The sequence below is a fragment of the Oncorhynchus tshawytscha genome, linkage group LG03, assembly GCF_018296145.1.
Source record: "Oncorhynchus tshawytscha isolate Ot180627B linkage group LG03, Otsh_v2.0, whole genome shotgun sequence".
Classification (NCBI taxonomy): domain Eukaryota; kingdom Metazoa; phylum Chordata; class Actinopteri; order Salmoniformes; family Salmonidae; genus Oncorhynchus; species Oncorhynchus tshawytscha.
In genome coordinates, this window is record NC_056431.1 from 25,264,083 (window position 1) to 25,408,261 (window position 144,179).

Consider the following 144,179-nt stretch of genomic DNA (forward strand, 5'->3'; position numbering starts at 1 on the left):
TATTTAAATACTATCTTCCCATTATAAAAAAAGATTGCAGTATAACCTGTAAGTTGCAACTCTGCCTGAATGTTAGTGAGTCCTGAAGTCCTCTAGATTTTACATATCGCAATGTAAATTGGCCTGAGCTGAGCCACCAATAAAATGGATTGGTCACATGAGTTAAGACTGTAAGGTTCTCAGTTGGTGCTATTTGATGTTGAGTATTGTTTCACAGGCCTTTTGAAATGATTAAATTTCAAATGTGGTACACATGGTCCTGCATCAAAGCACCCATAAAATGACTGTCAAAATGTAGCTTCTTGATGTTCAAAGAACTGTGTTAGTTTTCACACCAGCAGAATACATTCTTATGATGCCCCCTTTACTGATTAATGAAACATTTATGTGGTATTTGAGAACTTGCAAAAGCCATGCTATTTGCATTAACTTTGTACAGATGGACAGACACGTGTACCCAGACCTTTTGTCCCACTTTCGGATGATGTCGGATTTTTTTATTCACATAATACACTGTAAATAAAAACTGAATTTTGTCACAAACATTTATTTTTTGTGCGGTTTACAGAATAGTGTCGTTTTTACATGGTAGTAGGCCTATATCTTCAAACACCATGATTCAATTGGGATTTTGTCAGTTAATATTTAATTCCAAGGATAGTAGCCATCTTAGTATTAAATACCAGTATCTACCAGCACGTTGCATGAATGAATTCCAAGTGTTAAACCTATTCCATAGACATAGACCAGGCAGACTAATTTGTGAGGACTTTGAACACAGTCATCAGTGTTGGCCAGAGCATGCCAGTCTGTCGGTTATGTGTTGAAGGCCAGCCGAAACCGCACCTAGCATTTCTCAATCCATCAACTGGCAGATGCCCATAGTGTGACCCTTCACCCAGTGGCATGGATGCTAACTGTTGGGTGGTGGTTAAGACTTCTTTACATACTCATGTGACACTGTAGCAGGGTTGGGGTCAATTCAGAAAGTAAACCAAATTCCTAATTGAAGAGAATTGGAATTTCAGTGTACATCCTGAATTGACCCCAACCCCAAAACACATTATTGCAGACAGAAATAGACTGGATAGAGCTGGCACGATTCCCTATTCAGACCATTTCTGTTCTACACAACACATTTCTATCTGAACGTTCTGCAACGTTACATCCTCCTGCACGGGCCCCTGATGTGGCACCATGCATTTCCGACCATCTGTTTTTCAGTTTTGTTCCCCAAATCACCACGACAAGGAAGGAACGCATTCATTTCACCACATGGTAGGATTTACCATACAAAATGATAAGTATTGTAAAAGGGATAGTTTACTCAATTACAAAATGACATTGGTTTCATTACCCTGTAAGCAGTCGATGGAGTCTAAGGTATGACAGCAATTTCTGCTTCGGTTGAGTTTCTCTGGCACCATTTTAGCATTTGTGGCACAAATCCCATTCATGGAACTGATATTCAAATTTTTCGTGCTGAAGCTCACTTCTCGATTATTTGAACGTCTGAAAAATGCTGATGTCAGTCCCATGACTTGAATGGGACCGCGTGTGGAAACTGTGCCAGGGAAACTAAACTAGAGCATGGTTTGTTGTCACACCTGCTTACAGGGTAAGGAAACAAATATTACGCTATGTAGATTCAAGTGACAGCGAGGGAAGAAGTGTTTTAAGTTACTTGAGGTAGCGTGCTGGAAACACCATACAAACATGCGAGGTAAGCCATATAGGCAACAACCAAAAGAAACCATGTTATAAGAACCTCTTATTGTACTTAAAGGGACAGGGGTACACTCTGTCCCTTTAAGAGAATGCAAATGAATGGATTGTGCCACACGTTTATTTGAAATACTGAGAATAACATTAATCTCAATCCTTTGCCTATTCCTTTTCAAAGGGACATTGACTTACCATAGGCTATATGTCAAAAGAAAAAAAACGAACAACATTTAGGCAGTTAGTTACTGGCAAAATATATTAGTAACATAAATTAGTGTTTTTCATCTTTGTAGAAGACATTCTATAAAGTTCTCTTTACATGGATATTTAAATATAAATTCTGAATACAGCTTTGAGAAGTTAATATTTGAAAAATATTCCTTAAATCTAACATTTGTTTTATTTCCCATTTCCTGGCAAATTGGCGTGTTCAAAAAAAATCATATGAACATTCCATAAAGCAGTAGCCTATGCCGGATAAAACAAGTTCAACTATACATTCCTTATGGTTCAAGATTGACAGGTTTGATTTTCAGATGGATCCCATTGAGTGAGCGGAGCACCAGTCTTGGAATCATTTTTGGTTTCTTCATTGGGTCCTCGGTCAGCTGATATCGCTTGAGTGTCTGTGCCACCACCACTTTCATCTCATTCATGGCAAAGTTCTGCCCAATGCAGTTTCTATAGCGGGAGAAGAGAACACGGACGAACATGGACAACATATTGAGTCAGTGAAGTGTTATTTGTACAGTTCACCAATGCCAGTCCTGCACAGTGGGCTATACATTTGAAAGCATTTAGTTGTAGAACTACTACACATTCACCCTGTGTAATAAATAAGTTATGCAGTAAGACTATCAAAGGTTTATAGCTCTTTTACATAATAAAACATGACCATATCATCAGATAGAACCTACAGCTCTTTGAAGTGAGTTCAGCCTGTGCCTACTCCACAGACCTATAATAACTACTGTTGTATCAGAGGGGGATGGGATCTAGCCTGATCCCAGATCCATTTATGCTATTTTGCTAACTCCTACTTTCATTGTCATGCCAAACAAGACAGTACAAACAGACCTGGGACCATGCTAGACAACATATTTGTCCCCCTCTGACACAACAATTGGGGTTAACATAGTTCGGTTGGATCTAGGTCACAGGCATCAAGGGACCGAAGGGCTCCAAAATCCAGTCAGGTAAATGAGTAGCTCTATGCTTCCATCATAGTCCCAGACTACTAATGTGAGAACCAAACCCTGCTGCCAATGCTGTTCTCTTAAATAGTGGCACTGGTGTGGTAACGAACCTCGGGCCGGCAGAGAAGGGGACAAAGGCATGGGGTGATCTTTTTGCAGAGTTCTCGGGCAGAAATCGGAGTGGGTCGAATGCCTACGAGAATAGAAAATAAAATAGAATAGTAAATTGAAACAGTGGGAAAGACTGTGCATAGACAGCTGGTCCCAAATATGTTGTCTTGTTCATAGTCACTGCAAACATGACCTTATGAGTCGACAAGACAGCACAAACAAACCAGACTTGGTGAGACAAACTGCCACCAGGCTTGTATAAAGGGGCCTTGAAACAGGTTTCAGTTCCCTATTGTGTATACCCTGAATCTTATAGCGATAGATTAGTAAAAATCAGACCCATGGGCTTACTGCTAGATCACAAGGATTTCATTACAAACTAACTCAGTAACAGCCTCATGTTGTTTCCTGTCAATACTGCAGACCTTGTCCTCTGTGACCAGAAACACAGGATTTTATGACGCATGTTCAGCTGCTCAAGCTAGCATTTCCTCTACTGCTAATCATTAATTATATTAACCCAGTTAAATGTTCATGAGAAAATGGTGTTTATAAAGATGGTGTGCATACGTTAGGATCCTCCCAAACGGTCGCGTTCCTATGAATGCCAAAAATGCTGGTTCCAACAAGACAACCTAGAGGGAGTAAAAAGAGAGAAATTATATTTCCACAGTGTTAGGGCTTGACATCTGTTTTGTTTCCTATGGAAAGTGTGATAATATTGTCCATGCTGCAAAAGGATCCATCCACTGAGGCAGAAAGAGACACTATCTGGCAGAGGTGTGGACTCGAGTCATATGACTTGGACTCGAGTCAGACTCGAGTCACAAATATGATGACTTGCAATTCGACTTTGACTTTAACACCAATGACTTGTGACTTGACTTGGACGTGAGCCCTATGACTCGACCTGACTTGATACCCTCCCCAAGCCCAAATGTTAAAAATGATCCTATTAAAAAAAGTGTGCAGCGCATTAACTCTTCATTTAATGGATTACAGTTTGAATCGGACAGCAGCCAATCAAATTGTGCCAGCTGAGAAAAAGTTGTGCCTGGCAGTGCAGAGGAACGTCGGCGCGTGAATTCAGATGGAGCCCTTGGAAAGATGATACCCCAAATTATTATTTTGGGATATAAAGACGACGCTGTATCAACAAAAAACGGATTGCAACTTGCAAAACATGCGGGAAGAAAATTACAGACGGAGGAACAACAACTTCCAACTTTGTTTGACATTTGAAGCTGCACAAAGAACGGTAAGTCGTGGCTAATATAGCCGACAGCTATATATTTTATTACTTTACTAGTGTGTCATGTTGGCTAACGTAATGTTAAATCAGTGAGCCTCCACACAGTCAGTGCGGGAACGTGATCATTGCACCCAAGATTGAGCTACAACTGGATAGGCAGTTGGTAACCTAAATTCTGCCTGATATTACTGCTGTTCCTAAAACCCTTGACATACGTTAGCCTACTGTAACCACACAGAGAGAGTGTATGTGTGTGTGTGTTAAGGTTGGGCGATTCTGTACAAGCCTACATTGTCCGATTGCGCCCCATAGCGATCCTCGATAGTCGATCACTATTGGGGGGGGTCTTTCTCATGGCTATCCATGTATTTCCATGGAAATATGACCTGTATTTGGAAAGTAATACATACATAGATATTTTTAAAAGCATTCATGATTTGCGTAAATGTAATATACTAACTATTACTCTTGTTAAAAATATGAAATGGTATTACATTTGGTGAAGAGCATATTATGACTCAAAGTTTAGGACTTGCGACTTGACTTGATGGTCTTGACTTGAGACTTATGACTTGTGAAACCATTAAAACATTTTTTTAAATCTTTATTTAACTAGGCAGGTCAGTTAAGAACAAATTCTTATTTTCAATGACAGCCTAGGAACAATGGGTTAACTGCCTTGTTCAGGGATGGAATGACAGATTTTTTCCTTGTCAGCTCGGGGATTCGATCTTTCAGTTACTAGTCCAACACTCAAACCACTAGGCTACCCTGCCGCCCCAAAAGAGCAATGACAATGACTTGGTCGCACCTCTGCTATCTGGACAGACTTTTTGTTTTTGTCAGTAATAAACACGATGAGAAGAACATGGTGAGAATGCTCCAACAGCACCAATAAAAAATATTAAGGGCCTGTTTCCAGGACAGAGATTAAGCCTAGTCCTGGACTAAAAAACACTTTAAATGGAGGACCTGCAACAAACATTTTACTTAGTCCAGGACTAGGCTTAATGTGTGTCAAAGAAACTGCCACTAGAAATACATAATTGTTTATGAAAAAGATGAATTAAACAAGTTGCAGTTAGTCTCTACACACTAACTAGTTGGTGACATAATCACAATTCTATACGGAGAACTGGCTCTGGAGACAAACAAACGTGAGTTAATATTTAATTTGTTATAGCCGGTGACTGAGGCAAAGGTTACGGAGGACTCCATTGCAACCACTTACAGCCTCATTTTAAGGCACAGAGCCATTGTGCATTTAAAACTATAATTAAAAAAGCCCCGTATGGCCTGGGGCGGTGGGTGTAGTGTCGGCGTGGGTTTGGTTCCGACCCCACTGCCTGTGTGACCCACTCTCCTACCACTATCTCGCCTCAGTCCAATAAAACGTACAAAAAAAGTCCCCTTCGGAACATTACAATGTAACATTTTTTAAATGTACACATTTACCTTCAGGCACAGTCCTCCCATCGAAGAACGTAATGGGTTTGGTTATCTTCCTGGACATCCCAGGTACAGGAGGGTAGAGGCGGAGAGATTCCTTTATGCACATGGTTGTGTATGGTATTTTACTGAGATCTTCCCTGAAGAATACAGAACATTTTCTTCATATCAATTATCTTTTAGTAAACATGTGTGGCTCCAATCTAAGAGGAAATACAGACCTGATTTTCCTTCCTTTACTCCATCTATATCTTAAATAAAGGAATGGCTTTGGTCACTAGTTCCAAACATGGAGCCTATTGGTTGTTGTGTAGCCCTTAGCTGCAATCAATGACCAAAAGCACCCTATTTGGCCTCATGGTGGAATGTTATTAATATTTTTCATAATTTCATAATGAATAAATATCACATTTTTTTAGGAAGAAAATCTGGTGTTTCTATGTCTAACCAGTTTGTTATATTTCAGTCTTCTGTGACGTATATAAAGTGTTATATTGGGATGCAAACTTAAAATGTAATACATTTCAACTCTATATCTGACATAGTACAGGTGTCTTAATTTCTTTAAGCCCATAACCATGTGTGTGAGGTGTATACTTTTGTTTCAAAGTAGATTTGTTTAAGACCACCAAGAAACACTCTGTGTGACCCTGATTTAGACGAGTGCAGTAAATGATCCCCAAAGTAACAAAAGAGTCATTTATATATACTGTAGCTGCGGACTGTAAAATAACCAAATAAAACCTTGAAACTTAAATGCATATCTAACATACACCGCACAGCATGATCTCTGAACAATAAATCTGGACAAAACAGCCTTCCACTCCATGTCACTCTCCTGCAGCCAAATGAATGCATATCTAACATACAACACAACTAGGACAGTAAATCAGGCCCCGTATTCATAAAGCATTTCAGAGTAGGAGTGCTGGACTGTAGAACCTACCATTCCATGGTGTCCCTCCCCTCCAGGGCGCTGATGACCTCGTCCCTGCAGATTTGCTGGTGCTCTGGGTTGCAGGCCAGGCTGTACAGGGTCCAGGAGATCCCACTGGCTGTGGTGTCGTGGCCTTCGAACATGAATGTGTCCACCTCCGCTCGGATAGCCTCATCCGACAGGCCCTGCTGGTCCTCGTCCTGGATTGAAAACCATAAGGAACAATCAGATCCTTGCATTAGAGGTCGACTGATTATGATTTTTCAACGCCGGTACCGATTATTGGAGGAACAAAAAAGCAGATACCGATTAATCAGATTATTTTTCAATTTAATTTATTTGTAATAATGACAATTACAACAATACTGAATGAACACTTATTTTAACTTAATATAATACATCAATAAAATCAATTTAGCCTCAAATAAATAATGAAACGTGTTCAATTTGGTTTAAATAATGCAAAAACAAAGTGTTGGAGAAGAAAGTAAAAGTGCAATATGTGCTATGTAAGAAAGCTAACAATTAAGTTCCTTGCTCAGAACATGAGAACATATGAAAGCTGGTGGTTCCTTTTAACATGAGTCTTCAATATTCCCACGTAAGAAGTTTTAGGTTGTAGTTATTATAGGATTTATTATTATAGGAATTATTTCATTAACCTTTGACTATTGGATGTTCTTATAGGCACTTTAGTATTGCCAGTGTAACAGTATAGCTTCCGTCCCTCTCCTCGCTCCTCCCTGGGCTCGAACCAGCAACACAACGACAACAGCCACCATCGAAGCTGCGTTACCCATGCAGAGCAAGGGGAACAACCACTCCAAGGCTCAGAGCAAGTGACGTTTGAAACGCTATTAGCGCGAGCTAACTTGCTAGCCATTTCACTTCGGTTACTCCAGCCTCATCTCGGGAGTTGATAGGATTGAAGTCATAAACAGCGCAATGCTTGACGCACAACGAAGAGCTGCTGGCAAAATGCACAAAAGTGCTTTTTGAACGAATGTTTACGCGCCTGCTTCTGCCTACCACCGCTCAGTCAGATACTTAGATACTTGTATGCTCAGTCAGATTATATGCAACGCAGGACACGCTAGATAATATCTAGTAATATCATCAACCATGTGTAGTTAACTAGTGATTATGATTGATTGATATTTTTTTATAAGATAAGTTTAACTAGTTAGCAACTTACCTTGGCTTACTGCATTCGCGTAACAGGCAGGCTCCTTGTGGAGTGCAACGAGAGAGAGGCAGGTCATTATTGCGTTGGACTAGTTAACTGTAAGGTTGCAAGATTGGGTCCCCCAAGCTGACAAGGTGAAAATCTGTCGTTCTGCCCCTGAACGAGGCAGTTAACCCACCGTTCCTAGGCCGTCATTGAAAATAAGAATGTTTTCTTAACTGACTTGCCTAGTTAAATAAAGATTACATAAAGGTGTAATTATCATTTTTGTTAATAAAAAAAAATCAGCAAAATCGGTGTCCAAAAATACCGATTTCCGATTGTTAGGAAAACTTGACATCGGCCCTAATTAATCGGCCATTCCGATTAATCGGTCGACCTCTACCTTGCATGTTGTTCCTTGTTTGGCTTCATTTTATGGAAAAGGTATAACTCACACACCTATAGTGTTACTAGCCTGGTTTCAGATCTGTTTGTGTTCTTTTGCTCATTTTCAAGCCAAGCCATGTGTTTGGCATGACAATGACTGACAAGGAGTTGGATGGCACAAACAAACTGGCACTCAGGCTATAGTGTTACCAGTGGCATGGAAAGATTATAATGAATAGAAAATCAACTCCAGCACACTGGCGATCTTGAGGCTACGATGAGTTTCTTTTCAAATTGGCTTCATTCAATGACATACTATACCGTCGCCAATGGAGCCATTTTTACCTAATGACCTGGTTAGATGACTGCATAAATGGCATAATGGTGGATAATAGTTTCGCAGCGTAAAAGAGGAGGTGTGACGTACTCGTGCGCAGAGCAGGATATCCAGAAAGTCCAGGTTTCTCTTAGCCTGTATCCTGCCCAGTTCCTTTTCGTCCGTCAAGGCTTCTTTTCGCTTTCGTATGATTTCCTCTACAAGCAGAGGGCATCAATCAAATTTGACATCACATGTATTTTATAAAGCCCTTTTTTTTACATCACAGATGTCACAAAGTTCGATACAGAAACCCAGCATAAAACCCCAAACAGCAAGCAACACAGATGTAGAAGCATGGTGGCTAGGGAAAAGCTCTCGAGAAACACATCATGGGAGAGCATCAGACATAGCAGCGGCAGCATAGCGCATTCTTATGACATGGTTATAACATGGTTGAGCCTATAGCTGTACATGAATACAAGATGTATAATCTTTGGAAAATGCATACAGGCATACTCCACAAGGTGAATGCATACATGCTGCTTTTTCAGGGTATATTTGCTTTGTCAAATTCATACATCTAAATGTTTTCAGGGCTGAGACCTGCTGGCACAGGGGATTAAGATAATAATTTCAACCTTCATTCACAGAACGCACCTGTATGACTGTGTGCAACATTGCATGCTTTCCTGTATTTGTACCCATGTGGGCTAAGTTGGAAGATCCACTCGCTGTGGTAGGGAAAGATCCGGAAGCGGACATTCACCAGATCACTGAGCTCGTATACAGCCTTGATGTACGCGTTGGTTCCACTGAAACGAGAGAAAAACAACAGAAAAGTACAAGTTACTTCCACTCAATCATTGCTGATAGACAGGGCCTTGGGTTTTTCCTGATCATGTGATCTGGCCCGAAAACCTCTGGGCCCGTATTCACAACAAGTCTCTGAGTATGAGTGCTGATCTAGGATCAGGTCCCCTCTGTCTTTATATTCGTATTAATTATGATCTAAAAGGGAAATCTGATCCTATATCGGCAGTCGTACTCTGAAACTTTTGCGAATACGGGCCCTGGGCCCTAGTTAAAGGACAAGAAAGAAAAGCGTTAGTATTGGGTTGGGGCTTACAATTTATAGAACATTTACGCTGACAAGACAAGATATTCAACATGGGCAGATGTAAATGGCAGATGACGCAGTGGTTAAAAACATTTAACTGACTGACCTCTCTCCCCCTTGCACTGTCTGGCAGTTAGTGTTGGAGCTGAAGGCACACTTCATAATGCTGTCCAGTGTCATGAGGCTCACATGCTCAAATAACTCAAATGACTCGTCAGATTTTGAGTGAGTCTCCCATTTGTCCTGGAACAGAAAGAGGACAGACATAGTCAACTTGCACAAGATGAACAGTGACGTATAGTACATCACTCCCTTATTAAATTACCCCCTTTAGCTTGTTCATGCAGAATTTCCCTCCAAATACAGTTGTCAAACTATACAGCATTCTAATACAGTTGGCAGAATATGTAACTTTAACTCTTATGCAATTTGTTTTTTTGTATCCAGAAATTCCCCCCAAATAGGCTATGGTTGTCAATCTATACAGTAATTAGGGTAGAGCTAACAAAACGCACCAGCATAGTTTTGGCAGAATCAGCCATCAGTTTGACATAGGGCTTTAAAACATCGTAATGGAAGCCAGGGGTCAAGAGTCTTCTGTGGCGGAACCATTTCTGACCTTCAGACACCAGTAAACCATCCCCTAGAGAGAGAGAGAGAGAGAGAGAGAGAGAGAGAGACAGAGAGCATATCCTGAGAAACACATATGTTGTACGTTCATGCAAAATAATAGAACTAAAGAATATACATTTGAACCATAGCTGTATAATTGCCTAAGTGGCATGGGTCAGAATGTTATTGAAAACCAGAACTGCACCCAAAGGGATGAATATTAGAAAATGCCTATTCTTAAAATATATGCAGTTAAATACATAGAATCTAACTTTGTTGGTTCAATATTTGTAGCATATGTGACTTTGGCAAAGACAATGCAACCTTACCTATCCATGGAATTAGAAATCTATATAAAAGGTCATCTTTGGGCTCTATTAAGAAAGAGAGTGAAACAGGGTATTCTATCACATGTAGTGAGATTCCATAGATAGACATTACATAGATGCAACTAGTTTAAATCATGTGTGTCTTGTCGTTCCAAAGAGACCAACCTGTTGATGCCAGGATGGTTTTGACATAATCTGGGTGGTGAATATTGAGGAAGGACACAAATGGACCAAACCACATTTGAAATGCAAGGGGGTACGACTCTCCCCATTTGACAACCTTATACATATCGGTCCCATCTTCTTTAAACTGCAAGACAACAGAGAAAACATGCACTTATAAAATAAAGCAACAAATGCACGAGCTTGACACACCGAAACTTGCCTCTGAAGCTGACGGTAAAATGTTCCACACGGAGGAAACAATTTTGCAGTCACTCAATGTGCACGTTAAAGAAATTCTCATTTGAACCTAACATTACCTCTCGGACATGACCGAAAAGCCAGTGTTTTGGTGGTCCTGGGAATGTCTCGAGCGCCCGAATCCATTCATTCCTTTTGACAATAAGTTTAGAGATTTTAAGAATTACATAGACCAAGCTAAATACTGCAACCAAGTGATGAATGCGATAGGAATCCAGCGTCACTTTTTTCAACGTTTCAAATAACTCCATTGCAATGGACGTCTACCTGCCGAGGCTACCATTGACAACTCTTAGCACACAAGGTGACACTCTGGTGAGTAACACAACTGCGAGAAGCAGAAGAGAGTAGGGTGGGTGGTTTGAGGTCATTTACGGGCGGAGTCCCGCCTGCTGGAGATAACACAGCACTGTCTACCAATTCTTTACCTTGATGTATCTAATTCTTGTTTATTTTTAAATGCATGATATCTTCAAATAATCAGCTCTGCATATATCAGAATCATGTTTTTTTCCCCTGACAGTTATTATGACTGATTATAGCGCTATATTATCAGGAGAACACACAACCTTGGGGAACCCCAAGAAGAGGACACTGCTGGACAAAATACAACCAAATGTTGGACATTGGCCATCAACCTCTACTATAATATAACTATAGATGATATACTGTAGTCAGGTAGCACATGTTGACTTCCTGTTAACCCTTTGATTGGCTATCCCTCTCTGAAAAACAACATAAAGGCCAAGATCTAGGCCGAAACATTCAGTTTCTAATAGCAATTGCAACGCAATGGAACCAACATTTCCAATGAAGGCTGACAAGCCTAGTGACTAATGACATGTTCTCACATGGTGATAACGCCTTGCAAGAAGTTGCATGCAAACCCGCTGATGGAAAATGGAGATACAGACAAATTTAGTCAAGGGCACCATTTTGTGTCACTGACACCTACACCACAGCCTATGCCATTGGTTCTGAGGAAACATCTGTGTGGGAGGTGTTCGTAAATGTTTATGTAAAGCATTATTTCTTATTTCTGTTTCATACTGAGTCAACTGTTAGATTTGTAACTTCAGCTTAATTTCCTATAGCTTTAAATTACAAACCATAAGTGGCAGTTTTGGCTTAGGCCTGTAGCCTACACATTTTAGAGCAGATTACCTGTGTTAAAAAAAAAATACAATGCTAAAGTAATCTGCCTCATCAGTGTTTGTAATCATGATTGCTACCTCTGCCATAATTATTGTATTTATGGTTTGGGCCTCATTTCCAACATCAGGTAAGTGTCTGAAATTTACAAAAACATTAATATTGCTCAATACTAGAATTCTCACATATGTATTGGACTTTATTGAAAATTCACAAGGCTATATATACAGTGTTTAACCTTATTGTACACTGTTATACAGCCAAACAATTAGTATACAGATGTACCACAGAAACTTAAAAATATATGTTTTTCGAATACTCACTGATTTAATTCAATTTCAATATTCAAATGTCTCTTTGGACATGCAAATCAGTTTATTCAAATAGGACATGCATTGAGTGATTTGTTTAGACTATTTATGAAGCTGTATTAACATGTTGTTATTGTTTTCTATAGGCATACGAGACATGTACAACTATTTCAATCATCAATCCACACTTTATAAACAGTTCTTTCATGTAATGCTATTGTGCTTTCTTATTGTTTTTATCAATCTGATGTAGGTTCTTCAAGTCCTCTTCGCACACTGCTTGGTAGAAAATTGTTGATACCCTGCATAAGTAATGAAAGTCATCCAGAATCTTTTAGCTGGTTTTACAGTACAAACAATGCTGGTCAGCGCCGCACCCAGCTTTTTCATGAGGATAAAAGTGGCCGACATCGCCTTTCCAAAGATTTATGGCATAGAAAGAGTGTTTCAAGGAATCGTTCACTGGTAATCAGCCCTTTTACAGAGAAGGATCAAGGAATATACTCATGTGAATTGTATAAAAATGACAAGATGACATATGGATTGTCCACTTCAGTTGTTCTTGAAAAAGGTTAGTCAGCTTATTATAATTGGAGATAATTTGCAAGCAGATTGATTGTCTACACTAAATTTGTTTACAGCTCACCCTAACCATCTATCTCTTTATTTAGAATCTCACATGCCAGTAATAACCACTGTGCCAGGCAGTGGCTTTATGCATGAAGTAACAACGAATGTGATTACCAGCACATATTACTCACTTGACTCCGCTCTGAACAACACCACCAACAAAAGAATAGGTGAGAACCAAAGGTTTTGAGTAGTTCTTAGACTCCAATCTCATTGACCTTCCACAAGTTCTATAACTTCAACAGGACTGACAGATACTTCACTACCAGCATTTTCTGTAGTAACACTACACAACACTGTTGCCTCTTTTACAGACAATGGGCCTACTCCTTCAGGTAACCGAGAAACTCCGTGGCTGGCATCAACAGTAGCTGGAATCTCTGCAGCTGTGTGCCTTTTCCTTGTTGTACTGGCACTGTTTATATTATGCCATTTCAAATGGAGAATACTTACAGGCAGGATAAATATTCCATATTGTTATCTTTGAAGATTAATACAATTTTTGGGAGATGGTATGCAGTTTGAGGCCCTATCTGTTTTAATGGGATTACTTTAAAAAAAAATGTGTGTGTTTGTTCAAATGTTTAAGCTTCTGCCAATCAACTTCTCTTTGGTGGCCAGTGGACCAACTTTGTAAGTTATCTTATCTAGCCGACATTACTATTATTATTCTTGTTAAAACGATGATGATGATAATTAGTTGCACAGCAGTATGGTATTATGCGCATACATCTATGCATCTCCTTTCAACAGGAGAAAGAACCTACACTTGTTTATTCATCCTTGGTTATCAGGAGACTCCAACTGAGAGATGACATCATAAATGACAATGAGTGTGTGCACAGTCATATCAGGGTCTAGGAACTAAGAATGATACTACTTTGATGAGAGGAGTAATAAATAGCCTAAATCAAGTTTTTTTTCCATTGTGCTCAGGCACACAAAATTCCAAAAAGGCCTACTATTGTTATTGGGAATTATTTGCAGGCTTTTGAATGGTTGGTTTTATATAATCACATTATTGCATGACCTTTTGTTTGTACTTCAAATTTGTATTGCACTGTGTCAAGCACTTCTGTACTTTTTAACCTTTAAACCACTGTAAAAAGAAAAAGAAAAAAAGAAAACGAAGAAAGTCTGCTCTATATCTCAAAAAGCATAAAGCCTGTGTATTTAGATATCTATACAAGTCATTTGTGACATAATTTTAAACAAGTTGCTGAAATGTGACATTTTGAACTCGTCATCGAGCCACTGAGTTGCTTTCAGAACACTCTACAACATTACCGTTCTTGAATCCCCCATGCTCCAACCCGCTGCGAAATGCGCGGATCTGGGTGACGAGCTAGATACTAACTAGCTATTCCTCTATCACACGGGCTCAATCAACTCTGTTCTGTCACTGCTGATAGTGGCATATGTGTAGCGGTTGCTTTTGAACGTTTGTTTGGAGTTTCCTAGCTAGCTAGTTTCAATTTAACCTTATTTAGCTATGAGCTAACGTTAGCTAGGTTGCAAGTTAGCTTGAGTTGGTGCAGTGCAGTTTGGGAAGGAAGAAGCATATACGCGACAGTTTAAGGACAAATATAAGGCAAGTTTAGTGCATTTAGCGTTATTTCTCAGTAACTATCTTATCGGTGAGTTGTAATACTTTCTGGCTGTAGTTTATTTGGCTGGCTAGCTAACTGGCTAGCTAACTTTGTTTGAATAAAATTAGCTACTATCTGTCTAAACTAGCCTGCTAACTTAGCCAGTCAGGAAAGTTGGATAGGTTAGAGATGCATTCACGAAAAAGACATGTTTATAGTCACTGGTAGTCTGTAACACGATGTGTTTTCACTTTTTCCATTGATCTAGTTAACGTTACCTGTCTGACACTGACGTGTGATGGAGGCCCCACCAGTCTCAGTGCTGCCCATCACGGGGGGCACAATCAACATGATGGAGTACCTGCTGCAAGGTGAGTCTGCCTAGGTCGAAATTCTAGCATCACCATTAGGGCAGGCATACCTATTTGGTATTCTGTATTTGGGTGTCTGAAGTGTAAATATTGCAATGAAACAGGCAGGGAGCAGGTCTCGAACCCTCAACCTTCTAACCCGAAGTCCAGTCCGCTATCGATTGTGCCCCAAAAGCATGCTCATGCGGCAGAGTCGATATCCATGCTTATAAACCCAGGGTCGTTACACTACTCCCTACTTTCAAAGAGCGCGTCCTCACGCTAGCTTGCGACTCTACGTCTTATAGGAACGCACTCACTGGCCAAGCACACGCACTGTCGTGCATGCAAGGTCCGATCCCACTTCTGACACCAATGTAATGACACAGGGAGCAGGTCTCGAACCTTCTAGTCCGAAGTCCAGCGAGCTATCGACTGTGTCGCAAAAGCATGCTTGAGTGGCAGAGTAGATATCCGCGCTTATAAACCCTCCTTTCAAAGAGCGCGTCCTCACGCTAGCTTGCGACTCTACGTCTTATAGGAACGCACTCACTGGCCAAGCACACGCGCTGTCATGCATGCAAGGTCCGATCCCATTTCTGACACCAATGTAATGACACAGGCAGGGAGCAGGTCTCGAACCTTCTAGTCCGAAGTCCAGCGAGCTATCGACTGTGTCGCAAAAGCATGCTCGAGTGGCAGAGTAGATATCCACGCTTATAAACCCAGGGTCGTTACAATATGTTAAGGTGAAGACCCCATACCAGCTCCTGTGCTGTGGCTTGGTCAACTCGGGATCAGTTGCAATTCACTAATTGAAAAGTACAGTCTGTTTCCATTGAGGCCTTTTATGTTTTTGAATTGGCATTTCAATTCACTCTAAAAAGTCAAAATGACAAGTTACCCTGCTTTCAAGTTACGCTTGTAAATGTAAACATTGCTGACACTGTTCTGTCATGTCGCCACTCAAGGCAGCGTCTTGGACCAGGCCCTCGAAAGCCTATTGCACCGCCTCCGGGGCCTTTGTGACAACATGGAACCCGAGACATTCGCCGACCATGAGCTGGTCTACCTCCTGAAGGGCCAGCAGGGCAACCCATTCCTGCTACGTGCCCGCCGCTCCCTCTCCCACCCAACAGTTCCCTGGCACCTGCGCTACCTGGGCCAGCCGGAGGTGGGTGACAAGTCCCGCCACGCGCTGGTTCGCAACTGTGTGGATGTGGCCACCTCGCACAGCCTGCCCGACTTCCTCAACGAAATGGGCTTCCGCATGGACCACGAGTTCGTAGCCAAGGGCCACATTTTCCGTAGAGGCGTGCTCAAAGTGGTGGTGAGTAAACTGTCACGCATCCTGGTCCCTGGGAATACAGAGAACACTGAGCCGTTGTCACTCTCCTACCTGGTGGAGCTCAGTGTGTTGGCCCCCGCGGGCCAGGATACCATGTCGGAGGACATGCGCAGCTTTGCTGAGCAGCTCAAGCCCCTAGTTCACCTGGAGAAGATTGACCCCAAGAGACACATGTAAGAAGGGGTGTGTTAAGATGTTGTAAGTGGCTATTGGCAGTCATGGACAAAGTGGAGTTTTTATTAAAATGTATTTTTTGGGACTTAATTTTGTATGATTCCTATAAGAAAGTGCTTTCCCACAGTCCTTTGTCTCTGTGAAGGAACTCTATATCTCACCATCTGCCATTAGGATGTTAGTAGTGTTTGAAAAGGACTTCACAAGAGCATTGACACAGCCAACATGGACGATGTGACAAATGAGGCTTTGAATGAGTCAATAAATAACAATATCTATTCAGTGCTGAACATTGGTTTTGTGTGATGCTGATAGTGCTTTGTTCTGTGTTGTATATGTTTCCAGAAATGCACAGCTATAGTGTTTATTAAACATGATTTTTCTCAACTCAACTGTGTCCTCTTGGTTTGCAGCACTCAACAGATGCGGGTGCAGCAGTTCACAACACTGTGGAATGTTCAGACAGGCCAGTTTGTTCTAATCTACATTCACAACATATTCTGACATGTTGAATAATAAATAATTACATTTTAAGTCATTGGGGCTCCCCTAGTGGCGCACCGGTCTAAGGCACTGCATCTCAGTGCTAAATGTCACTACAGACACCCTGGTTCGCTTCCAGTCTGTATCACAACCGGCCGTGATTGGTAGGGCGGCACACAATTGGCCCAGCGTTGTCCGGGTTTGGCCAGTGTAAGCCGTAAATAAGAATTTGTAACTGACTTGTGATGTTTAAAAAAATAGCCACTTACAGGAGCAATTGGGTATGCCTTGCCTAAGGACACATCGACAGATTTTCAACTGGCTCGGGGAATCAAACCAGCGACCTTTCGGTTACTGGCCCAATGCCCATACCTGCCGCCGCATCATTCCAGCTCTCATACCTGCCGCACCCTCATTCCAGCTCTATTAATAACAGTTATGTCTGCAACACTCCCCAAAGTTTGTCTTCTACATGTGACCCTGTTGACAGGTGCCATTTCCATCGTTTACCACTAGGGAGCTCTCCTACTCTATATGTAAAAACCCGGCCTTTCTGGTTAGAGCCAGTTATATCTGCACCTCCGATCATCTACACAGGAGCCGTGGTTGCCATGGTAATAATTAGCCACGAGTTCTGCACATCTCATCCCACAACTCTAATTAGCTTTTTCAATTGCTTAATTATACATATACCTGTGAAAGCTTTCCCTTTCTTCTTCTCACAAAAGCATTGATTTCCCTTCCCCTCTCATTTCTCTTAACCCATTAGTACCTCAATGGCAACCTAAGCGGAGGGAGGCTCTTGTATGTACAAGACTTGAGGCCTCCGGTTGTATAATCTACAGTTATTTCAAAATGGTCTTGTCTCCAATGTATCATCTCCATTCTTGGCTCGAGATCAGTTTTCCGCTGATGCCCTCCTATATACAGTGCATTTGGAAAGTATTCAGACCCCTTCACTATTTCCACATTTTGTTACGTTACAGCCTTATTCTAAAACTGATTACATTATTTTTTTCCTCAGTGTACACACTACCTCAGCATGACAAAGCGAAAACAGGTTTTTAGAAATGTTTGTACATTTATTAAAACGCTTTGTTTCCAGACCCTTTGCTATGAGACTTGAAAGTGAGCTCAGGTCCATCTTTGCGATGATTCTACAATTTGATTTGAGCACCTGTGGTAAATTCAATTGATTGGACATGATTTGGAATGGCACACCTGTCTATATAAGGTCCCACAGTTAGAGCAAAAACCAAGCCATGAGGACGAAGGAATTGTTCGTAGAGATCCGAGACCGGATTGTGTTGAGGCACAGATCTGGGGAAGGGGTACAAAAACATGTATTCAGTATTGAAGGTCCCCAAGAACACAGTTGCCTCCTCCATTATTAAATGGAAGAAGTTTAGAACCACCAAGACTCTTCCTAGAGCTGGCTGTCCGGCCAAACTGAGCAATCGGGGAGAAGGGCCTTGGTCAGATGGTGACCAAGAACCTAATGGTCACTCTGACAGAGCTCCAGAGTTCCTCAACCATCTCTGCAGCTCCACCATTCAGACCTTTATGGTAGAGTGGCCAAGCGGAAACCACTCCTCAGTAAAAGGCACATGACAGCCCGCTTGGAGTTTTCCAAAAGGCACCTAAAGGACTCTCAGACCATGAGAAACAAGATTCTCTGGTCTTATGAAGCCAAGATTGAACTCTTTGGCCTGATTTCTAAGCGTAACGTCTGGAGGAAACCTGTCTTCACTGAAGCAATGGTGCATGGGGGTGGCAGAATGTCCTGAGTGGCCCAGCCAGAGCCCGGACTTGAACCCGATTGAACATCTCTGGAGAGACCTGAAAATAGCTGTGCAGCGACACTCCCCATCCAACCTGACAGAGATTGAGAAGCAGAGAAGCATAGAAGAATGGGAGAAACTCCCCAAATACAGGTGTCCCAAGCTTGTAGCATCATACCCCAAAATGCTTGAGACTGTAATCGCTGCCAAAGGTGCTTAAACAAAGTACAGAATAAAGGGTCTGAATACTACAGTACCAGTTAAAAGTTTGTACACTCCGTGTCACCAGCAAAGCACCATCACACCACCTCCATGTTTCACGGTGGGAACCACACATGCGAAGATCATCCGTTCACAGCAGTTGGAACCAAAAATCTCCAATTTGGACTCATCAGACCAAAGGAAAGATTTCCACGTGTCTAATGTCCATTGCTCATGTTTCTTGGGCCAAGCAAGTCTCTTCTTCTTGTTGGTGTCCTTTAGTAATGGTTTCTTTGCAGCAATTAGACCATGAAGGCCGGATTCATGCAGTCACCTCTGAACAGTTGATGTGTCTGTTACTTGAACTCTGTGAAGCATTTATTTGGGCTGCAATTTCTGAATACCACCACTACATTGTCACAACACGACTGATTGGCTCAAATGCATTAAGAAGGAAAGATATTCCACTTTTAACAAGCCAAACCTGTTAAATGCATTCCAGGTGACGACATAATGAAGTTGGTTGAGAGATTGCCATGAGTGTGCAAACCTGTCATCAAGGCAACGGGTGGCTACTTTGAAGAATCTAAAATATATTTTGATATTTTGAACACTTTTTTGGTTACTATATAATTCCATAAGTGTTATTTCGTAGTGTTGATGTCTTGATTTTGTTTTTTACTTACCCATAGTCAGACAAACTCATGGTTGCCATTTTTTATCTCTGCGTGCTGTTTGCATATCATTAGCTTAGCACATTTGCTGGAAGTCTCCCGGTATAGTAGCCAGCTGTGGGGAAATAGACATTCTAACTACTCAGAAGCTGGGTGATTGGTCATGTATAATCTTACAAAGCTAAACATACTTTCGTCATCGATATTTTATAAATGTGTTACTTCTACTCATCGTAAGAAATAAGATTCTATCCAACTCCTTATTCATTCTCCGTTGTATAGAGATTGCAAAGTTGTATCTATCCCATTATGGTGTCTGTGAGCGCACGGGCAGTGCCATTGAGACCGATAATGCAAAAGTAGGTAAGTAGAATAATGACCTAAATTGTGAAATCTCGCAGGGCACAGTATTCCATGTCCCTGCTTCAACTGAGCAGGCAGTTCAATGTCAAGTGACCCTGTGTGTGAAGTGGTGACTGAAAGGAGGGTTTGGGAAGCAGGTGGCTGTCTACTCCTTGAGTTATTGGCATGTCAGGGTTGGTGAGCAGTTTGACGTTTTATGGTCATGAATCAGAACTGCGATTTCGGCTAGATGGGCCAGCTGCAAAGTCTAAATTGTCTGGTAAAAAATGAATGAAAATAAAAATGGCCTTTTCGGACGTAATTTAAGGTTAGGGTTAGGCATTAGGGTTAGGGCCTGCCTTACAACATGTCTGTGTCCACTTCCATTTAGTCTGTTTGTAATTATTCAAATACAGCCATTTTCTGTGCACAGTATTCCATAGTGGCTGATTTATCAATTAAAGTGCAAGATAGAGACACAGCCCTTCTTGCCACTTTGACCAACAACCAAAACCAGAGTCATGGCCCTAAGGAGTCTGGTGTTTCTTATTGCCTATAAAGTGAATTATATATTAAAGAAGCAGATGCCTCTTGCCCAGGGCTGTTTATGTCCAGCCCATCATACACATTCTGCTGGCTTTTTTCCACTTAAACTTGTGTTTAGTAGCCTGATCTCTGGTCATGATTCCCCCTGCCACCCTGCCCTGGGTACCTCTCCTCCGCGCTGCCTGGAGAGCCCAGCCAGTCTAATCAGCTGCTTGGCATCGGGCCCTCTCAGCCATTGTGGATCCTGCCAAGCAATGGCTTCTTCTTGTGCTAGTGAGTGATTTAACTCACTGTTGGAGGCAGAGGCCAAGCGATGGAGCCTCAGTTTCTTAGAAAATATAATACAGAGTTCCTCCTAAAAAACAGATTAGACAAGGAGATAAATGTAGTAGCATGACCTCTTGGGTTGCACACAGTCAATAGTAATGCTCATCATGTGTAGTCAGTAGTAAAGCGTATCGCAATCTGTGGCTCAGCAGAAGGTTATGGGCATCTCATAGGCTACCCTTTTTAAGAAATGTGAATTGTATTAATCGAGGATTGTCAGGATAATGTTCTTGCAGATAATGTACTTATATGCCCATTGTAGAGGAGCTTGGACATTAGCATGACCTTTCCACTCCTCATCTCCCTCTGCATGACTAATAAATGTGAAATCAATGCGTATTCCCCAATGCCATGTTCATGTATTTGACAACCAGAACACACATCTATGCAACCTTACCATCTTCTGCCACCCAAAGAAACAGCCTAGTACGGGAGAATCCTCAAGGAGAGTTTTATCATCCAGACAGTGTTTAACTTGTAAATAGGATTAAGCGGGCCAGTATCGCATTAGTTAAACCTCTCACTGTCGGAGCCCTCGAAACAGAGGAGAGAAGCTGTTACCTGCGCTCCACTTTTTTCCCCTCTCCTTTCCATTCTGCTGCATTCCGTCTTAATTATAGCCTCTTGGCTCCACTCATCTCTGTGCCTCTGAGCATTATGTTCATACCAGGTAGGGCCCGTGCCAAGATCTGTGCCACAATAAGCCTGACTCCTTGCCCAGGGCAGGATGTATTTAAGTCAGCCTAAGTTGGGCTGGTGCCATGTAGGGGGTGAAATCCAGACTTGCCTACTCAGGAACATTCTTGATACTTGCAAAGGAGCCTCTCTCCTTCCTGTGTCATTGGGAGCCCATATGCTTGGTGAGGGAGGCGAACTTTGACTGAAGAGGAGGGAGGCATTTTCCTAGGACGGACATTGGTCTCCCCAGGGCCTCCTTGTGGCTCCTCCAACTTCCAGTCTTCCACTCATCCCAGTACCACCAGAGCGACAGGGGTACATGGCTCACTTATGTAAAGTTTTGAGGTTACTGGAGGTGGGAGGAGGAATGATGGGTGGGTCTTGGCTGTGGGGAAGTAGGAGGGAACCCTTTTATTTATTTATATTTTTTGTAAGTGAATGAAATTCAACTGAGTGCTTCTTCGGTGTGTCAGTGAAATAAATGGTTTGTTGTGGTGAACAGGCTTTTCTAATTAGCCCCAGAGAACGCCTGCAACCAGCCCTCCTGCCTCGGAATGTCTGGTATGGGGACCAGTGTAAAGCAGCCTGTCTGGCTACGTCTCCTGACAGTGACAGGGCCTCCCTCTGTCTCTCCACCTCTTCCTGGCCTTCCCTCTTCTCCCTCCTTAGGTGTGGTCCTCTTCCAAGCCTCTGGATTGGGCGCACTGTCTCTCATCACCTCTGATTAGTTTGTTCTTTGTCTGAGTAGGTGTTCTTGTTGTGAGACATGTTATGCAATGCTGGCCAAAACTCCGTAGCTTGGAAATGGTAACTTTTCAGTTTCTGTGAAGAGTGGATGTCCACACCCCGCAAAAATCTTAACTAGCATAGTAAAACAAAAATCCCCATAAAATCTTTCTGTTAAGCTAGAGATACAGTATCCGTTTTTTTGGTGAAAGGTGGCGGAGCTACAGCGGTATTTGTCAGACCAGGAGACATCCTGAAAATCGTTCTTCTCACGAAAACCTCTGTAGCGTCCGAATGGTTTGGCCTACTAACTAATATGACCCCTCTATGGAAAGGTGAGACTCTCACGAACACGTTGGTTGTTTTGCTCTAGGATGCCCACAAGACTAGTCTGAAGAAGGGGGGTTCAATAATAATAATTTCTTGATTTATATATATATATATATATATATATATATATATTTTTTTTTTCACCTTTATTTAACCAGGTAGGCTAGTTGAGAACAAGTTCTCATTTGCAACTGTGACCTGGCCAAGATAAAGCATAGCAGTGTGAACAGACAACACAGAGTTACACATGGAGTAAACAATTAACAAGTCAATAACACAGTAGAAAAAGAAAAAAAAAGAGAGTCCATATACATTGTGTGCAAAAGGCATGAGGAGGTAGGCGAATGATTACAATTTTGCAGATGGTCATGTACAGGTATATCTCAGATATAGGACAGACACTTCAAAACAAACTTGCTTTTGATTTATTATATTTCTATTATTTATCTGTTTATCCATGTATGAATCTGTTATTCAATGCGGTTCTATGGGCTAACAGCAGTAAGGCCAAATTCAATGTTTAATCAAATGTAATTATTCAGGTTTTTTTTATATCTAAAGGGGCCTTACATTTCTAACTCAAATGGCTAAATGATCCTTGGTGTGACCATCTTAAAACAATTCCTTATGTTAGCTTAGTAGACCCCCCTCAAGCTTAGACTCTGAGTGGTTAATTAATTATTTAAATTAATATGAATACAATTATTTTATGTTCAGAGGTTTTCCTCTGTATTAGCAATATAATATTATGACTGTGTTTAACTGGATGTGCAATATGTATTATACTGTGACACACTATGACACATCCTTCCAACTCACGCATGTGCTATATTTGACATGTATAATTTCACAACTGTGACTGCATTTTGTAGACATGACTGTGCAACCTTAAATGTACTTACTGTAGTAGGTATGCTGGGTGGGGATTTGGTAGACAATCTCAGTTTGTGCTTTAAATAAATGTTGTTGTGGGTTGGGATCTTTGTGGCCACTTATATCACTCAAGGAATATGTGAGCGCGCATAGTTTTTTTAATGTGTGTGCTGTCGGTCCCTCATGTTAAACAATGCTATTCGATCCACCGTCTAGAATTGTCCTCAGAACAAAAGCTTCTGCCAAAAACCTTAAATCGTGGGTAAAATTATGTAGAATGTTGACAACCCCTTTTACAGAACAAATAAATGAAATGTGAAGTAATTCACAGGTGTGTGTGTGTGTGTGTGTAGCAATGACTGTGGGTTGGTAGTGTTGGCCTACCTATCTCATAACTGGTGCGTGCAGACATTCTGTAATGGCCACGACATTGCCCAACTACTCACCTGATCCTGGGTTGGTTACACTAGACAATGGGCGGCAAGCCAACATGCGGTCTACAGGTCCACACCCTAAACAATTTCAGGGTGGAAAATGACATTTTATTCCTGACGAATGAAAAACATTTTTTTTTTAAACTCAGATATTTAAAAGTCACTGCCCTAATCCTGAATCTCTCCTGTATTATATTGAACACTGTCTTAATGAGTAACCACCCATGTACAGTCAATTAGATGTGTCCATGTGTGTAATAACTGTAACTGTAAAGCAAGTTTAATTTATTTGGTGAAAAGTACAGTATAAGGGTCAGATATGTTGCACAGCGTTTGGGTATATGTTTTCCATTCCTGTGTGGTTAAAAAATACATTATGGGTTAGGCAGCCCCCTATGTCTATTTTTACTTCTCTGGTTTTATGTAGTTTATAGGGCTAGTGTCTGTTTTTCAAAAACCACTGACCCATATGTTTTGAGTTAGACAACGAGAATGAACACCAGGGTGTCTGATTTCTCTATTACCCTGACTGTTACATTTTGCAAGTCTGGATTACTCATGATGTAAATACCCCAAGTCTGGATTACTCATGATGTAAATACCCCAAGTCTGTGATGACTCTTTGGTTTTGTTCACCCTCGACTATTACTGTCAATGGCAAATGTGTGACGCAGACGTACCACCAATACAATTATAAATTCTCAGTCAAAATAAAGGATACTACGTTGATTACACCATTCATCTGAATTAACCCCTTATGCCATACATTGGGCCAATGGACAACGTGGTCTGAAACATGATAGCCAATCGGCATCTAAGCAACTGAGCAATGCGCCCGCCCAGCTGTCAATTTGATACATGAGGAGGCGGCACCATACAGTGAGGCGTGGTCGGAATCCCCTCGGTCAATGTAGCAATCTGGTAGTTATGCACACATGGGTCAAACGCGCTGCCACTGGGAGTCTGACATCCTCAACAGTCATGCCTGCCGTGTAGAAAGAAACAGGCTGCTGTAACGCATCGAAGCTTGGCAAATGCGATTTTAGAAAATGATGTGCTAAATTGTGTTATACCCACATTTTTTTTCCAGTGATGGGGGGAATAAAGCAGAGATAATTGAACAGCATGTAGCTATTGCATTTTTTCCTCACTCATAGGATTATAATCTGGGGTTACCTAATCTCTGGTAATCTGAACTAAATCTATCTAATTGTGGTAGAAAACTACACTCCCGCTGTTCTGGTGCACCATCAGAGACGCTTTGCGCGTCAGTTGGTCTTGTTGGACACCGTGCCGCCAAAAGGAAATTATCATGATTCTACAAGATTTAAGGACATTAAGAGAGTACATCTGCACCAAATTGAAATTGAGGCTAATTGGAATCTGGAGACCAAAGTTCGCATTAAAACGCCCAGCGGCTGCTTTTTCCAGAGATTAAGAACATTTAGCATATATTGTTGAAACATTTATGCCATGGATATTTGTCTACCATTTCATGATGGGGTTGATATTATATGTCAGAGTTCGGGCCGGGGTGTTGTAAACGTGTTCTGGGAGTAATGGGCGCGCCATCCAATGGCAGCATCTATTCCACACAACAGCGTCAGCACGTCATCAGTTCACATCTACGAAACGAGTTTTATTAAATGAGGACATGTGAGGGGATCTGAGTGTAAGAAAAACAGATTGGAGATCAGATAGCCTACATGTTAGACATACTAGAGGCGAGCAAGACGTGTGATAAATCATTTGATCAAGTGGACAAGAACAGACTGATACTGGACTGTGCACTGTCTGGAAGCGTGTCGCTTTTTAGAAGACACATGCGACTCGATTTTTAAAAAAAGTAACATTGCAATTGAATTCGGAGTCGTTTGTGTGTGACTGTGAATGGATTTGCATTGGCCAGCCTATTCCGTGAAGACTGGTATATTTAATGTACGATGATCACACATCGTCGCTTGTCTGTGCTGTCTGGACAATCCTGTTGATTTAAACATTATTCCCGTCTATGTTTTGGCGGATTCTTTCGAAGGCTCTCTGCATCTCCATTCTCGTTCTATGAGGTATCATCTGTTGCTGCAGCCGGATTAACTGACATTGTCATGCATTTGGATTGACTCTAGCTGCTGGAGATGTAGGCAATCAGCAATTCATAATTTCCCCAATTTAACATGTTTTATTTCAGGTAAAATGGGAGAACGATTATTGTTACTATTACTGCTACTCTTATCGTTACATGCGGGTTGTGATAGCCTACTGCAGACGAGCCATTCAAAATCGTCCATCTCCACAGCAGCCGGCTTCTCTGAGATTTGAGCGTTACTTTATTGAATCAGACTGTAATAACCCCGCCACGAGACGGATTTCGGCTTGAAGTAGGTCTAGTATTGGAGACAATACGGGAATTGTGGAGGTATTGTATTTCTTTCTAACTCGGTTATTCCTTCACAACTGAAGATAAATGTTGATGATGGGGGACGACGAATTGGCTCATCAGGTTGATTCGGATTTCGAGCCGCAAAACCGGCCTCGCTCGTGCACTTGGCCACTGCCTTGTCCGGAGGATTTCCCCGAAGTACTGGAGGTCAATGGGGGTCTTCCACTGACCACCATCAAGGTGGAACCAGATGACAATCTTGCCGTTTCAGCGTGCAGAGCGGGGAGAATGGGTGGCACGCCGACGGAGCTGAAGCATCCAGCAGTCGCCCCTGCTCCCATCGGCGCGACGCACCCATGCTTGGCCGGCGCGGCACTTGATGTGACTGGACAATTGCGCAAAGCCAAATCCTCGCGGCGGAACGCATGGGGTAACCAATCGTACGCGGACCTTATCACACGAGCCATTGAAAGCACCCCTGAAAAAAGACTCACGCTATCACAGGTCTACGATTGGATGGTCCGCTATGTTCCCTATTTCAAAGATAAGGGCGACAGTAATAGTTCAGCTGGATGGAAGGTAAGCGCATGCCTACAAATGTTATAATAGGACATACTTTATGTCGATATTAAACACACCAGAAGTCTCAATCAAGACAACATTTGGGTAGGCTATTACTGGGCCATAGGCTACATTTTTGCACATATACTGTGTATTACATTGCCACATGTCACACTTTAGGGTTGTTACGCATGAATGGTGCCATGTAATTATCCCTCTCGTCAATGTCACCGATCAATACATTACTGTAGCCTACCATTGGCAGCTCAATGGAATGGAGCAGGGTGGAGGTTGGAAAAGCACTGTGCATATACCTTCATAATTCCATCTTCAGTTTGGCTACATGTATACAGTAAATGAGTAACCGCCCCCTTTTCAAAGCCTATGATCATGAAAGTGCACACATGGCAAGCATTTTTATATTGGTTCCTTTGGTTTCTCTCCTCTCTCTCACACTATCTCTATGTGTGTGAGTTGGAGAAATAGGCCCTAGACAGAGGCATAGAGCCAATAAAAATCTATTTTCACGACTAATATTTGTTGTACACCTACTCTATACTCTCTTTTTAAAGTTGTCACTTGAGAGACACTTGTAGTTGTAGCCGGTCAGCTGTCCATCGGGTAAATACCCACTGGGCACACACTGGTTGAATCAATGTTGTTTCCACGTCATTTCAATTAAATGACACAGAACCAACATGGAATAGACATTGAATTGACGTCTGTGCCCAGGGGTTAGGCTATTCAAAAGGTGCTTTTCTACAGACACGCACATACGCACACACACACAGGCTACCGCCTGTGTCGCTAGCAGCCTAGAGCTGCCTCTCCTGGATGTCTGCCCATTTCACTGTATCAGCCTCATTATTATACCGTCTCACTCATATCGCTGTTCTTTATTAATACAAGCTAATGTTAAGAACATAAAAATGAAATCCCAAAGTAACAAGGACAGTTAGAGGCACAAGTTGTCTGTAGCTTGTGAGGTGTGGAAACACTTTGTTGCTTTTATGAATTCTGTCTTGCTGCTTTTTGTTCTATGTTGCTCTGTCTGTATGCTACGTCTTGCTTGTTCTATGTTGCTCTGTCTGTATGCTAAGTCTTGCCTGTCCTATGTTGCTCTGCATGTGCTCACTGCTCAATGATTGTCTATATTGTAATTGTTTTTAATAACCTGCCCAGGGACTGCGGTTAAAAATTAGCCGGCTGGCTAAAACTGGCACTTTTACTGAAACGTTAATTTAATGTGCACTGTCGCTGTAAAAATAAAATAAACTCAAACAAGTGTGGCTCTTGATATTGTTCCTCTCAGAGAGGAGATCTTGAGGGCCAGACATGATGAGGTCACAGGTGGGAGCGTTATAAACCCATACCATAACACTTGTCCCTGTAGAAGAACCTTTTATGGTTCCAGGTAGAACCTTTTCACCCAACGGAGAACACTTTTGGAATCCTTTCTTTCGTAGAGGCACGGTTCCAAAGGAACCATTTTGTATGAAAAAGGTTTCATGTAGAGAACCCTTTTCCCTGTAGATCAGAAGAACCCTTTTAGAACCTATATGACATCCACAGCAGTTTGAACCGTGTGTCGTGCGTGTAGTGGGATCGACTGTAGTATCCCCTCAGGTTTGCTGTCAATCTGCTGTCAGTCGTTCCTGTTGGTTCCCCTCTCAAGAGGCTGTTTTGAAAGCTACTGTCGTGTCCTCTTTTTCTGTCTGTGTGATCGCACCAAATCAAATCTTATTTGTCGCGTACACATGTTTTGCGGATGCAGTGAAATGCTTGTGTTTCCAACTCCGACAGTGAACTTATACCGAACAGAACAATACAAACAGATCCAAAAAATGAAGCAATATCAGGACGAGCAATGTCAGAGTCCGGAATATACACTGAGTACACAAAACATTAAGAACATCCGCTATTTCCATAACATAGACAGACCAGGTGAATCCAGGTGAAAGCTACGATCCCTTATTGGTATCACCCGTTAAATCCACTTCAATCAGTGTAGATGAAGGCGAGGAGACAGGTTAAAGAAGGATTTTTAAGCCTTGTGACAATTGAGACATGGATTGTGTATGTGTGCCATTCAGAGGGTGAATGGGCAAGACAAAATATTTAAGTGCCTTTGAACGGGGTATGGTAGTAGTTATGGTAGCACTGGTTTGAGTGTGTCAAGAACTGCAGTGCTACTGGGTTTTTCACACTGAACAGTTTCCTGTGTGTATCAAGAATGGTCCACCACCCAAATGGCATCCAGCCAACATCACACAACTGTGGGAAGCATTGAGGTCATCATGGGCCAGCATCCATGTGGAACACTTTCGACACCTTGTAGAGTCCATGTCTGACAATTTGAGTCTGTGAGTCTGTTCTGAAGGCAAAGAAGGGTGCAATCAATATTAGCAAGATGTTCCTAATGGTTTGTCCACTCAGTGTACATGTATATGATGGTGTGTATAGTATACAGTATATAAACTCAGCAAAAAAGAAACGTCCCTCTTTCAGGACCCTGTCTTTCAAAGATCATTTGTAAAAATCCAAATAACTTCACAGATCTTCATTGTGAAGGGTTTAAACACTGTTTACCATGCTTGTTCAATGAACCATAAACAATTAATGAACATGCACCTGTGGAACGGTTGTTAAGACACTAACAGCTTACAGACGGTAGGCAATTAAGGTCACAGTTATGAAAACTTAGGACACTAAAGAGGCCTTTCTACTGACTCTGAAAAACACCAAAAGAAAGATGCCCATGGTCCCTCATCTGAGTGAACGTGCATTAGGCATGCTGCAAGGAGGCATGAGGACTCAATATGTGGCCAGGGTAATAAATTGCAATGTCTGTACTGTGAGACGCCTAAGACAGCGCTACAGGGAGACAGGACGGACAGCTGATCGTCCTCGTAGACCATGTGTAACAACACCTGCACAGGATCGGTACATCCGAACATTACACCTGTGGGACAGGTACAGGATGGCAAGGAACGCACAATCCCTCCATCAGGAACGCACAATCCCTCCATCAGTGCTCAGACTGTCTGCAATAGGTGGAGAGAGGCTGGACTGAGGGCTTGTAGGCCTGTTGTAAGGCAGGTCCTCACCAAACATCACCAGCAACAACGTCGCCTATGGGTACAAACCCACCATCGCTGGACCAGACAGGACTGGCAAAAAGTGCTCTTCACTGACAAGTTGCGGTTTTGTCTCACCAGGGATGATGGTCAGATTTGCGTTTATCGTTGAAGGAATGAGCGTTGCACCGAGGCCTGTACTCTGGAGCGGGATCGATTTGAAGGTGGAGGGTCCGCCATGGCCTGGGGCGGTGTGTCACAGCATCATCGGACTGAGCTTGTTGTCATTGCAGGCAATCTCAACGCTGTGCGTTACTGGGAAGACATCCTCCTCCCTCATGTGGTACTCTTCCTGCAAGCTTATCCTGACATGACAATGCATGTCAGCATGACAATGCCACCAGCCATACTGCTCATACTGTGCGTGATTTCCTGCAAGACAGGAATGTCAGTGTTCTGCCATGGCCAGCGAAGAGCCCGGATCTCAATCCCATTGAGTATGTCTGGGACCTGTTGGATCGGAGGGTGAGGGCTAGGGCCAGAAATGTCCCCCAGAAATGTCTGGGAACTTGCAGGTGCCTTGGTGGAAAAGTGGGGTAACGTCTCACAGCAAGAACTGGCAAATCTGGTGCAGTCCATGAGGAGGAGATGCACTGCAGTACTTAATGCAGCTGGTGGCCACACCAGATACTGACTGTTACTTTTGATTTTGACCCCCCCCTCCCCTTGTTCAGGGACACATTATTCCATTTCTGTTAGTCACATATCTGTGGAACTTATGTATCAGTTGTTGAATCTTTTTATGTTCTTACAAATATATACACATGTTAAGTTTGCTGAAAATAAACGCAGTTGACAATAGAGGTCGACCGATTTTGATTTTTCAATGCCGATACTGATCATTGGAGGACTAAAAAAAGCTGATACCGATTAATCGGTTGATTTTTATATATATATTTCTAATAATGACAATTCAATTACAACAATTCTAAATGAACACTTTTATTTTAACTTAATATAATACAAATAAAATCAATTTAGCCTCAAATAAATAATGAAACATGTTCAATTTGGTTTAAATAATGCAAAAAACTGTGTTGGAGAAGAAAGTAGAAGTGCAATTTGTGCCATGTAAAAAGCTAACGTTTAAGTTCCTTGCTCAAAACATGAGAACATATGAAAGCTGGTGGTTCATTTTAACATGAGTCTTCAATATTCCTAGTTAAGAAGTTTTAGGTTGTAGTTATTATAGGAATTTATAGGACTATTTCTCTCTATACCATTTGTATTTCATATACCTTTGACTATTGGATGTTCTTTTAGGCACTATAGTATTGCCAGCCTAATATCGGGAGATGATAGACTTGAAGTCATAAACAGTGCTGTGCTTCAAGCATTGCGAAGAACTGCTGGAAAATCCAGGAAAGTGCTGTTTGAATGAATGCTTACAAGCCTGATGCTGCCTACCACCGCTCAGTCGGGACTGTTCTATCAAATATCAAATCATAGACTTAATTATAATATAATAAACACACAGAAATACGAGCCGTAGGTCCTTAATATGGTCAAATCCGGAAACTATCATTTCGAAAACAAAATATGTGTGGAGTGAAATATGTGTGGAGTGAAATATGTGTGGAGTGAAATATGTGTAGAGTGAAATATGTGTGGAGTGAAATATGTGTGGAGTGAAATATGTGTGGAGTGAAATATGTGTGGAGTGAAATATGTGTGGAGTGAAATATGTGTGGAGTGAAATATGGAACCGTTCCGTATTTTATAGAACGGGTGGCATTCCTAAAGTCTAAATATTGCTGTTACATTGCACAACTGTAATGCTCCGGGTGGCGTGGGTGTGGAGTCAAATGCAGGAGACAGAGTTCAATGCTGTGCGTCTTTTAATAGCACCAACGCACCACAGGGTGCTCACAAAAGTTACGTTCCCAACCACAGGGAATCAAAATGTACAATGGAAAAAATCACGACCAGGCACTAACACGTACCTCTACAACAGAGTCGAAGGTTACATTGAAATAATCCCGCACAACAACCAGGCGGGCCAGCTGTCTAATAAAGACAAACTAATTAAACATGAACAGGTGCTACCACTAAACATACAAGGAGGGGGAGGAAAAACAATCAGTGGCAGCTAATAGGCCGGTGACGACGACCGCCGAGCGCCACCCGCCCGGGAAGGGGAAACACCCTCGGTCGGACTCGTGACAGTACCACCCCCCTGACGCGCGGCTCCCGCAGCGCGCCGACACCGGCCTCGAGGTCGCCCCGGAGGACGAGGTGCAGGGCGATCCGGATGGAGGCGATAGAAATCCCTCAACATGGATGGATCCAAGATGTCCCCCACCGGTACCCAGCACCTCTCCTCCGGACCGTACCCCTCCCAGTCCACGAGGTACTGCAGGCCCCTCACCCGGCGTCTTGAGTCCAGAATGGCCCGGATCGTGTACGCCGGGGACCCCTCGATGTCCAGAGGGGGGGGGGGACCTCCGGTACCTCACTGTCCTGCAGGGGACCAGCTACCACCGGCCTGAGGAGAGACACATGAAACGAGGGGTTAATACGATAATAGGAAGGGAGTTGTAATCGATAACACACCTCGTTTATTCTCCTCAGGACTTTAAAGGGCCCTACACACTGCAGACCCAGCTTCCGGCAGGGCAAGCGGAGAGGTAGGTTTCGGGTCGAGAGCCAGACCCTGTCCCCCGGTACAAACACGGGGGCCTCACTGCGGTGGCGGTCAGCACTCCTCTTCTGCCGTCCACTCGCTTGTCGTAGAGATTCCTGGACGGCCCTCCAGGTCTCCTTGGAGCGCTGTACCCATTACTCCACCGCAGGAGCCTCGGTCTGGCTCGGATGCCATGGTGCCAGGACCGGCTGGTACCCCAACACACACTGAAAAGGGGACACGTTAGTAGAGGAGTGGCGTAGTGAGTTCTGAGCCATTTCAGCCCAGGGAATGTATCGTGCCCACTCCCCTGGCCGATCCTGGCAATACGACCGCAGAAACCTACCCACCTCCTGGTTCACTCTCTCCACCTGCCCATTACTCTCGGGGTGATAACCGGAGGTCAGGCTGACAGAGACCCCCAAGCGTTCCATGAATGCTCTCCATACCCGAGACGTGAATTGGGGGCCCCGATCAGAAACGATGTCCTCCGGCACCCCGTAGTGCCGAAAGACATGGGTGAATAACGCCTCCGCAGTCTGTAGGGCTGTAGGGATACCGGGCAAAGGGAGGAGACGGCAGGACATAGAGAACCGATCCACAATCACTAGAACCGTGGTGTTCCCCTGAGACGGCGGAAGATCGGTCAGGAAATCTATGGACAGATGTGACCATGGCCGCTGTGGAATGGGGAGGGGTTGTAGCTTCCCTCTAGGAAGGTGCCTTGGAGCCTTACTCTGAGCGCACACTGAACAGGAGGAGACATAACCCTTAACGTCCTTAGCCAACATAGGTCACCAATACCTCCCCTGAAGGCTCCCCACTGTCCTCGTCACCCCAGGGTGACCCGAGGAGGGTAGGACGTGAGCCCACCGAATCAGTTTGTCCCGAACACCAAGCAGCACGTACCTTCGCCCCGCTGTACACTGAGGAGGCGCGGGTTCAGCCCGTAACGCCCGCTCGATGTCCGAGTCCACCTCCCATACCACTGGGGCTACCAGCTTTGAGGCGGGAAGGATGGGAGTAGCAGAGACATTGAAAGTCAATATATATAAAACATATTTAAATAAATAATAAGAGTTCGGTGGACCCATCCTCCGTGTCGTAAAGGTGGGACAGTGCGTCAGCCTTTACGTTCTGGGAGCCCGGTCTATAAGACAAAGTAAACCGGAACCGGGTGAAGAATATGGCCCACCTTGCCTGACGTGGGTTAAGTCTCCTAGCTGCCCCGAATATACTCCAGATTCTGGTGGTCGGTCCAGATGAGAAAGGGGTGCTTAGCCCCCTCAAGCCAGTGTCTCCACACCTTCAGAGCTCTAACCACCGCTAGCAACTCCCGGTCCCCCACATCATAGTTACGCTCCGCTGGGCTGAGCTTCCTTGAGAAGAAAGCGCAGGGGCGGAGTTTTTGTGGCGTACCCGAGCGCTGTGATAGCACGGCACCCACCCCAGCCTCGGACGCGTCCACCTCCACTATAAATGCTAGAGAGGGGTCCGGATGCGCCAACACGGGCGCATCAGTGAACAGCGCCTTCAACTTGTTGAATGCTCCGTCCGCCTCTGCTGACCACTGCAACCGCACCAGGCCCCCCTTCAGCAGTGAGGTGATGGGAGCCGCTATCTGGCCAAAACCCCGGATAAACCTCCGGTAGTAGTTGGCAAAACCCAAAAACGGCTGCACCTCCTTTACCGTGGTCGGAGTCGGCCAATTACGCACGGCCCTAATGCGGTCACCCTCCATCACTACCCCCGAGGTGGAAATGCGATATCCCAGAAAAGAGACGGCTCGTTTAGAGAACACGCATTTCTCAGCCTTGACGTATAGGTCATGCTCCAGCAGTCTACCAAGCACCTTGCGCACCAGAGACACATGCGCGGTGTGAGTGGCCGAGTAGATCAGAATGTCATCGATATAAACAACCACTCCCTGCCCGCACAGGTCCCTGAGAATCTCGTCTACAAAGGATTGAAAAACAGCTGGAGCATTTTTTAACCCATACGGCATGACGAGGTACTCATAGTGGCCTGATGTAGTACTAAAATGCGGTTTTCCACTCGTCTCCCTTCCGAATACGCACCAGACTATAATACGCGCTCCTGAGATCCAGTTTTGTGAAGAACTGCGCTCCTTGGAACGGTTCCACCGCCGTAGCGATGAGAGGTAGAGGGTAACTATACCCCACTGTGATGGCGTTTAGACCTCGGACGCAAACCTCCCTCCTTTTTCCTCACAAAAAAGAAACTCGAGGAGACGGGTGAAATGGAGGGCCGAATGTACCCCTGTCCCAGCGACTCCGTGACATATGTCTCCATTGCCAACGTCTCCTCCTGGGACAGCGGGTACACGTGACTCTTGGGAAGCGCAGCGTCTACCTGGAGATCTATCGTACAATCCCTTCCCGGTCGATAAGGTGGTAATTTAGTCGCTTTCACTTTACTGAAAGCGATTGCCAAATCTGCATACTCGGGGGGGAATGCACACCGTGGAACCCTGGTCTGGACTCTCCACCGACGTGGCACCGATGGAAACTCCCAAACACCTTCCAGAACACTCCTCTGACCACCCCTGGAGAACCCCCTGTCTCCACGAAATTTTAGGATTGTGCCGGGCCAGCCAGGGAGTCCCCAGCACCACTGGAAACGCAGGCGAATCAATAATAAAGAAACTGATACGCTTCTTATGATTCCCCTGCATCACCATGTCCAGTGGGACCGTGGTCTCCCTGACCATCCCTGACCCTAATGGCCGGCTATCTAGGGAGTGCACGGGGAAAGGAGAATCTATCGGCACCAGCGGAACCCCTAACTTAAGGGCGAGTCCGCGATCCATAAAGTTCCCAGCTGCGCCTGAATCGACTAGCAGGGCGCTAGTCGATTCAGGCGCAGCTGGGAACTTTATGGATCGCGGACTCGCCCTTAAGTTAGGGGTTCCGCTGGTGCCGATAGATTCTCCTTTCCCCGTGCACTGGGAAGAGGGAAAAAAGTGAAGGAAAAAGGTTAAGACAAACATGTGGCCAACAGGGGGTTCTGGGTGAGTTTGATGCTGACTCACCTGGGGTGACCGAGAAGCGTTCCGCCTGCCATCTCTACTCCCAGACGGACCCCCCCAGCACCGATCAGACGTGTGTCCTCTCCGACCACAGTTGGTGCAGGGAAGGCCTCCTCCTCCGGTACCCCCGGTGCAGCCCCTCCCAACTCCATCGGAATGGGAGCGGAGGGGCCCTGCACAGGACCCTCTCTGAACGCCCGCGGGCAGCCAGCAGATTACCCAGTCGAATGGACATGTCAATCAGCTGATCCAGTGACAGAGTGGTGTCCCGACACGCTAACTCCCGGTGGACGTCCTCTCGGAGACTACACCTGTAGTGGTCCATAAGGGCCCTGTCGTTCCACCCAGATCCGGCTGCCAAGGTCCGGAACTCCAGCGCGTAATCCTGGGCGCTCCTCCTCTCCTGCCTGAGATGAAATAGTCCTTCTCCCACCGCTCGGCCGTCTAGAGGGTGAACAAACACCCTGTCTAATAAAGACAAACTAATTAAACATGAACAGGTGCTACCACTAAACATACAAGGAGGGGGAGGAAAAACAATCAGTGGCAGCTAATAGGCCGGTGACGATGACCGCCGAGCGCCACCCGCCCGGGAAGGGGAAACACCCTCGGTCGGACTCGTGACAACAACCTTCAATGTTATGTCATAATTGTGTAAAATTCTGGCAAATTAATTACGGTCGTTGTTAGGAAGAAATGGTCTTCACACAGTTCGCAATGAGCCAGGCGGCCCAAACTACTGCATATACCCTGACTCTGCTTACACTGAACGCAAGAGAAGTGACACAATTTCCCTAGTGAATATCAAATCAAATCAAATCCAATTTTATTTGTCACATACACATGGTTAGCAGATGTTAATGCGAGTGTAGCGAAATGCTTGCCTGCTAACATGAATTTCTTTTAACTAAATATTCAGGTTTAAAAAATATACTTGTGTTATGATTTTAAGAAAGGCATTGATGTTTATGGTTAGGTACATTGGTGCTACGATTGTGCCTTTTTCGCGAATGGGCTTTTGTTAAATCATCACCCTTTTGGCGAAGTAGGCTGTGATTCGATGATAAATTAACAGGCACCGCATTGATTATAAGCAACACGGGACAACCTAGTTAAACTAGTAATATCATCAACCATGTGTAGTTAACTTGTGATTATGTGAAGATTGATTGTTTTTTATAAGACAAGTTTAATGCTGTCTAGCAACTTACCTTGGCTCCTTGCTGCAGTCGCGTAACAGGTGGTCAGCCTGCCACGCAGTCTCCTTGTGGATTGTAATGCAACCGGCCATAATCGGCATCCAAAAATGCCAATTACCGATTGTTATGAAAACTTGAAATCAGCCCTAATTAATTGGCCATGCCGATTAATCGGTCGACCTCTCGTTCACAGTGAGAGGACGTTTCTTTTTTTTGTTGCTGAGTTTACATTTGAACACATCCACTGTACATGTAGGCTATGTTGTGATGGTTTTACCCTCACAATTTAACGGTGAGATCCTCCAAAACACGAGAAAATCGTCAGGGCTAGTTTGGTTGCTCACTACCTACTGTGAATAGACATGGTTAGTTTAGGGTATCACACGGGGCATGTTCAACAGGGCACAACGTTGTGGAGCGTTCAGGTGTTACGTAGAACAAACATGCCTCTCTGACATGTAGAATCAGTAATAATGTGGGCTCTATTCATGACATTGCAATGTTCAACAAAGCTAACCTTGGAACACGGCCCAAAAAGCAGCTTTGGAAGGACCACAGTTGGTAATCAACACCAGAACACGTAGACAGAGGATTCAGAACTACACTAATACCACCCCATAAAAGAGTGAAAATCACACGTCAGTTCATCACCTACCAGGCATTCCATGCTTGGCAAGTGTCAGTTTAGTCTTTCACAACCAGGCTCATAATAATGAAACAAACACTTTATTGGTGTTCATGTGAGAAATGCTTGGAGGCCCGGGGTTTTAAGTGTTTCTTTTCCATTTAAACGTGACTTTGTCTTCATGATCTGTGTCTCCCTGTGTGGAGTTCGGTCGTCTTCACATAAACACCTGTTGTACTCTATGTTTCTAAAATAGCCCTGTGTGTCCCAAATGGCGCCCAATCCCATAAGGGCCCTGGTCAAAAGTAGTGCACTATACAGGGAGTAGGGTGCACTTAGGTAGTCACGAGTTGAGGAGTATGTCAAGTTCAGTCCTCTAGTCTGCTTAGCCTTAATCACCAAGCGCCTGACTGACACTTAACTCTTAAGTCCATCCCATTTAAGTGAGCGCTGCTAAGGTGTGTCTGCAGGTGGCTTAGCCCTTGTTATCCCCGCCCTGTACCTCGACGGCAGTGGCACGACCAACAGAACGCTAACCATGCTAACAGACTCTAACCGCTAAGCGACAGCCCAGCTCTATCTTTAGCACTAGTGTCACCCAGTCAGCGAGCCCGACAGTTACGAAACAGGCAAATTAGGGGGTTTGACTCCATGGAAGATTGAGGAAGTCTGAGGGCCAGGGTTATTATGAACCCAGGTTTATTATGAACGGTGCGAGGCGAGAGGCGCGGTCCATCCCAGGTAATGAAGGTGTTTAGGAAAGTTGTTTTAAAGCAAGGCGTAATTGCAGTAATAGCCCTGGCCTGGTTTCATTGAGAGACGTGGTAGGTAATGTAAATATACACTTAGAGGAAGCACTCGCATACCCAGGCCTGAGGAGACAGTGTTTAATGCGACACAACCCCCATCGCCCGTACAGCAGCCATTTGTAGGTCATAAAAAACATATGGTATAGTCGATGATCAATTTTAAATTATGGACTGTGCAGGGGTTTAACATCCAGTTGTTGACCAACTGCTTTGATGCAAATACTGTCGCAGACTCGCAGCACAGTCCAAATTATGAGTCAGTTGTTTGTAGATGCTATCTCCCTCCCCTCCCCATACACATTCCCATACTTACACAATCATATCAGGCTCCCTAATTATTCGCAATGTGTGTGTGAGAGTTGGATAAGATTGCCCGCGCCGTACGCTACATTCCCATTTCAATCAATAGGCGAACCCGTTTGATGTGGGAACAGTTTTTTTTTTTTTGCGGGAGAGAAAAAAAAGATAAAAGACGAAAATATTGGTAAGCCTCTGATGAAATGAACTGAAATTGTATGGTTTGTGGGGGAGGGGTCGGCTGAAAGGAGAGGCACAGGCAGACGGCTATTGAAAGAGGTTTGTATGTAGTAATTCTAATCTGGTCCAAAAGCAGGTAGTCTTTTCAGCCTCCAGTTCCTCTCTCTCTCTTGGTCTGGAATGGACACTGGATTGCTGACAGTACTAGACAGTACTGACAACAACCAACAGCTGACTATAAATACTGGCTCTTCTGACTTCTAGGAAGGCTGGAATCTGAGGCCCTGGCCTGAACCTAATCATCTCCTTAGAGGAGGCTACTGTAGTGCGTGGGCTTTGTGGTGTTGGCCGCGCCCACACGCACACGCACGTGCGCAAACGCACACAGGCGTAGAAAAACGAACACGCGCACACACACACACACCTATGAGGGCAAGCACACACAGTACATACACACATGATGCTGACAACACACAACAAAGGGTCAACAGTGAGTGGTGGTGGTGTGTCTTTGTGGGGGATACTGCAGGGGGAGGGGTTGTCTTAGGCCCCTCTGATTGGTGTGACTGCGTGTTACTGCAGAGAATGGTGCACATCCTTGGCGCTGACTTCCTAATGTCTATAACGGTGTGTTTTAACGGTGCTTGTGTGTGTAATGCCTGCAGGGGCTAATAACTTCATTTGGTTCAAGGGAATCTCCTGTGTTAGGGGCTAATGAAGATGTTGACTGTGTGTGTGTGTGTGTTGCCTGCATGTGGAATTAGTTTTTTCCCCTTTGTTTCGAGGATAATATTTCTTAATGACCTCTGTGTGTGTGGGGGGGTGGGTGGGGGCTGGTCTCTGAATGTGTGTGGTTCTCTGTGCTACTTAGGGTATATGTGTGTGTGTCGCACAGTGTGTGTGTGAGCTGCAGGCAGTCAGATGCCAGGGGATTGGCGTCAGGTTGGAGCGGGTGCGTCAGTCAGACGCTCTAATCTGAAGTGACGAGACTGTTATTTATAACGTGTCTTTAGGTAACAGGCGGTCCAGGCCAAGAGGGCATAGGGTCAGCAGCTAGCTAGCTGCTTGACAGAAATCAGCCAAAATAGAAAGCGGAGGGGGTGTAACATTTTGTAATGACAGGGTTGTGTTCATTAGGCATCAAATGAAAGGGAATGGACTGAAACAGGGAGGGACTCATTTTTGTTTTCGGTTGCAAAAAGAACATTTTCCGTTGCCTGCCCTAATGAACACGACCCAGGTTCTACGCGGACAATCACACAATCTTATTACAGTGTTAAAATACAGTCATTACTCATAAAGGGGATAAAGTCAATTAGATCATATCTGTGAAGTTGTTGATTTCTACAAACATGACACTGACACGTGTGCCAACCTCTGTGGAGAGATGTGCAGACAGTCCTAGTACTGTTGGGACACACGGGCCTTAGCAGAAAGTAGGAGATAAACACTCCAGTTGGGGAAATAAGACGGATACGGCTATCTCTGTGTGTGAGATAGAACATGTGTATGACAGAAAGGAGACTGATTACTCTTGAGAGTGTGTGTGTGTGTGTGTGTGTGTGTGTGTGTGTGTGTGTGTGTGTGTGTGTGTGTGTGTGCGCGTGTGCGGGTGGTGAGTGTGTGTGTGTGTGTGCGTGCGTGCGTGTTGAGGGTGGGTAGTCTTGAGGGTGCAAGACTGGAAACGATCCTAGACTTCAGCTGATTCATATTTTATCCTCTCTTTTGGCTCAGCGGAAAGGTGTAATTTGAGAGAGAGACACGCAATGAGAGCACAGGTGATACAAACGGGATAGATTTATGATGTCTGATTATGAACACCTTATACAGTGTCTCTCTCTTGTCACACGCTCTCTGTTATGTACATGCATGCACACTCCAGGCAGGTCACTCCAGATCCAAGGCGATATTTGACATTCGTCCAGGTCCCCAGGATGTCGGGAGATGCCTTCAAAACCATCCACTAGGGGCAATGGTGAGAACTATTATCATCAAGTAGACTTGCGGCTTGCTAGCGAGCGCCGAGGGTCGCGTGTTCAATCACAGTACTAGGCACTCATTTGTGACAATATCCCAAACTTTAACCCTTACCTTAACCATCGGAATTAATGACAATAATTACAAAAAAACTATTCTTACCCATTTTTTCTCCCCATTTTCGTGTTATCCAATTGGTAGTTACAGTCCCATCGCTGCAACTCCCCTAACCCGAACAACGCTGGGTCAGTTGTGCGCCACATCATGGGTCTACCGGCTGCGACACAGTCCGGGTATCGAACCAGGATCTGTAGTGACGCACAGCTATACCTAACCTTTAACCTTAATCCCAAACCCTAACCTTAATGGTACGATGATAACTCCCTCTCTTCCCACCAACCTTCAGGCAGTCAGCACAGCAGTTCTAAGGGAAGTGATGGAATGTACACGCAAATGAACAAAGCATTCAAATTCACAAAATGCCAAACAGGCATTAATGTGAAAACAATAGCGTTTTCCCTTTGAAATGACACAATTATATTCCCACTGTCTCTATCTCACAGATATAATACCACACTGTCTGTCTTCATTGACCAATTTCAACATGTTCTCTCATTCCTTCTCTACGCCTCCCCTCAGATTTATCCTAGCACGGGCCAATTCAGGTTAACTGTCTTACTCGTTAGGAGTCTCCTGCCTCTGCCAGTTACCCAGAGTGCCATAAGCAGCATGTGTTTCCTTACAGCGATCACATCTCTCCCAGACCAGATCTCACCAATAATGACACTGCATGGATTTCCCCTCTCCAGCTGTATCTGTATCATTCAAAATATGTTGGAAATGGCACTCTATTCCCTATTCAGTGCTCTACTTTTGACCAGGTCCCATAGAGGTCTGATCAAAAGTAGTACACTATGTAGGGCATAGGATGCCATTTGGGACGCAGCTCTAGTTACATAGGGTTACTCACTTGGAGGGCTTCCATGTTGAGACTTACCACACTAAACAACCTTTTCTCGAGTTTTCTCAGGCAAGAGGTTTGTAAGGCAGTGTTGTGAGTGAGGCTAGGTCTTTAGGACGTGGACTCTGCTCATTTTAAAAATAAAGTGGATCATCATTCCTGCAGCGTCGCGTCATCACCCTCTGACTGGGCTGGCTCCTACCGTACCGCACACACTATCCCTTTGCCTTGGAGCACCACCCATGGAGGAACACTGTGTTCTTGGTGGTGAGGCCCGTGGGGTGGGGGTATGATGAGAGGGAAAAGTCATGTAAATGTGGTCGTTCTTTTGTTTTGAAACGAGCTGGACTTGGGGCGGATTGGCTCTTTGGGGAGGTGTGGCATTGTTTGGTAAGAGTCAAATGTTTTTGGTGACGCCTTTTACAGCTTGGGACTTGGTGTGCCGAGGCACTTTACGAGTTTGGAACGTCCACAGTCAAGGGAAGGAAGGGAGGGCGGGGGGGGGTTCTGTTCTCAGCATTGAGCCAACATTGGATCCTCAGAGAAAGCACATCTCCTTCTACATTTCTCTCTCTACCCTGCCAGGGGGGGGGTGCCAAAGGCAGAAGGAGGGGGAGCGGATGGGGAAGTAAAGAGGGAAGAGTGGGAGGCCTGCTTCTGTTGCTCTCTCTATAGAGCAACAACTATCCAGCTAACTGACTGGGTGCACAATGAGTTAAAAGGCAGCCGTCCACAACTAGGCCTATATTCCAACGTAGCAACAATTAAAAAGAGACACTGAGAATTCGGTGGAGTTGTATTGTGCCCAATAAAAGCTGGATGTGGATGTGGTTGGTCCCCATGGTAAAGGGCTTTATTTTCATCCCAAACCAAATATTTATCCTTCCTTCTTGGCTTGTGTTCGCTCACCAAAAGGCTTTTGTTTAGGAAGATTTGGTGAGTGTGTGTGTGTGTGTGTGTGTGTGTGTGCGTGAATGTGAAGGCGGTAAGACAACTCATCGCGCTGATATACGGAGTCCTGTCTAATTTCCTTCTTTTTTTTGCCCGTTTATTTGTGGTTATCGTTGCATTGTATGCGGTTCAGAAAATATATGCACATTGGTAGCCGTCTCGTTTGTCTGTAGGCGATGAGTCTCAGTGGGAGTGGCTCCGATATGAGCAACGATGTCCTTCAAGTCGATTTCAAGCTCCACATCAGGCTCCCTTCTGCGTCACATGCACAGAATACAACGGGTGTAGACTTTACCGGGAAATGCTTACGTACAATCCCTTTTGCTTGGGCCTGGGTTGGTCTGGGAGCTATTCATTTGGATAGGTACGGGGTGAAGCCCGTCTGTTCCCATTCGTTCTTGAACATGAAAAATAAGACATTTTATTTGTCGAACACCTTTTCATCACATGGATAAATCACAAAGGCTCATGAAGCAGCTGGTAACATATTGCTACTGTGTTCAATGAAAGGCTGCCGGTGCTTGGGAGTAACTTGGTCTGTCTATGAGTGAGTCGGTGAGCTTGAGTCTGGGGATACATGCGTGGCTCTGTACATGTGTGTCTGTTTGGGTGCATGTCAATGTGTATTATGCAGTGGATGGCTGCTGAAGGGAGGATGGCTCTTAGTAATTGCCAGAACTGCACAAATGGAATGGCATAAAACACATAGAAACCATGTGTTTTGATATCTTTCTACTTATTCCGCTCCAGCCATTACCACGAGCCCGTCCTCCCCAATTACGGTGCCACCAACCTCCTGTGGTATTATGTATATGTGTGCACATACTGTATACCTTTGTGTGTGTGTGTGTGTGTGTGTGTGTGTGTGTGTGTGTGTGTGTGTGTGTGTGTGTGTGTGTGTGTGTGTGTGTGTGTGTGTGTGTGTGTGTGTGTGAGAGAGGGCTTGCATGCGTCTGCGTGGCTGATGAGCTCAGTGGGAGTTTGGTTCCCGGGGGAACGGCTTCTCATTAATAATTCAGACGAGGCTCATTATCAAGGCAGTACAGATTTCTCCCTGATTTCACCTTAATTGCAGGCAGCCTGCTCCACTCAGGCAAGGCAGCAATCCCAGTCGTAGCACAGCCCTCATATTCACTCTGCCTTCAGTAAACCTGGGTTTAAATACTATTTGAAATCTTTCAAATACTTTGAGCGTTTGAGCTAGTCTGTCTTGAGTGCCAGAGGGGCGATGTTTGGGGTTTTGAAGTTCTGATGCTATTCTATCGGTTCCATTGTGTCAGGCAAGCTCAGTCAAGCCCAGCTAAAGTATTTGAAATGATTTGAACCCAGGTTTGACTCTCTGCCTCCAGGATTCACCCCAACTCTTTCCCGTTCTCCTCCTTCCTTCATACGGCCACAGCAATGTTGCCTTCTGTATTGCACTGTACACCTCCCCGCACTGTGCACGGGATGTCACAAACATACTATTTGTACTTACTTACAGATCAGATGAGCAGTTGCTACAGTCGGCCTAGTATCTCGCTACAGCAATGTTTGTGGAATGTCATGTATTGTTATGGTTGCTATAGTGATAAAGGCCTACGGTGTGTGGCTGTTTAGAACGCTGATGTTGTTTTATGTAAGGCAGCTCGACCATGTGAGTTCCGTTTGAGGCTTTTCCCAGTCTTTTATTGTTGTTATGATAAAACTATCTTGATATTCATTGTACAGTGTGCTGAAATTGGGTTTTTCTGTAATGCAACACCATCATGTACATAATGCACTCACTGATGGTTTTCCGTTCTGTCTTTTGTCCTTCTTAATGACCGTGTGGTGCGGAATCCCCATTGAGAACGCAGAATAATGGTTGCGAACCTGTCATATTTGCCTATAAATAATCAACCATTTGCTGACATGAGCATGGTGTTACTTTATACCTTTTTTTTTAAACGTTTATATATATATATTTTTTTTAAGAAAGTAAGAAAAGCATGTTGTTCCATAAACAACGTACGATTCTCTCTTCATACGGAGATACTGTACACTGGAAGCCATATCTCTCTCAGCGCCGCAAACAAATATCGTCACACAAAATCTAGGTGCTCATATATCGTATATCATAACACAATATGCAGCGATTGATGAGGGCGAGAAAACGAGAGGGCGGGGCGGTGAGGAATGTGGAAGAGCGAGGAGGGGAGAGAGGGAGAGAATAGAGGCTGGGTGGGTGACACTCTATCTTTGGCCAGTTTGAGGTGGCGTGTCCCCGTATATCTGGGCCATCTGTCAGTGTGTGTGTGTCTGTGAGAGAGTGTATGTCTGGGCCTTCTATCAGTGAATCTAAGGTTCCCGCAGCCACATGGCTGGACGGGTAACCACCCTAAAGGGGATGAAGAGGGCTGGATCACAAAGGGAAATGTAGTTGCCTTTGACAGAACCTTGACATATCGTTGTCTGGTTGATATGAGAGTGAGGAGGAGACCGGGGCTGAGAACAGTTATAGTGTCTGCTTGTTATGCTAATGGTTACTGGCTATTCATGTACACGTGTATGTAGCCCACTTCTGCCCATGCAGTTGATGGATTTGGCTGTTGGTGGTCAGCTGCGTCACTCCAGGTACAAGTTGCTTCCAGCAACAGGTCTAGGATCAGCTTACCCTTCCCTAATCCCAACTTTATGCACCTGGGGGGAAGGGCACAAATCTGATCCTGGATCAGTATCTAAGCCCAACTTCAGCCTACGGTACTACATTGGGGGGCTCTATTCACTGGGGGTAGGGGTATAGTTGCCAAAATCCCCAAATGTTTTCAAAGTTCACTGTTCACTGGAATCGGCAGGGAATGAGCTCTGAAGGAATTCTCCAACCTGGAATTCTTCACAAAAAACCTGTGCATTTTAGGGAATTTTCCAACCCTAGTAGGGACTGTAGCAGCAGGGATGGTGAGGGAGGTTAGCGGTGGCCAGCAGGCCGGCTGGACATCAGGGGCTGAAATTTGACTGTCCTAACTGGATTTGTGTGTCAGTGGGGATGAATGTAAGGTCAGGATGCGGGGTCTCGTGTTTAGTATTCTGACCGTGTGAGGAGGGCTGAACTCAGAGCCAGCAGATAGCCCGGAATGAACCCAGCACGTATGTCTCCCTCAGTTTCAGTCTCTCTACATGCGTCTCTCTCTGCTTCTGTCTCTCTCTTACTCTTTTTCTCTCTCCCTCTCTCTTTTGCTCTCTCTTTGTATCTTTTTTTCTCTCTCTCTGTTTCCATCTCCCTGGGTTTCTCTCTCTAGCTTTTTTCTCCCGCTCTCTTCTTCTGACTCCATTTCCCTCGTATATTGGGCTTTCCTTCTCTCACACACCCACTTCCTGTCACTCAATCCATTGACTTCTCTCTTCTCTTGCTCTATTTCACACTTTCAGTCACTTTCATTCCTCCTCGCCAAAGTACCCCTTTTACCACTCATTTCCCCATCCCTCGCTCATTTATTCCCTCTCCTTTCATCCTCTTTTGATGTCCTGTTTCATCTCTCCTTCTTTCTCTCCTTCAGTCATTCTTTTATTACTACAACTAACATGATAAACGCCTCGCTTTTCTTCTCCGTAAATGCCAGTCTTAGAGTTGTCTCTGACTGACGTTTTCCATTGTGTGTTCGCGGCCTATAGTTGCTATAGTCGCCCATGACCACATCCAGTCTGATGTATCCGGGAAATAACCATAAAGGGTTCTTTGGCGGTCCCTGTAAGAGAACCTTTATGGTTCTACTAAAGAAGAACCTTTGGTAAAAAGGATTCTACGTGGACCCCAAAAAGGATTCTCCTACAGGGACAGATGTATAACCTTTTACGGTTCTATCTTTTTTAGTAAGAGTGTACCAGAGAGCTTCAAGGATTGTTCCAGACTGAGGTCTTGGCAGGACTTGACAGCACCCCAGTTCTTTGACAATGGGGTGCATCTCAATAGTTTGTCTCCTTCTCTCGTCCCCTTCATTCGGTGGACACATTGAAGCAGGTTTATACTGTTTGATCTCTCCTATCCTTTGTTTTTTCCATCAGTACATACAAAAGGAGAGAAGGCTAGGAGACGATGCTACTTCGGACTAATATACCCGGTATGACAGACAATGCTACTTGAGTCTATTGAGACACGCCCCATGCGTAGAGGTAAGACGCTCAGTCATGTTGCTAACCTAACCTCTCCTTAGCTGTGTCCTGAGGCAGTGAGAGTATGGTAAAGGTCACTGCTTGTTCCGTGTTGTCCTCCTTTCCCTTGTTCTCTCCATCGCCTTGCAGAGGACAGGGAAGAAGGGATAGATAGGTCAGGGTTGGCATATGGATCCATGATCTTTTGTCATTTGGGAGAGGATTCAGGAGAGAGAGAGAGAGAGAACAGACGTGTGTGTGTGTGTGTGTGTGTGTGTGTGTGTGTGTGTGTGTGTGTGTGAGATAGAGCGCAGACGGAGAGACAGAGAAGGAGAGGGAGATGAGGATGAGTGGATTAGAGCTTCCAAGCAGGACTGGAAGCCAGACTTGGCTGCACTTCAGCTACTCTGCGCACTTCAGCTCAAGTGTGCGTCCATTAGTGCACTCCCACTGCACTCAGAAATGCATACAGTCAGACACACACACAGTTTTGTATTGCTATCCTTGTGGGGACCAAAGAATTGCTTCCCATCTAAAATCCTATTTTCCCTAACCCTAAATCTAACCATAACCCTAACCTTAACCCTATGTCTAACCTTAACCCCAAACCCCTAACCGTAAACCTAACCGTAACCCCTAAACCTAATTTGAACCCTAACCGGCATAATGTCCCCACTTGTCTGAATTTTCCTTGTTTTACTATCCTTATGAGGACTTCTGGTACCCACAAGGATAGTTAAGCAAACACTCATACACACATACACACACACAAGCACACATCCACAAAATCACATATTCACTGTAAAATTCACACAGTATATAGCCTACTTTCGTGCAAATAAAAAAACCACAGGCACACAAAGACCCGTCTTCCCTACACATATACCTCATTTCACTCAAGTTCTACTCTGGTCTAGACTCACTGGTCTAGACTCAGTCACTGTAAAACACACACACACACACACACACACACACACACACACACACACACACACACACACAACCTCTCTTATCCCACCAGATTGCTCAGTGCTTCCTGACAAAATAAATAATTAAATGAGAGCAATAACAGCTTCCGAAAAAAGATCCCTCAATTAGAACAGAATGGGTGAATGGGGTGAGGCGGGGGCTGTGTGTGTGGGGGAGTGGTATTTCGGGAACTCAGACACACACTATTACATAAGGGAGACCGTGACCCAAGAAGGTTTTATGCAGTTGTGCGACGTTAATTTGTCCCCCCCTTAGCAATCAGCTTAGCAAAAGTATTTTCTAAAATCCTTACAAGTGATCCATGCAGACGGACCAACTGGGGAGGCAAATAAATCAGTGGTGTAGAAGAGAGGTGTGTGTGTGTGTGTGTGTGTGTGTCTGAATGTTATGAATGTACGTTTGTCATAAGGGAGAGGTTGTTGGGTTGAGTTACTCGTGTGTGTGTGTGTGTCGATCGGGAGAGCAGGCTAGGATGGTGGCTGGTGGGATGAACTCGTAGGTGGGAAGGTGGGACTTAGAAGGCCTGAGTGACACGCTGACAAGAGAATGGGGAAAGGGGGGTGATCAGATGCCGGCACTCTCGGGCAAGAGAGGGGAAGTGAGGAGGGGATTGACAGCTGAAACATGGTTGAGAGCTTGCAGTGTTGACAGATGTGTGTGTGTATGTTTGGAGGCGAGTGTGTGCAGTCTCAATGCGATTGCCTGTCTTTTGTACATGAGGCGTCTAGGCTGCTTCATCTAGCCACCTTTTCACACTCCGTCGCTAGCCACTCTTATCATTCCATCTTTGTCTCAGTCATCCCTCAAATACACTGTTCAGTCTTGTAGCCTACTTGCCGAAACTCTCTGTCCTCTATCCACCCAGCCCCATTTGCACCTGTGCAGTCACGTGGTTCCCCAAGCAGCGAGTGGGCGTACATGCGTCTCATTTTCTGTCTGCATGTCATCTGAGGCTTGAGTCTGTTTCAGAACGCTATTGGCATCAGGCCAGATTGCATCACTTAGCCTCACTATGCTCCCGTGTTAGCGGGGCTAATGCTGGGCTACTCTAGGCAGCTCTGTGCCGGTCTCACAAATGTTTCATAGGGACAAATGCAGCATCTCATCATCTGTTTGGGTGTTAAAATGCTAACACTACCACCAACAGATGTACGCTAAGAAATTATTCAACCTGCTAACCAAGCAAGCCACCATTGCATGGGGGACCATTGGTGCCGTGCTTGTATGAATCCCGGGTAGTGTTCCATATGACATGCAACGGAAAATGTTTCTAAACATTTTGCAACAGAAAATGTAAATGAGTGTTTCTTGTTGTAGAACTCCATGTAGTCCTTACCTGTTTCAGTCTATTTTCTTCCTTTTGGTACCTAATGAACACGACCCAACTATGTAGAAGGATACAGGCAAATGTTTACCATTATCCTAGTAAATGTCATCCATGTTGTTTTCAACATTTAGCGTCGGGCATCTCTGCACTGGGCATAGCCCCAGAGCGAAGGAAGGAGAACATTGGGAAAATAGTTGAGGAATGAAAGAGTGCGTAGTAGAGACGTGTGTGTGTGTGTGTGTGTGTGTGTGTGTGCATGTGTGTCCGTGTGTCGGTCTGTGTCTACGCATGTGTCTGAAGACATAGAGCAGTAGCTACGTAGCGCCGTGGACCAGAGTGCAGGCAAGTGACACTGATGGAGAGAGGGATAGAGAGGAAATGAACGCGAAGGCTACAGGGTTGGAGAACATGGGGAGATTGGAACGAGGGAAGAAAAAAAATGACGTGCAAGCAATCAGGAGAAAGTGGGAGCGATAGATTTGGAGCAAGGGAGAGATTCAAAGAGATAATGAAGATGAAGTGAATGAACGGTGTGAACGAGGAGGAAAGAGATGTGGAGAGAGTGAATAAGAGACTGGGGAAGGGAGGGTGGAGGGGGAGAGAGAGAGTGACAGAGGAGATAAGGGGGGGGCTGAGTCTCTGCTTTTACGGTGGGGTGATTACGTGACTGAGAGGAGAGTGCAGCGCCATGTATAATGCTCTCAAGACGGACATTAAGACGTGCTGCCCGACTCAGTCTCTCTCTGCCTTCTTTCTCTCCTGCGTTCCGTTCCTTCTCTAACTCTCTCCGTCTCTGCTAATGATCCACGCGTCTTGCCACACAGCCGGGCTGAGTGATACCCACTGACAGTACCACTCAGGTGGAAACTCTGCAGGCCTCTTCTCGGAGAAGCGGCGACACACACACACACACACACACACACACACACACACACACACACACACACACACACACACACACACACACACACACACACACACACACACACACACACACACACACACACACACACACACACACACACACACACACACACACACACACACACACACACACACATACATACAAGCACATTCAACAGTACTAATAGACATAATGGTGCTTTCATCCCTCTGTAGAGGAGGCAATACAATATATATCCTGTATGCCTTATAGCGACCCGTGTATGACTGTAGTCTGACTCTATAATCCCCATTGGCCTATGCGGCCACCCCGCCACACTCCCCTACACAGCCCCGTATGCCCTCGGGCAGTACGAACCCATACATCCTACTACATCCCCTTACAACCCTGCACAGCCCCATACATATGTCTCAGTGCAGCATAAGCCCATACAGCCCTGTACACCTCCTGTGAACCAGGTCTCATTTTCCTGCCCTAATCCGGCCTGCCTTGTGCAATCCCATACATCTTTACCCAGACCCATAGATAGACCGTACGTCCCTACCCAGACCCTTAAATAGACCGTACGTCCCCATGCAGCATGACCCCATTCATCCGTACAGTCTCATACAGCCCCATACAATCTGACATAGACCTATACGCCCCTTATGAACCAGGTCTCATTTCCTCGCTCGAACTGTAATCCGGTAGGCCCGCCCAGCCATAACTGCTGCCGAGAGGGAGAGGTTAGGTCAAGAATTAGGTCATAGGCCCAATAGGAGCCCACTCCTCCAATTAGCGAGTGGATTAAGCAGGGGAGTGTGTGCATCTGCGTCAGCACGCTGGCAGCTCCAGCCGCTCCTAATCCAGACATGGCCTCTATGGTAACAGAGGGTCCTGGGAAGACGAAGTAACCCACATTTCTCATTCTTCTGCTCACTAATCCCCTCTCGACTTCACAAACAAAAAAGGTGATACATTCAGGTGCTGCCGATTGTGTCTCGTACACTTTGAGTTGAGGAGAATGCTAGGGTGAGTTAAGGTTCCAATAGTAGTTGAAGTGGTCCTACTTTCAAAACGTTCCTGCACGGTTCACAGTCAATAAGTAGCCTCGAAAATCCACTGAATTTAAATGTTTTCACTTTTGCTTTACCTTTTCCATTTATTTTGTCTCCTCTCAATGAATCGGGGATTGTGCATAAACTTCTCAGCGACTCGTGCAACCCGTGTCTTCAATGTGGGGGTATATCCCAAATCTATTACCCATTTGGTTTTACGAATCCAATCAACAAGGCCGAAATAGTGCATTGGTTTTCTACTGAGAGACTCTCTTGAAGTAACACTGCATCACTTTCAGATACTCTCGGGCTACTACTGTCTGGCCTGTGTGGTTTTCTTTACAGCCCTACAGCTGATACATTCTATATGAAACATTTCTATGTTTACATTCTATATGAGGCATTTCTATGTAAGGGTTTTGGAGACAACATTCAGACTACTGCAGTTGCATTTAAAAAAAATAAATGTACCCCTTTTCCGTGGTATTCAATTGTTAGTAGTTACTATCTTGTCTCATCGCTACAACTCCCGGCTTGGGAGAGACGAAGGTCGAAAGCCACACGTCCTTCGAAACACAACCCAACCAAGCCGCACTGCTTCTTAACACAGCGCACATCCAACGCGGAAGCGCGCACTGCGCCCTGCCCGCCACAGGAGTCGCTAGAGCGCGATGAGACAAGGATATCCCTACTGGCCTCACACGGACAACGCTAGGCCAATTGTGCGTCACCCCACAGACCTCCCGGTCGCGGCCGGCTGCGACAGAGCCTGAGCGCAAACCCAGAGTCTCTGGTGGCACAGCTGCGATGCAGTGCCCTAGCCCACTGCGCCACCCGGGAGGCCCAGACTATTGCAGTTTTAATGTTGGTAGGTTATTTATACGTTTGCCTGCATGTACAGTATGTTCATTTTGACATGAACGCTGTGTGCATTCATTAAAGCATAAGTGTGTAGTTTGTTGTAGTGCCCTTAAATAGCCCTAGAACTGAAACTTCAGTGTACAGTATAGCTCTGAGGGGTTGTGTGGGTAAGAGGGTTATCAGTCAGCACGCACCAACAGGGAGAGCGCAAAGTAGATGGATGAGAGAGCGGTGGAGAGACATAGATGGAGAGACAGAGAAAGGAAGGAAACAGGGAGAGACAGAGAGAGGAAGGAAACAGGGAGAGACAGAGAATGAGAAATAGAGAGGGAGAAAGAAAGATTGAGGGAACAAGAAGAGGAATAGTGGGGATAGTCGTAAATGAAGTTTTCAGGAGCCTCTTAAAAGGTCACGGCATGTCTCTACATCCCCCCATCGCTATCTATCCCGCCATCAGCCCCCCCCATCTGTGTCCATTAGCCATTCATGAACCCACTCATAGCCACTCATTAGGGAGGGAAGGGGTTTGAAGCGATTGCATTCAGAGGAGAGGAGTCTGTGACCGGAGCATACTGATTAATATTTCAGCGTCTCCCGTCGAGGAGCTGAGAGCAAGTTTTTCCCCGCTTATGTTGTAGAGTAGTGCGTTTCTCTCTTTCTCTCTCTCTCTCTCTCTCTCTCTCTCTCTCTCTCTCTCTCTCTCTCTCTCTCTGTGGTTGGCTGCTCTCCCATTCTCTCTCCCACGCGAGTAAGAGATTGAGAGAACGACCCCCCCACTCTTGTTTTCCTCTCATACACTCACAGACAAATGTACAGACACACACCACCAGACCCTAACTCAAACTGACTTAATTGGGCTCTTTTTGTTTCGGGAAATGGAGGCAGAAGGCAGAGGAGGAGGGGTGAAATCCCTCCCATTCCACTTTTCCTCCTAACTCAGAGGGGTATCTCTCCTTCTCTCATTAGTCTAGACAGTGAGACAAGTTACCCCAGCGGACAGGGTGTTCTGTGCCCTTCACCACCGCCACCCCCCATTGAGAATCAAACTAGGCAATAAAGCTCCTCATTCATACAGTAGGTTGGCACTTCCAATCTTGAGGGTCAAGCAACCATAGAACTAGAATCCATTTCATTGCCATGGAAGCAACATGGTTCATACATTTTCCAATACGAAAGGCACTCTTACTGTATGTGTATGCACTTCAGTGTAAAAGGCAAGGTACCTTGACCTATGAACTCAGCATTATCACTTCGCTATATCACTCTCTGTACTCCGTTTAAGCAATCTCGGAGACCTCTCTTGAGGGATGAGTAAGTCCTGAATGAGCACTCTCTTACTCTATAGTATGTGCTTTTGTTTTTGTGAAGGAATGCTGCTATAGTATGTTTCCTTGAGTATGTTGTGTGGTAGGTTCCCATTGAGCCGTTGTACTGTATGGTTGGATATGCAGCTTAGCTGTATGTGAAGTTGAAATCATTCATTGTTTGTTCATTCTCATGGACTGAATTTCCAGGAAGTGGATGGAATGGGCTCACTGGACATTTCCTTTCGTGGGATAGCCGGAGGCAAAGTTCATTCATGTTCATGAGTTGCGTTGGGTGATTGGTTGAGCCTTCTTGGGTGTGTGATGTCACACAGATGCGCTGCAGAGCTGTCTGTTTAGCTTGGTCGCCGGCCTAAGCAGTAAGCACTGAATGACTTGGGAAACCCAACTTCATTAATTGTGAAATAAATTTAAGACTCACCCATCTATTTTAGTTTCACTGTCTTGTCATTCACAAAAACGAGTCCACTAATTGTTATTTTTACCTTTACACAAACTGTCTGCTGCTTGATATGAGCAAGTTGACCCAAATCTATCAAAGAATAGGAAATCCACGATTAGTTGGTGAGCTAGCTACATTTCAGTAATTTCGCTATCCTCCTAAATGCAGTGGTCAGTGGATAAACTAACTATGAGATTAACAAATTTAGGTGAAAACGAACTAGTAGCCAGTTGTTGTCCATGGTGGAAGCATATCTAACCAGCTGTCTCCTGAAGCCTATGTGACCTGTCTATGTGCCCGGTGAACTCCCGAGTCTGGACGCAGTCTAGCTAATGTTAGCTAGTTTCATAAGAAAACGGCTGAGGTGACTAGCTAACGAGCCCTCCTCGGCGGCAATGTTTTTGGGGTGTGGGAATATTAGATATAACGGTCAGTGAAGTTCGTGGTTACTACTGGTTTTAGATTCGAGGGGAGAGACATTGGCCGTCATTATTTTGTGTTTCGGTATGGGCTCGGAGTGATGTCACACAGAAGGCTCAACCAATCACCTGGCGGCTGTCACTGGATGGCCATATTGGCTCAAAGAGACGGCGGTAACAATTCGTTTACATAAAGGAATGTCTCAAGATGGCTCCATGGTTAACAAACGCCGCCATAGTTAAGATCCCCCAACGTTCTCCATTCACACCAAAATTCAAGACCCTCTTTGATTCTCTTTTGTTCTCTTTTCCCTCGTTCCCTCTGTAGCTGCCTTTTCTTGACCTAAGATTCCACAAATACACTTACCTTTTTCAATGTCATGTGTAGGCGTACATCATAGGTGGGTGTAGCTTTCTGCATCTCTGAATAAGTGTGTATAGCATGTGGTGTATATTGTTGAGGAGCAGTGGTTGGTGTGCTGCACAGGGCGTTTAATGAAGTTCCCCAACACCTCTCCCCTATTAGATGGGTGCCCTCTACCTCTCTCCCCCCCCCACCTCTCTCCTTAGCTGCCTTTCCCTCGGGGGATAGTTGGCAGGGAGCAGGCCGGCTGCTATGGCAACAAGGAGCCTCCCTCTCCCACAGGTCTCCTTAGCAACTAGTAGCTTGGCATTGCGGTAATGAGCGTGCCCACTGTGCCAGGCTCTTTGTGAGTGTGTGTGTGTGTGTGTGTGTGAGTGAGAGAGAGAGAGCGAGAGAGAGAGAGAGAGAGAGAGTGTGTGTGCGAGGCCTATGTGTCTACATGTACATGTGAGAAGATGAACGTGTGAGGGAGAAGCTGTGTGTTAATGCGTGACTGATGCATGTGATATACGTGTAGACATGCCTGAGTTTCGGTCTTCACATCATCTGCACCTCACAAGTCATGATGGATACCCTACTGTGTGTGCGTGTGTGCGTGCCTGCCTGCTTAAGATGCATCCGTGCATGTCTGCGTGCGTGTCTTTCTGAATCTTTGGACGCTTCCATCTGATTGCGATGATCATTAGTCTCTGCGCTATGAAATTGCAAGCAATTAAAAGGGGACTATTCTATGAATTTTGCATACCATAAGGCAACCGCTGCCGAATGAGTTCCCTGCTCTGCTGATATGAAATGAAACCCCGAGAAATGATGTTTATTAAAGTCTGATCAGAGGTGTGTGCTGACCTTTAGAATGCGGGAAATTAGATTGTTATTATTATGAAGGAGATTATGTTGTAGAGTGAGAGGAGGAGAGAATCGCATCGGCATTGATTCCATTGTTGCATCATCTGTTTCTTTGTGGCAGAGGGTGGTTTCAATATAATCAAATCCACACTCCGCCTGTGGGCCGTTAAAAGACCTGACTCAAGCACACACAAGACAAGCACACACACACACACACACACACACACACAGTACACACACACACACACACACACACACACACACACACACACACACACACACACACACACACACACACACACACACACACACACACACATATACAAACAAAAAGCTGTAAAAGTCTCTCTCCAGAAACGTGCATGACAACATGATGGCAGGCCCTGTGGAAAATGTGCGTCTGATGGATCCCCAGACTTTAGTCGAAGTGTGAGCTGTGAGCAGGCCCCACAGGTGGCCCAACCACTACACCTGTTTTGTGAACCCTCACAGGGGAAAGCGAAGCCAAACTCCCATAGCCCCTGTGGAAAACCATACCCTCTTGCACGTGCCCACCTTGTGCCCTCCCTGGCTCAGGTCTTACCCACGTTTGGCGTGGGCGTCAGACGTAATTACGAGCCCAGGCGGAGGCTTTTGTTGCGTGGGTGTCATAGATGTCGTGTCCCCCTCACGCCGACCAACTGGAAAGCCACCAAGACCGCCCTGGCATGCCGTGGTGGATTTTCCGATCCCCTATCCTGGTCTCAGATGGTCTGCTAATCTGTTAGCGGCTATTTTTAGCTCGTGCAGCCCTTGATCCACAGTTCCACACCCGACCGCTAACCATCCCCCTTGGTGCTTATAGAAGTATACAGGCAGTGATTTGCCAGGGACTGGCTGCAATTAGAACACAGCCAAGCAGGAATCCCCCATCAATTCCATTACACCATCTCCCCACAGACTTGCTGACTGTGGGCATCATGGCACATGGCAGCTCAAACTCTCAATTGACTTTCCCTCTTTCCCCTTTGGAATGGTACTGAGGGGTGTGTGGGATGATATTTCAATTCTGAAATTAATTTGCATTGTCGTAAGAGGGGGAACATGCCTTAGTAAGGCTCTAATGGCAAAGGTTCTCCAGGCTATGTCTTAGGTACAGATAGTAGCCAATGGTCTGCAATGTAGCTCAGCCTGGTTCCTAGCCTAGGTTTCTGACAGGGCTTGCCGTGACTACACAACTAGACCTACTTGATAGTTCCGTGACTATGGACATACATAGGACCATGGCAATGAGGATGGCATTATACATGACAACTTTTTTTGTCATTCAGCCGACGATCTTCTCCAGAGCGACTTATTGGAGCAATTAGGGTTAAGTGCCTTGCTCAAGGGCACATCACCAGAGTTTTCACCTAGGCCTTTCGGTTACTGGCCCAACGCTCTTAACCCTAAGGCTACCAGCCGCCCCTGTGGCATGTGGCGGCTAAGTTAGTTTTTCAACTCCTAGTAAGAGGTCTTCGTTTTTTGAATCGTTCCAATTTGGGCGCAGTCCAGAAATCAGGCTCGTCCATCTGCCCATCTGTCTCTCCTTAAAGTAGGCTCTCCTCCTCTAAAGGGATTTGAATTATCGCCTGACTTTGGGCTTCCTTCACAGGCAACAAGATCTGTGTTCCTGTCTGTACCTGTGCCACTTGGGATAGCGTGCTGTATCTGCTTTGTTCCGTATAGAGCCATATTTTATCTACCATTAGGCCCTTCAGTCCCCTTGAAGCCCTCCCATCCCTCCACTCCACCCCACCCCTGCAGACAGAGAAGGCTGAATGCACCAACCCCCCGATTCCCATTAATCTATGCGCCTCTAAATTCTTTATTTCCCTTCAAAGGGGGACAAGCCGAGCTGTGACATCAATCACGGGAAGCGAATATTTAGCCAGTGCTAATTTCCATCAATAGCCTGGAGACAGGCTTAGCTGACAAAACTCATTCCTTTGCCTGAACAAAACTGCTTGTGTTTGAGCCTCCACCCCACCCCCTTCTGCAGAGGCACAAACAGCCATCACAATAAACACAGCCAGAGCCTCTCCTGGTCCCCCTTGATTTGTGCTTATCTAATGAATGGTGTGCTATGAAGAGATACCCATAGACAGCAGAGGAGCATAATGGCTGCTTTCTGTATGAAATGGGATTGATAAACACCGAATGAGTACATGGCGAATGGCGGTAAACAGCTTCCAGACAGACGCTCGTCTTTGCAAAACGAACATGCCAGTCATCCAACCCTTTTAAGTTATTTGAACCGGGTGAGTGGTTTCTTTTGGCGTTCCCATGCGAGCCCTCTTGTCTTTGGGCTCGTCACTCGGTTCTATTTGAATGAGTACACCCTCTCTCCACAAGACGGGCCCTGTACAGTTTGACCTGTTTCTTCTATCCCCTCTTGTGAGTATGTGGGGGGTAGAGGGGCCCCATTTTGAGGGCAGCCCATTGTGTGGCTCGGAGGGTTCTCACACACTGGGCTCCATACTATACCTCCACATTCCCACCCCCTTACCCCCCTCTATCCCAGCTGCCCGCCTTGCCAGTCAAGCCAACCCAGACGGTCTATGTCCCCACCACCCCGCTCACCACAGTCTTAATGGCAGATTGCTACCCTGGGAGTGGCGGCACAGGGGACACACATTGACATTGCGCCAGGCTGGGCAACTGGGCGCGGTCACCCTACTCACACTAACTCACACGGGGGTACCCTCGAGCAAGAGCATTGGAAAGGGAGCCATAATCACCTTCACAAGGATAGTCCAATAGAATATCTTCCTACAGACAGGCAGACCTTGATGTGTCTAAAGCCAAGCCTTAGCATTGAAGGCTATTAAGTTGAATCGATTCTCCAAGTTGAACTGCCTACTCCAGATTGCAAAAATCAAACTCAGTGGGTGTGTGGGGGGAGGACTGAGCAGGAATCAATGTGAATGGCCAGAACGCTGAGGGGCAAATTAAAGGATTTGAAAGAGAATTATTTACCATGACCAGGGCCCGTTTTGTTTTTGTTCATTCTCGGAACATGAACAAAAGCTTGGTCGATCCAAAACAGGAAGTCTTGTAGTCTCTATTGGATTGACTTTGAACAAGTACCCCAGTCTTGGAAAAAGGAAAAATCCCTTTCTGCTGCTCTGAGGCCACCTGTGTCGGAAAGAGAGTGAACGTGTCCGATTTGAGCGGGTTAATGGGTCTTAAACTTAATCTGCGGGCAAAGAGGCTGTGGTAGAGTGGCTTGGTACAGAGCGAATGAAGAAGACGTAAGTCAGGTATCAGGATCGTGGGCTCTAATGAGAGTTGATCTCAAGCCGATTGTCTCTCTGGGGCCATCGGAGTGCCACACTATAGAAATAGAATTACTAGAAAGGGCAATTCCCATTCAAGTCAATGTTACTTATATGAAGGGTGAACCGGCTGCCATATTGAATGTAGCCATGAGTGTTCTGTGAACTTGATGTGGTCTGAGGGACTTTACCATTCTAGTCATTATATTTATATGTGCTACACAGTCTTCCACGGGCTACAATTGTTCTATAAATCGGACAGATGCCCTTTTCACAAATAACAGTGCAAGGCTACTGAAAACCCGTTGTTGTTGTTTAAAAACCCACTGTGATATGTACATTTCCATTGAAGTTTGATTTGACAACTTTTGATATACAGCAAGTCTGTTTACTTAAGTCGGATGGGATCAGTCAATACATTTGTGTCTTAGCTTTCTATTTCACCTTATTATTTTGGCCTTCCACAATATGTATTGTATCAATGGGCCTGATTTCAATAGGAGATCGCTGCCGGACCAAGGGTTGGAATGTGTGTTCCGTGTCATTGTGTGTTTTTGTGTGCTTCCCTTCATTTGTCTGGTCCTGAAAGCCAGGGGGCTGAAGAAACATTTTATGAATATTTAATAGAGAATAATGTTTTCAATTTTATTCTGTTGTAAGCCTGTGGGGAGAAGTATGGAAAAAACCACCCTCAAGGACAAACTCAGAGTGAGGCATTCCGCTTAGCTCTGTCAGATAGGAAATTGAAAGGGTGGTTGTATTTACATGGCCTTGTAGATCATGGCCTTTCTTCTCATTGTCTTACATGGACAGGTTGCTTAACAAAGGAATCTCCGTAGTCTGCCCCCTCATCCTCCGCCTCCCATTGGATCATACCGTATCCGGACTGCCCGCGGTGCACACGATGACCTGACAGTGGACGGTGTGAGACGCCCAGCTGGGAGTGCCCCTGAATCAACTCCAGGATTAGCTCGGGATTGTCTGGGATTACTCAGGATGGAGCGGGATTAGCACCGGCTGCCTGCGACTGCCTGTTTTAGGGGCGTGAGTGAGTGGGGCATGGGCCAGCCATATTCCCCTGACTCAGGCCGAGATTGGGCGAGAGGCCAGGGCTAGGCTACACCAACACAGGGAGGGACACCTGTAACCTGGCAGGGCTATTCTCAGTCCCTAAACCCACACTCTAACAGGATGACTACTACTGAGAAACCCCGGGTTTGAAAACAAAACAGAAAGGCCGGCAGACAGGAAGCAAACAGCTAGCTGACTACGCCATCATGGCCAACTTACCCACGCAATGGCTGTGTCCCAAATGGCACCGCAGTCCCTATATAGTGTTCCACTTTTGAACAGAGCCCTATGGCCCCTGGTCAAAAGTAGTGCATTATATAGAGCATAGGGAGCCAGTTGGGACACAGCCAATCCCTTAAATCTCTCTTAAGCAGGTGGATTCAGGATTCATCAGATAAAGAGGGCATAGGGATGATGTTCAAATCCCTCTCCCAAGTCTATAGCGGGGGACTTTTTTTGATCCTACATGCTACGTTTGGAACAGATCAGAGATCATACGCGGTAGCGGCTTCAACCGGTCTGGTCCCATTGAAGGAGGTTCATTTTCATTTGGCCTTCAATCAACCTGTCATCTAACCTGATGGACAGCATTTGTCATGATCTGATAGGTAGGTAATGTTCTGGTGTGGGAGAGACAGGTATACCTTGTTTACACTAGCAAGCCGGACCGAACTTTGCTGAGCCAGGCTGTTTGAGCTGGCTGGGTATCCACCATAGTTGCTTGAACTGTGCCGAAAAGATCCATGTGAAAAGAAAATATGTGAGCCAACACAGTACAGTTCCGGTCGGCCCTGTAGTGTGAAAAGGGTAGTAGTCGGCGCAGGCACGTAGTCGCCCGCCCCTAACCGCCGACCGGGCATCCCCGACGGACTGGCATGGCCCAGATGCAAGAAACACTGCTTTGAGTTAGAGAGAGAGCTGCAGCATCAAACAACCATCTCCCCCCCCCGCTACCCTTACTCTGCCTCCCTGCTCTACCCACCACAATATCATCTACTCCCTCTCCTGCACGTTTACCAACAGTTGCCATGGTCACCAAATGCTCGAGGTGTCACAGCGAGACAACCGAAGGGAGGCATTCACAGATCACCTGCATTCAGTCAGTCGCCGCTTTTCAGTTGGTGCTCCACAATATGATTTGTGTGTACTCCGACTGTGCCATTCGCCCGTGAATACAAATGATGTGCGACACAATGGACGTTGTACCTCAATCTGAAACAATGGAATATAGTACTATAGTACCAATGTAAGGCTTCGCCACACTAGGTGCTTTGGTTTCATTTTGCCATTCAAGTTTCAGAATAACGCCTACAGCAAAAGCAGAACAGAACAACTATTGTCAATCAATATTTATCAGTGTTCACTTGGCCTTCTCTTGCCCTTGAAGAAAAAGTCTAATACACCTACAAATTGTTTTTGGAATGAGAAAGTGAATGAACAGAGTCATCTATTGAGAGTTTGTCACTGAATTTGAGTGTTCCAAAAAAGAAATGTGGGGAAAGAAATGGACAGAAAATGTGAAATCTTTCTCTCAGCGGTAAATAATGACTGCAGTATATTAACAAACACAGGAGACGTGGAGAGAGGGAGGAAATAGGATGAAAAGAAAGGAGAGAAGCAACAAGTTTGCAGACCGCTTAGAGAAGAGGAGGCTATAAAGATAGAGAGCGGTGATAAAAGAGAGAGAGAGAGAGGGGGAGAAGGTGGAGAGAAAGAGACGGTTATCGAGAGACGGAATGAGAATAAGGCGATAGAGAGAGTCTGTGTGGGTAGGAGGGGGTTGGTGGGCTCCATCCGTTATCCCTGGTAGCTCCTAGCTCAATCTCCCGATCCATCTCCACATGGTTGGTGCTGGGCCAGAGTGGCAGCCACATCAAACACAATCCCCAGCCAGGCACATCGAACCAGGGATTAGTTTTCATCTACCAGGCAGAGGAGAAGAAGTGGTGAGGAAAGAGACAGAGGGAAGGAGGGAAGGAGGGAAGGAGGGAGGAATACCCTCCACTTCACATGAGATAAAGTGGACGTAGTGTCTTCAGTTCAGACAATCTTTGGCACTCTCACCTGATAGATTGTACAAAGAGTCTGGCTCACTCCAGTTTAGACTACAGAGTGAAGAATATATTTTCACGAGTCCTACTGTTTGGTAAAGGCACAAGTAGCTAGTTTGTAGACGCCATGATGGTGAATAGGCAGGAGAGTTACAGAGAGACTGGGTCACTTTGTAGACTACTGAGGGGTATACCACGAAGCATGATCAATGAGTTAGCCAGCTAACCTAATAATTCTGAAAAAAACGTAAAACATTTTTTGAAAGATAACCTTGAAATGGACATGGTCTAAGTTGACTCAACAACCAGAAACACATATTTTAGTTTCGATGTCTTAATGACGCAGAAATGGGTAGTTATTATCGGGTTGCTTATCAAAGTTAGCTGGCTAACTCATTTACCCGGCTTTGTAGTATACCCCTGTGGACTACCTACCAGGCAATTGATTTATGGGCCCATTTTTTTCCAAAGTGATCTATCTGGATTTCGCCTATCGGATAGGATTAAATTGATAAAAACAGAATGGACTATTAATTGACTCTACGCATTTAATCATATCCGGTAGTTGAAATTCGGACAGATAACTTCAAGACAAACTGGGCCCTGGTGTCTACAGTTTAGAGGGCCGACAAGGTACTAGCAAGTCTTTTGTGGCCCCAGGATGGTGAGTGTAGAGCGGGTCTATAAGCATAAACACAAACTGTCTGGTACATATTGATCAGCGAAGCTCTTCTTGGAAGGGGAATCCACACACTCCCCAGTGGCATCAATGTGTGCGAGATAAACCTTTAAACAGTCATCAGTATGGAGCAGCAGGCTTGGGATCAGATTGGCAGGTTGCACGTCGTCAAAGTCGCTGGCACTCTAGTTTCCTCTCCGACAGACAGTTGTTTCATATGAAAAGGGGTCATATGCATACTTGATTCAGCTGATGTCTACAGATGAGGAGTTCTGGGACACGCACAAAGGTGGCCAGTACTCGTAGGCCTGAAAGTCACACGCTGTCCTCACCCAGAGCTAAAGTGCGACGTTAGGTGGCAGCGGTGTGATCCAGTGTGTTAAATGGTGAAAATGCTTACCGTACATAATATGATGAACAATGTAACGTGCACTCTAAATCAATCTCTTTCCTCTCTCTCCCCCTCTCTCGCTCTCTCTTGCCCCCCCTCTCTCTCTCTCTCCCCCCCTCTCTCTCTATATATATATCTCTATCTATGTCTGCAGAACTCCATCCGACACAACCTGTCCCTCCACACGCGCTTCATCCGGGTGCAGAACGAAGGCACGGGTAAGTCCTCCTGGTGGATGCTCAACCCTGAGGGGGGCAAGATGGGCAAGGCCCCTCGCCGGCGAACCGTCTCCATGGACAACAGCACCAAGTACCTGAAGAGCAAGGGCCGGGTCAGCCGCAAGAGGGTGGGCAGGCCGGGGATTGGTTCTGGGGCTCAAGTGGGGCTCCAGGCTTCCCCTGAGCAAGGTAGCCCACCGGGGAAGGTTCTCCCAGGCAACATAGGGGGAGCTGGGAGTGTGGAAGGAGAGTTTGACGCCTGGACGGAGCTCCACTCCCGGGCTAGTTCATCTACTTCGACCCTGAGCGGGCGCCTCTCGCCCATCCTGGCCGAGGTCGAGCTGGAGGAGTCAGAGGAAGGCGGGCTCTCCTGCTCGGCCTCGCCCCACCTCTACCCCTCCCCCTCATCCAGCGCCCGTTCCCCGGCCATGGGGGCCGCGGGAAGCCACTGTCCACCCGTGGAGCAATTGCCCCAGCTGGCTAATCTCACGGGGGCGATCAGCCTGGAGGAGAGGCTCCTGGAGGAAGGCTACCACCATCATCATCCTCACCCAGCGGCAGGCCACAAACTTCCCCCGGTCTATCATTACAACCCTGGGGTTAAAGGTCAGGGGTCGTACTGCGGCGCAGTCTACAGCCAGGCTGGGATGGGCATGCTGCACCACCACTCACCCATGCAGACCATCCAGGAGAATAAGCCTGCTAGCTTCGGCGGCACCATGCGGGCCTACTCAGGGACCAACGCCCTGCAGAGCCTGCTGACAGGAGGCCCCGGAGTTCCACAGCAGTACTGTGCCAAGGACATAATACTGGGCCAGGAGAGAGATGACCACCCCATGATGGGGCCCTCCACGAACGGAGTGAGCTCCACCCGTCACAGCCATCACTCCGGACACAACGGACATGCAGCACACAGTCACAATGGCAGCCACACAAACCACAACTCGGCTCACACCCACAACGGCCACAACGGTACTCAGAGTCGTAACCTCAACCCTGTGACCAACCACAACCACAACTCTCCTCATCTTGGCCACAACCTCAGTCAGAACCACAGCAACCACACAACGCACACACCGACTCAAGCCCCAGCCCCAGCCCTGGCCCCACGCATCAGCAGTGGCCACCTCCAGCCCTACAGCCACAAAGCCCCCTATCTTTACAGCCCCCCGTCCCACGCCCACCTCCCCGCTTCCACCACCCTACCACCCAACCCGGCCGGCATGCTGGGGATGCCTCAGGACTCCTGCCACCTGGCCACCGCCCCCCACCCCTCGCACCCCTGCCATAACACTTACCCCAGCCCCCAACACCAAGGAATGGGCAGTGGACTGTACCACCACCAACGGGGCATGGTGGGAGGTGGCACAGGAGGCAGCTACCATGGTAGCTCATACCACCAGCCTCACCCCCACGAGAGACTACCAGCTGATCTGGACCTGGATATCTTCCACGGGAGCTTGGACTGCGACGTGGAGTCCATCCTCCTCCACGATATCATGGACTCCGGAGAGGAAATGGACTTCAACTTTGACAGCTCTTTGGCCCAGGGGGTGGGGTTCGGGATGGGGATGGGCGTGGGGGTGGGCATGAGTGGACTGGCAGGTCCTCAGCAAGCCCACAACAACCAGAGCTGGGTGCCCGGCTGAGACGTTTCCCGGAGTGCTTCCGGGCAGGCCTCAGAAAAGACTCCACTACCCAGAGTGCTGCAGGCCAGCCCTCACCGCCCCTCAGATAGACAGACTCCACCCCCTCCCCACTAACATGTTGGGGAGCACTGTGCTTGACTGTGTCATTCCTGGACTGAAAACAGAGGAGGTGGGACAAACACTGTCACTCACTTCCCATACCTTTCTATGTTGTGTTATAAAAAGCCCCTGTCCCTCCCTGCCAGGACTCCCTCTGGATATTGTAGCTCATGTCACATTCGTTTTTCTCACATCAGCTGTATACTGTGATGACAATCTCAACTGTGTTGTTGCCCAACCTTGTTCCTTTCTCATCTACTATCATGAGACCTGAACTCACCAAGCACTTTAAAACAAGTGGGTCAGACTCCACAGCTCACTCACAAACAGACCTGGGTTCAAATACTATTCAAAATCCTTTCCATCACTTTATCTGGGCTTGATTGAGTTTGCCTGGTGCAATGGAACCAATAGAATTGTTGCAAAAGTGCAAACCCCGCCTATCTTGCGCTCCAGGCAGACTACAGCAAAAGCTGAACGGATTTTAAATATCTCAAATGGTATTTGGACCCAGGACTGCTCACGTAGAAGGCAAATTCATGCAGAGTTTGGCTGTTTGCAAGGCGGGTACGGTATTTGACATTTGCTGAACAAATAAAGAAAGTGCAAGAATCAGAATCTGTAGATACATTTGTGGCATAGATATATAATGGGGGTTGCTATGCTGCTATGTTTACTGCCAGTGGGAAGCAGGGAAAATGTCAGCAAAGATTTCTGATTGATTGCTTATTTGGTCTCTTTGTCGTTGGCTTGTATTAGTCAAATTATACATTTTGGGAAAGACTCTTACAACAACCTGTGCCTCCTCACTGACCTAATTGAAAACTATAATCTGGTGCTTTACTTGACTGTGCAAGTAAAAATGTATGTTATATTAGTCAGTTGCATTCTGTCATTATGTCAATTGATTTAATCTTTGGAATATTCAGAAGAGAAAATTTGAAATGGCGTATCACCTTGCCTCAACCAGGGTTTATTTTTTCTTTGTGGCGCCAGCTTTTTTTCTTTAGCTTTTTTCATTTTATTTTTTTGCCCCTCTCTCTCTCTCTCTCTCTCTCTCTCTCTCTCCCTCTCTCCTTTCTTTAACCTCTCTCTCTCTCCTTTCTTTAACCTCTCTCTCTCCTTTCTTTAACTCTCTCTCTCTCTCTCTCTCTCTCTCCTTTCTTTAACTCTTTAACTCTCTCTCTCCTTTCTTTAACCTCTCTCTCTCCTTTCTTTAATCTCTCTCTCTCCTTTCTTTAACATCTCTCTCTCCTTTCTTTAACCTCTCTCTCTCTCTCCTTTCTTTAACCTCTCTCTCTCTCTCTCCTTTCTTTAACTCTCTCTCTCTCTCCTTTCTTTAACCTCTCTCTCTCCTTTCTTTAACATCTCTCTCTCCTTTCTTTAACATCTCTCTCTCTCCTTTCTTTAACCTCTCTCTCTCTCTCCTTTCTTTAACCTCTCTCTCTCCTTTCTTTAACCTCTCTCTCTCCCTCTCCTTTCTTTAACCTCTCTCTCTCTCTCTCTCCTTTCTTTAACCTCTCTCTCTCTCCTTTCTTTAACCTCTCTCTCTCTCTCCTTTCTTTAACCCTCTCTCTCTCTCTCCTTTCTTTAACCTCTCTCTCTCTCCTTTCTTTAACTCTCTCTCTCTCCTTTCTTTAACATCTCTCTCTCTCCTTTCTTTAACCTTTCTTTCTCTCTCTCTCTCCTTTCTTTAACTCTCTCTCTCTCCTTTCTTTAACCTTTCTAACATCTCTCTCTCCTTTCTTTAACATCTCTCTCTTTCTTTCTTTCTCTCTCCTTTCTTTAACCTCTCTCTCTCCTTTCTTTAACCTCTCGCTCTCTCCTTTCTCCTTTCTTTAACCTCTTTCTTTCTCTCTCTCTCTCCTTTCTTTAACCTATCTCTCTCTCTCCTCTCTTTAACCTCTCTCTCCCTCTCCTTTCTTTAACCTCTCTCTTCCTCTCTCTCTCTCTCTCTCTCTCTCTCTCTCTCTCCCTCCTCTGCCAAAGGAGACAGAGTGATCATCCCTCAGACCGACCCATTAAACTGGGTCTTGATTGAAATTCAGCATCTTGCTTTTAATCTCCAAAGTGATGCTGCGGCCAAGCATCATTATCGGGAATCTAAACGCAACAGCCTCTCTCTCTCTCTCTCTCTCTCTCATCCCTTTCTCTCTCACCCCCGCAGTTGTCGCTAACGTAATGTGCTGACTGATAGCCGTGATTAACGCCTAGTCATCCTGGCCCGAGGGAGACAACGCCGTCCGTTTTTGTTGGTTTGTCTGTTCGGAAAGGGCACTGGTGGGAAAAAGAACACCACACAAAATAAGTAAACACAGGTTGATAGTAGGTCAAAAGACGAGAATCACATGATCATGTCCCTTTCCCCGTCCTTTTTGAGCGTGTGTGTCTTAAACGGGTAGTGTGTTTGTGTCGTAAGTCATCCGCTTCGTCGTCGTCATCTGTATTTTGTGTTCCCTTGCACACGTTATGAGGTCGTCTGACTGTGTTTTGGGCCCGGTGGGAGTTCTCTGGCATAAGGTACTGTACATATAGGCGGAGAGGGGTAGAAAAGACGGCGAAAACAATCAGCCAATCAGATTGGCATTAATCTCTGACAGACAGGGTTGTTGTTCCTTCCTACCTTCCTTCCCCTCGTCTCCACATTCAGCGTGTTTCCCTTTTTTGTCGTCGTTCTCTCTTGTTGTCGTTGTAAACGTTGACGTTCTGAAGGGACATACAGGGTGGATACGGCATGGTAATGTGTGAAGGCAGATATCGGGATCGTGACCCCCGCCCCCTCCACACCCTATACTCTAGGCTACACCCGTCTCTATGAATTGGACCACGGTGTCTGTGTATATGTGGGGAGTCTACTTACTGTAGCTCTAGCCACCACACTCTAGTTCCACACAAAGCCTCGGGACAGGAGAGAGCCATGGGTCATGTTCATTAGGGCACACGCAGAACACCGTTGCGAACTATCTTAAAGCGCTTTGCAACGGAAACCCAAAAATGAGTGTTTCTTATTGGACAAAGTCCAGGTTGTCCCGCTCCGATTCAGTCAGTTTTTGTTCGTTTGATGCCTAAAGAACATGAACCAGCTCTCCCGTCTCCCTCAGTAGACACGCTCTGCTGTGGACTGTACTGAGTACTTCTAACAAGGAATGTCCTAAAATGTACACCGTACCGGGATTTCCTAACATGTACACCGTACAAGGGACATATCATTACAGCCAGAGGGCAAGTCTGGCACGGACTATCAGGCCCTATCCTCGAGATCAACATCCTTATTCTAGGATGTCGTCTCTTGTTCAATCTCAGTCTGTGAAGTATGTGTGGAAGGTCTTGGCGAAATGTTATAGCCTGCGCTAAAAAGGTTTAGTGACGCCCCGATATTGGAAAATAGAGCTATATATAATATAACATTTTATTATACACATATTTATTTATGAAAGAGGTGGGTCTTTGTCACCCTTGAGTGTGGTAGTTTGTGAGCCAACTCCCATTTCCCTCCCATTTGTTTGGTCTTTGTTTCCGCGTCACACTTTCTTTATAGTTGTAAGGATTTTATTTTGTACAAAAATCTATATATTGAGGATATTGTATAATAGTTTTTAAACTCAAAAAGGAATTATTAATTTTGTCGTCTTTCTTTTTTTAAGAGAATGTATCTTATCTGGTGACTGTTAAATAAATGACATGAAAAGAAAGCATCTGTTTCTTGCTCTGTTTCTTGCTCTACGCTTGTGTGGTTCCTTGCGAGGATTTGCCACGATTGTGTGATGACATTTCCATTGTAATCCCCTGATTCGTGAGTTGTCTTTGTGCTGGTGTGTCCTTCATTCCTTGGTCTTTCATATACCTGTGTGAGCGACTGCGTGTGTTGTGTTGCATATGCATTTGTTCTTTCATTTGACATTACCCAAGGATAATCTGTCCAACAAGGTTCTCTTTTTGTACATACAGCACACACAGACTCACTTTGCTTCAAAAGTGTGTGTTTGTGAACGAGTAGTTTTTTTTCTTTCTTTAAAATAGTGTATGTATATGTTGATGGGTGTCCGTTTGTATGTGCGTAAGGGAAACGGTGGGTGTGTTTGTGCGTCCCTGTGTATGTGTGCCCTTGGGTGTGTATGCATGTTAGTGTGTCTCCTTCTGTATGTGCGAAAGCAAAAAACTGTGTGTGAGAGAGAGAGGGGGGGCGGGCGGGGTAACGGGGGGGTGAGTGTCATCGCCGCTGTAGGTTGGTCACAGCTGTCCCAGTCCCTTCCGAGGCGTTTTCACAGGAGGAGAGCGAAATACTGCCAGGCCGCAGGGGAGTCTCCTCCTCCATACATACATACACACACACACACACACTTGCGCACACACACAGACAGGCGCGCATACACACACACACACACATGGACACAGATACACACACACACAGGCGCATACAGACACACACAGGAGCACGGGCACACAGGAGCGCCCAAACACTCCTCTCACTGAAATGTTCGCTTTTAATTGACTCCACTCGGCAGAGACTCTCAGGAGGGAGGGAGGGAGGGAAAAAGAGGGAGGTGGTGGACCATATGGAGGGAAAAGCCAGAGAGGAGAGAACCAGAGAGAGAAACACAATTTGAAAAAGACCCAATTCTCAATACATAACAGTTATCACTGTACTGAATAATTCAAACAAGCCATTACACATATACTCTACATGATGTCTGCCTAGTTCTGTTCCTCTGGATCGTACGCCAGCACGTGTGATTAAGCAGAAAAGGGGATGGAAGAAGGCATTGCTCTACAAGTCTGGCGGATATCCCCATCCCTCCATTCTGCCACCCCCACCTCTAGAGAGAGAGGGAGAGAAAGAGCTAGAGAGAGATGGTGAGAGAGAGAGACCGAAAGAAAGACAGAGGAGAGAAGAAAAAGCAGACGGCTCAGTCCAGGTGCTGCGCCTCAGGGATGGACCAGTCTTCTGTTGCCTCATTATCGGAGAGAGAGAGGCTATACATTCCCGTGCCATTATTCTCCCACTCAAACAGCTCAACGCAGGTCTGCTTCACTGAGCCTGGTGATGGTATAGCATAGAAAAAACTCACGGGGTGGACACTGCCAACCAAGACCTATAGGTTAATATAACACTAGAATATAATACTGAAGACGGATCCATTTGATTTAATGCTGATCACATGCATTTCTACTTAGAATCGAGCTTCATTTCATTCTCAATGAGGATGCTAATATAACTGTCATCAGTGCACATTATGCTGCTGTTCAGATGGAATCACGGTCCTGGTCTGTCATAAATTGCCCTATGGTCTTAGATCCGTGCTTATCCTTAGGTCACCCCGGTTTAAAATGTGAATATAGAGAGAGGAGAAAGATGGAAACCAGCTATTCCCTGTAGCCTACTAATACTACTGCAGATCTCAAGTCAGACATCCAGAGGAGGTGGGGGGCTACTGAGGTGATGACACAATTAATGTCAAATGAATACCCCTGAGCCCCCTTCTCAAATCTGTATCCCCCCCCTCCTGCTCTATCACACATGGCCTAATCCCACATGGGGAGCTAAGCGTTAAGCGTCGTAGCCTGATTTAGCTAGCGCAGCACTGGCGTACGGGGAACAGGGCCGACTGGCGTCAATAATTACGGGCTGATACTGAGAGAGTAATTAGCGAGGGTGGCTAATGGCGGCAGCTTTGGAACATTAGGGTTGATCGCTAGGAGATAGCGATGCTTCGACTAGCCTCCCATGGGCAAGAGCAGACACACAGGTTCTGAATCAGAGATGGTTCTGATGCTTAAATACTGGGTTATGTGGTTGCTGTAGGGGAGGATTGGATTGGGGCTTGGGGACTGCGGAGCTCAGAGAGAGAGGTCAAATGTAGGCTGTGGTTGGTAGTTCATGTATCATTGGTGAGAGAGAGAGAGAGAGTGAGAGAGAGAGAGACTAACAGAGAGATAATTGAATTGAATGAACTGAATTGAGAAAATGAGAGGAATAGAGAAAGACTGTGTGTGTGTGTGTGTGTGTGTGTGTGTGTGTGTGTGTGTGTGTGTGTGTGTGTGTGTGTGTGTGTGTGTGTGTGTGTGTGTGTGTGTGTGTGTGTGTGTGTGTGTGTCTGTGTGTGTGTGTGTGTGTGTGTCTGTGTGTGTGTTAGACAGAGGCTCAGAATCGAGGACAGCCGTAGTGTAGTTAATAGGCCTGCAGTGGAGAGCCCTCTGTGTGTGTGTATGTGTGTTTCGTTATCCAGTGTTCAGTCTACCCTGACCCTCAGTAAGCATCACCTGGAACCAATGGACCTCAGAGAGATAGACATGAAATAGAGAGTGAGAGACAGAGTGAAAGTGAAAAAAAACAGCGCCTCTCACTCTGAGTAACCTGGAGCAGCACTTCAATCTGGCTGCTAACAAGCGTTCTCTATCTCTTTCTCCTTTCTCTCTCTCTTTTTTCTCCTCTCTCTCTCTCTCTCTCTCTCTCTCTCTCTCTCTCAGAATCTCTCTCTCTCTTACTCTCTCTCTTACTCTCTCTCTCTCGCTCTCTCAGCATCTCTCTCTCTTTCTCCTTCTCTCTCTCTCAGCATCTCTCTCTCTTTCTCCTTCTCTCTCTCTCCTTCTCTCTCTCAGCATCTCTCTCTCTTTCTCCTTCTCTCTCAGATTCTCTCTCTCTTTCTCCTTCTCTCTCTCTCAGCATCTCTCTCTCTTTCTCCTTCTCTCTCTCTCAGCATCTCTCTCTCTCAGCATCTCTCTCTCTCTTTCTCCTTCTCTCTCTCTCTCTTTCTCCTTCTCTCTCTCTCAGCATCTCTCTCTCTCAGCATCTCTCTCTCTTTCTCCTTCTCTCTCTCTCAGCATCTCTCTCTCTCTCAGCCTCTCCGGCTACCTTAATCACCACAGAGTTTGTGTACACAGCAGCGTCCAGATTCCCAGAGAAGTCGCCTTGCAAGAAAGTGACTGATTAAAACCCAGGAGAGAGGAAGAGAGAGAGAGAGTTCATCCCTCCCTCTGGAGAGAGAAGCTGCAGCTTATCAAGGACCAGCTGGGGACGAGCCGCCAACAATCGTCGACAAACGATACCAAGTCTGCTTCCACATGCAATGTGGAGTCATGGACCACTGTAGTAGTAAGAAAGTGACTGTTACAAATAACAAAATACAAGTGTGCCATTGTTGAACTCAAATGAAAGATAGCGGTGTGTGTGGAAATAGACTTGGGATGTGCCCAAATGGCTCCCTATGTAGTGCGCTACTTTTGACCAGGGCTTAGATGACAACTGTGCTTCGTGCGGCCTTGGTTCTCTGTATGAATGAGTGTTGATATGAAGCAGTGTTCATACTGAATCAGGGCAGAGCAGAGGGGTGAGCAAGGGAACCGATGCATCTATAGCTGTCGCCATGACTTTGCCACTGGTGAGGTTTCTGTGGTGGTAGAGGTGGAGAGGGAGAAAGGGTGGTGGAATTTGAAGGGCAGATTTTTATGTCAGCCTTTTAGGGATACCTTAACAGGCAGTTACAGTGGTGTGTGTGTAGGGTGGGCAGCGTGTGTGTGTGTGTGTGTGTGTGTGTTGGGGGTATCGGTGGTGGGGAAGAGGACGGTGTTGTGTTGGTGAGGCCATCCATCACAATATTGAGAGGCAATGAGGCAGCATCGGACACACTCAAACTCACTGACGCACACACACACACACCCTGCTATATCTCGTCTCACGCAGGCTCTTGCAATTCCCCCTCGCAGGCGGCTGTGGCATCGGTTCGTCTTCGCTGAGAGGAGAGAGAGTCTAGACTGAGGCGATAGACATCTCATTAGAATCTCCTACAGCTCCACCGGCTAGCAGTCTGTCTTCCCTCTTACTGCCAGGAGAGAGTGTGTGTGTGTTCTGTGTGTGTGTGTGTGTGTGTGTGCGTTTGTGTTTGTGTGTGTGCGCGTGCGTGCGTACATGAGAGAGAGAGAGAGAGAGAGAGGGAGAGATGGAGAGAGAGAAAATAAGACAATGATAATAGCAATAATAGTCTTGATCCTCCCACAGGCGAACAGCTCTCTCTCTCTCTCTCTCTCTCTCTCTCTCTCTCTCTCTCTCTCTCTCGCTCACCACTGTTTCACTCTGAATGAATTCCGAACTCGTTAGTGCTACAGCTCTTCTCCTCCCCACCTCCTTCTGAGACTGGCCTCAGATCTGTTTCTCGTGTCTCTCAATGCCAGGGTATTTAATATGTGCCTGTATCAACTGTTCTTAGATCTCTTGCCATATACCTTTTAGTCTGTTACAATCTCTGTACTCTTAGGGCTCTATTTTCGTCTGGCTCTAAGGAGGTGCAAGAGTCAAATGCATGTTAGTTTGCAATTTGGTCATGTAAAAACTGGCGCACGGGCATTTTCCATATTAAAGCAATGCAACTAGAACACTGTGGACTGCAAACGTGTTCAACATATTTAAGTAAATATCAGGCAGGCTATTTAACGAACTAGGCTTTAACGGACTAACATTTGAATTGGAGTTGATGACAATGCAATACATAAAAGACCATAAATAAAACGACATATTTAGCTATGGAGCGCAATCTGATTGGCCAGTGAGGGGCCAAGCCTCGACACCCACAACTTGTTTTTTCATCAAATAAATGGTGCCACTGCCAGCTACGGCACCAATAATTCCAGTTGTGAAAATAGCACCAATACTTCTGACACACCCCTGAACCTATAATGGTACCACTAGCGCTAAGATTTACCATTGCATTAGTTTTGTTAAAATAGAGCCCTTATAAAACAAAACGTGCTACACAGAAGCAGAAAGAGCTCATCAGATGAAAAAGGTCCCATGTAGAACCCTAGATCTCCACAAAGAACCATTTGAGAACCCTTTTTCTAAGTGTGTGCATGTACCACCCTTGTCCTCAGATCAGAATCGCTTCTCCCTCTCCTTTCCCAGCCAAGGCCATTTACACTTTGCTTATATCAGCACCCGCACGCACACAGTATCCCTCCCTCACACTTACCCCTCTGACCCCTCTCTCTCTCTCCCCAAGCCCAAGCCGTGAGTTAGTAATCCTAGCCCCAGGCTAGCCCCCGAGCGCTCTGCTAAAGGAGTAGTGCTGTCTGTGTGAGGCCTTGACCCTGTAGGTTATAGCCAGCCAGCCAGCCACCCACCCACGCTCACTCTCTATCTCTCTGACTTCGGACCCTTACTCTCTCTTACCTCTCTCTCTCTCCCTCTCTCTCTCACCAAGAACCCCCCCAGAGCACTCTCGCTCTGTCCCTTTAGTAGTAATTGCTCAGTGAGAGAAAAGAGAAAATCCGGCAGCCACTCTCAAGGTCATCTCGCCGTGTGTGTATGTGTGTGTGTGTGTGTGTGTGTGGAGGAGACGAGTGTCTGAGGGGGGACGAGATAGACTCACTGCCAGATGTTATAGCGTGACCCGCTCTCTGGAGAACCAATCACGGGATCCCTCTGGGCCTGAACTCTAACGCCACATTCTGTGCTGAATGGTTATTGGTTAGCCTGTCATAGCTCTCTCTCTATCCCATCCATTCTCAATGACAAGTAATCATACACCTTGACTTATTTGATATTTTGTTGTGTTACAGCCTGAATTCAACATGGATTAAATAAATAAAAACGTATTGTGACAAAGTGAAAACATGTTTTTAAAACATTTTGAAAATGTATTGAAAATGTAATCTCATTTACATAAATTAACATTTACAGAACTATTCACACTCCTGAGTCAATACTTTGTAGAAGCACCTCTAGTGGTTAGAGCATTGGGCCAGTAACCGAAAGGTTGCTGGATCGAATCCCCGAGTTGACAAGGTAAAAATCTGTCATTCTGCCCCTGAGCAAGACAGTTAACCCACAATTCCCCGGGCGCCGTGGATGTTGATTATGGCAGCCCCCCGCACCTCTCTGATTCAGAGGGGTTGGGTTAAATGCGGAAGACACATTTCAGTTGAATTTATTGAGTTGTACAACTGACTAGGTATCCCCCTTTCCCTTTCCTTTGGCAGTGATTACAGCTGTGAGTCTTTCTGGGAAGACTCTAAAACCTTTCCACACCTGGATTGTGCAACAGTTGCCCAATGATTATTTTCAAAATTCTTCGAGCTGTGTCAATTTGGTTGTTGATCATTGCTACCTCTTTAGGTATCCCAAAAACATTTTAAAATGATTTGATTTAATATTTAATTTGGTATTTATTACTATAGACCATAGAAACACATTAAATAACACATTAACAAATGGCAAAAAAGTTAATCATAAGGAATAAAGATTTGAAGTATCTGTCCTACATCTAGGATATGTACTGTAAAAAAGACTCAGGAAATATATATATATATATTTATATATATATATATATATATATATATATAATATATATATATACATATACAAAAATAACATAAAGGGTTAAATATGTGTAAAAAAAAAATCGGATAAATATATTTACATATATATATATATTTTTTTTACACATATTTAACCCTTTATTTTTGTTGGCACAAAACTATCTCCATACTTCCATTAATTTGTATGAGTTACATTTCGACGAGTCCCGCACCTGTGGGCGTCATAGAGCAAAATGGAAAAAACACCATTGTGTTTGTGAGAGTCTCTCCCTTCTATAGAGTGGTCATCTGCTACAGACGTTTTCGCGAGAAGACCGATTTTCGGGATGTCTCCAATTCTGACAAACAGCGCTGTAACTCTGCCACTTTTCACCACAGATTTGGAAGGGTGACATAGGTTGATGCAGTGGATTGAGACTCGGCCCATTAAAAAATAGATATCTCTAGCTTAAACTGAAGGATTTTGATGTCCTTAGATTGACGGAGCGGTGAGTCAATAGGCTCTAGGGGGTTAATATGTTTAAAAAAATGATAATAATAATGAATAACTTACACTACGGGTCAAAAGTTTTACAACACCTACTCATTCAAGGGTTTTTCTTTATTGTTACTATTTTCTACATTGTAGAATAATAGTGAAGACATTAAAACTATGAAATAACACATGAAATCATGTAGTAAACAAAAAAGTGCCAGGTCAGGGGATTGTGGAGGCCAGGTCATCTGATGCAGCACTCCATCACTCTCCTTCTTGGTAAAATAGCCTTTACACAGCCTGGAGGAGTGTTGGGTCATTGTCCTGTTGAAAAACAAATGATAGTCCCACTTAGCCCAAACCAGATGGGATGGCGTATCGCTGCAGAGTGCTGTGGTAGCCATGCTGGTTAAGTGTGCCTTGAAATCGAAACAAATCGCAGACAGTGTCACCAGCAAAGCACCATAACACCTCCTCCTCCATGCTTTATGGTGGGAAATACACATGCGGAGATCATCCGTTCACCCACACCGCGTCTCACAAAGACACAGCGGTTGGAACCAAACATCTCCAATTTGCGCTCCAGACCAAAGGACAAATTTCCACCTGTCTAATGTCTATTGCTTGTGTTTCTTGGCCCAAGCAAGTGTCTTCTTCTTGTTGGTGACCTTTAGTAGTGATTTCTTTGCAGCAATTTGACCACGAAGGCCTGATTCACGCAGTCGCCTCTGAACAGTTGATGTTGAGATGTGTCTGTTACTTGAACTCTGTGAAGCATTTATTTGGGCTGCAATTTCTGAGGCTGGTAACTCTAATGAACTTATCCTCTGCAGCAGAGGTAACTCTGGGTCTTCTATTCCTGTGGTGGTCCTCATGAGAGTCAGTTTCATCATAGCGCTTGATGATTTTTGCGATTGCACTTGAAGAAACGTTCAAATTTCTTGAAATTTTCCGTATTGACTGACTTTTCTGTCTAAAAGTAATGATGGACTATCGTTTCTCTTTGCTTATTTGAGCTGTTTTCTCCATAAAATGGTCTTGGTCTTTTACCAAATAGGGCTATCTTCTGTATAACCCTCTAACTTGTCATAAAACAACTGATTGGCTCAAACACATTAAGAAGGAAAGAAATTCCACAAATTATCTTTGAAGAAGGAACAAATCTCAAATGAATCCACTTTAAATTCAGGTTTAAATTCAAGTTGGGGACTACCGGTAATGATTGAGCGACTCTCTCTCTCTCTCTCTCTCTCTCTCTCTCTCTCTCCCTCTCTCTCTCTCTCTCTCTCTCACTCTCTCTCTCTCTCTCTCTCTCTCACACCACTGTTTCACTCTTAATTAATTTCTCACTCATTAGTGCTGCAGCCCACAGCCCGTCTCTTCTCCATACACCCCCTACACATACCCTCCCTCCCTCCCTCTGTCCCTCCCTCCCTCCCTCTCTCTGTCATACAGTACAGAGGAGTCTCTCTTCTCCTTCCCAAACAAGCCTCCAGGGAGAGGCAGTCCCATATCTAAGCAGCTGTGTTTCCCAGCTGGGAGGCTCTCTCCTTAGGTGCCCCACCACCATCTGTCCAGCTGGGACTGGAGACAGCTCACCTCCTGGAGATGTACAGTAGTGTACCAGCACCCTAACTACTGATACAAGGTCAGAGATGTCTACACCCACAGACCACCTAATGGTTAAGATTAGAGGAAATCTGATTTTTAGATCTGTAGTCAAGGCAGGGGTGGAAAGTATGGAGTAGTAGAAGACGGCCCCTAACAATGGCCCCTAACCACTGACTGACACAGGGTAAGATATTTCTTCATCTACCAACCATTTTTTGGTTAAGGTTAAAGGTAATCTTACCCTAGATAAGTGGTTAATGACAACATCTACCACGAGGAAGCCTGATCCCAGATCTGTTTATGCTGTCTTGCCATCTCCTGGTTCCTCCTGGTTCCTTATCATGCCAAACATGACAACTACACAGCACAAACTGATCTGGTAACAGGGTTAAGGTTGTGGGTGGTTGAGTTGGGTGGCTTTTGGAGGCAGGGCCCAGGGTGGTCCATCCATCCAGGCTGGGGTCCCTGGTTCTTGTGTTGTGGGACCAGGGGGGAACCAGTGTGAGCCTGTGAGGACCAAGGGGGGTTGTGTGGGGAGAGCCCAGCCCAGGAGGAGACAGCCAGCCCAAGCCAGCTAGCCTTCTCCTCAGCCCTCTGCGATCACTGACACTAATTGAGGGGCCATGAATCATAGATGAATTCTGTGGTGGCCCATGCAGCACTCTCTCTCTCTCTTCATCTCTCCATCTCTCTCTCTCTCTCTATACCTTTCCTTCTTACACTATTACTTCCTTCTCTTGGACCCTACCTTACTCTGCCTGCTTCATTGACTCTATCAGACAGCAGACACAGCGTTGGCATGCACATGTATGCTGCAGTGCACTATGGACCTCCAGTTGGGGGTTATGGGTATCCGAGAGGGTCAGACAGAGATGTCTGGGGGCAAAGTTGTAGCTGGTCAGAGAGAGAGAGAGAGAGAGAGAGAGAGAGAGAGAGAGAGAGAGAGAGAGAGAGAGAGAGAGAGAGAGAGAGAGAGAGAGAGAGAGAGAGAGAGAGAGAGAGAGTGAGAGAGAGAGAGAGTGAGAGAGAGAGAGAGAGAGATGTGTGTGTGTGTGTGTTGGAGTGTGAGTGTGTAGAATGTGCATAGTGTGATTGTGTCAGTGTGCATAGTGGCAAAAATGAAAATACAATTGAAGGGTCAATGCAGATAGTCCGTGTGGCCAATATGTCAGCTATTTAGCAGTCTTATGGCTTAGAGATTGAAGCTGTTCATGAGTCTGTTGGTGTCAGACTTGATGCTCCAGTACCGCTTGCCGTGTGGAAGCAGAGAGAACAGTCTATGACTTGGGTGTTGGTTCCTTTCACACCACCTGATATAGAGATCCTGGGTGTCAGGGAGCTCGGCTCCGGTGATGCACCACCCTCTGTAGTGTCTTGTGATCAGGGTTAGTGCAGTTGCCATACCAAGCAGTGATGCAGCAAGTCAAGATGCTCTCAATAGTGCAGCTGTAGAACGTTTTGAGGATTTTGAGGGCCCGTGCCAAATCGGTTCTGTTGTGCCGCCTTCACGACTGTTTGCGTATTTGTGGACCGTTTTAAGTCTTTAGTGATTTGGACACGAGGAACATGAAGCTCTCGACCCGCTCCACTCCAGCCCCGTCGATGTGGATGGGGGCTCGCTCGCCCTCCATTTCCTGTAGTCCACAGTCAGCTCCCTGGTCTTACTGACGTTGAGGGAGAGGTTGTTGTCCTGGCACCACTGCCAGGTCACTGACCTCCTCCCTGTAGGCTGTCTCATCATTGCCGGTGATTAGGCCTACTACTGTCGTGTCGTCAGAAAACATGATGAAGGTGTTGGAGTCATGCGCGGCCATGTAGTCGTTGGTGAACAGAGAGTACAGGAGTGGACTACGCACAATCCCCTGTGGGGCTCCAGTGTTGAAGGTCAGCGTGGCGGAGGTAATGTCGCCTACCCTTACCACCTGGGTTCAGCCCGTCAGGAAGTCCAGGATCCAGTTGCAAAGGGAGGTGTTCAGTGACGAGCTTGGGGGGGACTATCGTGTTGAACGCTGAGCTGTAGTCAAGGAACAGCATTATCACGTAGCTATTCCTCTTAGGTGGTTGAGGGCAGTGTGGAGTGCAATTGAGGTTGCATCGTCTATGGATCTGTTGGGGTGGAATGCAAATTGGAGTGTCTGGGATGATGGAGTTGATGTGTGCGATAATCAGCCTTCAAAGCCCTTCATGGTTACAGATGCGAATGCTACAAGGCGGTAGTCAGCCTTAGAGTTCTTGGGATCAGGAATGATGGTGGTCAGCTTGAGAAATGGGTGGATTACAGACTGAGAGTTTGAACATGACTGTGAATATGCCTGCCAGCTATTCTGTGCATGCTCTGAGAATGCGCCCTGGAGTACCGTCAGGCCCTGCGGCTTTACGAGTGATGACCTTATTATAAACCTTACTCACGTCGGCCTCGGAGAGCGAGATCAGCCAGTCCCCTGTGTCAACGAGGGCCCTCGTGCACGGCTCAGTGTTGTTTTTTCCCGAAGCGGGCATAAAAGGTAGTTAGCTCGTCGATGCTATCGGCGGTGTCCCAGAACATAATCCAGTCAGCTAGCAAAACAGCCTTGTAGCATAGCTAGAGGCATGTGTCTTCAGAGGCATACTACCATCACTATGTCTCCGGGGAATATTTCTCTCTCAATTCAATTCAATTCAAGGGGCTTTATTGGCATGGGAAACGTGTTAACATTGCCAAAGAAAGTGAGGAATATAATATGCAAAATTGAAATAAACAATAAAAATTAACAGTAAACATTACACATACAGAAGTTTCAAAACAATAAAGACATTACAAATGTCATATTATATATATATATATATATATATATATATATATATATAATATCTCTGTCCCCATCTCCATCACCCTTCACCCTCTATCTCTCTCCCTCCCTGTCTCATTCATGTCTTTCGAGATCCCAGGTGTTTACCATCAGTAATTTGGCTTGGCTGTCACTTGTTTCCTTGTTTTCTCCATTGGCTCGCACTCAAGTGGGAAATCACAAGTGTGTGTAAGGGTGTACTTGTGTGTGTACTGTAGAATTGAAGAGTTGAAGAATTGAAGAGTTTTGCACAGCTCATATTGACGCCCATAATGTTGGTGTTTTTATTTCTTGTACATTGAAAGGTCATCCATGGATTCTGAGTCCTTTTCAAGGTGATAAATGAATTATTTATAAAAGAGTGACCAACAAAAAAAATAGCTAGAGCTGTTAGTCCATTCTATTTTTCTACAGAGACTTTTCTACAGAGACCAGAATCATATTATCTGTATCAACTGCCTCCGCAGATACATTGTCTCGCAAGTGTCACATGGACAGAATCCAAGCGTGTCCTTCTCCACAACTCTTTCTTACCTTTCTTCAGATGAGGCGATACAGAGAAAGAGAAAAAGATAAGGGAGTGAGAGGATAAGAAAGGGTTATTTGTGCGCCCATGCGTTTGTGTATATATATGCATGTAGTGTGAATGTACAAGTCTAAGTGGCTGGTGTTACACTCTATGTCCTTCTCTCTCGCTCTCTTGCACTCTCTCTCTCTCTCTCTCTCTCTCTCTCTCTTGCACTCTCTCTCTCTAGCACTCTCTCTCTCTTGCTCTCTCTCTCTCTCTCTCTCTCTCTCTCTCTCTCTTCCTAGTTGTAGAAAATAGTATTTTTGTACGCCTCTATGCATTGTGTAAAGCTACATCAGTGGAGGCTCCCCAGAGGAGGAAGGGGAGGACCGTCCTACTCAGTGAATTTCATAAAAAGAACAGTTGTGAAACATTAAAAAAGCTTAGATAAAACTACACTAAATATATTCCCATGTCACCAAATAACTGTTTTGCAATGAAGGTCTACAGTAGCCTCAACAGCACTCTGTAGGGTAGCACCATGGTGTATCTGGAGGACAGCTATTTTCCGTCCTCCTTTTTGTTTGTTAACCTTTCACTTACTTAGTTAATGCAGCCAATTTATTGATTGTACACATACATTTTAATAAAAGAGATCAAAGTTCATTCAAGTTGCCTTTTTGTTAATTCTCCTGACGTAGAATTGCATGAAATGCGTTTATAAAAGGCCACATTTTTCCCAGACACTAAGGCTACGAAAAATGTTCCCCATGTAAGTGCCTCTACTCTACTGCTCTATGCTACTACGCAAATGCAATGATATGCAATGCTTTATTTTGAAGGTGATTTTTTTTGCCCCCTCATGCCTTCCGGTGCCTCAGAGCTCCCCAGGTCACGCTCCTCTCGCATTCACTTTTTGTTCCGGCACCTCCCGATTTATAAATGATGTTACGTTGAGCTGAGTGAATGGGAAATGAATGACAGTCATCCAATATGCTTTAACTGAAATAAGGCCATGCTCATTAATGCCATGTGCATAAAAAAATATTGTCCTCACTAATCTATAACGGCACCGAACGCCACTGACCTGCATGTACTGTGAATGTACAGTCTGAGTAGCCGTTATCTGTTATTGCTCCCCTAACCCCTCGCCTCCTCTCCTCCCTCTCTCTGTCTTTTTCTTTCTCTGTCGCACACTCACTCCCCCCTCTCACCCACCCTCCTTCCTGGTTGTCGTGTCTGCCACTGTGTCGTGCTAACTCCTGACAGCATAGCCTAGTGAATAATTGATGGCAGGGATGTGAAAGTTTGATGCGTGGCTCATGGGCAGATTTAACCTGCAGGCTGAGCATGCCTTTGCCCATCAGCCAGCTCTCTCTCTCACACACACACACACAGAAACACACACACACACACACACAGTTTCTCCCTTTCTCTTTTTCCCTGTCTTTCTTTAGTTCTTTCTTTTGCTCTTTCTCTCTCTCTCTCTCTCTCTCTCTCGCTCTCTCTCTCTCTCTTTTGCCAAACAGCCCTCTGTCTGCACAATGGATAACTCTCTGTACAGTAAAGTCAGCGACATCCTGCAGCCACGTACAGCAACACATGTCAAGAGACAACCAGAATTACCTTGATGACCGTCAATTGGTCATAGCTCTTTAGCTCTACAGGAACAGTCGTGCAAAACTCAAGGAGTGCAACAGACCATAAACAAGGAATGCCATTACCAAAATACACAAGGAATGCTTTGGGTCATTCCACCAATTCAGTGTCTTTTGATACGTCTAACTTGATCCAACAAACTTCTGATTTCACCTCATTTTAACATTGTCATGAAGATCACATGTTCAACTTCCCATCTCAATAGAGAAAATGAATACAAATAAAAGACTATAGTGCCTATTAACTGGCAAATAAAGTAACAGGGTTGACCGTAATAGGGTTGACAATTTCATATTAAATCAGACATAAATCCCCTTGTGACAGGGGGAATGGATTTTTGTTGTGTGCAACAGGGAGTGGCAATTGAATGCAAGTAAAATAATGATAATTGCTAGAACATCTCTAGCCTGTCTATCTATGGATAGCAGGGTTGACATGTTATGCTCAACCATCTTAGTTTTCCACCACAAAACACCAGGAAATGGGCCAAAAGAGTAGAACCAGGTCACCTGTTTTTACACTATAATTTGACTGTTAGATGTTCAATGTTACTTTTGAAAAAAATATTCAAAAGAGAGCAGTTTCACCAGTTTCACTGGAGTTCAGTTCACATAAAAGGGTTGACCTTAAAATGAGGGACAGACAGTAAATTATTGGCTAATCACGTGTGTGTGTGTGTGTGTGTGTGTGTGTGTGTGTGTGTGTGTGTGTGTGTGTGTGTGTGCGTGCGTGCGTGTGTGTGTGTGTGTGCGCGCGTGTGTGTGTGTGTGTGTGTGTGTGTGTGTGTGTGTGCGTGTGTGCGTGCAGGGGCGGACTGGCCATCTCGTATTTCGGGCAAATCCACCCCGTCTCGATTGTTGTATGCACAGGATCGTACTAGCTCTAAGATTTTAAAAGCCTGTTATATTAAATGAAGTGCCCTTTAAAGAGATACTTAGGGAACTTGGCAGAGGCCCTTTATGATGGGCACAGAGACATAAAATGGTATCAACAAATTCATCTGACTCTTGGGAAGACAATTAAAGGGCCTCATTGCCAAAATCCGTAAGAGTCCCTTTAGTATAGGCCTTCCACATTTAGGAAGATTTTAATTAACTGGCTAATAATGGGGGCCTCAAATAAAAAAATAAAAAATACAATTGGCCCTTATTGGGGCCTCTATGGAAAAAAATGGGCCTTTTTTGGTTCCTCTAGGAAAATAATGGGCAGGTGTGGTGGCCTGAAGCAAGAAAATGGGCTTGTGTCTTAGAAATGCCAGGGCCGATTTTTGGTCCCAGTCCGCCCATGTATGTGCAACAAACATCCATGCGGAAGGTCTAAAGCTCTCTCTCTTTCTGTGTCCCTGTCTCTCTCATGATTCCCCTGCTGCTGTGTGTGGATGTGTCATGAAGGAGACATCAGAACCCCATCTGTTGATTTATTCATGATATCACTTTTAATATCATTTACTGTGACACAGGAGTCTGCATCTCAAATAAGCCTGCAGGCGACATTGTGTGTGTGTCTCTCTCTCTCTCTCTGCGTGTGTGTGTGTGCGGTATGGGGATGTCATGGTGTGTATTTGTTGGAAGATGTGGGGGTGTGCATGTGTGGGGGTGTGAAGGGTTGAGAATATATGGGTGAGGAAGGGGACTATGTATGGGACTGGTATGATATGCCTGTAGGCCTAAGAGTGAGTAATGGGGAATGCAAGCTATAAGGTTGATATCAACATGTAAAGCAATATAAGGTGAAAGTATTGCGAAAGTATTCATCCCACTTAGCATTTTTACTGTTGCCTTACAACCTGGAATTAAAATAGATTGTTGGAGGGGTTTGTATCATTTGATTTACACAACATGCCTACCACTTTGAAGATGCAAAATATTATTTATTGTGAACAAGAAATAACACATAAAAACAGAAAACTTAAGCATGCACCCCCCCAGGTCAATACTTTGTAGAGCCACCTTTTGCAGCCATTACAGCTGTAAGAATCTTTGGGTATGTCTCTATAAGCTTGGCACATCTAACCACTGGCAAAGCTGCTCCAGCTCCTTCAAGTTGGATGGGTTCTGCTGGTGTACAGCAATCTTTAAATCATACCACATGTTCTCAATTGGATTGAGGTCTGGGCTTTGACTAGGCCATTCCAAGACATTTAAATGTTTCCCCTTAAACCACTTGAGTGTAGCTTTAGCAGTATGCTTAGGGTCATTGTCCTGCTGGAAGGTGAACCTCCGTCCAGTCTCAAATTTCTGTAACAAACACAGGTTTCCCTCAAGAATTTCCCTGTATTTAGCGCCATCCATCATTCCTTCAATTCTGACCAGTTTCCCAGTCCCTGTCGATGAAAAACATACCCACAACATGATGCTGTCACCACCATGCTTCACTATGGGGATGGTGTTCTCGCGGTGATGAGAGGTGTTGGGTTTGCGCCATACATAGTATTTTCCTTGATGGCCAAAAAGCTCAATTTTAGCCTGATCTATCCAAAGTCCCTTCTTCCATATGTTTGGGGAGTCTCCCAAATGCTTTTTGACGAACACCAAACATGTTTGCTTATTTTTTCTTTAAGCAATGGCCTTTTCTCTGGCCACTCTTCTGTAAAGCCCAGCTCTGTGGAGTGTATGGCTTAAAGTGGTCCTATGGACAGATACTCCAATCATCCCATTGTGGAACTTTACAGCTCCTTCAGGGTTATCTCTGGTCTCTTTGTTGCCTCTCTGATTAATGCCCTCCTTGCCTGGTCTGTGAGTTTTGGTGGGTGGCCCTCTCTTGGCAGGTTTGTTGTGGAGCCACATTCTTTCTATTTTTTAATAATGGATTTAACGGTGCTCCGTGGGATGTTCAAAGAGTATTTTTTAGAACCCAACCCTGATCTGTACTTCTCCACAACTCTGTCCCTGACCTGTTTGGAGAGCTCCTTGGTCTTCATGGTGCCACTTGCTTGGTGGTGCCCCTTGCTTAGTGGTGTTGCAGACCCTGGGGCCTTTCAGAACAGGTGTGTATATACTGAGATCATGTGACAGATCATGTGACACTTAGATTGACTATATTTAACTAATTATGTGACTCCTGGAGGTAATTGGTTGCACCAGATCTTATTTAGGGGCTTCATAGCAAAGGGATGAATACAAATGCACGCACCACCTCGGTATTTATTTATTTATTTTTCATTTAACCAATTTAGACTATTTTGCGTATGTCCATTAAATGAAATCCAAATAAAAATCCATTTAAATTACAGGTTGTAATGCAACAAAATAGGATAAATGCTAAGGGGGTGAATACTTTTGCAAGGCACTGTATAGTGGAGTCTGCCCGTCTGTCCGTCCGTCTATAAATAATGACGGCGCATCCCCATATTTGTACGTTTGCAATATATGTCAATGTGGTTGTCAGTCTACATCATAAATTAAATGCCTTTTCACTTTTCAATTTGTCTCAAACCTCAACGCCATCCAGCATTTCCTTGACATGTTACAGCGACATTATTCTCACTTAGACTATAAAAACATAATTTTACATAGTTTTCTAAGGTCAATCTTCTTCACACACGTCAATCTCTTCTTTTTTTGTGTGCTTATTATCTATTAGAGTCTTTCATTTAACGGCGAGGAACGGGTGGGTGGATGGAGCAGGAGGGGAGTGCAGGAAGTGTGATTTAATTTGGTTATAATCTAATTTGCTTTGATTAAACATGTATGCAAATCCCTCTTAGCATGGGGATCAGCAAGACGAAGCGACACATTTCTCTCTCGCCGCCTCCTCTCCTCCTCACACTCCTCCAATCCAGCCCCCCTCCCCCTCGTTGCCCTAACTACTAAATTAAGAGTTGTGTGAATTGGAGCTGAGACCTATGTCATGCTGATACTGTAGATGCTGTACAAATACAATAGATATATGCAGGTGACATTTGACCTTAGCCCATCACACAGGCTGTGATGTCACTCCTGCTGGCCACATACTGTACAGCCCTCAGTTCTGATGTGGTTTGATTTGAAATGTGTATTGTAGAGGGCATGTGTGTGTGCGCGAGTGTCCACCAACGGTGCGTCAGTGTTTGTGTGTGTGCCCATGCTGTCGGAGAGTGACTTTGCCAAGACTCACATGTCTCCTCGAGGTTGATACCCCCTTCAGCTGCCCACTGCTGAAGGTCACTCTGCCATATTCCTGGTCTCTCTCTCTCTCTCTCTCTCTGTCTGTCTCGGTCTCGGTCTCTCACTTTCTCTCAGGGCCGTGAACAGACCTTTCAGGGGGCATGTGCTCAAAATGAAAAAAAGGGGCACCCCTTTTATGAAGCACCCCTCCCCCTGCTTCATAATACATATCTCGAAATTCATATAATACCAAATGCCTCTGTAAAGAGCAGAGTATAAGCCTATGTATTTCTGCAACAACACACTCACTCATCATCACAAATGAAAAGAAAACTAGTTACAGTGCCTCCTAAAGATCTGATTGACATCGGGAAAAGAGGGTGAGTTATCAGGTGATCGTTGATGATTGATTTAAATCTGCTAGTTAGCGATCTCAATTTAGTTTATTCTCTGCTGCACATATCAGCCATATCTCTCTCTCTCTCTCTTTTCTCTCTCTCTCTCTCTCTCTCACACACACACACACACACACACACACACACACACACACACACACACACACACACACACACACACACACACACACACACACACACACACACACACACACACACACACACACACACGCACACACACACACACACACTCCCCTCCCCTCTACCTCTCAATGTCCCCAGTGCATGAGTGTCTCAGTGACCACTGCCCCAGGCCGCTAACAACCTTCATCTGGAGAAACAATAGTGGACAAGCTCCCTGTGCTATGACACAGGCTGTGTGGAGGAGGCCAGCAGGGTGTGTGAGCGTCTGGCTGGCTGGCTGGCTGTGTCAATCTGTACAATTTTCTTCATGTCTGCGCGCCTCTGTTGATCTGTCTCCTCACTCTCTTCTCTCCCTCGGTGAGTATGCAGTAATGAACTATGCCCAGCTCCTCTCTCTCCCTCTCTCTCTTCCACTCTCTCCTCTCCTCCCTCTTTCGCTCTCTCCTCCCTTTCTCCCAGCCCCAGCCAGCCTGTTCTTCAGTGTTACGTAACCACGGAGACAGATGCTGAATCATCAGCTGCCCCTTGGCAGTCTCTCTGCCCAGAGGGTGCCAGGAGGAGACTGCCCTTCTCCACCCCCCCTTCACAAACACACATGCATGCATGCATTAAGCGTGTGTGTCACACACACACACACACCATGAACTAATTCACATTAGCCCAGACACACACACATGCTCCACGATGGAACTGTAGTGAGAGGGGAGGTGGAGGAAGCCTCTTTAATGTGTTTCCATGAGAAGAGAGAGAAAGGGAGGGAGAGCGGGAGAGACAGATCCCTCAGCTGTCTGGTGGGTTTTGATGTGGTGAAGAAAGGGTTTTTCATGTTCCTCAACTCTGAAGATGAATTGCTTTTGAAGTGAGTTAGCTAGTTTGTTAGCGTCAGTTGGATTAATTTTCTCTCGCCTTTTCCCTTCTCGTTTGATCTATTTGGAGGTTTGTGTTTGAATCATGCTGCTCATCCTTTTGTCTAAAATGGTATTCAAAAGGTTTTATGGTCAACTTGAAGGCCTGGCACCTATCATCTCTTAGAGGAGTGACAACTCATTCTGAAGTAATGGTAACAAGGCCAAAATAATGGTGACAACTAATACTAACATAATGGTGACCACTCATATTGAAATAATGGTAACCATTAATACTGAAATAATGTTAACAACTGTTACGGAAATAATTCTAACAACTAACAGAGGTGTCATGCCCATAGGGTCCACAAGGCTTAGATTTGATTTTAACTGCTCGTGATGTTGCTGGCTATGTAGCCTATTGATTCCTTCTTGATGAATAAATAAAGTCAACATTTTGTTTTTGTTTTTAGGTAATACTAGCCACCTAGAAATAATATGAAGTTGGCTTTATGTAGCCACCTACTGTAGATAGCTAGCCACCTACTGTAGATAGCTAGCCACCTACTCCCAACCTCATAACTAGCTACCAATCCATTTCACGCAATCAGTCAAATTGGAGTAGCTTATCTAACTATCTTAGCTGGCATGCCTGATTTAGAAAGGACCAAGATTTCTTTCATTATTGGGTTATACTATACTATAAACCAGTGTGGCAGCTGTACAAAACGAATAAGGCATACAATCAATGTGCATTATTCATTAAAATGACAATAGAACAGGTAAAGAGGTATGCTTAGATAACCTACTGTATGCAGAAAAAAATACATATTTTTGACAGGATTAGGCATAATGATTATGGCTGCAGATTGCAGAAAGCTCCTTCCTGTTTTAGGTGTTTGGAAATAATGGTTACAATTAACGCTGAAATAATGGTTATCTCTAAGTAAGGGATAAACGCAGAAGCTCTGTACATTACTTAGGAAATAATGGACGACGCAGCGTGATGAGTTGTAATGAGGCGAAGCCGTTTATCCCACTTATACCACAGTATTTCTACAGTTGAGGTCGGAAGTTCACATACACTTAGGTTGGAGTCATTAAAACTCGTTTTTCAACCACTACACTCATTTCTTGTTAACAAACTACAGTTTTGGCAAGTCGGTTAGGACATCAACTTTGTGCATGACACAAAGTCATTTTCCCCACCATTGTTTACAGACAGATTATTTCACTTATAATTCAATGAATCACAATTCCAGTGGGTCAGAAGTTTACATACACTGAGTTGATTGTGCCTTTTATTAACAGCTTGGAAAATTCCAGAAAATTATGTCATTGCTTTAGAAGCTTCTGATGCTAATTAACATCATTTGAGTCAGTAGGAGATGTGCCTGTGGATGTATTTCAATACCTACCTTCAAAATCAGTAGCTCTTTGCTTGACATCATGAAAAAATAGAAAGAAATCACCCAAGACCTCAGAAAAAAAATTCTGGTTCGTCCTTGGGAGCAATTTCCAAACGCCGGAAGGTACCACGTTCATCTGTACAAACAATGTACGCAAGTACAAACACCATGGGACCACGCAGCCATCATCCTGCTCAGGAAGGAGATGTGTTCTGTCTCCTAGAGATGAACGCACTTTGGTGCGAAAAGTGCAAATCAATCCCAGAACAACAGCAAAGGACCATGTGAAGATGCTGGAGGAAACAGGTACAAATGTATCTATATCCACAGTAAAATGAGTCCTATATCGACATAACTTGAAAGGCCACTCAGCAAGGAAGAAGCTACTGCTCCAAAACTGCCATTAAAAAAGCCAGACTACGGTTTGCAACTGCACATGGGGACAAAGATCTGACTTTTTGGAGAAATATCCTCTAGTCTGATGAAACAAAAATAGAACTGTTTTGCCATAATGACCATCGTTATGTTTGGAGGAAAAAGGGGGAGGCTTGCAAGCCGAAGAACACCATCCCAACCGTTAAGCACGGGGGTGGCAGCATCATGTTGTGGGGGTGCTTTGCTGCAGGAGGGACTGGTGCACTTCACAAAATAGATGGGATCATGAGGTGGGAAAATTATGTGGATATATTGAAGCAACATCTCAAGACATCAGTTAAAGCTTGGTCACAAATGGGTCTTCCAAATGGACAATGACCCCAAGCATACTTCCAAAATTGTGAAAAAATGACTTAAGGACAACAAAGTCAAGGTGTTGGAGTGGCTATCACAAGGCCCTGACCTAAATCCCATAGAAAATTTGTGGGCAGAACTGAAAAAGCGTTTGCGATCAAGGAGGCCTACAAACCTGAGTCAGTTACACCAGCTCTGTTAGGAGGAATGGGCCATAATTCACCCAACTTATTGTGAGAAGGTTGTGGAAGGCTACCCGGAACATTTGGCCTAAGTTAAACAATTTAAAGGCAATGCTACTAAATACCAATTGAGTGTATGTAAACGTCTGACCCACTGGGAATGTGATGAAAGAAATAAAAGCTGAAATAAATCATTCTCTCTACTATTATTCTGACATTTCACATTCTCAAAATAAAGTGGTGATCCTAACTGACCTAAGACAGGGAATTTTTACTAGGATTAAATGTCAGGAATTGTGAAAAACTGAGTTTAATGTATTTGGCTAAGGTGTATGTAAACTTCTGACTTCAACTGTATATATTTTAGATGGTCCCGACAGATATGGCAGCTCTGCTTCTAGCTCCTAAACATCTTTGCAGTATTTTGTTATGTTGTGTGCTAACCCAGAAATGTTTTGTTGTTATTACATACCGGCGGAAATAACGTTTGGATATCAGAGCGGTGGTAGCTCACCAGCATTACAACCAAGAATATGACTTTCCCGAATTGGATCCTTGGTTCGTACCCCCAGGGCAATTGAACTTATTCCAGAGGCTGCTCCAAAACACCGCTGGCGGAAAAGAGGTATTCGGAGTGGACTTCTAGTCCAACTCAGGAGGTGTGCACACCATCCACCGCTCCGAGTATATGACTTGTGAATGTTCAGTCTCTGGACAATAAAGTAGACGAGCTCAGAGCGAGGATCTCCTTCCAGAGAGAAATCAGGGATTGTAACATAAATTTCACGGAAACGTGTCTCTCTCTTGATACTGTCCCATCCTTACAGCCAGATGGGTTCTCAGTACATCACGCAGACAGGAATAAAGTACTCTCTGAGAAGAAGAATGGCGGGGGTGTATGTTTCATGATTAAGTACTCATGGTGTGATTGCGATAACATACAGAAACTCAAGTCCTTTTGTTCACACGACCTAGAATACCTCACAATCAAATTCCGACTGTATTACCTCCCAAGAGAATTCTCTTTGGTTATAGTCACAGCCATGTATATTCCCCCTCAAGCCGATACCACGACGGCCCTCAAAGATCTACACTGGACTTTATGCAACCTGGAAACTGCATATCCTGAGGCTGCATTTATTGTAGCTGGGGTTTTAACAAAGCAAATATGAGAAAAACGCTACTGAAGTTCTACAAACACATTGACTGTAGTACTCGCTCTGGAAAAACATTGGACCACTGCTACTCAACTTTTTGAAATGCCTACAAGGCCCTCCCCCGTCCTCCCTTTGACAAATCTGATCATGACTCCATTTTGCTCCTCCCTTTCTATAGGCAGAAACTCAAACAGGAAGTACCCATGCTAAGGTCTATTCATCTCTGGTCTGACCAATCAGAATCCATGCTTCAAGATTGTTTTGATCACGCGGACTGGGATATGTTTCGGGTAGCCTCTGAGAATAACATTGATGAATACACGGATATGAGATGTTGTATCCACAGTGACTATTAAAACCTACCCAAACAGTGTAGTTATTCCCTCCTGAAGGCAATAAAATAGGCAAAACATCACTATAGAGACAAAGTGGAGTCGCAATTCAATGGCTCAGACACGAGACGTATGTAGCAGGGTCTACAGACAATCATGGACTACAAAGGGAAAACCAGCTACGTCGCGGACACTGACGTCTTGCTTCCGGACAAGCTAAACACTTTCTACGCCTGCTTTGAGGATAACACAGTGCCACTGACGCGGACAGCTACCAAGGACTGTGGGCTCTCCTTCTCTTTGGCCAACGTGAGTAAGACATTTAAGCGTGTTAACCCTCGCAAGGCTGCCGGCCCAGAAGGCCGCGTCCTCAGAGCATGCGCAGACCAGCTGGCTGGTGTGTTTACGGACATATTCAATCTCTCCATATCCCAGTCTGCTGCCCCCACTTGCTTCAATATGTCCACCATTGTTCCTGACCCAAGAAAGGATGAAGTGCTTTTTTATTTTAATACATTTAAATATATATATATATATTACACCTTTATTTAACCAGGTAGGCCAGTTGAGAACAAGTTCTAATTTACAACTGCGACCTGGCCAAGATAACGCAAAGCAGTGCGACAAAAATAACAACAAAGAGTTACACATGAGATAAACAAACGTACAGTCAATAACACAATAGAAAAATCTGTACACAGTGTGTGCAAATGAAGTAAGGAGGGAAGGCAATAAATAGGCCATAGAGGCGAAGTAATTACAATTTAGCAATTAACACTGGAGTGATAGATGTGGAGATGAGGATGAGCAAGTAGAAATACTGGTGTGCAAAAGAGAAGAAAAGCAAAAACAAATATGGGGATGAGGTAGGGAGTTGGACGGGCTATTTACATATGGGCTGTGTACAGCTGCAGCGATCGGTAAGCTGCTCTGACAGCTGACGCTTAAAGTTAGTGAGGGAGATATAAGTCTCCAACTTCAGTGATTTTCGCAATTCGTTCCAGTAAATTGGCAGCAGAAAACTGGAAGGCAAGGCGGCCAAAGGAGGTGTTGACTTTGGAGATGACCAGTGAAATATACCTGCTGGAGTGCGTGCTACGGGTGGGTGTTGCCATGGTGACCAGTGAGCTGAGATAAGGAGGAGCATACAGGTACAGTGGTGGGTAGTATATCGGGCTTTGGTGACAAAACGGATGGCACTGTGATAGACTGCATCAAGTTTGCTGAGTAGAGTATTGCAGGCTATTTTGTAAATGACATCGCTGAAGTCAAGGATCGGTGGGATATTCAGTTTTATGCGGGTATGTTTGGCAGCATGAGTGAAGGAGGAAGCAAAATAGGAAGCCGATTATAGATTTGATTTTGGATTGGAGATGCTTAATGTGAGTCTGGAAGGAGAGTTTACAGTCTAGCCAGACACCTAGGTATTTATAGTTGTGCACATATTCTAAGTCAGAACCGTCCAGAGTAGTGACTCTAGTCGGGCGGGTGGGTGTGGGCAGCGATCGGTTGAAGAGCATGCATTTAGTTTTACTAGCATTTAAAAGCATTTGGAGGCCACTGAAGGAGTGTTGTATAGCATTGAAGCTCGTTTGGAGGTTTGTTAACACAGTGTCCAAAGGGCCAGAAGTATACAGAATGGTGTCGTCTCACCCGCAGCAAGAGCGACATCATTGATATATACAGAAAAGAGAGTTGGCCCGAGAATTGAATACTGCGGCACCCCCATAGAGACTGCCAGAGGTCCAGACAACAAGCCCTCTGATTTGACACACTGAACTCTATCTGAGAAGTAGTTGGTGAACCAGTCGAGGCAGTCATTAGAGAAACCAAGGCGGTTGATTGGATTGCAACTGGATTGCATAGCGGAGAAGGTACGGTGGGATTCAAAATGGTCGGGGATCTGTTTGTTCAATTGGCTTTCAAAGACTTTAGAAAGAGAGGGCAGGATGGATATAGGTCTGTAACAGTTTGGGTCTAGAGATTGAAAAACAGCTTCTATCTCAAAGCCATCAGACTGTTAAATAGCCATCACTAGCCAGCTTCCACCCGGTTACGCAGCCCTGCACCTTAGAGGCTGCTGCCCTATGTAAATAGACTTGGAATCAGTGGCCACTTTAATAATGTTTACATGCTGCTTTACTCATCTCATATGTATATACTTTATTCTATTCCACTGTACTTTAGACCCTGAAGAAGGGTGATGCCGAGTGGCTTTTTACACCAATAAATTACTGGGAGGTTATACATATGGATTGGTGGTATTTTACCAAGTACATTACTGGGATATACATATGGAGTGTGTGAATCTCTTTGTTTTTATAGCTTCCAGTTTATTCTCCGTTACTCAGCACTTCTACACTAAATAATGTTCTCTCGGTGTGCGCCAGCTCATGCTTTTAATTAGTCAATGCCACTCTGACATTGCTCTATCTAATATTTATATATTTCTTAATTCCATTCTTTTACTTTTAGATTTGTGTGTATTGTTGTGAATTGTTAGATACTACTGCACTGTTGGAGCTAGGAACACAAGCATTTCACGACACCCGCAATAACATCTGCTAAATATGTGTATGTGACAAATATAATTTGATTTGATTTGATTTGATTTACCAAAGAAATCCTTATGAAAGCACACATTTACCGGTAGAAACATATATATTATTTTATTTATATTAACATTTTTATGAGAAAATTCATACTTTCTCATCTTTTGGTTGCTAGAGACACGACCCAGTCGTTCGTACAATTAGTTCCATATTTATGGACACGATACAGTCATTCGTTCTTTATGTTCCATTGCCATGCTCAGTGGCAATGTTCTTATGCCTTGTTTGCTGCTAGCTAGCCAACCAGAATAACAGCAAAGTTTATTCTGAATGCATTGCATATCAAACACAAGGCTAAAAGCTAGCTAAATAACTTGTTGCTAGCAAATGTGAATTCAAAAATATCAGTCGCTGAAAGCAACTGGTCAAACTACAAATGTGGGTGGATTTGACAGCATAGTGCCACTTGAGTCATGACTGCATTGCAACAGTAGGAACCAGAGAAATTCATGTCCATCGCTCACCACGTTAGGTCATAGGCTGCTCCCAAAAAATATGTCTCTGCAAAAACAAATCAATGTTTGTTGATTTTAGCAGATTAGCTATCTAGCTACATTTGTCTTCATTGGGCCTGTGTTTTCAATGCATCCAGTTTAGGTTTGTGTGGTTGTTGTTTAGCTTTCAGTAACTTTGTAGCAAATAAAATCTAATTATATTTGTCACATGCGCCGAATACAACAGGTGTAAACCAGTGAAATGCTTACTTACAAGCCCTTAACCAACAATGCAGTTTTAAGAAAAAGTGTTAAGAAGGTATTTACTAAAATAAAAAAAGATATTTAAAAAAGATATTTTTAAATAAAAAATTACAAATAATTAAGGAGAAAAAATTAAATAACAGTAGCGAGGCTATATACAGGAGTCAATGTGCGGGGGCACCGGTTAGTCAAGGTAATTGAGGTAATATGTACATGTAGGTAGAAGTAAAGTGACTATGCATATGTGCTGATTGCAAGGTGTCCCGTTATCTTTTCCAACTGTTCCAATGTCTTTTTCCAACTGTTCCATTATCTGGTTTTAATGTCCATTCTAGAACGCCCTTCTAGCCAATCAGAAACGAGTATTCAACAATGAATATGCCTGCCTACTCTTGAAACTCGTGTGAAAGAGCAGAACAATAATTATCCTCCTCCCTCTCTGTCTTTCTCACTCACCTGTTTCAATCTCATCTCTCTCTGTCCCACAGCATGGGTGACTCATTTAGTCTCTAGAGTCTATAACAATGGCAACCATCCATCTTATAATGGCAACCATCCATATTATACTCATCTGTTCTGTGTCTGTGTGTCACACTTACACAATGCTTATTTGTTGAATGCTAGGGAATTTCACATCTCCACACTCCTCCATCCACCATTTCCCTCTCTGCCCTTCTCTTCTTTCTCTCACTCTCCAGTTCCATCCATCTCTTTTCCTCCCTCTCATTCTTTCTCATCAGACGGATGTAAGAATAGAACAGGGGAAGCCCTCTCACCTCTCCCTGCACATTGCCAAAATTAGCATATTCATGAGGGACAACATTAATTATACATGAGATCCGGAGGGGAAACAGAGAGGCAGAGAATGAGGCATATACAACACACACACACACACACACACACACACACACACACACACACACACACACACACACACACACGCCCAGAAGAGTACAGACGGAACCAATGTGACACACACATGCATATAATTGGTACGGGAGAATGAAAGGTATTGACAGAACGCAGGAGAGAGGCCCAGTACTGGTATAGACAAAATGAAGGAGAGAGAGAAAACAGAAAAAGGAGAGAGAATGGGAAATTGAAAAATGCATTGCTTTTACATAAAATTCTTCAACTTGCATCATTTTATAGTACTGTATTTAGTCAAAAAGCATGGGGAGTCGACCAAATCATAGTAAAAGCCAATAAAATGATTACCATAAAGCAAGGATATTAAAATCGTTATGACATACAACATGACGTCTGATCTGACACATCAGAGTGACTCATGGGATGGACAGGGCTCTGAATGAACAGTTATCATTAGTAATTGTGATTTTGCAACCAAATATTGTGATTTTACTTGCAATATAGATCAAAACACTTGGGTGAACTGTTGTAACCATAGAAATAGAATAATGACTCTAATGATATAGTTGGTGTTGTTTGGAATGATTAAAAAAAAGCCAGGTAAATGCCAGGTAACAAATTTTAAAAAGCCAGGTAGGAGTTAAGACAGGGCTGGAACCAACGTTTTGGAATAGGCTATCTGACTCAAAACACGTAGTTGCACAAACAACATGCTGTTCTACAGAATACCTTGTAGCAACCTGTATTGGAGCTACCGTTAACTTGGGTTTTGCAGAGAGAGCAAGATACAGAAACTGATAGTATAGTAGACGAAACCTCTGGATTCATATTTAGAAGCAATGTGGTAAGCAGAATTGTTCTTGTTTTGGAAGAATCTGTGTTGAGTGCATGAATTGGCAGCATGCTGAGAGAATGAACAGCATGGAGGAACTGTCTGCTGCCTGCTTGAGTGACAGGGGGCAGGTCTTGTTGTGTGTGGCCCGGGAACTGTAAGCAAGCAGCCGCGGATGGAGAAAGAGGACTCTATGGCACTTGGAGGCTGAGGTAAAGCGAGCCTAATCATTACACAAATTATTATCTGGGTGCTCCCAAAATCCAGTTCACACAGCAAAATATTAGGGAGCATATGCGACCAAAATGGTCGACACTTAGAGCCCTGGGGATGGGAGAGGGGTATGCTGGGTAATGTGTGATGGTGGTGGCGGGTGGCTGAGTAAGTCATCCAGTATAGACTGGTGTCACTTGAAATCAGAGAATAGGCTCATTGTAATAATTGGAATTGAATTAATGGTTGGTACCTTTCCATTAATTCCCATTGAGCTCATCTTCTGATTTCTCCCTCCACCAGCCTCCACTGGAAACATCAGTATTATCCAATCAAAGACAACTGAAGCAGCCATACCTATCGGACTATCAGAGAACTTGCGGTAAACCCCCTTAGCCAGCCCGGTAAACCCCCTTTAGGACTACTGAAGACCTCATCATCCACCTCTCTAATTAATTTCCCTCCTCATCCCCCTCTACTTCATCCCTCTCTCCAGCCCCCATTCAACCCACCTCCTCATCTTTCCCTCTTTATCCCTCTCTGATTTGATTCACAAAATCACTACCAAGTATCACCACAGTGGAGTATCACCTAAAGCATTCATGGGTGCACTAGAAGAGACACTTGGCTGTGGTTACAGTATAAACATTCATATATGGCGCTGTTCACTTTCTTGACTAGTATTGCTGTAGATGGATAGTTAGCTAAGAACGTAATTACTTCATTCTGGATGAGATTCCACTGCTTGAGCCAATCATGCCATAATGAAACCTAAACTGGACATACTCAAATCAAATCAAATCAAATTTTATTTGTCACATGGTTAGCAGATGTTAATGCGAGTGTAGCGAAATGCTTGTGCTTCTAGTTCCGACAATTCAGTAATAACCAACAAGTAATCTAGCTAACAATTCCAAAACTACTACCTTATAGACACAAGTGTAAGGGGATAAAGGATATGTACATAAAGATATATTAATGAGTGATGGTACAGAGCGGCATAGGCAAGATACAGTAGATGGTATTGAGTGCAGTATATACATATGAGATGAGTATGTAAACAAAGTGGCAAAGTTAAAGTGGCTAGTGATACATGTATTACATAAAGATGATATAGAGTACAGTATATACGTATACATATGAGATGAATAATGTAGGGTATGTAAACATTATATTAGGTAGCATTGTTTAAAGTGGCTAGTGATATATTTTACATCATTTCCCATCAATTCCCATTATTAAAGTGGCTGGAGTTGAGTCAGTGTGTTGGCAGCAGCCACTCAATGTTAGTGGTGGCTGTTTAACAGTCTGATGGCCTTGAGATAGAAGCTGTTTTTCAGTCTCTCGGTCCCAGCTTTGATGCACCTGTACTGACCTCGCCTTCTGGATGATAGCGGGGTGAACAGGCAGTGGCTCGGGTGGTTGTTGTCCTTGATGATCTTTATGGCCTTCCTGTGACATCGGGTGGTGTAGGTGTCCTGGAGGGCAGGTAGTTTGCCCCCGGTGATGCGTTGTGCAGACCTCACTACCCTCTGGAGAGCCTTACGGTTGTGGGCGGAGCAGTTGCCGTACCAGGCGGTGATACAGTCGATGAACAGCATTCTCACATAGGTATTCCTCTTGTCCAGATGGGTTAGGGCAGTGTGCAGTGTGGTTGAGATTGTATCGTCTGTGGACCTATTTGGGCGGTAAGCAAATTGGAGTGGGTCTAGGGTGTCAGGTAGTGTGGAGGTGATATGGTCCTTGACTAGTCTCTCAAAGCACTTCATGATGACGGAAGTGAGTGCTACGGGGCGGTAGTTGTTTAGCTCAGTTACCTTAGCTTTCTTGGGAACAGGAACAATGGTGGCCCTCTTGAAGCATGTGGGAACAACAAACTGGGATAGGGATTGATTGAATATGTCCGTAAACACACCAGCCAGCTGGTCTGCGCATGCTCTGAGGGCGCGGCTGGGGATGCCGTCTGGGCCTGCAGCCTTGTGAGGGTTGACACGTTTAAATGTTTTCTTCACGTCGGCTGCTGTGAAGGAGAGTCCGCATGTTTTAGTTGCGGGCCGTGTCAGTGGCACTGTATTGTCCTCAAAGTGGGCAAAAAAGTTATTTAGTCTGCCTGGGAGCAAGACATCCTGGTCCGTGACGGGGCTGGTTTTCTTTTTGTAATCCATGATTGACTGTAGACCCTGCCACATACCTCTTGTGTCTGAGCCGTTGAATTGAGATTCTACTTTGTCTCTATACTGACGCTTAGCTTGTTTGATTGCCTTGCGGAGGGAATAGTTACACTGTTTGTATTCGGTCATGTTTCCGGTCACCTTGCCCTGATTAAAAGCAGTGGTTCACGCTTTCAGTTTCACGCGAATGCTGCCATCAATCCACGGTTTCAGGTTTGGGAATGTTTTGATCGTTGCTATGGGAACGACATCTTCAACGCACGTTCTAATGAACTCGCTCACCGAATCAGCGTATTCGTCAATGTTGTTGTCTGACGCAATACGAAACATATCCCAGTCCACGTGATGGAAGCAGTCTTGGAGTGAGAGTTTATGATATGAGTACATGTACATGATATGTAATTTGAATGGGATATAGGCTGTATAACAAAGACTTACTAAGTGTGTGTGGTGTTATAGTAAATAGGGTCCCCCCCATGCTGATCAAGATACACTATATATACAAAAGTATGTGGACAGCCCTTCAAATTAGTGTATTCGGCTTTTCCAGCCACACCCAACTGTAAGTGAGGTTATTGTGGAGTGTAAACATCTAGGAGCAACAACGGCTCAGCTGCGAAGTGGTAGGCCACACAATCTCAACGAACGGGACCTCCGAGTGCTGAAGCGCGTAGCACATAAAAATCATCTCTCCTCAGTTGCAGCACTCACTACTGAGTTCCAAACTGCCTCTGGAAGCCACGTCAGCACAATAAATGTTTGTCGGGAGCTTCATGAAATATATTTTCATGGCTGAGCAGCCGCACACAAGCCTAAGTTCACCATGCGCAATGCCAAGCGTTGGCTGGAGTGGTGTAAAGCGCGAAGCCATTGGACTCTGGAGCAGTGGAAATGTGTTCTCTGAATGTGATGAATCACGTATCACCATCTGGCAGTCCGACGGACAAATCTGGGTGATTATGACATGAATTTGGGTGACAATGACATTCTAGACGATTCTATGCATTTGTGGCAGCAGTTTGGGGAAGGCCCTTTCCTCTTTCAGCGTGACAATGCCCCTGTGCACAAGGGGAGGTCCGTACAGAAATGGTTTGTCAAGATCGGCGTGGAAGAACTTGACAGGTCTGCACAGAGCCTTGAACTCAACCCCATCGAACACCTTTAGGATGAATCGGAACATCTACTGCAAGCCAGCCCTAATTTCCCAACATCAGTGCCCAACCTCACTAATGCTTTTGTAGCTGAATGGAAGCAAGTGGAAAGCAGCAATGTTCCAACATCAAGTGGAAAGCCTTCCCAGATGAGTGGAGGCTATTATAGCAGCAAAGGGGAGACCAACTCTATATTAATGCCCATGATTTTGGAATGCGATGTTCGACGAGCAGGCGTCCACATATTTTTGGTCATGTAGGGTATTACAGAGACTGAACTGTTCTAAGTGTACGGTGATGTTACATTAAATAGGTCCTCCCGATTCGGATGAAGATCTACCTTTTTTTCACACCCTGTATGACAGAGACTTCATCTACTGTTCTAAGTGTGTGTGATGTTTCTGTAAAAAGGATCTCCTCCAGGCTTTATGTGAGATTCTCTGTCCCCATGGTGGAGGCCCACATTTAAGGGTTTGAAAGAGTCCCTCCATCTGCAGAGTAGCGCAACTGCAATTAACTGAGTACATTTAATTGGGAAACACAAGGGGATGGGAGGGAGAAAAAGGGAGATAGAAAGAGACAAGTAAAGGATGGGAGGGAGATGGAGAGAGGAAAGCAGAGGAAGGGAGGGAGATGGAGTGAGGGAGTGTGATGGGGAGAGAACACTAGGCAGAATCTCTCTTTATTTGTTTTTTGTTTACTGTTCAGTTGAGCTACAGCATATGAGATGGGAGTTCCATGCAATCATGGCTCTGTATACTGCACGTTTCCTTGAATTTGTTCTGGACCTAGGGAATGTGAAAAGACCCCTGGTGGCATGTCTGGTGGGGTAAGTGTGTGTGTGAGTTGACGATGCAAACAATTTGGCATTTCTAACACATGAATGTTTCTTATAGAAACAAGAAGGGATGCAGTCAGTCTTTCCTCAACTCTTATATTTGCCCTCTACAATGAAGAGCAAGACGTGCCACTATCTTCTGGGCCGGCTGCAGCTTAACTAGGTCTTTCTTTGCAACACTTGACCACATGACTGGACAATAATCACGATAAGATACAACTACAAACTGCAGGACTTGCTTTCTGGAGTGTGGTGTCAAAAAGGCAGAGCATTGCTTTATCACAGAAATACCTCTCCCCATCTTTACAACCATTGAACCTATATGTTTTTTTTGTTGTTTTTTTTTCAAACATTTTTTATTAAACACACAGAAGAATGGTGTATAGGTATACAAGACAGGTATACAATTATTATCTAAACATAAAGGAGCATACAGGAACAACAAGACCCAGAGTTCTGGGTGCAGAACAAATAATACAAAACACAACATACAAAACAAGGACACGTAGAAAGAAAGAGGGAAGATGTCCCCCCTATCCCCCACTTATCCCCCCCCCAACTGCTCGGGTGGCAGGGCCAGCACACGCTGCCCAAAGGTAGATTAAAATATTACAATTGAGAGTGCGTTAATAAGTACAAATTCACAGCGCTGACTCGTCCAAATAGGAGAGGAAAGGCTGACAGATTTGATCAAATGTTGATAATTTATTGTTCAGAATATATCTAATTCTTTCTAAGTGTACAGTGTTTGCCAATTCACTGAGCCATAATTTGGTAGAGGGCGCTTCCCTCCTTTTCCAAAACAACAAGATTCGTTTTTTTCCCGAAATGAGACCGTACGAGATTAGTTGTTTTTGGGGGTTGGTTAATCCGTTTAGGGACTCAGATACTCCCAGGATTATCAGAAGCGGGTCTGGATCTATTGAAGTCTCCAAAACTTCAGAGAGGATCCCAAAAATTCCACACCAATAACCATGCAAGCTAGAGCATAGGGCAAAGCAGTGGAGTAGTGTACCCTGCGCAGCCTGACATTTATCACATGTAGGGGATGTGTCAGGAAATATCCTATGCAGTTTAGTTTTGGAATAGTGTAATCTGTGTAATACTTTGAATTGTATGAGATGATGTCTGGAATTAATGGAGCATGTGTGGATATACTCCAAGCTCTCTTCCCAGTCTGCCACAGAAATGTCAGTCCCTAGTTCTTCCTCCCATTTTGCCTTGATGGCATCTGTAGAAGGTGTGCTAACAGATTGAAAGCATCATATAGACGCGATATCAGTTTATCTGAGGTGGGGCATATTTTTATGCATCCGTCAAACATGGAAGGTTTAGCATTCCCAAATGTTGGGAGGTGTTTTCTAACGTAGTCTCTAATTTGTAGGTATCTGAAAAAATTACTTCTGGGAAGATTATAAGTTTCCCTCAGCAACTCAAAGGAAGCAAAGGTCCCTTCTATGTATAAATCCCCTATGGTACTTATCCCCAACTCTCCCCATCGCTCAAAGGTGTTATCAAGGTTAGAGGTGGCAAAGGAGGGATTCCTGGCGATAGGGAGCATGAATGACATTGGTCTAAGCTCAAAGTGGACTTTAATTTGCTTCCAGATTCGGACTGTGCTATGTATAATAGGATTGTTACAATAAAGTGACATCTCCAGATTGACAGGTGACAAAATCACAGTGCAAATAGAGAAGGTGTGACACTCCTCATGCTCCGTAGTAAGCCAGCTGGATGCCGGAAGTGTGTCATCCAGCAGAAACGTAACAACGCGGAGGTTAGCGGCCCAGTAATAAAATATACAATTTGGGAGAGACAATCCTCCTTCCATCTTGGATTTACAGAGGTGTTTTTTTTTACCTATCCTTTGTGTTTTATAATCCCAGATGAAAGGATTGATAATTGAGTCCAGTTGTTTATGAAAGGATTTAGGTATGAATACTGGGATGTTCTGATATAGGTAGAGCAGTTGTGGGAGGAAGACCATTTTAATGGCATTAATTCTTCCGAGCAGAGAAATTGGGAGAGTTCTCCAAAATAGTATGTTTGCTTTGAGTTTTTGTATCAGAGAGGGGAAATTCTCTTTAAATAGTAAGGAGTATTGTTTGGTAACTACAATTCCTAGGTAGGTAAATGGGAGATGTTCTAGCCAGGAGGTGTTTTGCGACCGTATGGGCATTAATTCACTCTTGTTCCAATTTATTCTGTATCCCGAGAAGGTACCAAACAAATTGATCACATCAAGAATAGCTGGGATACTAGCCTGGGGTTCTGTTACATAGAGGAGGATGTCATCTGCCTATAGGGAAATCTTATTTAGAGTATCTTTAGTATTATAGCCGTGTATTGCTGCATGAGATCTAATCGTCTGAGCGAGCGGTTCGATAATTAGGGCGAAGAGCGTAGGCGACAGCGCACAACCCTGCCTTGTCCCCCTGTTAAGGTTAAATCGGGGCGACAATGATTGGTTAGTGAGTATTCTGGCACAGGGGTTCCTATATAAAAGCTGAATCCAATTTATGAACTCATCTCCAATATTACATTTCTGTAGGACCTTGAATAGATAGGGTCACTCAACTTGGTCAAAGGCCTTTTTGGCGTCAAGAGATATGACGGCAAGGTCCACGTTGGGTAACCTCTGAGAATACATAATATTGAAGAGGCGCTTGAGATTGAAGAATGAGTTTCTGTTAGGGATAAAGCCGGTCTGATCCGAATGGACCAATTTGCCAATTAAAGTGCTAAGCCTGTTAGCCAGAGTTTTTGCTAAAATCTTTTGGTCTGTATAAAGGAGAGATATTGGTCTGTATGACCCTACCTCTTCTGGATCTTTACCCTTCTTATGTATAACTGTAATGAACGCTTCGTCCAAAGTAGAAGGGAGAGCTCCATCCTCATTAGCCTGAACCAACATTTTGTGCAGGTAGGGAGCGAGCATGTTGCTGAATGTTTTATAGAATTCACCAGGGTATCCATCTGGACCCGGGGTCTTGCCACTCTTTAGAGATTTAATTGTTTCTCAAATTTCATCAAGAGATATTTCCTTATTCAGGAAGTTAGAATCTTCCTGGTTCAGGGCAGGAAGATTACAGTCCTCCAAAAATGTTTGCATAATTAAGGGGTTAGGATCCGCTTTAGATGTGTATAGAGTCTCATAAAACTGCTGGAATCTGTCATTGATGTCTTTGGGGGAAGAGAGTAATTCCCCAGATGCAGATTTAACTTTGTGAATCATTCGGTCACTCACCTTTTTTCGAAGTTGTCTGGCGAGTAATTTGTGTGATTTGTCACCAAACTCAAAATATTTTTGCTTGGCATAGAGAAAAGATTTAGCAATTTTAGCTGAGAGAATCTGATTATATTCACATTTTAAAGAGGTAATTTTTTAAATGTTTCTCCATAGATGGGTGGCTAGCATTCTCCCTATCCAGTAAGTGGATTTGTCCGTCCAGTTCTTCTAGTTTTCCTCTGTTTTGCCTACTCCTGGCAGCCTGAAAGGAGATGATACAGCCTCTCAGATAAGCCTTCAGTGTTTCCCACAACAATGCTGGGGAGGTCTCTGTGTTGTCGTTGGTATCAAAGAAAAATGTAATTTGGTCTTTAAGATATTCACAGAATGTTGGTTCTGTGAGGAGCTGAGGATTCAACCTCCAGACCCTCTCGTTTGGTACAATGTCACTCAATCTCAGGGAGAAGGTGAGTGGACTGTGGTCCGAGATAATAATATCATGATACCTCACATTACAGGTATAGGGGAGTAGTCTGGCATCCAACAAAAAGTAGTCAATTCGAGTGTAAACATTGTGAACATGAGAGTAAAAGGAGTATTCCCTACCCGTTGGGTTAGCGATCCTCCATATATCAAATAAGTTTGAATTTTTTATGTAGGTATTCAAGAATTCGCTTGAATAGGAGGTAGGGGTTCGCCAGGTAGAGGATCTATCCAAATACTGGTCTAGCACACAGATAAGGTCCCCTCCAATGACCAGGTTAGTATGGGAGATATCTGGAATCAGGGCAAGGACTCTTTTGAAAAAAGAGGGGTTATCAATGTTTGGCCCATAGATATTTAGTAGAGTTACTGAGGTAGAGTTGATTTCTCCCATTACCATCACATACCGACCCTCTTTATCCGCAATAGTGGTTTTATGTAGAAAGGGGATTCCTTTCCGTACCAGAATCGCTGTGCCTCTCGTTTTGGCAGAGAAGTTAGAGTGATACACTTGCCCCACCCACCTACACTTAAGTCTGCTATGAGAGTTATTCTTCAGATGGGTTTCTTGTAAAAATATAATATCAGACGAGAGTGCTTTCAAGTGGGCTAGGACCTTGCCTCTCTTAATTGGTTCGTTTAAACCCTTGACATTCCAGGAAGTGAATGTAAGCCCCGCCCTCCTCTCGTTTGTAGTTCCTATGGTGGCCTGCATACCATGTAACTTGATAAAAAGGTAAGAAAGCACACAAAACCATCACGATCAGCATATGTAGCACCTACACCCGAGCAGTATCCAACCCACCCCTCCCCCTGCAAGCACCTTTATTTCCCACCCTGTTCCCCTAATTTCCCCAACACTTACCCCCCCATCAACCCATATTTAACAGGCATGCACAAACAGGAGAGAAAAAAAAGGAAAAATAAAAATAATAAACACATTGTCTGGCCGATGCCAAAAAAGCACGGCGCGACCTCGAACAAGAGGTAAAACAAAAATAAAATCCCAACTATACGTTCACCTCTCACTATCCTAGAACTTCTACTAACATATGAACTGAGGAGGCTCCCGTGAATAAAGTGTTCAGTTGGCATCTAATAAACCTAAACAGAATAAGTTGCAACTTAAACATATTGTGCATTTAAGCGTCATCCTGGGTCAATCCCAGAGATAAGCAAGATATAGCCCCAAGATTATATTGCTAAGCACTGCAGGTCAAAAAATAAACCATCCGCAACCGACATAGTCAGCCGTACCTTTACATACTGTGGGTCAGGAGATTGGAACAAGGATTTGCTAAATTAAACGTTCCCCCCATTAAAAATAAAATATTTAATAAAAAAATAAATATAATAATAAAAAAATAAAAAAATAAAAAAAAATAAAAAAAAATATATATATATACATATACATACATATATATATATGTACATATACATACACATACATACACATATGCATACACACATACACATACATACACATATATACATATACACATACATACATACATACACACATACATACCCACACAAAAAAATCATATATATATTTAAAGAATATGTATATACATGCATATGCACATATACACATACAGTGCCTTGCGAAAGTATTCGGCCCCCTTTTGCCACATTTCAGGCTTCAAACATAAAGATATAAAACTGTATTTTTTTTGTGAAGAATCAACAACAAGTGGGACACAATCATGAAGTGGAACGACATTTATTGGATATTTCAAACTTTTTTAACAAATCAAAAACTGAAAAATTGGGCGTGCAAAATTATTCAGCCCCCTTAAGTTAATACTTTGTAGCGCCACCTTTTGCTGCGATTACAGCTGTAAGTCGCTTGGGGTATGTCTCTATCAGTTTTGCACATCGAGAGACTGACATTTTTCTCATTCCTCCTTGAAAAACAGCTCGAGCTCAGTGAGGTTGGATGGAGAGTATTTGTGAACAGCAGTTTTCAGTTCTTTCCACAGATTCTCGATTGGATTCAGGTCTGGACTTTGACTTGGCCATTCTAACACCTGGATATGTTTATTTTTGAACCATTCCAGTGTAGATTTTGCTTTATGTTTTGGATCAGTCTTGTTGGAAGACAAATCTCCATCCCAGTCTCAGGTCTTTTGCAGACTCCATCAGGTTTTCTTCCAGAATAGTCCTGTATTTGGCTCCATCCATCTTCCCATCAATTTTAACCATCTTCCCTGTCCCTGCTGAAGAAAAGCAGGCCCAAACCATGATGCAGCCACCACCATGTTTGACAGTGGGGATGGTGTGTTCAGGGTGATGAGCTGTGTTGCTTTTACGCCAAACATAACGTTTTGCATTGTTGCCAAAAAGTTCAATTTTGGTTTCATCTGACCAGAGCACCTTTTTCCACATGTTTGGTGTGTCTCCCAGGTGGCTTGTGGCAAACTTTAAACAACACTTTTTATGGATATCTTTAAGAAATGGCTTTCTTCTTGCCACTCTTCCATAAAGGCCAGATTTGTGCAATATACGACTGATTGTTGTCCTATGGACAGAGTCTCCCACCTCAGCTGTAGATCTCTGCAGTTCATCCAGAGTGATCATGGGCCTCTTGGCTGCATCTCTGATCAGTCTTCTCCTTGTATGAGCTGAAAGTTTAGAGGGACGGCCAGGTCTTGGTAGATTTGCAGTGGTCTGATACTCCTTCCATTTCAATATTATCGCTTGCACAGTGCTCCTTGGGATGTTTAAAGCTTGGGAAATCTTTTTGTATCCAAATCCGGCTTTAAACTTCTTCACAACAGTATCTCAGACCTGCCTGGTGTGTTCCTTGTTCTTCATGATGCTCTCTGCTCTTTTAACGGACCTCTGGGACTATCACAGTGCAGGTGCATTTATAGGGAGACTTGATTACACACAGGTGGATTGTATTTATCATCATTAGTCATTTAGGTCAACATTGGATCATTCAGAGATCCTCACTGAACTTCTGGAGAGAGTTTGCTGCACTGAAAGTAAAGGGGCTGAATAATTTTGCACGCCCAATTTTTCAGTTTTTGATTTGTTAAAAAAGTTTGAAATATCCAATAAATGTCGTTCCACTTCATGATTGTGTCCCACTTGTTGTTGATTCTTCACAAAAAAATACAGTTTTATATCTTTATGTTTGAAGCCTGAAATGTGGCAAAAGGTCGCAAAGTTCAAGGGGGCCGAATACTTTCGCAAGGCACTGTACAAACATTCATACCCCAGAATAACAATCTACACTGATTTAAAATATACACATACATAATACTAAAATGCTAAGAGAAAATAGTAATGAAGTACAAATAGTAATTATATGTACGCACACCTACACAGACATAAGCACTACAGAGGGCTGGTGGGACTCTAGTCGGGAGAGTGGCCCACGGCTAGACAAAGGCAGAACGGCACAAAACATCAACTTGCTAACCAGGTGTCTGCGTCTGCCCCCTCCCAACCATCACCCCCAGTCCCCTGCAAGCAATAAATAAATGGTATGGTAGGAAGAATAATGTAAGGATTGTAAAATAAATAATGAAACAAAACAAAAGTGGGGGAATATAAGTATATCCATCCGAAGGTGTCAGTGATCAAACCTGGAAGTAAAAAATATGCATCGCTCTGAGCACAGCCGGGATGAAAGTGAATTTAACGTTAAATGAGAGCTCTGACCGCCATCCATTGGTTGGCTCAGCGTCTTACATGTTCGGTAGCCCTTGTTGAGCCCGTTTAATACGATTTCACCCAATATGGTATAGTATGGATTCGAGTCCATGTGCAGACCCTAACACGCAATGACAAGGCACTCTAACCTGTACGGGGGATTGGTGTGAATCCCCGGATAACCTTCTCTGCGTCCAAAACCGAGGAGAGCCAAATTTTCTCACTTGAAGGCGGGGTAATTCTTAGTCTTGCAGGGAAGAGTAAGGCTGGGTGAAGATGGAGTTTGTAGACTTTGGTCATGACATCTCTGTAGTCGGCGCGATGCTTTGCCACATCGGGCACATAATCCTCATATACACGGTATGGATGCCCTTTATGTGACAGGTTGCCCCTCATTCGAGCTTCACGCAGGATAAGATCCTTGGTCTTGAAACTGTGACAACAGATGATTACTGGGCGAGGACTTTGGCCCAGTCCAGGCACTGGGACAAGGGAGCGATGTGCACGGTCCAGCTGGGGATCCGAATCCAAAACATCCGATCCCATTGCATCCTTCAATAGCTTGGCGAAGAAGTCGGTGGGGCCAGAGCCCGCCTCTACCCCCTCTGCCAGACCAACAACGCGAAGGTTATTACGTCTGGATCGGCCCTCCAGGTCCACCACTTTCACAGAAAGCCTCTGCACAGTATCCTGCAATGACGTGCATAGCTTCTCTAACTCGTCGATCCTACCAGCGTTGAATTCAGAAGCTTTCTCAAGGTCCACAATACTCTGGCTATGCGAAGCGACCGTTCGGATGATGCTCTCGATTTTGGTGTCCAGTTCAGCAATAGTGGCCTTAAGATCCTCAGCTATAGCAACACGTAGCTTCCCCAAAGCCCGGGTAAGTTCTGTAAGTGTCACGTTGTTGCAGGTGCCTCCCGCCATGTCTGTCTTGTTGTTTAGTGAGGAGTAGGCCTCCGCTGTGGATTTATTGTCCTTTGGTCGCTTATTACTCGGCATTTTCATATAAAAAGTTACAATCTTGTATTAGAAAGAAACGTTTGTTGTAAAAAGTGCCATAAAGTAGGTTAAATTAGATTATTTCGCAAAAAAGTTGCAGGAGCCTCTCACGCACAGCCGTTCACTCCAACATGCTAGCTCCGCCCGAACCTATATGTTTTGACCATGACAGTTTGCTATCTTAGGTAACACCAAGTAATTAAGTCTCCTAATGTTTTCCCATCAGCCATACCATTCATTACCATATTCGGCTGAGGTCTAGAACTTAGGGAATGATTTGTACCAAATACAATGCTCTTAGTTTTAGAGATGTTCAGGACCAGTTAATTACTGGCCACCCATTCCAAAGCTCTTTGTTAAGGGTTTCAGTGACTTCATTAGCTGTGGTTCCTGACACATTCAGGGTTGAATCATCAGCATACATGGACACACATGGTTTGCTTAATGCCAGTGGCAGGTGATTGGTAAAAATATACACCTCTAGACATGTCTTGAGGTGGAAATTTGTGCCACGTGGTCAAAGTCTTACACAAACCCATAAAGAAACTCATACATTTTGCTACTTGGCTTCCCAGTCTTCTCTAGTTCTGCATTTCGGTTGCAGAGTATACTGTAGCTTCTCTCCCTATGGATGTAATCAGAAAGGTATGTGTATGTAAATGTGTGTATGCATGCGTTTGTGCACACACACGTATGGTTCAAGAGAAAATTGCTTAATTAATGAAAAAAACAGCATCTAATCAACAATGGTATTATTTATCTGCAACTCATACAACTATTGACTTTATTCACAACTGCCACAAGTTTGATGCCAAAACTTTGACAACAAATACAGTGCCTTCTGAAAGTATTCATACCTCATGACTTCTTCCACATTTTTTAACTCAGCCACTCAGGAGCATTCCTTGTCTTCTTGGTAAGCAACTCCAGAGTAGATTTGGCCTTGTGTTTTAGGTTATCGTTTTGCTGAAAGGTGATTCATCTCCCAGTGTCAGGTGGAAATCCGACTGAACCAGGTTTTGTGTATGTGTGGAGTACAGAGATGAGGTAATCATTAAATCATGTTAAACACTATTATTGCACGGAAAGTGCAAAGTATATTACTTCAATTATTAAGCACATTTTTACTTCTGAACTTAGTTAGGCTCGCCATAATAACTGGGATCAATACTTATTGACTCAAGACTATTTCAGCTTTTCATTTTGAATTATGTTGGAAACATTTCTAAAAACATAATTCCACTTTGACATGATGGGGTATTGTGTGTAGGCCAGTTCCAGTGTTGTGTTGAATAGTCATAGCCATCTGGAATACATAGCATCCCTCTGTTGAATTTGCTAGCTAAGTAATTGAAACTGAAAGTGAAAGAAAAAGGATGAAATCTTTTTCTCTCTCTCTCTGTATTTCACTCTTGCGTCTCCTTCATTTGGGAAGAGATGAATTTGTTCAAAACTGATCAACTATCGTCTTTCTCTCTCTTTGAGTCAACAACTCACAACATGTTATGCATTGCCGTGCTAGCTAGCTGTAGCTTATGCTTTCAATAATAGATACATTCTCTGATCCTTTGATTGGGTGGACAATATGTCAGTTCATGCTGCAAGAGCTCTGATTGGTTGGAGGACGTCCTCCAGGAAGATGTCATAATTACTGTGTAAGTCTACGGAAGGGAGTGAGAACCATGAGCCTCCTAGGTTTGGTATTGAAGACAATGTACCCAGAGAAGGACGGAAGCTAGCTGTTCTTCGGCTACACAATGGTCCTACCCTACAGAGTGCTGTTGAGGCTACTGTAGACCTTCTCTGCAAAATAGTGTGTTTTAATAAATCATTTGGTGACTATAGTATAGCATCATTTTTGTTTTTTAAATGATAACTTTTTAAATGTTTAAAAATATATATTTTTATGAAATTCACTGAGGAGGATGGTCTCCCCTTCCTCCTCTAAGGAGCCTCCACTGATGCGAGAGAGAAGGCCAGAATTAATTACAGACATATGTGATAATCTGAAGTGCCCAAAAGGAGCACTGGATGTCTTATGATATATTACATAATATCCTTAAAAGATACCAACGTTCTGGTAGTTGACTGGTAACCGTAGAACATTTCCAGTAATATACCCTCCTTTTACAAACTTAGTCGCAACAACACACATCTGTATGTAAAAAAACCCAGATGGATTTGTCAAATATAAATCTATATTAACAGTTGAAAATAAACTAAACATTCAAAGCAATTAAGGTATTGGTAAACATATATAGATTTTTTTAAAGTAATACAAATTAAAGTGCATAAACAATACAGTTGCCAGACTTACATTTATAATTCACCCAATCACCAATTCACTCCTCTGTTACTTGTTATTTGTCCATTGGACCGGCTGACATTCACTCACTCACCCATTCACACTCTTTCCCTCCCTCCCCCTCCCTCCCTCCCTCCCTCCCTCCCTCCCTCCCTCCCTCCCTCCCTCCCTCCCTCCCTCCCTCCCTCCCTCCCTCCCTCCCTCCCTCCCTCCCTCCCTCCCTCCCTCCCTCATTCACTTATTCACTCACTCACAAACTCACCAAGGGTGGAAAAAGTACTGAAATATCCTATTCAAGTAAAATTACTGTTACTTTAATGAAGTTTTAGTTACTGAATAATAGAATACTCAAAAAAGTACAAGTACTCAGAAAAGCTACTCAATTACACTAACGAGAGTAGTTGTAGTTAGTTATTTTACATCTCTGGTGTGGCGCGTGTGTTTGTGATGTGCTTGTGTATGTACAGTAGGTGCGTGTGTGTGCGCATGCGTGTTAGTGTGTGTGTGCATGCATGACTGTGTGTGTGTGTGTTTAGTCCCCTGGCCCCGTTGGCTGGCGCTAATATCAGATTACGGATGTAAATTGGCAGAGTGGCAGTCTCTCATTATCACTAATAAGACTGTAAAGGGCCGTGGCCCCTCTATCCTCACTCTAGAGCCAGATGAGGGGGCAGAGAGGGAGGGAGGAGTGAGGATGGCAAAGGAGGGAGGGAGGAGGGCACAGGAGGGGGCAGAGTATAGTATTCCCAGTCTCCAAACACACACACACAGCATTGCACACACACATACACACACCACAGTGACACACAAATCTAAGAGCTTTAGAAACTGATTATATTTTTAGACTCCGATCTTTCAGGAGAGTTAACACATTACACAAACACAATATGTGTCTCAATTTCGCAAAATACTATCACACATAGTGGTACAGAAATCTATTCACCCATATGTGCTGTGCCGTCGATATTCGCATTCCAAATTGCACACTGCTCCCTATTTAGTGCAATCCTTTACACCAGGACCTATAGATCTCTGGTCAAAAGTAATGCACCATGTAAGGAATAGGCTGCCATTTGGTAGCAGTCGATGTGTGAGATAACAAGATAAGGATCTGGACTCAGAAAGTAAGACAGATCTGAAGTATTATCCGTCTAACATTAGTGTTTATTGTTGCACGGAACTATAATTTCATTGCACAGATTCATTTCTTTCATACAGTTCTAAGAGGACGTCAATTTGGTGCCCAAAAACCTAAGATATTACAATAGAACACAGTTTAGCACGCACGCACACACACACACACACACACACATACGCACACACATGCACGCACGCACACGCATCGTACTCACATCAATTCACCACACCCATGGCTCCCACCCACCCAATCCCTCCCACACACAGACACACTGACCTGTGCCAGTTGACAGAATGGAAATGATTACCGTGGGGAAATGTCAGTTGAGAATAATGACGGTAATGTAATTACAGAATGTGACCCGTGTAGCAGAGAGAGGAGAGTGGCACCTCCCACTCCTACAGACTAACTGCTGTTTATGATTATGTCCATGAAAAACTGTGGTGGAGAGTGTTAGGGTTGAGGATATTGTTTCTATTATCCATATACTGTACTGTATGCATAGCCGCAGGAAGTAGAGGAGCTGAGGGTGCTGAATTATCCATTGATAAATCAGAATTTAAAAAAATCATAATAATAATACAATTACAATTGTGCCTGTCTGTCGTGAGCTTTAACTGTGTTGGAGAGTGTCTGTGTATATTTGTGTGTACATGCTTAGCTGTGTTTGAGTGCATGCATACAGTGCATTTGGAAAGTATTCAGACGCCTTCACTTTTTCCACATTTTGTTACGTGTTACAGCCTTATTCTAAAATGGATATTTAAAAAATCCTCCTCAATCTACACACAGTACCCCGTAATGACAAAAACAAGGTTTCTATCATTTTTTTGCAAACGTATTCAAAATAAAAAATATTTATTTTTACATACTGTAAGTATTCAGACCCTTTGCTATGAGACTCAAAATTGATCTGAGGGGCATTCCATTTCCATTCATCATCCTTGAAATATTTCACCAACTTGACTGGAGTCCACCTGTGGTAAATTCAATTGATTGGACATGATTTGTCTATGTAAGGTCCCATAGTTGACAGTGCATGTCAGAGCAAATAACCAAGCCATGAGGTCAAAGGAAATGTCCCTAGACACAGGATTGTGTCAAGGAACAGATCTGGGGAAGGGTACCAAAACATTTCTGCAGCATTAAAGGTCCCCAATGACACAGTGGCATCCATCATTCTTAAATGAATGAAGTTTAGAACCACCAAGACTCTTCCTAGAGCTGGCCGCCCCGCCAAACTAACAGAGCTCCAAAGTTCCTCTATGGAGATGGGAGAACCTCCAGAGTTCCTCTGTGGAGAAGGACAACCATCTTTGCAGCACTCCACCAATCAGGCCTTTATAGTAGAGTGGCCAGACAGAAGCCACTCATCAGTAAAAGGCACACGATAGCCTGCTTGGAGTTTGCCGAGACACTGATAACAAGTTCAAACATGTGCCATTAATACAGGTAACGAGTGGAGGACAGAGGAGCCTCTTAAAGAAGAAGTTACAGGTCTGTGAGAGTCAGAAATCTTGCTTGTTTGTAGGTGACCAAATACTTATTTTCCACCATAATTTGCAAATAAATTCATTAAAAATCCTACAATGTGATTTTCTGGATTTTTTTTCTAATTTTGTCTGTCATAGTTGAAGTGTACCTATGATGAAAATTACAGGCCTCTCTCATCTTTTTAAGTGGGAGAACTTGCACAATTGGTGGCTGACTAAATACTTTTTCCCCCACTGTAACTATGTCTCTGAATGTCCATTTCTCAATGATTGTAACGGAATTCCTCTTCTTCAGAGGAGGAGTAGCAAGGACCAGACCAATGTGCAGCGTGGTAATTGTCCATAATGATATATTTAATAAATCAACAGAACACTGAACAAAATAACAAAAGTACAAACAAACAACCGAAACAGTCCCGTATGGTGAAAACACTAACACAGGATACAACCACAAACAAAACACAATAGAAAACAGGCTACCTAAATATGGCTCCCAATCAGAGACAACGACTGACACCTGCCTCTGATTGAGAACCATACTAGGCCAAACACATAGAAATATAACAGAACAAAACATAGAAAAACAACATAGAATGCCCACCCCAACTCACGCACTGACCAACTAAAATAAAGACAAAAAAGGAACTAAGGTCAGAACGTGACAATGATGGTGTTTGCATCTAATTGTTGTATAAAATGAATGAGTAAAGATTAAACTATTTGTGAAATTATGTAATGTGATGATAAACATTTAATGTGAGAGAATTCCCTTTAGTATTTAACTAAGTCATTGGCCCGCCCCGTGAGCACAGACATGACTAGGCGTCATATAACCGCCTTTTCTACTGTTACAAATAAAAGCCCGTCCTGAGGAAATCCTCTTCAGACTGAGCAAACCCACAGCACCTCGGTGTAAGCTGAGGTGGCACGGGTTTGATTACCAAGACTAAGCAAATCCACAGCGTGAGCTGTGATTGCAATAGTTGTTGAATTCCTAACAATACCACAATATTGTTGAATTCCTAACAATACCAACAATACAACGATACCACCAACAATACCACGTGGAGCATTGGAAATGGTTCAACTCTGAGACTATCGATCCCTACAAAATAAGAGAAAATCTTAGATACTAGTCTACAGCTAGAAATGATGTAAACCTGGGACGAGAATACCGACAACCGCCGAAACATCTATTCTATGAGAACATTTCTGAATGGTACTCTGAAGTATCCATCCTAACCGCGAAAAACTATGATCTTCAGGGAAACAGAAAAAGAGAGAGACTCGGATGAACTCTCCAGCAGACGGACCGGAGTCCAACAGAGAAGATCACAATGACACATGGGCGTTTAATATATACTGATTGCAATTATTCCCGAATGAGTGAGCGATCATGTGCAAAGGATTAGCATTTCAATTAATATAACTATCACCTGTGTGTAGTGATCCCTTTTGTCTTTCCCACTTCTTTCTCAGTCCACACCCATGTCCCTTTGTCCACCAAGTCGTCATATCTTCTTAGACCACTGGGGAATCTTCCCTATCCTGGTTAGTAACCAATATCTACTGTTAATTTGTATGTGCATTTCTGTGATTATTTCAGTAGTTAGTAAATAAATGATTAAGCCAATTGGTGTATGGATGATTTATAGCAAAGGCTGAGTTTGTCCTGATAACCAACAATTTACGATGTTTGGAATGAGACTGACATGAGGTAAAGAATAATTCATTAATAGAAGACTAATTGATCAGATATTAAGATATCTGAAGAGTGATATTCAGAAAAGTATAACTTTGTAATCTGAAGATTTTCCGTGGTGCCCCGACTTCCTAGTTAATTACATTTACATGATTAGTTTAATCACGTAATAATAATTCCAGAGAATTGATTTGATAAAATAACAGTCTTAACTTTTAATGATGCCAAAGACATGACACCTCAGACTGGGTTGATGGTTTACTTTCATAAAGGACAACGACCCTAAGCACACAGCCAAGACAACGCAGGAGTGGCTTCGTGACAAGTCGCTGAATGTCCTTGAGTAGCCCAGCCAGAACCCGGACTTTAACACAATCTAACATCTCTGGAGAGACCCATAAATAGCTGTGCAGCGATGCTCCCCATCCAACCTGACAGAGCTTGAGACGATCTGCAGAGAAGGATGAGAGAAACTCCCCAAAAACAGGTGTGCCAAGATTTTGGCCTCAAACTCAAGAAGACTACAGGCTGTAATCGCTGCCAAAGGTGCTTCAACAGAGTATATTTTGTACAGGAATGTCATATTTCAGTTTGAATTTTTTATACACTTCCAAAAATTACAAAAACCTGTTTTTGCTCTGTCATTATGGGGCATTATGTGTAGAAGGATGAGCGGGAAAAACTATATTATTCATTTTAGAATAAGGCTATAACGTAACAAAATGTGGAAAAGTGAAGGGGTCTAACTACTTTCTGAATGTACTGTATGTGTGACTGTCTATCTTCTCCTGGCACTCTATCCCCAGTGTAATGAAGTGAAGTGGGGTTTAAGTGTAGACAGTCTTTCATTATCTGCAGCCACACAGAGTAACTAACCAGGAGGTCAAAACCCTTGGCCTGGAATGGCTTGCATTTGCTGCCCATATCTGACTGGCGTCTGCTCTCCTCGCTCCCTTCTTCAATCGACTGCAGGGCCGTCTGCTGCCTTTTATTTTGCCTTTAATGATCTATAAAGGGACTGTTACTTTTTAAATAAACCATAAAGCAGGGGTCATAAAAATGAGTGCAATGCTGGGCCCAGGCCAAGCACTCTGAGAAACTGACAAGCTGAGAAGCATGTGGATGAGAGAGGGAGAGAGCGTGGGAGAGAGAGTGTCTGGAGTGAGTGTGGAGGGAGTGAGCGAGAGCAAGAGAGAGAGAGTGAGAGAGAGAGTGAGGGAGGGAGGGAGGGAGGGAGGGAGGGAGGGAGGGAGGGAGGGAGGGAGGGAGGGAGGGAGGGAGGGAGGGAGGGAGGGAGGGAGGGAGGGAGGGAGGGAGGGAGGGACTATCTGAATTTGTCTTCAGTGAAATGTACAGTTGAAGTTGGAAGTTTACATAAACCTCAGCCAAATACATTTAAACACAGTGTTTCACAATTCCTGACATTTAATCCTAGTAAAAATTCACTGTCTTAGGTCAGTGAGGATCACCACTTTATTTTAAGAATATGAAATTTGTTTGTTTAACAGTATTTGGTTACTACATGAGTCCATATGTGTTATTTCATTGTGTTGATGTCTTCACTATTATTCTACAATGTAGTAAAAATGAACAAAAACTCTGGAATGAGTAGGTGTGTCCAAACACCTACAGTCGGAAGTTTACATACACTTATGTTGGAGTCATTAAAACTTGTTTTTCAACCACTCCACAAATGTCTTGTTAACCAACTATAGTTTTGGCAAGTCGGTTAGGACATCTTTGTACATGACACAAGTAATTTTTCCAATAATTGTTTACAGACTGATTATTTCACTTATAATTCACTGTATCACAATTCCAGTGGGTCAGATGTTTACATACACTACGTTGACTGTGCCTTTAAACAGTTTGGAAAATTCCCCAAAATTATGTCATGGCTTTAGAAGCTTCTGATAGGCTAATTGACGTCATTTGAGTCAATTGGAGGTGTACCTGTGGATGTATTTCAAGGCCAACCTTCAAACTCAGTGCCTCTTTGCTTGACATTATGGGAAAATCAGAAGAAATCAGCCAAACACAATTGTAGGTTTGTCTGGTTCATCCTTGGAAGCAATTTTCAAATGCCTGAAAGTACCACATTCACGTGTACAAACAAATGTATGCAAGTATAAACACCATGGGACCACGCAGCCGCCATACTGCTCTGGAAGGAGACACGTTCTGTCTCCTAAAGATGAACGTACTTTGGTGCGAAAACTGCAAATCAATCCCAGAACAACAGCAAAGGACCTTGTGAAGATGCTGGAGGAAACAGGTACAAAAGTATCTATATCCACAGTAAAACGAGTCCACATAACCTGAAAGGCCACTCAGCAAGGAAGAAGCCACTGCTCCAAAACCGCCATTAAAAAAAAGCCAGACTACGGTTTGTAACTGCACATGGGGACAAAGATCTGACTTTTTGGAGAAATGTCCTCTGGTGGGACAAAAAAGAACTGTTTTCTGACGTTATGTTTTTGAAGAACACCATCCCAACCATGAAATGTCCATCTGGGGGTGTGCAGGAGGGATGCACTTCACAAAACAATGGGACATGAAAAATATGTGGATATAGAACTGTTTTGCTTGGCAAATGGCTTCCAAAGGACATAGTTTCAAAGTCAAGGTAAGGACAACAAAGTCAAGGTATGGGAGAGGCCATCACAAAGCCCTGACCTCGATCCTATAGATCATTTGTGGGCAGAACTGAAAAAGTGTTTGCGAGCAAGGAGGCCTACAATCCTGAGTCAGTTACACCAGCTCTGTCAGGAGGAATGGGCCAAAATTGACCCAACTAATTGTTGGAAGGTTGTGGAAGGCTACCCGAAACGTGTGACCCTTGTTAAACAATATAAAGGCAATGCTACCAAATAACAATTGAGTGTATGTAAACTTTTGACCCACTGAGAATGTGATGAAATAAGTTAAAGCTGAAATAAATAATTCTCTCTACTGTTATTCTGACATTTCACGTTCTCAAAATAAAGTGGTGATCCTAACTGACCAAAGACAGGGAATTTTTACTAGGATTAAATGTCAGAAATTGTGAAAAACTGAGTTTAAATGTAATTGGCTGAGGTGTATCTAAACTTCAGACTTCATCTGTCTATTTGGATTTGTTTAACACTTATTTGGTTACTACATGATTCCATATGTGTTATTTCATAGTTTAGATGTCTTCACTATTTTTCTACAATGTAGAAAATAGTAAAAATAAAGAAAACCCCTGGAATGAGTAGGTGTGTCCAAATTTTGTACTGGTACAGTAGTTGCGATATAATGTGATATTTGTGATATTGATGCAGTCTTCTGATACTGTAGGTGCAAAGAATTATACGTATTGAGAACAGTATTCAACTTTGAGCCGTGCTTCTAGTTTTTTTCTTCCTCTGAGAAGAACAGAGGCCTTGGAGACATGCATATTTACGTCTTGTGTGGGTGCAAGGATCTCTCTGTCTCTCTCACTTTCTCTCTCTCTCAGTCTCTCCCCATCCCCAACTCTCAGCAAATTCAACATAAAAAAAAGGGGTGGAAATATAATTGCCCGTTTTAGAGAAGTGTAAAGTCTAAAATGTGTGTCGCTCATCTGCAAACTTCAAAACAGGCTTCGGCAAGGAACAGAGAGCAAATCTTAGCGCGCCACGTTTAAGACATCAAACTGCCTGCAATCAACAGCCTCACAGAGAGAGAGAGAGAGAGAGAGGGCTCTCTTCTCTCTTCTGGTTTTGTCATTCTCCACTCCTCCCTCGTTCCTTTCTCGTTCCTCCCGGAGAGAAGGAAGATGCTCGGCACCTCTGCAACTTCAAACGACCGTCATGAGAGAGGGAGAGAAAGAGAGAGGGGAGGAGAGAGAGAGTGAGAAAAGAGGGAGAGAGGGGGGAGGTGGAAACAGGCATGGGCTGCAAGTCATCCAAGTAGATGAAGAAAGGAAATATATATGTATATTATCAATTAACTATACTTTTCTAACAACATGTATGTAGAATTGCCGAGTAACTTTATGCCAGGTTATATGTACATATCCACCTAAATTACGTTCCCATGCACATCGACTCGGTGCTGGTACCCCGTGTATATAGCCAAGTTATCATTACTCATTGTGTATTTATTCATACTTTTATTGTTACGTGTTATTACTTTTCAATTATTTCTCTATTTTCTTTCTCTCTGCGTTGTTGGGAAGGGCCTGTAATTAAGCATTTCACTGTTTTCTACAACTGTTAAGTATGAAGCATGTGACAAATACAATTAGATTTAATTGATTTTATTGGTACGAAATGCATGAACTCAAATCAAATCAAATTTTATTGGTCACATATACATGGTTAGCAGATGTTAATGCGAGTGTAGCGAAATGCTTGTGCTTCTAGTTCTGACCATGCAGTAATATCTAACAAGAAATCTAACAATTTCACAACAACTACCTTACACACAAGTGTAATGGAATGAATACGAATATATAGACAAAAATATATGGATGAGCGATGGCCGAATGGCATAGACAGCATGCAGTAGATGGTATAGAGTACAGTATATACATATTAGATGAGTAATGTAGGGTATGTAAACATTATATAAAGTGGCATAGTTTAAAGTGACTAGTGATACATTTTTTACATCCAATTTTTAATTATTAAAGTGGCTAGAGATTTGAGTCAGTATGTTGGCAGCAGCCACTCAATGTTAGTGATGGCTAACAGTCTGATGGCCTTGAGATAGAAGCTGTTTTTCAGTCTCTCGGTCCCAGCTTTGATGCATCTGTACTGACCTCGCCTACTGGATGATAGCGTGGTGAACAGGCAGTGGCTCGGGTGGTTGTTGTCCTTGATGATATTTTTGGCCTTCCTGTGACATCGGGTGGTGTAGGTGTCTTGGAGGGCAGGTAGTTTGCCCCCGGTGATGCGTTGTGCAGACCTCACTACCCACTGGAGAGCCTTGCGGTTGTGGGCAGAGCAGTTGCCGTACCAGGCGGTGATACACCCCGACAGGATGCTCTCGATTGTGCATCTGTAAAAGTTTGTGAGTGTTTTTGGTGACAAGCAAAATTTCTTCAGCCTCCTGAGGTTGATGAGGCGCTGTTGCGCCTTCTTCACCACGCTGTCTGTGTGGTTGGACCATTTCAGTTTGTCCGTGATCTGTACGCCGAGGAACTTAAAACTTCTACCTTTTCCACTACTGTCCAGTCGATGTGGATAGGGGGGTGCTCCCTCTGCTCTTTCCATTTCTCCAAAGTCCATGATTATCTCCTTTGTTTTATTGATGTTGAGTGTGAGGTTGTTTTCCTGACACCACACTCCGAGGGCCCTCACCTCCTCCCTGTAGGCCGTCTCGTCATTGTTGGTAATCAAGCCTACCACTGTAGTGTCGTCTGCAAACTTGATGATTGAGTTGGAGGCGTGCATGGCCACGCAGTCATGGGTGAACAGGGAGTAAAGGAGAGGGCTGAGAACGTACCCTTCTGGGGCCCCAGTGTTGAGGATAAGCGTGGAGATGTTGTTTCCTACCCTCACCACCTGGGGTTAGCCCGTCAGGAAGTCCAGGACCCAGTTGCACAGGGTGGGGTCGAGACCCAGAGCTTAATGATGAGTTTGGAGGGCACTATGGTGTTAAATGCTGAGCTGTAGTCGAACAGCATTCGTACATAGGTATTCCTCTTGTCCAGGTGGGTTAGGGCAGTGTGCAGTGTGATTACGATTGCGTCGTCTGTGGACCTATTGGAGCGGTAAGCAAATTGGAGTGGGTCTAGGGTGTCAGGTAGGGTGGAGGTGATATGATCCTGGACTAGTCTCTCAAAGCACTTCATGATGACGGAAGTGAGTGCTACGGGGCGATAGTCGTTTAGCTCAGTTACCGTAGCTTTCTTGGGAACAGGAACAATAGTGGCCCTCTTGAAGCATGTGGGAACAGCAGAGGACGTGGCTAGGGATGCCGTCTGGGCTGGCAGCCTTGCGAGGGTTAACACATTTAAATGTTTTACTCACGTTGGCTGCGGTGAAGGAGGGTCCGCAGGTTTTGTTAGCGGGCCGTGTCGGTGGCACTGTATTGTCCTCAAAGCGAGCGAAGAAGTTGTTTAGTTTGTCCGGGAGCAAGACATCAGAGTCAGCGACGGGGCTTGTAGTCCGTGATTGACTGTACTGTAGACCCTGCCACATTCCTCTGGTGTCTGAGCCGTTGAATTGCAACTCTATTTTGTCTCTATACTGACGCTTAGCTTGTTTGATTGACTTGCGGAGGGAATAGCTACACTGTTTGTATTCGGCCATGTTTCTGGTCACCTTACCCTGATTAAAGCAGTGGTTCGCGCTTTCAGTTTTGCGCGACTGCTGCCATCAATCCACGGTTTCTGGTTGGGGAAGGTTTTAATAGTCGCTGTTGGTACAACATCACTGATGCACTTGCTAATAAACTCGCCCACCGAATCAGCATATACATCAATGTTGTTTTTCAACGCTATCCGGAACATATCCCAGTCCATGTGATTGAAGCAATCTTGAAGCATGGAATCAGATTGGTCGGACCAGCGTTGAACAGACCTGAGCACGGGCGTTTCCTGTTTTAGTTTCTGTCTATAGGCTGTGGGCAACAAAATGGAGCCGTGGTCAGATTTGCAGAAAGGAGGGCGAGGGAGGGCTTTGTATGCGTCTCGGAAGTTAGAGTAACAATGATCCAGAATTTTCCCAGCCCGGGTTGCGCATTCGATATGCTGATAAAATTTAGGGAGCCTTGTTTTCAGATTATCCTTGTTAAAATCCCCAGCTACATTAAATGCAACCTCAGGATATGTGGTTTCCAGTTTATATAGAGTCCAATGAAGTACTTTCAGGGCCGTCGAGGTGTCTGCTTGGGGGGGATGTACACGACTGAGATTACAATCGAAGAGAATTATCTTAGTAGATAATGCGGTCGGCATTTGATTGTCAGGAATTCTTAGGTCAGGTGAACAAAAGGACTTGAGATCCTGTATGTTGTTATGATCACACCACGACTCGTAAATCAAAAGGCATACACCCCCGTCCTTCTTACCAAAGCATCATTCTGAGTTGAAATGCCATTGGGAGCTACAGTAGACTTACAGTAACCCTGAGAGATAGCTTCCACTAGGGAGAGGTTGTCTTTCAAAATCCATTTACTATATAGTCCTCAAACACATCAACCTTGGTCATGTTCATTAGGGCAAACAATGGGAAAGTGTTTTGCAATTTAAAAAATTGATGCATATTTTATTGTACAAGTCCAGGTAGTTCATACCTGTTTCAATGCGTTTTCTTCCATTTGGTGCCTTATGAACACGACCCTGAGTGTCATGGATACATTGACACAAAACTGCAACGGTCTATACCTAGATCTATACTGATCTTCTACAGGCCTTCTACGCCGTTCACACAGCTACACTTGCCAGTGCTGCAATCTTACTAAGTAGTAACCCTATAATAGAACTAAAAACACATTCCTAAACCCAGGACACTTCAACAGGTAACTATCCAGGAAAATAATATTTTGTTCAAGCACCTTTGTGTATGCTTTCTTACCTATAATAGAGCTGTTATGGAGAACCCCTGCCTCAAATCACCTCTCTTCAAAATGCTCCGTACTCCTCCTCCTATCTTCTCTCACTCTTCTATTCTCCATATTCCTCTGCCATGTTTCTTTGTGTCTTTCCTTGCTTGATGTTGTGCCTTACCTGTGATCCCTCTCTCTCTCTCTCTTTACCACACCCTTTCGCTCTCTGCCTCTCCAGCTTCCTTTGTCCTTGATTACCTACTGGAGCTGCACGGTGTCTCTCCGCCACTCGGTAATGGACAATTTGCATGCAAATGGCAGCACCCACCAAGATTAGACAGGGTGGAGGGAGGGAAGGAGGGATGGCGGCAGGGAGGGATTGAAGGAGGAAGATGACAAGAAGGCAGCCAGTCTTTATTAAAGAGGAAGTGAGGCAGAAAAGCGTCTCGATGTTGAAACCAAACCAGGACAGGCTTAGCTTTATATAGTCCTGAGTCCTCACTCTCTATCATCAAGTAATTTATTATCTTAGTCTCCTCACCAGAACAAGTGTTTCTCTTTGCAATATCATTGTAACTTTATGCTCTCTTTAAAACATAGAGGTGTTGGTTGTTTCGCAACAAAACCAACACATGCACATCTATGGGGAAAAACAGTTAGCTTAGATTATTGATAACATGTAATGTATATTTAGTTTCCAATGTTTGCAAAATGAGCACTTACCACATGGCACACACTGGTTGTCAACGTTGCTTCCACATAATTCTGATGAAATTACGATGAAACAACGTGGAAAAGACGTTGAATTGAAGTCTGTGCCCAGTGGGTTGTCGCTCAGATACATCGTTACAGTTGTTGGTTAGCTAGCTAGCAAAGTTTTGCATAGACGTGACATCAGTCTAAACGCCTCAAAACAAGACATAGTATCAGGATCAAGATCAAACTAGCCACTTAGGATTCACCACATGGCAGTATCTTGCCATTGTTGCTAGCTATCTGGCCATCCAGAACCACAACAATACACAGCCTTTTGCCTGGTTAGAGTGTTGGGCCAGTAACCTGGAGGTTGCTGGATCGAATCCCCGAGCTGACAAGGCAAAAATCTGTCGTTCTGCCCTTGAGCAAGGCATTTAACCCATTTTTCCCCGGGCACCGAAGACGTGGATGTCGATTTAAGGCAGCCCCCAAAAACCTCTCTGATTCAGAGTTGGACAACTGACTAGGTATCCCCCTTTCCCTTTGATGTGTGAGCATAGTTTTTGTGACGTTGTAACCTAACCCGTCTATAATATTGTTTATTTTTTGTAAGGTGGTAAATGTGGTAATATGACTTGTTTCAACTCAGTGGCAGACTGAACGCAAGGAACTTCTATGGTACGGCATCCATATTACAGCAGCCTCAGACTCAGCTGAGATTGGAACATGTCCTGCTGATATTGAAATAAGTTGTGCTGAGACCGAGCTGACACCATACTATAGGACTCATTTGAGAAGTAGAGTGATGCTGCTTCTAATGTAGGGACACAATACACTGCTTTCAATCTGTGGAGCTGGTCCCTGTGTGTATGTGCGTGTGTGTGTGTGTGTGTGTGTGTGTGTGTGTGTGTGTGTGTGTGTGTGTGTGTGCATGCTTGTGTATAAGAGTATGAAAGAGAAAGAGTGAAATAGAAAAAGTGTCTGTATGTGTACACTTAAGTATGTGCATGTTTATGCAACTCTAACTCCTAACTCGTGGGGGGGCATTGCGGCATTTCGCCTCTGAAAAATTCAAGCATAGGAGACCAAAGGTTTTGTGTCAGGAGTAAGAAAAAGCCCAAGCCTCGCCTCTCTTTCCTCAAATAAATAAGAATTTTTGATTACAGTAATCAACTCATTAATAATGCAGATGGTGTGATGATGCAGTGCAGATGAAAGATGGCTTCTTTTCAACCATTCTCTGAAGAGAAAGGCAGAGTGAGGAGATAGCTGCTAGCCAGACCCAATAGGCTAGTTTCCCTCTGTGGAGACTGTCGGGCCAAAACACAACATCTCCAACTAAAGAGGAGAGAAAGTTTTTGGGACAGGAAGTTTGGGCGAGAGTGTTAGTTGTGTCTCTTTAAAGTAGAAAAAACTGCCACCCGAAAACATGTTCAGATTTTGTGTGTTTGGTTTGCAGAACCTGGTCTTGCTATTTGTGCAATGCATGATTGTTCCCTTTCACAGACTGGTCTCATAGACTAGATGTAACATAGACTAGATGTAATAAAAATCGGGACTCTCAAATTAGTATGATATGTTATGTTTGGTTACATAAGACAGAATGTTACTTAAGGCAAAAATGACCTCTAACACGAACTTCTGGCAACTCAAAGGTTGCGTATTTGAATCTCATCACGGACAACATTTTGGCTAATTAGCAATTACTTACTACTTTTTAGCTACTTGCAACTACTTAGCATGTTAGTTAACCCTTCCCCTAATCCTAACCCTAACCCTAACCCTTTAACCTAACTCCTAACCTTAATCCTAACCTTAACCTCTTACCCTAACCCCTAGCCTAGCTAACATTAGCCACCTAGCTAACATTAGCCACCTAGCTAACGTTAGCCACAAAAACACATTGGAATTAGTAACATATCATATGTATTGCAAATTCGTAACATATTGTATGAATTGCAATTCATATCATATCATATGAGTTGTAATTTGTAACAAATCATACAAATTGTAATTTGTAACATACTGTATCATACGAAATGGATGCTGAACATCCACAAGTGAATACATACCATATCAAATGTAAAATATCATACTAATTTGATTTCCCCGGATTCATTTTTTTTTCATTTACTATGTTACGTCTACCCCTGAGTCCAGGTTGTCCCTATAGAATCCTTTTATTTCTCTAACACACAAAAAGTCTCTCACAGGTGCAAACACACTCAGATGTAGACACAGTAATACACAGAGACACTCACAACTAGAGAACATTACATCCCCCGTCCCCTCCCCCCACACACACACCTTTATTTCCACAAGGTTAACTTGGCAGCAGTCCAGCTTTTGGAGAACGCATAAAGAGCTATTGTAGTTAGTCTCGTTAATCAGCTCAATACGCTTTCTGACAGGAATGTGTGAAGAAGGTTGTCTCTCTTTGTTACTGCGTCCCAAATGGCACCCTATTCCCTACTTTAAGAAGTGCAAAAGTAGTGCACTATAAAGATGCTATTTGGGACGCAGGCATCCCAATGCACTCTGCACTGTCGTAAAGAGACACACTCTCCAGTACCCAGCTCTAGGATGGCAAGAATTGTATAGTGAGAGAGAGGGGGGATAGGTGGGAGTTGGGTAACATGAGGGTGGTATATATGTATGTGCTGGCTCAAAAGGCATTTTCAGGCCAAAGCTGTGGGTGGAATGAACATTTGTGGCCACAAGCATGGAAGGATACTGTTATATGTGTGTGTGTGTGTGTGTTTGTGTGTGTGTGTGTGTGTTCATCAGAGGTCCTCGTAGACTACGTCAAAGCCAGCCAGCCTCGCTTACAGGTTGAATTGAACATCTGGATACCACATTGAGAAGGTAGGACACATGGTGAGGGGGGGGCAAAGACTGGGTGTGGAGAGACTGTACCACAGTCATTAAACAGCAGGGGAGGGGGACTGCACCACCTCTTACACCTGTTCCTGACACAGCTGTTTCAACACACTGTTACACCTTAATCTGAGCTCTGGAACCCTCTGTTTGCATCCCAAATGGCACCCTATTCCCTATTTAGTGCACTACTTTTCCAAATTTAGTGCACTACTTTTTTAACAGAGCCCATCAAATCAAAACAAACTTTATTTGTCACATGCGCCGAATACAACAAGTGTAGACCTTACCGTGAAATGCTTACTTACAGGCTCATAAGCAACAGTGCAGTTCAGGAACAGATTAAGAAAATATTTACCAAACTAAAGTAAAAAATAATAAAAAGTAACAATAACGAGGCTATATACAGGGGGTACCGGTACCGACTCAATGTGAGGGGGTACAGGTTAGTCTAGGTAATTTGTACATGTAGTTAGGGGTGAAGTGACTATGCATAGATAATAAACAGCGAGTAGCAGCAGTGTACAAAACAAATGGGGGTGGTGGTGTCAATGTAAATAGTCTGTGGCCATTTGATTAAATGTTCATCAGTCTTATGGCTTAGGGTAGATGCTGTTAAGGAGCCTTTTGGTCCTAGACTTGGCGTTCCAGTACCGCTTGCCGAGGGGTAGCAGAGAAAACAGTCTATGACTTTGGTGACTGGAGTCTCTGACAATTGTTTGGGCTTTCCTCTGACACTGCCTATTATATAGGTCCTGGATGGCAGGAAGCTTATCCCCAGTGATGTACTGGGCCATACGCACTACCCTCTGTAGCGCCTTACGGTCAGATGCCAAGCAGTTGCTATACCAGGCGGTGATGCAACTGGTCAGGATGCTCTTGATGGTGCAGCTGTAAAACTGGCACCCTTTATAGTGCCCTACAGCATATAGGGAATAGGGTGCCATTTGGGACGCAACCAGAGTGTTCCAGAGGACTGGCCACCCAGACTGTGGAGAGCTAGGTCAAGACATCTAGAGACATTTCTCACCCAAGACCCATATTCATAGTGTCTCAGAGTTGCAGTGCTGATCTAGATTCAGATCCTCCCTTTCCGTATAATCTTATTCATTATGATCTAAAAGGCTAAACTGATTCTGGATCAGCACTTCTGGTCATTGGCTGATTTGGCTCTAGTGTGGCCAAAGTGCTGTGTTTGAGTCTCAGATAAGATGTTACAGAGGTAAGGGGAGTGCTTTCATGACATTGTTGTGAGTGAAGGCTTGATTTTTTTTTACTTGGAACTGATTGGACTGATTGGACTATTAGTGTGGTCATACAGTTGGGTTGTTATTAGGGTCATTCTTGACATAATAATATAATGATCTTTTCCATTTAGCAGACACTTTTTATGCAAAGCAACTTACAATAGTGCGTGCATACATTGTCAAATGGGTGGCCGCAGCGAGAGTGGTTATTGCGCTCATTAAAGCTGGAATCTATTTGCAATATTAACACAAAAGTAAGTCACAGCAAACAACAGTTTTTTTCCGCCTCAGACATCATTGAACGGGCAATAGAACAGCAGCATACTGTATGTTGTGCAATTTTTGTGCAATGCTCCCCAGCTCTGCTTCATCAGCAACAACAAAAACAATAACAACGGCTGTGGGGCGGACAGTGGTGCTGTTTTCCTGTACTGTGGAACACTCAGTTTACTCTACAAGGGAACATCATAAAGACCTTGTGATATACAGTACACTCAGTGCCCAGTTTATTAGGTACACCCATCTAGTAGCAGGTCGGACTCCCCTTTGCCTCCAGAACAGTCTGAATTCTCCGGGGCGTGGATTCTTCAAGGTGCCAGAAAAGTACAAATGTTGCTCAATTGGTATCAAGGGACCTAACTTGTGCCAGGAAAACATTCCCCACGCCATTACACCACTGCCACCAGCCTGTACCGTTGACAGCATGCAGGATGGGGCTATGGACTCATGGTGCTTATGCCAAATCCTGATCAGCATGACTCAACAAAAAAACAGGATTAGTCAGACGAGGCAATGTTTTCCCACTCCTAAATTGTCCACTCTTGGTGATCGCGTGACTTCTGGAGCAGTTTCTTCTTGTTTTTTAAATGATAGGATTGGAACCCGGTGTGGTCGTCTGCTGCAATAGCCCATCCAACTGACAAGGACCAATGAGTTTTGTGTTCCGCCATTGTTGTACTGTGCTGTTAATTTCCTGTTTGTGGCCTGCCTGTTAGCTTGTACGATTCTTGTCATTCTCTTTCGACCCATCAACAAGCTGTTTTCACCCACAGAACTGCCACTGACTGGACGTTTGTGAAAAGCCCAGGAGGCCACCCATTTCTGAGACACTGGAACTGGTGCGCCTGGCGCGATGATCATACCACGCTAAAAGTAGTTTAGGTCACTCGTTTTTCACATTCTAAAGGTCAATCAAACAGTAACAGAATGCCTGGATGCCTGTCAGCTTGCTTTGTGGAGAAAGCTATTTTATTCAACACCTAATAAACTTCCCATTGAATGTAAAGTGGTGTGGTACATGTGGTGCCTACCTGGTGTGTCAGCTCTCATGTCCCCACCAAGTATCGCAGAAACTTGCTCTGAAGCCAGCTTGCCAACTTATCAAAGAACAGCCCTGGTCATCTCTACTGCCTCTGATCTGGCGAACTCACTAAACACAAATGCTTCGTTTTAAAATGATGTGTTGTCTTGGAGTGTGCCCCTGGCTACTTTAAGACTTTTACTCAAGTTGTATTTTACTGGGTGACTTCCACTTGAGTCGTTTTCTATTAAAGTATCTTTACAAGTATAAAAATTGGGTACTTTTTCCACCGCTGTGTTCGATTAAGCCTAGCTATTACTGTAGGTGCAGGTCTACTACATATTATATGATCAGGCATCATAATACCACAGGTAGCTAGGGTTAGTTAGCATACTATTTTGATGATACGTCTTGTAGCTAGTACGTGCCAGACATAAACACTTTGTGTGCATAGCTAGCTAGCCCATTTGCGAGGCAATGTTCTTTTGCATTGTCTCTGAAGGATGGTCGGCAATTATGCAGGAATTTTGCAACCGCATTCCCATGATCATGCTTTTGTTACAGAATTGGATTTGTTTAGCAAGCACAGGCAACTGCAGCAAACCAAAGTATAACCAACAAAAGTACTGCTTTCAGCTGTATAAAGCCTCTTTCACATTACTCATAAGCCCTCCATTACGTTGCGCCAGATGTCATGCATTTCAATGGGGACGTCCACAATGGAGTGTAAACGCAACGCACGCTTGTATTTTTAAAATTATTTTTAAAATTTAATTTAGTAAATTTTTAAATTTTTGAAATGTTTTGTTAACCACAAATCAATACAGAAAGTACATGAGGGAACACAAGTATATATAGATTATATACAATGGACAGTCGAGCTAGGGGTACAATATCACATTACAATTACACAAGGACCTGAAGGGACATACATACACTAACAATTCTAACAGCTTATTTGTTAGAGGAGTTTTTAACTGTCTTAAAATACAGTTACATTTCTTTTGTAGGGTAAGAAAATTTGTTTTTTTGTTTGTAAATTTGCATTTGTGTATATGAAATTTGGCCAAAAGAATATTGAAATTTATTACATAAAAATGTTTCAGCTTATTTCTATCATATGTAAAGAATCCAAGCAGTACATATCTCCACAATAGTGTAAAATCTTCATAAATGTGTTCAATTATAGATCTACTGATGTCTTGCCACAGTTTTCTTACATGAATACAATGCCAAAAAAGATGCAACACTCTTTCTGGGTGGTCATTACAAAAGGAGCCATTTGAGTTGATGTTTTCCTTAAACTTCTTCATATAGTGGTTGGCAGGATAATATTTATGAATAATTTTAAAGGAAACTTCCTACAGTGGGGCAAAAAAAGTATTTAGTCAGCCACCAATTGTGCAAGTTCTCCCACTTAAAAAGATGTGAGGCCTGTAATTTTCATTCATCATAGGTACACTTCAACTATGACAGACAAAATGAGGAAAAAAAATCCAGAAAATCACATTGTAGGATTTTTTATGAATTTATTTGCAAATTATGGTGGAAAATTATGGTGGCTGACTAGATACTTTTTTGCCCCACTGTATATGTTTCTCTATAGATTCAAGCAACTCATCATTCTCATGTTTGGTGTTGTACCCGTAGAAGTTTATAGTAAGTAATGAGTGGAACTGATCACAAGACAAGACAAATAACTGATCACAAGACAAATAAAGTGACCAAAGGGGTCACATTCCGAGTGTAGAATATTACCACCAAAGGTATTTTTCATTGTAGTGACACCAGCGGAGTGTTCAGATCCACGGGAAAGCCAAATATCGTTACCCCATTGTAACCTCCAGAAGTTGGCATCAGCCGAAATTGAGTGAGACTCTTGAAGGAAGCACAAATCTGTTCTAAATTGTTTAGCAAATAAAAATAAGGCCTTGTTTCGTAACCCCTTAACATTAAGAAAAACTATAGACAAAGACAAAACAACAAAGATTATATAAAAGTATAAATTGTAGTAGGATGAGTCAAAGACATAGGAGCAGTGAACATAAACGATAAGGAACCGATATCTGCACCATTTAAGTCAATTTAAAGTGAAAATAGCTTATTCCATAAACTTTGAAATTCAACTCAACTGAAAATTATGTTCAAGACCAAACCAAGTGTTCTTGTAGTAAGAGAGACGGAAACCCCTCTTTAGTGTAATCAAGAACTATTCTGAGAAATAAAATACAAAATAATCATTTAAATAAAAGGGTACCTACTATTTTAAGTGCATATGAAAACTGATCATAAAATAATTGAATAAAAAATGTTTTACATATACATGTTCCTAAGATCTTTTTTTGGAAATAAGTATTAATAACTAGACAGAACAATAACCGTGTAAAGTCAGAGCAGACCTGTATGCCCTTTAAAACAGTATCTTAGTTACGGTATACATTAAAAATAAATACAGCTTTCAATCTTCTTCGTAAGTTTGTAAACAAAATAGGTATTCTGGTCATACAAGAACAAACTAATACATTGAAGTACCTAAGTGTTCCTGAAAAATAGTCACCTGATGCTTGTTAGGTAAACAACATAAGGAAAATGAGAATACCTTGGCTGAAACCATCAACCTGTTCCTTCTGGTGAGATTTTAGGGAGGACTATGGATTTCTGAACCGTTGATGAAGCCTTGTCCTCTGACGAAGTAAGCAGCCTTTCCCTCATTTCGTGCTATCTTGATCATTGGCCACAATGTTCCTTCTTTCTATGTCCTCCGGGCTGAGATGCTCGGCGAAACGCATACCATGGCTCTGACGGAAGGCGTTCTTCCTAGCAGCTTTCTAGACAGCATCCCTGTAGAATCGGGCAGTGAAGAGGATGATGATACCCCTCGGTCTTGAATCGTTTTGCTGTTGCTTCTTGCCGAGGCGATGCACAACATCGATGGTATCACCAACTTTGTTCTTCTCTGCAGGCATAACTTCTTGGCAGATGGGGATAGCCTCTCCTCGCACATCTTCATTCTCCACCTCCGGCAAGCTGTAGAGTCTCAGGTTCCATCTTCTTTTGTTCCAGATCAGTGAGACGTCTTTGGTAGACATTGTTCATCTTTTCCACCTTTTCCACACTTTATTCAACTTTTGCCACTCTCGTTTTCACATCATTGATTTCACCACATGCAAACTCCACAGTCCTTTTCAAGCCTTGGATAACCATGCTGTTCGCGCCAACCATTTTCTCAATGGCATCAGACCTGGAGTTGATGAGTACGGAGAGGGTAGCCACTATGTCAGAGTTCATGTTGGGTTTTTTGGAGGGTGGAGGTTTGCACGGAGTAACCGGTAAAGAGGGGAATTCGTCATCTTCAACAGCATTCGAAAGCATGATATTACCCATAGGGCAAGCGTAGTTATGGCAGTTGTCTATAAGCACGTTTCTCTCTTGTTGATTAGCAATATAACGGCTAACTTCTTCCTTTCTTTTTTGTCACGACTTTGCATGGACATGCCGAAATTAATTATCCAATTATTATTCCAGTAACAGGAAAGGTCTTATATCTTGAACAAATAAAAATAGTAATGACTGTAAAGTTGGTTTTTTTCCCAATCTTTCTGAAGTTTGGTACGGAGCTCGGTAAAAAAAGCGTCTGTTCAAGCCGTCATCTTGGCTGAAAAACCACGCACGCTTGTATTTGAAGGCTCCGTTGCGAGACGGATGCTGTATACTTTGAAAATGTTCAAACTTGCTGTCGTCTCCAGTACAGCCAGAGTCCATCGGAGAACAGGAAGTTACCAAACCACAGAAGAAGATGAAAATGTGATTTTCAGTGATGGCTTTATGGGATAACTAGCAACAATTACCCATTCCTATAAGTGAGTACTATTTTAATAGTCATGTTAAATAATACACATTGGCTGTTAAGCCAATTGCATTATATGGCTGGGGCCTCCCATTTAAGTTTATTGTGATGGTAATGAAGTTTGTTTTTTATGATAATTATTAGGTGGTCATTAGCTACAGTGGTATCTTCAACATAGCCTAGCTTTTAGCTAGCTAGCTAGCTAGCTGCTCTGTAATGCAGGCTAGCTTGACTTGGTATAAAGTTAGAGAAACAAGTTGAGGAAAAAGTATCTAAACAAAACATGTTTTATTATCACCTGAAAAAATATATTTATCCTGTCTTGAATGAAAAGGTTATATTTTGTAATCTCCCTCTCCTCCATCTTGGGTTACAAACACTACACTTGTCCGTTCAGTAGCATGGGCAAGACTCTGTAAAGATGACGTACGGCATAATGAAATACAAATAGCGTTAGCTTGCTTAAGAAGAAACAGACACAGTCTGTTTCACAGCTTGGCATTCTGTTAATTCAATACAGACATTATTAGTGTTAAATTACCAAGTTTAGGAATAACAATGTCATTTTATCTGCATTTTCAGAAATGACTAAATACACTTGTTTTGCTTTCAGAGCACATGCACAGCAGTTCGGTCTGGATCAGTTTGACATCCAATCTCTCTTGTAGTCTACAAATATATAAAACAATTCCACATTGAATATTAACAATAAGACTCCTGGGGGCGTGGCTTTCAGATAGTAATGTTTGGCTAATCGTGAGAGTAAATGTCATTCCTATTCATCATGTTAAGTTTCTACACTAGAAATTTCTCTTTTCCTTTTATATTTTTGCACATTACATGTTGTTTTATATACATTTTATAACATTATTTTTTAAATATTATAAAGCAAAGTGGTAACTATCCCAACATTTGGATATGCATAGGCACTTGAGGAACTCATACTCATGTATATTCCTCATAAAAGCTACAAAAAAGTGTCTGTGCTCAACCTTAACGTGATGACAATAGAGCTGAACAGATTAACCAGAATGACATTTACTCTCACGTGTGGCCAAAAATGTATATCTGAAAGCCACTCCCCCAATAAGCCAAGCCTCCAGTCTTCAAAGAAAACAACCCTTTCTAAGTGACCCAACTGGCTGGGTCAAAATAACAGTATGGCTTGTCATACCATTACTTTTGGCATTCACAGTATTACTAATGTACAGTAGTGTACACATTCACACTGTTGACTTCACAAGTGTATGAGGGAATGAGAGGCTGAGTGTCATCATCCATATTACAGACATCAGAATTAATCTGATTAGTCAAGTCATTCACTGTATATGTGTGGGCAGGTGAGATTGATTCAATGTTATATGAATGAAGACATGATTCAATCTGAATCAGCACAGTCAGCAATGAACTGACTAGCATTGTCGGTTCACAGTCTGTTTAGATTCAGCTCAATAGGTTCAGATTCAGTTCAGAATCAGATCAGGGCCAGTTCCAGATTCAGCTCAATAAATTTAGATTCAGTTCAGAGACAGGTCCAATTCAGCTCTTCACAATCATAGACTCACAGCTCTCCCTAAATGTGACGGTTCAGTCATGCAGTCGTGCAAGCAGCCATGTCATCAGCCTGGGGGCGGTCAGTCTGGGTCGGTTGCTGCTGCTGCTGAGGGAAAGACCCCATGCCTTTCCTTCTCCTTCCACTCCTCTGCACTCACACGTTAGTCAAATCAGCCCATTACGTGCTCTGTTGGGCATGTTTAGCTTTTTATATCCATCCCCGGCATCAAGAAGTCAATGAATTTGAAAAAAATGGGAGGGGAGGGGATGACACACAGACTCCAAGCAGAGGGGTCCTTTTTCACAGTAGATGTGAGAGCATCAGTGTCAGTGTTTGTTTGTTTATTCATGTTTCCCACCATCAGTGTTCTGCCTAAGACAGCTAGCGCTATTACTGTAATTACCCAGTTCACTGTAAAAGCTGTCACAAGACATTGAGAAAGAGGAAGTGAACTTGTAAACTAGAACATGCTAACACTAATCCGCATGCAAACCTCGTCAAAATGGATCGCAAAATAATTTTGATGTGAATCAGAATCACGTTTATTGTCCTACAAGAGGAAAATATTGGCAAGCATATTCTTACATGGATATACTGTACAACATGTTCTCATAGCTGTTTAATTTTTTTAGCTAAAACATTATAGCCTGGCTGACTGAAATGTTATGTATTTAGGGTTTGCATTACAAGGACTTACCAGTTGTAGGATATTAAATTGATCACCCTGAAGCAGGAGAACTTCCTGCAATGCAGGAAATGAAAACTTGCAGTGTATTTGAGGTTTAAAAAGGCTTCTGAAGTTTGTCATTTCCAAATTTCAGACTTGATTTTCCTTCACGATCAACCCTTTACAAAAATGTGCATCAATTTTAATTCACATAATAATTATAATTTCCTGTTATTTTGCTACTGTAGCACACTGGTTGAAATTAAGATCCTACATCTGTAGGTAAGCTTTCATACAGCGGCATGACAGCGACATACAAATATCGTCCCAAATGGCGATTCCCTGGCCCTGGTCAAAAGTAGTGGCCTATATAGGGTATATGGTGCCATTCTGGACACAACCTGAGTTGAGGAAGCAGGACATGGTTCAGATACAACACACACAGTCATGGATGGCCTGGCTAAGTGGTGCTACTGTTGAGCTGAAGGCTGGATCACCATAGCCTTTGCCAGCAGGCTGTGAGGGGAGTGAGTGGTTGAACACTGTAATCAGTGTGAGGCACTCACAGAGAGACAGAGCGAGACACACAGGGAGCCATATAACTAGACACATAGCAAGTCATAGTGAGACCCAGTGAGGTAGTCCCAAATGGCACCCTATTCCCTATATGGTACACTACTCTTTACCAGGGCCTGTAGGAGTATAAGCCCCAAGGTACTGCATTATATAGGGAATAGGGAACCATTTGCAACCCAGCCACAGAGGCGCCAAGATGCACATTAAAGCCAATGACCAGGCAGACAGGCCACAGGGACAAACAAAGAGAGTGTCACTCCTGGATTGGAGCACTAAAATGAGAGGCGGATCTGACAAATGACTATGTGACAATAGATGTGTGACTGTGTGTAAGGCTGGGAGCAAGAGATGGAGAGTTTTTAGATGTGTTTGTATGTGTTGCAATTATGTAGGCTCTTGCGCCTTAGCTGTAGCATAACCCCAGAGCATTTCACATCCTGTCAATCACTCAGACTGGCACAGAGAGCGAGAGAGAGAGAGAGGGAGAGAAAGAGTGGCTGCTCCCTTGAGTCTGTGGGTAGGGCAGCCCTCGGGCACAGTTGGCATGCAGCTGGGCACCCTCACTCACTCCAGGGCACCCTGTGTGCCAACGCTCTGCCATGCCTCAGAGAGAGGAGAGGTCGACTGGAGAAGGAGGTGTGTGTGTGTGTGTGTGTGTGCGTGTGTGTGTGTGTGTGTGTGTGTGTGTGTGTGTTTGCTTTGGTTTATTTTGGTTTATTTGGTTTATTCGGAGTCCCATTAGCTTTTGCCGAAGCAGCAGCTATTCTTCCTGGGGCTCACACAAAAACGTAACAAGTAACAGAACATTGGTACACTGATAGACAAGAACAGTTACACAAATTAAACTACAACGATATAAAAACAATACAACAAAATAATAATGTGTGTGTAGATTGTGTGTTTTAGAGTGTGTGCGTGTGTTTGTGTCATTTCACAGTCCCTATTGTGCAATGAGATGTTTTTAAGACATTTTTTAAAGGTCATTTTGCTGTTTTCTTGAGTAATTGGAGATGTAAGAGAGTTCCGTGCGATCATGGTTCTCTATAATACTGTGCGCTGACGTAAATTTATATTGGACTTGGGGACTGTGAAAAGACCTGGGGTATGTATGGGTGTCTGAGCTGTATGTTATTTGATTATGCAGACAGTCTGGAATTTTCATCACAGAAGCTGTTAATCTCTCGTCAACCATCAACCAGGAAAGACTGGTGTGCTTTGTTTTGAGCCAGCTACAGCTTAGCTAGGTCTTTCTTTGATGCACTTGAACATATTACTGGACAGTAATCAAGATGTTACAAGACCAGAGCCTGAACAACTAGTACAGTTGATTTTTGTGTAAAAAAATGCAGAACATATTTTTATAACAGACATATTCACAACAACGTTGTGACTCGTTGCAGGAAACTAGGCATATGTCGCAAGTCAGTACTTCACAGGAGAGCCATTTGAACATGCATTTTTTTGGGCAGAAATGTCTTCTGGAACGTGTGAACTTTCAGGTGCCTTAATAACCAACTTGAATGCCATCTGGAAATGTTAACATTTTTAAAATGTTTAAATTACGAGCCTATTTGGTTTAGACACAGAAAAAGTCAGCAATCTTCTCGCTAGCCATGATTGGCTGAGATAATGAGTGGGCTGGACATGCCGAGAGATGACTTTGGATTGGTCTGCCATATAGTACGCTTCTGTCTATTTAAACTGGTCAGTATGTGTAGGTAATCCTGTCTAACGCGTTTTTTAAAATATATATATATAGCGTAGTAGAACTGCATAAGTGTTGCTCTCCACTTTCTGGAGGACCGAGTTTTGAAATCAGTGGAATTAGAGTATGATAGCTAAGGAGATGGAGAAAACACCTGTTTCCAGATTACATCTTCAAGCTAAGGGCAACCATGGCATCTGTGACAGGGAGAAGCATCCATACATTTTCAGATATTACACGTTTCTAATTTTGACAGAAAGTCGTTTTTATTTCAAGTTAAAGTGTACTGTTAGCTGCCTGGCTTGCTAGCTAATGTTACGTGTATGAACTTATTATTCGTATCTCAGAGCCATTTGCTTTGCAAGTTATAGCCTAATGTTAGCTAGGTAACATTGAAACTGGTTGGTTAGCTACCTTTATTTATTTATTTTTATTTAACCTTTATTTAACCAGGTAGGCTAGTTCAGAACAAGTTCTCATTTGCAACTGCGACCTGGCCAAGATAAAGCAAAGCAGTTCGACACATACAACAACACAGAGTTACACATGGAATAAACAAACATACAATCAATGATACAGTAGAAATATGTATATACAGCATGTGCAAATGAGGTAGGATAAGAGAGGTAAGGCAATAAATAGACCACGGTGGCAAAGTAATTTAAACATAGCAATTAAACACTTGAATGGTAGGATGTGCAGAAGATGAATGTGCAAGTTGAGATACTGGGGTGCAAAGGAGCAAGATAAATAAATAAATACAGTATAGTATGGGGATGAGGTAGATTGGATAGGCTATTTACAGATGAGCTATGTACAGGTGCGGTGATCTGTGAGCTGCTCTGACAGCTGGTACTTAAAGCTAGTGAGGGAGGTAAGAGTCCAGCTTCAGAGATTTTTGCAGTTTGTTCCAGTCATTGGAAGCAGAGAACTAGAAGGAGAGGCGGCCAAAGGAAGAATTGGCTTTGGGGGTGACCAATGAGATATACCTGCTGGAGCGCGTGCTACGGGTGGGTGCTGCTATGGTGACCAGTGAGCTGAGATAAGGCGGAGCTTCACCTAGCAGAAATTTAGATGACCTGGAGCCAGTTTGGCGACGAGTATGAAGCGAGGGCCAGCCAACGAGACCATAAAGGTCGCAGTGGGGGGTAGTATATGGGGCTTTGGTGACAAAACAGATGGCACTGTTATAGACTGCATCCAAATTGTTGAGTAGAGTGTTGGAGGCTATTTTGTAAATGACATCGCCGAAGTCGAGGTTCGGTAGGATGGTCAGTTTTATGAGGGTATGTTTGGCAGCATGAGTGAAGGATGCTTTGTTGTGAAATAGGAAGCCGATTCTAGATTTAATTTTGGATTGGAGATGTTTAATGTGAGTCTGGAAGGAGAGTTTACAGTCTAACCAGACACCTAGGTATTTGTAGTTGTCCACATATTCTAAGTCAGAACCGTCCACAGTAGTGATGCTGGACGGGTGGGCCGGTGCGGGCAGCGATCGGTTGAAGAGCATGCATTTAGTTTTACTTGCATTTAAGAGCAGTTGGAGGCCACGGAAGGAGAGATGTATGGCATTGAAGCTCATCTGGAGGTTAGTTAACACAGTGTCCAACGAAGGGCCAGAGGTATACAGAATGGTGTTGTCTGCATAGATGTGGATCAAAGAATCACCAGCAGCGAGAGCAACATCATTGATGTATACAGAGAAGAGAGTCGGCCCGAGAATTAAACCCTGTGGCACCCCCATAGAGACTGCCAGAGGTCCGGACAAAATGCCCTCCAATTTGACATACTGAACTCTATCAGAGAAGTAGTTGGCGAACCAGGCGAGGCAATCATTTGAGAAACCAAGGCTGTTGAGTCTGCCATTAAGAATGATGTGATTGACAGAGTCGAAAGCCTTAGCCAGGTCAAAGAATATGGCTGCACAGTAATGTCTCTTATCGGTGGCGGTTATGATATCATTTCGGACCTTGAGTGTGGCTGAGGTGCACCCGTGACCAGCTTGGAAACTGGATTGCATAGCGAAGAAGGTACGGTGGGATTCGAAATGGTCGGTGATCTGTTTGTTCAATTGGCTTTTGAAGACTTTAGAAAGAGAGGGCAGGATGGATACAGGTCTGTAACAGTTTGGGTCTAGAGACTGAAAAACAGATTCTATCTCAAGGCCGAGAAGGTATGGTGAGATTCGAAATGGGCGGTAATCTGTTTGTTAACTTGTCTTTCAAAGACCTTAGAAAGGCAGGGTAGAATAGATATATGTCTGTAGCAGTTTGGCTCTAGAGTGTCTCCCCCTTCGAAGAAGGGGAAGACCACGGCAGCTTTCCAATCTATGGGAATCTCAGACGATACGAAAGAGAGGTTAAACAGGCTAGTAATAGGGGTAGCAATAATTTCGGCAAATCATCTTAGAAAGAGAGGGTCCAGATTGTCTAGCCTGGCTGATTTGTAGAGGTCCAGATTTTGCAGATCTTTCAGAACATCAGCTATCGGGATTTGGGTGAAGGAGAAGTGGGGGAGGTTTGGGCGAGTTGCTGTGGGGAGCGCTGGGCTGTTGACCAGGGTAGGGGTAGCCAGGTGGAAAGCATGGCCAGCGGTAGAAAAATGCTTCTTGAAATTCTCAATTGTTGTGGATTTATCGGTGCAGTGGGCAGCTGGGAGAAGGTGCTCTTATTCTTTTTTGAGTTTGTACTACAGGGTGCAAATTTCTGATTGAAAAAGATAGCTTTAGCTTTCCTAACTGCCTGTGTATATTGGTTCCTAACTTCCCTAAAAAGTTGCATATCACGGGGGCTATTCGATGCTAATGCAGAACGCCACAGGATGTTTTTGTGGTGGTCAAGGGCAGACAGGTCTGGAGTGAACCAAGGGCTATATCTATTCCTGGATCTACATTTTTTGAATGGAGCATGCTTTTTTAAGATGGTGAAGAAGGCACTTTTAAAGAATAGCCAGGCATCATCTACTGACGGGATGAGGTCAATGTCATTCCAGGATACCCCGGCCAGGTCAATTAGAAAGGCCTGTTTGCAGAAGTGTTTTAGGGAGCGTTTGACAGTGATGAGGGGTGGTCGTTTGACCCCAGACCCATTACGGATGCAGGCAATGAGACAGTGATCACTGAGATCTTGGTTGAAAACAGCAGAGGTGTATTTGGAGGGCAAGTTAGTTAAGATGATATCTATGAGGGTGCCCGTGTTTACAGATTTGGGGTTGTACCTGGTAGGTTCATTGATCATTTGTGTGAGATTGAGTTTCATCAAGCTTAGATTGTAGGAATGCCGGGGTGTTAAGCATGTCCCAGTTTAGGTCACCTAGCAGCATGAGCTCAGAAGGTAGACGGGGGGCAATCAATTCACATATGGTGCCCAGGGCACAGCTGGGGGCAGAGGGTGGTCTATAGCAAGCGGCAACGGTGAGAGACTTGTTTCTGGAAAGGTGAATTTTTAGCAGTAGAAGCTCAAATTGTTTTTGTACAGACCTGGATAGAAAGACAGAACTCTGCAGGCTATCTCTGCAGTAGATTGCAACTGCGCCCCCTTTGGCAGTTCTATCTTGGCAGGAAATGTTATGGTTAGGGATGGAAATTTCAGGGTTTTTGGTGGTTTTCCTAAGCCAGGATTCAGACATGACTAAGACATCCCGGTTGGCAGAATGTGCTAAAGCAGTGAATAAAGCAAACTTGGGTTGTAGGCTTCTAATGTTAACATGCATGAAACCTGTAGATTCATGCAGGGTAGTAAGGTCATGAGTTTGGATTATGGTTCATTGTTTACTTAGCCAGCTAGCTACATTTCTTAACAAAAGGCTTTGCTATGCATATAACAATTTCAATGGAATGTCATTGCGACAACTGTTGATAGACGTAGCTGGTAAATTCGCTCTTGCTATCTACTCTGATTTCAGAGGACTCTCGTCTGAGTGTGCCAGAGCACAGAATAATTGACGAATTTATGAACAACACCCGTTGAATATGGCCGGTGTCAGTAAACGTTGGCAATAAAAGCGTCAGTTGTTGCCAGCAGCACAGTTGCAGTCGGATCAACCCTTAAAGAGATGGGTGGGGTTAAAGCTTAAGAGGGTGTGAATGATCCTCAAAGGCTGTGTATGATATACAATTGTGTGGCTCTGCCTCTGCTTTTATCCAATGTAAAAAAAAAAAAACAATTTCAAAGGTTTCTACATCAGACCGAATCAAGGTGGTCAGTCACCTTCATCAAACGGACTTGACCATGATAATTGACCATCCAATGTAATTCCTAGGAGTTTAGCTTCCTTAACTTGCTCAATGGTCACACCTTTTATGCACAACTTCAGTTGTGGTTTAGGTCTTAGAGAATGTTTTGAATCAAATGCAATGCTTTTAGTTTTAGATGTATTTAAGACCAGTTTATTATTAATCCCGCATTCTGTAACTTCTTATTTAGAATTTCAGTGAGCTCACTGGCTTTAGGTGCTGACATGTGGAGTGTGGAATCATCTGCATACACAGTCATTCTAGCTTCATATAAGACAAAAGTGGAAAATCATTTGTAAAAATAGAGAGAAGAGTAACAGCCCAAGGTAACTGCCCTGAGGGACACCGCACTGTACATATCCAATCTCTGGGTTCTATTGGATAAGTAACTCTCCAACCATGTGATGGCAGGTGGTGTAAAGCCATGGCAAGTGAGTTTTTTTCAATAACAATTTATGATAACATCTAAGGCTGCACTGAAATCTAACAATACAGTTCCAACTATCATCTTATTATTTGAAATATTAACCAATCAGTCATCTGAGTCGGTGTAGAACATATTGAGTGCCCTTCTCTATGCATGCTGAAAGTTAGTAGTTAACTTGTTCTCTGAAAAATAGCTTTGCATTTGGTCAAATACAATTCTCTCAATCAGTTTACTAAGAACAGGCAGCAAACTGATTGGGCAGCTGTTAGAGCCAGCAAAGAGTGCTTTACTATTTTTAGGCAGTGGAATTACTTTAGCTTCCTTCCACGCCTGTGGACACACACACTCCTTTAGGCTTTAAAGATATAGCAACTGAGGGAGGCAATACAGTCTGCTACCATTCTCAAAAGTTTCACATTTAAGGTTGTCTGTAAGCGGGTGGCTTACCACACTAACTTGACGGAATTCAAATCAGCAATCCGTCTCTTTCATTATTCACTTTTTTTACACAAAAATATGATAGTTCACTGTTCATGTTAATTTAATTTCACTTCTGAGTTTTTCTACTTTACTAGTGGAATAGTCATTGAAATGATTGGCAAATATCGAAAGGTTTTGTTATAAATTACCCATCAACTGCAGTGAACAATGGAGATGTATTGGGTTTTCTGCCCATGATATCATTTAAGGTGCTCCAAAGTCTTTTTCCATTGTGATTTATGTCATTTATCTTTGTTTGGTAACATAAAGTCCAGGCAGCAGAAAATAGACCCTAACATGTATTGCTGTAGTTGGTGCTGTAAATTAACTAATAAACATGGGTTTATGCTCCCACAAATAAAAACCACAAAGACTGTGGGAAAGCATCATATGCAAGATTGTAATTTCTATGACTCACACGGTGGAGGAACATACTGCCTGTAGCCTACTGTACATGGTGGAGGAACATATTGTCAGTACCCTACTGTACATGGTGGAGGAACATGCTGCCTGTAGCCTACTGTACATGGTGGAGGAACATACTGTTTGTAGTGTAATGTACACAGTGGAGGAACATATTGTCTGTAGCCCACTGTACATGATAGAGGAACATATTGTCTGTAGTCTACTGTACATGGTGGAGGAACATATTGTCTGTAGTCTACTATACATGATGGAGGAACATGGGCGAAACGAGGTTTAGCCCGCACTCTGCAGGCTGTGTAGAAAACTCCCCCGGAGCCACAGAATGGTTGAATTCGTTACCGCAAATAGTTAGAAATTTGGGAATGTTTTCTTGGGGTCCTCTAAGTTACTATTATATGCATTTCTGGCATTGAGAAATAAGTGGAACACTCCCTTTATGTTTGTGTGTGTGTGTATGTATGTGTGTGTGTCTGTGTGTGTGTGTGCCATCATGCTTGTGTACGTGTGTGTATGCTTGCTTATTTACATCTTTGTGGATGCTTGTGTGTGTGTGTGTGTGTGTGTGTGTGTGTGTGTGTGTGTGTGTGTGTGTGTGTAGTGCCACTTCATCAAAAACAACAACCCTGCTGTACATATCTGTGTCCATGGAGTCATTTCCACTGTGCCATTGTTGCTCAGCGGGACCGTTTACAGCTCACTGCTTGCATAATGATAACAATAGGGTGACTGGGAGGAGGAGGAGGATTGTGTACCATCTCCGTCTCTCCCTT

General features: G+C 43.9%; 3 protein-coding genes across 5 annotated transcripts; 2 read left to right on the forward strand and 1 right to left on the reverse strand.

Moving 5' to 3' along the window:
• Nucleotides 1-460: 460 nt before the first annotated feature.
• Nucleotides 461-11,356, reverse strand: LOC112246631 (cytochrome P450 4B1-like). The gene is made up of 12 exons (XM_024415093.2): nucleotides 11,085-11,356; nucleotides 10,768-10,912; nucleotides 10,603-10,647; nucleotides 10,177-10,304; nucleotides 9,768-9,904; nucleotides 9,202-9,356; nucleotides 8,653-8,759; nucleotides 6,680-6,870; nucleotides 5,740-5,873; nucleotides 3,603-3,667; nucleotides 3,032-3,114; nucleotides 461-2,406 (listed from the first exon to the last, which is right to left on the reverse strand). The coding sequence occupies exons 1-12, from the start codon at nucleotides 11,274-11,276 to the stop codon at nucleotides 2,229-2,231; spliced, it is 1,560 nt and encodes a 519-aa protein (XP_024270861.1). The 5' UTR covers nucleotides 11,277-11,356; the 3' UTR covers nucleotides 461-2,228.
• A 1,309-nt stretch (nucleotides 11,357-12,665) lies between these two features.
• LOC112246632 (mediator of RNA polymerase II transcription subunit 18-like) lies at nucleotides 12,666-16,966 on the forward strand. Of its 3 annotated transcripts, XM_024415097.2 has the most exons (5): nucleotides 12,666-13,059; nucleotides 13,160-13,288; nucleotides 13,433-13,751; nucleotides 14,976-15,078; nucleotides 16,029-16,966. In XM_024415097.2, exons 4-5 carry the CDS (start codon nucleotides 15,006-15,008, stop codon nucleotides 16,580-16,582), a joined length of 627 nt encoding a protein of 208 aa, XP_024270865.1. In that variant the 5' UTR covers nucleotides 12,666-13,059; nucleotides 13,160-13,288; nucleotides 13,433-13,751; nucleotides 14,976-15,005; the 3' UTR covers nucleotides 16,583-16,966. The 3 variants fall into 3 exon arrangements, with proteins under 3 accessions (XP_024270865.1, XP_024270864.1, XP_024270862.1); XM_024415096.2 differs by lacking the exons at nucleotides 12,666-13,059; nucleotides 13,160-13,288; nucleotides 13,433-13,751 and adding an exon at nucleotides 14,306-14,755; XM_024415094.2 differs by lacking the exons at nucleotides 12,666-13,059; nucleotides 13,160-13,288; nucleotides 13,433-13,751 and adding an exon at nucleotides 14,324-14,709.
• Nucleotides 16,967-25,110: 8,144 nt separating this feature from the next.
• LOC112246612 (forkhead box protein O3-like) lies at nucleotides 25,111-65,851 on the forward strand. Its single transcript, XM_024415048.2, has 2 exons — nucleotides 25,111-26,933; nucleotides 62,991-65,851. The coding sequence occupies exons 1-2, from the start codon at nucleotides 26,439-26,441 to the stop codon at nucleotides 64,701-64,703; spliced, it is 2,208 nt and encodes a 735-aa protein (XP_024270816.1). The 5' UTR covers nucleotides 25,111-26,438; the 3' UTR covers nucleotides 64,704-65,851.
• Nucleotides 65,852-144,179: the final 78,328 nt, after the last annotated feature.

Coding starts and splice junctions, on each gene's coding strand:
- LOC112246631 (XM_024415093.2), bottom strand. CDS start 11,276: ATGGAGTTATTTGAAACGTTGAAAAAAGTGACGCTGGATTCCTATCGC. Junction 9,357..9,767: donor ACAGTGCAAGGGGGAGAGAG/GTCAGTCAGTTA, acceptor CTCTCGTTTCAG/TGGAACCAACGCGTACATCA. Junction 3,115..3,602: donor CCGTTTGGGAGGATCCTAAC/GTATGCACACCA, acceptor CTATTCTCGTAG/GCATTCGACCCACTCCGATT.
- LOC112246632 (XM_024415097.2), top strand. CDS start 15,006: ATGGAGGCCCCACCAGTCTCAGTGCTGCCCATCACGGGGGGCACAATC. Junction 15,079..16,028: donor GATGGAGTACCTGCTGCAAG/GTGAGTCTGCCT, acceptor TCGCCACTCAAG/GCAGCGTCTTGGACCAGGCC.
- LOC112246612 (XM_024415048.2), top strand. CDS start 26,439: ATGTTGATGATGGGGGACGACGAATTGGCTCATCAGGTTGATTCGGAT. Junction 26,934..62,990: donor ATAGTTCAGCTGGATGGAAG/GTAAGCGCATGC, acceptor CTATGTCTGCAG/AACTCCATCCGACACAACCT.